At 37.8% G+C, this 121896-nt stretch overlaps 1 protein-coding gene across 1 annotated transcript; it reads right to left on the bottom strand.

The window, feature by feature from the left end:
* Positions 1–5363: 5363 nt before the first annotated feature.
* RRP15 (ribosomal RNA processing 15 homolog) lies at positions 5364–53162 on the bottom strand. Its single transcript, XM_082678978.1, has 5 exons — positions 52995–53162; positions 40627–40901; positions 38086–38183; positions 35484–35685; positions 5364–7358 (listed from the first exon to the last, which is right to left on the bottom strand). Exons 1-5 carry the CDS (start codon positions 53137–53139, stop codon positions 7215–7217), a joined length of 864 nt encoding a protein of 287 aa, XP_082535104.1. The 5' UTR covers positions 53140–53162; the 3' UTR covers positions 5364–7214.
* Between the last annotated feature and the right edge of the window lie 68734 nt (positions 53163–121896).

The following is a 121896-nucleotide window of genomic DNA, read 5'->3' as shown; positions in this document are numbered from 1 at the left end:
GAGAAGGATAATGTCACCTTGAACCTTTTGGACTCTGAGCTTTTACTATTTATAATACACTAAAGAGATCCCAGTGTTACTGTACAAAGACAAATATTACGTAGAGGCAGCCCTGATGTTGTGCTGGGTACTACTCAGTATTTCAGGATAACTGCTGTCTGGCTGCCCGGCTGATGTTTTGAGAGCTGATGTCAATCCCTTGTTTATGTCCATCCCACGGGAGGGGATCCATTTTTACCGAAGACTGAAGTCTGGCTCTGCGAGCACGCAGAGGCAACTGTCTAGAAGCCTCAGGGTGAATCAACAGCTGCAAGGCCACCCACACAAAGGACGCGGCTCTCAGCTGTCTCTCCATTCAGAGCCCCAGTTGGTCCTGACCCCATACAAATTTGGTGTTGCTGCTTTGATGTTTATGAACCGATTGCATTAAAGACCCAGGGTAATGATTCTGGGGTTAGAGAAACTGTTCTTTATACAAATGTGGTTTAACACCTCATCATTTTAAACTGGCTGTACTAACAACGCTCATGGTGCTCTTTGTTTTCCGGGTTTTTTGCCCAAATCTGCAACCTCCATTTGCTCTGGCAGGATGTCGAGTGTGTGCTGGGATAGATCTGAGCTGCTAGATACCTCGGGAGCCCTGCCACTCAAGGCGCTTCCTCAGGAAACCTCCTAAACAAGGAGGCTCCCGACAGAAGTCCCCAGCGCTGGAATTCACTGGCTTAGATGGCACCTGCTGTCTGCTGCTCTGACAGTTCTCAGCACGTCCCTTTAGTGCATCACAAACCTACTGTTTCACAGTACAGCACTGAGACTTAAAGTTTAGTGTGTTCATTCTGAAAGCTGCAGGTGGTACTACTAAAAAAGCAAATGCTATGTGTCATACACAGTGGCCTAACATGTAAGGACAATAGTTATACCTCAGGAAATAATTATAAAGCAACTTAATATAACTTTTTAAAAATACAAATAGTGAAAAAGACATCAACCATAATTTAGTCAATAAAAATCACACCAGTATTTGTATATACTTAAATTGTATCAGTAAATGTTTATGTAACAATTCAAGATAGACTTATGATTCCAAAATTTACTGATATTTTATTAGACTAAATATATGCTCTGTGACTTTATTCTCTTCTTAGGGAGACAGACCACCACTAGCCATGTGCAGCTTTTAAAATTTGAAGTAATTAATGAAAAATCCAGCTTCTCTGTATCCCTGGCCACACTGGAGAGGCTCCATAGCCACTTGTGCTACCATATTGGACAGTGGAGATATATTTCCATCATCACAGAAAGTCCTAGCGGACAGTAGTGATGTAGAGACTAAAATTATAAGGAATCAGGCCCACTTCTCTAACATATACCCTTGTTTAACTACTCGAATGAAAACCAAAGAGCATTTGACAGAAAGCTAAATATATACTCCTGCTATAGTGGAGGGGTGGGTGAATGAGGTGAGCGGTGTTGGACCAGATGTTGCTAACAAAGCAAAATGAAACATATTTTGTAACTGTCTCTGAGGACAACTCTTCTGAATACAAAAGTTTCATCACACACCTAGATAAATAGCCCTAAATCATAACTCCCTGAAAGTATGCTCAGTAGACCAGATGAAAAATATTAATGTGTTTCTAAGCTACAAAACATCCTTTAGAGAATCTAAAATTGTTTAAGAATTGTTGGACGATATCTTCAAACTACAAAATTCTGATTAGACTTATTACAACTCTTAGTATTTTGTTAACCACCAATCACTACTCTAAATGTCCTGTCACCTATCTCAGACACCATTTTACTTCCAAATCTGTTCATTGGTCCTCCTGATTGATATATTTAATCAAGTTCTGAAAAGCTCACACAGGGAAAAAATTTACCAGGAGGCCTACCTTGCTGCAATAGTCAGTAAGATTCATCTATCCAGCTGGCCAAAATTCAGACTCCTGCTTTCTTGGGGAAGGAATGAGAGAGCTTTTTGTAGGCATGGAAGAGTTCTCTCTCCCTTTTCCAAAATTTGTTCTAACTGCCAATTCACCTCAAATAGTCTTCGTACTCATAATATCTGCAGGACTCAACAGACTCACTACCTATCACAGATATACTGAGTGGAGACAAACATCAGTCATGTTGATCCTAATAGATACATTTAAGGAAGGAGCAGTATGAACTCTGCTTCCTTCAACTGAAAACCATTTCCAAGTAAAAATGAACTTATCATCGACAGAGTACCGACAAATTAACCTCTTCACACCCCTAGACAAGCTTCATTATTCTAGGACTCCTATTACTGTACAATTACTGTACAATTCTGTTACAATAGTTTTTTAATGTACAACTTAGATTCCACTATAATAGTTTTTGAAAAGGTTATCTTTTAACAAACATTTTTAAAGTCATGGCACATAACTGATTCATTTCAAGTTATCACTGTTAATCCAAATTGGCACACAATCCAAATCATACAGTGGGCACGTACTGCAGGAAGTCGACTTTAAAAAGGAACAGGAGATTTGACTTTTTAATTTTTTACAGGAGCAAAATTACCCCTTATTTTGCCATAAACAATATCACTCAAATGATTCTAGTACAGTTCCTGGAACAGGTGCTCAATTAATGCCAGATAAATGCTTCATTTAACCTTCTAATTCTAGTAGGAAATCTAAGTCAAGAATCAATGGTAGGGCTTCCCTGGTGGCACAGTAGTTAAGAATCTGCCTGCCAATGCAGGGGACACGGGTTCAAACCCTGGTCTGGGAAGATTCCACATGCCGCAGAGCAACTAAGCTCGTGCATCACAACTACTGAGCCTGTGCTCTAGAGCCCACAAGCCACAACTACTGAGCCCACGTGCCACAACTACTGAAGCCTGCGTGCCTAGAGCCTGTGCTCTGCAACAAGAGTAGCCATGACAATGAGAAGTCCACACACCACAACAAGTAGCCCCCCCGCTCGCCGCAACTAGAGAGCCCGCGCACAGCAATGAAGCCCCAACGCAGCCAAAAATAAAAAAACAAATAATTTATTAAAGAAAAGAATCAACGGTAGCTAAAGTTATTTCACATCTAAGTTAAAAATGTACCATTTGCTATTTTATGCATTGCTGTGGACTGAATTTTTGATCCCCCGCCTTCCACAATTCATATGTAGAAGCTCTATTCCTAATATGATAATATTGGAGGTGGAGCCCTTTAGGAGGCAATCAGGTCACGAGGCCCTTATAAAAGAGGCACTGAGAAAGATGATCTCTCTCTGCCTCAAGTAGACACAGCAAGAAGTCAGTTGTCTACAAACCAGGAGGAGGGTGCTCATCGGACATCAAATCTGCCAGCACCTTGATCTTGGACTTCCAGCCTCCAGAACCATGAAAATAAATGTTTGTTGTTTTTCCCACCCAGTCTATGGTATCTGGTATAATGTCCTGGACTAAGACACACACACACACGCACACGCGCGCACACACACACACACACATTCACACTTCCTTAAGAAATTACAAATGTTAAAAAGTATCTACTGATTTTTCAAATGTATGTTTTAAAAGTGAAATTCACGTGGCACAAATATATCACTATACTAAGTGCAATAATGGTACTCTGTGATCATTAAAAAAACTGAAAAAATAAAACTTCCATCCCATTTCACTTATGACTCTTTTATATTATATAATTTTATATTAATATAATTTATATATATATTAAAATTAGTATAATATAATTTTATATTAATAAACATCTATAATAAAATAAAATAAGTAAATCCGTATAGGGAAGAAACAAGTTATCCAAAAGATGTAATATCAACTTACTTATTTGACCTCCTCCTATCTCTTCTAAATATTTATGCTCTATGATGAGTCCTTTACAGGCATTCTCTCAGGCCTTACAATTCCTTACAAGGTCCTCAGTTTGTCCATGTTTCTGTTCACACTTCAACCTTAGGACTTCTCTGCTGTTATATGTTAACTGGGACATCTGTAGGTGTCTAGAAACTGCAATTAAATGGCTTTATGGTTAAGTACTGTGTTTACATGTCCTAAAGACCAGCACGGGAGGAAGGATTAGTTTAGCTGGCAGCCACTGAATATTAAGTATGTTCATATGTGCAAAACACAGTGACTGAAAAGCCTTAAGAGGTTTTCCAACATTTAAACATTCCCTTTCACCCACTTATTCATATTATAAAAGACAAAATATTTTAAAGGATTGGACTTACCCTCAAATAAATCTTCCAGAATTTCCTATGGAGTCATTTCAGGTTCTAAGTACTGAAAGCGAGCCTTTGAATTAGTCCATCCAAAGCGTTTCCAAGATATATTTTTCAACGAGTAGAATAATACTTAATCTATGTAGAAGTCTAGGTAAGTTGAAAATAAATTCAGTATTCTAAGTTAAAGTACTAAACTACTGTAATGATTCTAAATTATTGTCAGTCTGTGACAGGTATTAATTTTGTGAGATTTCAACAGCTAAAAGCAAAAAATAAGCAATACTAAACTATGCTAATGCTGAGAACATTCACCCTAGCCATCTGAATATCCAGATAAGGGAATAAGATAATACCTAGGTACTGGTTACCTGGTTACTATTTTCCATTGTTCTTTTTAAACAAACAAAAATAAAATCTTTTTATTACTCTATTACCCTAAATAGTTACCAAAAATAAAATCCAAATATTGTTATTTTTAGATAACTATGGGGGGGAGGGGTATAGTAATGCTGTTCTTTCTCTTTTCCCTCCTTAAAGAACTCAAAGACAATATCAGAAGTTAGGTGCAGAATTATTTATCTGATTGATGTCAGAATTTAAATGTTGTAGGGGGACTTCCCAGGTGGCGCAGTGGTTAAGAATCCGCCTGTCAATGCAGGGGACACAGGTTCAAGCCCTGGTCCGGGAAGATCCCACGTGCCGCAGAGCAACTAAGCCCGTGCGCCACAACTACTGAGCCTGCACTCTAGAGCCCGCGAGCCACAACTACTGAAGCCTGTACGCCTAGAGCCCGTGCTCCGCAAGAAGAGAAGCCACCACAATGAGAAGCCCACGCACCACCACAAAGAGTAGCCCCTGCTCGCCACAACTAGAGAAAGCCCGCACGCAGCAACGAAGACCCAACGCAGCCAAAAATAAATAAATAAATAAATTTTAAAAATAAATAAGTAAATGTTGTAGGTAAAATATTTAGGGCAGAGATGACAGAGCTAGATTATTTAAAACATCCATCTAAAGATACAGAGCTTTTAAAATAATATGCTCATCCTTAGATTCATATATGATGGTATTTTGCTTAGATATTTGACTGCCAATATGCAGAGATATTAATACACATAAAACATCCTATCTTTATGACAAAAATTATTTCACGTGATTTACATATGCTTTACACCTTCTAACATAAGTGATTTTTTTTTCTTATAGCAGCAACTCAATTTTATTTTGGAATAAAATGATTTCTGAAAGAAGAAAATCTGCCAATATTCTCTTCCTTCCTTTCAGTTTGAAAATCTTGCTCAATTTTTCTAAATTAAACTAATGACTATATGATAAGTTTATGTTAAAAAACAACTTTTTTACTAAACAAGAAGTTATTTACCCATTTCTATCACCTGATGTCCTGTTCAGAAGAAATTTTGCAAAGCTTTAATATGATTCAGAAACAGAATAATAGCAGGAAAAAAAAAGTAAAATCTTTAATTCTGAGAAGATAAAAGTTTTTAGGTGCTGCAAATTTGTTTCTCAAAATTATCTACGTGTAAGGTTGTATTGAAATATTTATCTGTGTTAAGTTATACTGAGATGTTTAGCATGCTCATGTTACTACTGAGGACTAGTTGTTCACATTTACTTATATTACACTGACAAAATAGCAGTTCTATAATTTAAGAAGACACTAAATTTCAAAAGTTTGGATACATACAAAAATGTACTTTGAGCTCTGCTGGTTTAATCATTTGATATCTTAGATGTATACCTTCCTTTAGGATAACAAATACCAGGCCATGGACTAATTTAACTTTGGTTACATAATACTTGTAACACCCAAATGGGTTTGCAAATATAAACGTCTCTGCTCTAGCACAGTTTTGAGGGGAGGATTATCCTTCGATATATAACAGATGCAAGCATGTGCAATTTGGTAGTAGGAGGGAACTATTTTTACTATGGAAAGATGGAGTAAGGGATGGACCCTTTTAAAAAAGAACAGATCACTTTTATTAAATAATTCCCCTACAAAGTTTGCATCTTAGGCCCAGTTTCACAGAAATTTTGGAATGATATTAAATAGCCCTGCTTTCTCTTCTCTTTTTGTTTAACACCTAGATTCTGAAAGTCATCCAATTTAATAATCTTTAAGACAACTAGAAGAAATCAAGTCTCAGATCAGATGCAGTATCTGATGCAGACTATCTGTTGTCTAACTACCATTTCACTGGTCAGCCAGTCCATAAAAAAAGAATTTAAGCTAACTCAAATATTTAGGGAAAATAAGAGAAACGAGAACATGTCAAATATGCTTCCTAAGAAATTATGCCTCATTGCATAAGTTAAATATGAGAATTTCCACCTCAGTAAATCTCTCATACAAAAATAACCTAACACTTAAAATAAATCTAAGCCATTATTTATATATATTACTTAGCATATAAAAGGAAATAATATAAAAGTAGAAATTTGATGTTTCTTAAATCATAATTGCCAGAGTGTCTAAAAATAAAATCATCACCCCAAATCAGAAATGCTATAATTTAAAAATTTGCTACATAGTTTTTCTCAATAGCTCACCAAAAAAAACACACCAACCCTTCCCCACAAAAAATATACATATATAGGTCTGTAAGTTAGAGGCTGAAAAATATTAACTTCAAGGAGTTCATTTTAATTATGAATTGATATTGCATTTCTACAACCCTTGGTGATACTTAAATAAAACACCAATATCCAAAAGCAACAGGTAAACCTATAATGAACTTGGCAAAATGCATATCTCAAGTAGAAATATTTCTTTCTACGAACGTTCTAAAGAACAATGCTTAAAATTATACAAGGTTTGAAATATCATTTTAACCAAGTTTACATGAAAAAGAGAAACACCAAAGTTGATAATAGTGAAAGTGTTTTGGCTCTCTTACAAATGGTATCTTTATAATTCCCCAACTTTCAGAGCACGAGTATTTTTCTAGGAAAAATAAAATGGAAACTGTGTTTCTTATATAGCTTTATGTGTCAGAGTCACTTCCAGACCCCGGTCTGTTGTCATCTGGTCCATCACTTCCTTTGTCCCAGTCTTTCATGGATGCTCCCATCATGAAATTATCACGTAGGATAGCCCATCCTGGGCCCTCTTCTGATTTTGCTTCAGTCTGTGGAAAATTATACAATCAAAATATTCAGAAGTCAATTTCATCATAAGGAAATTTTAAAATTCCAAGCTATAAAACAAACCTGTCAACACTTTTATAATAGGAGTGAAATCAAGACAAATTATAGACTGACTTTATTTATACATTATGATCATATATGCACAAATATGTAGTACTATGTTAAAATATTTCAGCCTTATAAAAGAACCATGGAGCAGAATTAAACTTTTTTTTTTTTTGCAGTGGGGGGTATAATACAGTAAAATCTAGGTTTGGTATCAATTTTTAAAATCTTCTGACAATCAAAACAGACTTACAAAATATCGTTTAACATTCAGTGATAACTTATTAGAAAATGTTTGGCAAATTATTTTAACACAAAGAAAAATTTAACAAAGGTTTTTAACCCAAAATAAATTAAAGGCGAGAAAATGAAACTAACCTGATACTGTGCTAGGTTTTAATAGATGCTATCTCATTTAACATTTGATAAAAATTTGAACCAGGGCTTCCCTGGTGGCGCAGTGGTTGAGAATCTGCCTGTTAATGCAGGGGACACGGGTTTGAGCCCTGGTCTGGGAGGATCCCACATGCCGCGGAGCAACTGGGCCCGTGAGCCACAACTACTGAGCCTGCGTGTCTGGAGCCTGTGCTCCGCAACAAGAGAGGCCGCGATAGTGAGTGGCCCCCGCTCTCCGCAACTAGAGAAAGCCCTCGCACAGAAACGAAGACCCAACACAGCAAAAATAATAAATTAATTAATAAAACTCACTCCAAATTTCAAAAAAAAAAAAAAATTGAACCAAATGTTCTTTATTTAGGTTATAATCTCACTGCCTGGCCAAATCATGGACTCAAAAGACTAATCACATGCTAAAACCATAAATATCTGAAACAGGCAATAAACATAATAGGTAGTCAATTCATTTTGTTTATTCATAGGATTTATATAAAACTATGTAAGAGAGGCTAAGAATTACAGCCTCTTATTTCATGCTACAACAGTACCACCTTGTGGCATTAATTAGGTAATGCAGGATGCTGAACTCTAAACTGGTTTCTGTCCTTCATTCCACAAATATTTACTGAGAACTGCATATCAAATACCTTTCTTAGTGTTAGAAACAGAGTGATGAACAAAACAAAGTCCCTGTCTTCATGGAGCTAACAGTCTGTGCTTTTCTACTCATGCCATTCACAGAAATACACAATGTGGGAAAAATCTCTCTAAATATACGGGAACCCATTTGGTTAGAAAATACTGTTACCTTATGGGAGCCATTAATCATATAAAAAGCAATTATTAAGGGAAAAGATCTCTTAACTGGGTTAAGAGATTACTTATCTAATTCTGCTGAAGCTATCTTTTATTTTAAAAAATATAGCCCTGAAACAGTCATACCATTAAAAAAAAAAAAAGGACACTATTACAAACGGGAAAAATCTCCTATTGGCTTACTCCTCAGGGCTTGTCCCTCAGTAGAACCCAAAGACTGGACAGCATATAAATGTGACCAAAGATTTGCAGAAATGACTTAGTGCATCAAACAGTGCACTTTGTACTATAATTTAACCAGCATAAAGAAACAAAAACATCTGTGCTAGGTTAAACCCAACAGTAAAACAGTTCCAATGCTTTTCACGCCACACTGATAGAGAGTAATGAAGTAGAAAGGCAATTTATAACGCTGCTCACAGAGGATGCTAACACCTCCCCATCCCTCATCTCTACAGTGTCAAACCTACATTCCTAAAAACGATTTCTGCTTCTGTCAGATTAAGTTACCTAACTGGATAAAAGGCCATTTTCCCTGATTCAACTGAAGTTTTCTTTGCCAATCTCTTCACCTTACTTAAAAGAGACAGTTGCTCCCAATGAACAGAGATCCACTTAGAACCAATAACTGTAACACTTCTCCTGCCAAATTAATTATTCAAAGTTTTCAATTAAATTCTAAAAAGTGTATGCTTCCTGGTATAGGCATACACAAATTACTAACTAGTAAAGACAGCCTGACATTAATGTTTGTGTTTACATGCGAGTATGCACAACCTTAATGGTAAGGCTCCATGTTTAAATAACTACACCCAACATGCTATGAACACGTTACCGACCCAGAGCAGGCAGACCCCACGTGACCGACCTCAATGCAGACTTGCTTCTACATGAGAGCTCACCCTGACAGCCAACTTCTGCCGCATCACAGAGTTGCAGGCACCACAAGAAACAAGGGAAGGAAGAAGGGGAGACGAGGACAAAATCTCAAACAGGCAGTTCAGAAAGAAAGAAAGGAATAACAGTGGACCAAAGGAAAGGATTCATTAATTTAAATGGTTAGACCTACTGTCTCAATCAAGACGATCAAGTAAACGTATGTTTTAGGCAAAGAGAGCGATCATAGCATAAATTCAAAGCTCTTCTCAATTGTCCAACTGGAAAATAATGAAGTAAAGCTTTACTGGAGGGTCTTGGTGGTGGCGTTCTGGTTTTCAAGCACTCATACAGTCTGCTTCAGTCAGTCTCAAAGTGTGGCCCTCACACCAGCATCAGCATCACTTGTTAGGAATTCACAATCTCAGGCCCATAAATACAGAAACATTAAAAAAACAACAACCCCCAAAACTTGGGCCCTGTTCCGGACCTACTGTATCAGAAACTCTGGTTTAAGCTGTTTTAATAAGCCAACCAGCGCTTCTGATGCTCACTAAAGCCTGAGAACCACCAAATAAAAGGACAAATATTTCTTAGAGACAGTTTTCTTTCACTGCTGTAAGACTAAGTACACTTTACGGCTGAGAGAGAAAAGATTTCAGATTTTGGAATCCAATGCAGACACAGCACTGGATGCCTGACAGACTGCCATCATTCAAGCTACATTACAGTGGCATTTTTATACCACAAAGCAACAATATGGAGAAAAAAACTGACAACATAAAATTTAGTACGAACAAGTGTAGGTTAATATAGTTTAAAACCAGGTATTTTCTATAGTATCTCTCAAGATGGCAGCTCAAGAAAAAAAACCTCTCTCAAGATGACCCTTTAACTTCTAATGCCTCCACATGCTGAAGAAATATGCAGCAAGAACGAAGGCAGGGGATCCGTGTGAAGGCGGCTGTGTGAACATAGACAACTAGGCCTGCTCAACTGCACAGCTTAAGCAACAAAGGAAAAGTGACTGCTGTTTTAAAGACATAATCCACTAGGACAAGATCCAAAGAGAAAAACAGCCACAAAGTTTTAGACGGTGGAAGCAGATGGACTGGAGGCAACTGTCTTGGCAAAGCCAAGGAAGGTGAATCCTACAACTGCGACTGTCAGGCTGACAGCTAATCCAAATCACACGGCAGAATGTTCAGGGGAAAAAAACCCAAAACTTAGAAACGGGCAGTTCTGGGTACTTCTGGAAGTGAGGGTAAGAACAGAGGAACCAAAATAAAGAGAATTGGGTGACAGTTATCTTAAGAAACAATCAGGTCTCTAGATCCGTTCCCCACTCCACACTCCCCTGGCAGAACATCTGAGGTTTAACCCCTGGAGAGGTTATGAGCTAGCACAGATGAAGGCATAGGTGCAGTACCAAAACCAAGGGATTAGGTTACACACACACACACACACACACACACACATACACACACACACACACACACACACACACACACACTCCACCCCCAACAATGAGTCCCAGCCTTCTTCTCACATTGGGTCAGCAGATCTTTTTTCTCCAGGCAGGAGATCAGGAATACTCTAGAAAATCTGACCAGTTAATAATAAATAACCCACAGAGAGAAGCCTACATTAAAGCTCACATGTCATGTGGACAATATCCACATACTCAGAGTTTCCAGTAACCTTTTTAGGATTATTTGTTCTAGTCATGAACAGACAACTAAGGTTTATCAGAAAGAAGACAGAGAATAACATAAACACAAGCATTTAAAAAGCAACTTGCTTGGGAGACTGGATTGACATATATACACTAATATGTATAAAATAGATAATTAATAAGAACCTGCTGTATAAAAAATAAATAAAATAAAATTCAATAAATAAATGAAAAATAAAAAGCAAATTGCAGGAAAAAGAAACTATTCAGGCAGACAGCAGAAGCAAGAAGAACTACAATCCTGCAGCCTGTGGAACAAAAACCACATTCACAGAAAGACAGACAAGATGAAAAGGCAGAGGGCTATGTACCAGATGAAGGAACAAGATAAAAACCCAGAAAAACAACTAAATGAAGTACAGATAGGCAACCTTCCCGAAAAAGAATTCAGAATAATGATAATGAAGATGATCCAGGACCTAAGAAAAAGAATGGAGGCAAAGAGGGAGAAGATGCAGGAAATGTTTAACAAAGACCCAGAAGAATTAAAAACAAACAAACAGAGATGAACAATACAATAACTGAAATGAAGAATACACTAGAAGGAATCAACAGCAGAATAACTGAGGCAGAAGAACAGATAAGTGACCTGGAAGACAGAATGGTGGAATTCACTGTTGTGGAACAGAATAGAGAAAAAAGAATGAAAAGAAATGAAAACAGCCTAAGAGACCTCTGGGACAACATTAAACTCAACAACATTTACATTATAGGGGTCCCAGAAGGAGAAGAGAGAGAGAAAGGACCAGAGAAAATATCTGAAGAGATTATAGTCAAAAACTTCCCTAACATGGGAAAGGAAATAGCCACCCAAGTCCAGGAAGCGCAGAGAGTCCCATACAAGATAAATCCAAGGAGAAACATGCCGAGACACACAGTAATCAAACTGGCAAAAATTAAAGACAAAGAAAAATTATTGAAAGCAGCAAGGAAAAAATGACAAATAACATACAAGGGATCTCCCATAAGGTTAACAGCTGATTTCTCAGCAGAAACCCTACAAGCCAGAAGGGAGTGGCATGACATATTTAAAGTGATGAAAGGGAAGAACCTACAACCAAGATTACTCTACCTGACAAGCATCTCATTCAGATTCAATGGAGAAGTCAAAAGCTTTACAGACAAGCAAAAGCTAAGAGAATTCAGCACCACCAAACCAGCTCTACAACAAATGCTAAAGGAACTTCTCTAAATGGGAAACACAACAGAAGAAAAGGACCTACAAAAACAAACCCAAAGCAATTAAGAAAATGGTAATAGGAGCATACATATCGATAATTACCTTAAACGTGAATGGATTAAATACTCCAACCAGAAGACACAGGCTCACTGAATGGATACAAAAACAAGACCCATATATATGCTGTCTATGACAGACCCACTTCAGACCTAGGGACACATACAGACTGAAAGTAAGGGGATGGAAAAAGGTATTCCATGCAAATGGAAATCAAAAGACAGCTGGAGTAGCAATACTCATACCAGATAAAATAGACTTTAAAATAAAGAATGTTACAAGAGATAAGGAAAGGACACTACATAATGATCAAGGGATCAATCCAAGAAGAAGACATAACAATTATACATATATATGCACCCAACATAGGAGCACCTCAATACATAAGGCAACTGCTAACAGCTATAAAAGAGCAAATTGACAGTAACACAGTAATAGTGGGGGACTTTAACACCTCACTTACACCAATGGACAGATCATCCAAAATGAAAATAAATAAGGAAACACAAGCTTTAAATGATACATTAAACAGGATGGACTTAATTGATATTTATAGGACATTCCATACAAAAACAGCAGATTACACTTTCTTCTCAAGTGCACACAGAACATTCTCCAGGATAGATCACATCTTGGGTCACAAATCAAGTCTCAGGAAATTTAAGAAAATTGAAATCATATCAAGCATCTTTTCTGACCACAATGCTATGCGATTAGAAATCAATTACAGGGAAAAAAATGTAAAAAACACAAACACATGGAGGCTAAACAATACGTTACTAGATAACCAAGAAATCACTGATGAAATCAAAGAGGAAATCAAAAAGTACCTAGAGACAAATGAAAATGAAAACGTGACGAACCAAAACCTATGGGATTGCAGCAAAGGAAGTTCTAAGAGGGAAGTTTACAGCAATACAATCCTACCTCAAGAAACAACAAACATCTCAAATAAACAACCTAACCTTACACCTAAAGGAACTAGAGAAAGAACAACAAACAAAACCCAAAGTTAGTAGAGGGAAAGAAATCATAAAGACAAGAGCAGAAATAAATGAAACAGAAACAAAGAAGACAATAGCAAAAATCGATAAAACTAAAAGCTGGTTCTTTGGAAAGGTAAACAATATCGATAAACCATTAGCCAGACCCATCAAGAAAAAGAGGGAGAGGACTCAAATCAATAAAATTAGAAATGAAAAAGGAGAAGTTACAACAGATACCGCAGAAATGCAAAGCATCCTAAGAGACTACTACAAGCAACTCTATGCCAATAAAATGGACAACCTGGAAGAAATGGACAAACTTTTAGAAAGGTATAACCTTCCAAAACTGAACAAGGAAGAAATAGAAAATATGAACAGACCAATCACAAGTAGTGAAATTGAAACTGTGATTAAAAATCTTCCAACAAACAAAAGTCCAGGACCACATGGCTTCACAGGTGAATTCCATCAAATATTTAGAGAAGAGCTAACACCCATCCTTCTCAAACTCTTCCAAAAAATTGCAGAGGAAGGAACACTCCCAAACTCATTCTATGAGGCCACCATCACCCTGATACCACAACTAGACAAAGATACTACAAAAAGAGAAAATTACAGACCAATATCACTGATGAAGATAGATACAAAAATCCTCAACAAAATACTAGCAAACAGAATCCAACAACACATTAAAAGGATCATACACCATGATCAAGTGGGATTTATCCCAGGGATGCAAGGATTCTTCAATATATGCAAATCAATCAATGTGATAACCATATTAAGAAATTGAAAAAAAAACCCATATGATCATCTCAATAGATGCAGAAAATGTTTTTGACAAAATTCAACACCCATTTATGATAAAAACTCTCCAGAAAGTGAGCATAGAGGGAACCTACCTCAACATAATAAAGGCCATATACGACAGACGCATAGCAAACATCATTCTCAATGGTGAAAAACTGAAACCATTTCCTCTAAGATCAGGAACAAGACAAAGATGTCCACTCTCACCACTATTATTCAACATAGCTTTGGAAGTCCTAGCCACGGCAATCATAGAAGAAAAAGAAATAAAAGGAATACAAATGGGAAAAGAAGAAGTAAAACTGTCACTGTTTGCAGATGAAATGATACTATACATAGAGAATCCTAAAGAGGCCACCAGAAAACTACTAGAGCTAATCAATGAATCTGGTAAAGTTGCAGGATACAAAATTAATGCACAGAAATCTCTTGCATTCCTATACACTAACAACAAAAGATCAGAAACAGAAATTAAGGAAACAATCCCATTTACCATTGCAACATAAAGAATAAAATACCCAGGAATAAACCTATCTAAGGAGGTAAAAGACCTGTACTCAGAAAACTATAAGACACTGATGAAAGAAATTAAGGATGATACAAACAGATGGAGAGATATACCATGTTCTTGGATTGGAAGAATCAATATTGTGAAAATGACTTACTACCCAAAGCAATCTACAGATTCAGTGCAATCCCTATCAAATTACCAATGGCATTTTTTACAGAACTAGAACAAAAAATCTTAAAACTTGTTTGGAGACACAAAAGATCCCAAATAGCCACAGCAGTCTTGAGCTGGAGGAATCAGACTCCCTGACTTCAGACTATACTACAAAGCTACAGTAATCAAGACAGTATGGTACTGGCACAAAAACAGATCAATGGAACAGGATAGAAAGCCCAGAGATAAACCCACACACCTATCGTCAACTAATCTATGACGAAGGAGGCAAGGATATACAATGGAGAAAAGACAGTCTCTTCAATAAGTGGTGCAGGGAAAACTGGACAGCTACATGTAAAAGAATGAAATTAGAACACTGCCTAACACCATACACAAAAATAAACTCAAAATGGATTAGAGACCTAAATGTAAGACCAGACACTATAAAACTCTTAGAGGAAAACATAGGAAGAACACTCTTTGATATAAATCACAGAAAGATCTTTTTTGATCCACCTCCTGGAGTAATGGAAATAAAAACAAAAATAAACAAATGGGACCTAATGAAACTTAAAAGCTTTTGCAAAGCAAAGGAAACTACAAACAAGACGAAAAGACAACCCTCAGAATGGGAGAAAATATTTGCAAAGGAATCAATGGACAAAGGATTAATCTCCAAAATATATAAACAGCTCATGCAGCTCAATATTAAGAAAACAAACAACCCAATCCAAAAAAGGACCTAAATAGACATTTCTCCAAAGAAGACATACAGATGGCCAAGAAGCACATGAAAAGCTGCTCAACATCACTAATTATTAGAGAAATGCAAATCAAAACTACCATGAGGTATCACCTCACACCAGTTAGAATGGGCATCCACAGAAAATCTACAAACAACAAATGCTGGAGAAATGTGGAGAAAAGGGAACCCTCTTGCACTGTTGGTGGGAATGTAAATTGATACAGCCACTATGGAGAACAGTATGGAGGTTCCTTAAAAAACTAAAAATAGAACTACCATATGACCCAGTAATCCCACTACTGGGCATATACCCAGAGGAAACCATAATTCAAAAAGACACATGCACCCCAATGTTCATTGCAGCACTATTTACAATAGCTAAGTCATGGAAGCAAGCTAAACGCCCACCGACAGACGAATGGATAAAGAAGATGTGGTACATATATACAATGGAATATTACTCAGCCATAAAAAGGAACGAAATTGAGTCATTTGTAGAGACGTGGATGGATCTAGAGTCTGTCATATAGAGTGAAGTTAAGTCAGGAAGAGAAAAACAAATATCGTATATTAATGCATATATGTGGAACCTAGAAAAATGGTACAGATGAACTGTTTTGCAGGGCAGAAATTGAGACACAGATGTAGGGAACAAACGTATGGACACCAAGGGGGGAAAGTGGCGGCAGGGGGAGGGGTGGTGGTGGGATGAATTGGGAGATTGCAATTGACATATACACACTAATATGTATAAAATAGATAACTAATAAGAATCTGCTGTTTAAAAAATAAATTAAATTAAATTAAAAAGAGAATATAGTGGATAAACTTTAGTCAGTTGCTTTTAGTGTCTTTTACAAAAACAAGAAGCTCTGGGGAAAACAAGATGTTTCTGCTAGGACAAAATGCATGACAGGACAATACTGCCTGGGTGTGGTTTGGTTTTTAGTGCCTGGGGCATAGTCCATATTAATAGTATTTCTCATAATCCTCCTGATATGATCACTGGAGAAGAGTGGGAATTGAGCTTTTTCACTTATTTCTTTAAAAAAAAAAAGAAACTATTCAAATAAAGAAAATTTAGGGGAAAATACCATTAATATCCTTGAAGAGTTAGAAGATTATATTGCATCCACAAAGAGAGAACAGTTACTATTTTAAAATAAACATTAAGAGAATAACAAAGAGCTTGAAATTTAAAACACGATGGCAGAAATAAAAAAATTATTATAAGGGTGAGAAGACAAAGTTAAGGAAACCACGCAGAAAAGAGTAAAAAGAAAAATGTGATGGAAAACAGAAGAAAAAGTAAGATAATTCAAGAACCAGTCCAAGAGGTTTAACATACAAATAACAGGTCTACAGACAGAGATATGCAAAAATGGAGAGGAGGAAAATTGATGAAATACTTCAAGAAAATTTCCCGAAAATGAAGGACACACATTTCCAGAGTGAAAGGAGCCCTCCTGAAAGTCCAAAACACTAAAAAAAAAATGAGCCACATCAAGGACACCATGTACAGTTTCAGAACAAAGGGGTGCTAAAAGAATGCGCTATAAGCTGCCAGAAAGCAAACAAATAAATCACATACATACAGATGATCAGGAATCAGAATAAGATTCAGATTTTCCTACAGCACCACTGGAAGCAAAAAAGCAATAGATGAATGCTTTCCAAATGCTAAAAGAAAAGAATTTCCAATTGAACATTTAATACCCAGATACACTGTTATTCGAGTGTGAGGACAGAATAGAGGCACTTTCAGACACATGAGGTACCCAAAACTTTACTTCCAATTAAGCCTTTCTCGAGAAACTACTGAGAATGCCCTCCACAAAAAGGTGGAGTAAATCAAGAAGAGAAAGACACAGGCAAGAAAAAAATAAGGACATCCAATGCAGGAAAGAGAAGGGCATGTCCAGGATGAGACTGAATGGAGACTCCAGCACGGTGACTAGTCAGGCAGGGAGGAAAGCTTGCAGCGGTGACCTCGGGAAAGGCTGCTGAGAGCTGTCATCACCAGCCAACTGCCACAGTCCCATCATTTTAACTGGACAAAACCCCTAGAGGGTATGCTTTACCGAAACAGTGGGAGTAAACCAAGAAAGAAGAAGATACGAGATCCAGGAAATAGGGAATCCAATCCAGCAGACATTCCAAGGATCAGAAGAAATTTACGTCCCAGGATGACAACTGTGAAGCGGCCCAAGGGAGCAATCAACCCAGAAAAAGGAAAATAGAGGATTCTAGGAGAGAATGTCTCCAATAAAGTTTTTATAATAGATACATTACCTGAGGTAATTTCATTTTGAAAAACTAAATAAATTGTGGACGTTAAATATGAAAATCAAGGCAATTATTCATTTCAGGAAAAACAAATAGAAAGGAAACATAAGTAAGGAATATTACAATCTTCAGCTGTAAATAATACTTGTGCAGGCATAATAATATATGTTGAACACTGAATTAGCAAAAAATTATAAACTAACTATATTGAAAGGACATCCGGGAGGAAACAGAATGTGTAAGAGGAATGAAATATTTGCCTACAATAAGAGAAAGCCAACAGGTAACACCTCAAATTGACAAATCAAAAGATCTGGCTCTGTGATAGCTGGGAATATGAGACGTGTAAGTGCCAGCAGAACTAGCCACAGGAGCCAGCTGTCCTGGTTGCCCAGGTTGCCCTGGGGTCAGAGCCGTGCAGAGTAGACAGAATGGTGCAGAAAACTGCTTTATTTGATAATGAACTTTTTGGCAAAATGTGGTCTTTTAAACTATATGCCTAAGTAAAAATTAATTTAAAAAGGAAAAAACAGGACAACAAGGAGAAAACCAACTATTCTTCAATCATTTCCACAAATCCCCAAGTTTTACAAGCCTCCTCCAACATCTTCCTAAAAAAATCTCCCCCAAGAAACCTTTCTGGTTTTATTAACCATAATGATTCTGCTTTCCTTTCTAACTTATTCAATGAAAAAAAGAATTATACTATGAAGCTATTATGTGCCAGACACTTTATATAATATTCCCTTGCTTCTAATTCTCCTAAGTTTCCTAGCCAGATTGCCATCATCCTTCTCATCTTTAATAAGGAAACTAAGGCTCAAAGAAGTGAAGCAACTTATTTAAGTCAGAGTTAATAAACAGCTGAGTCAATACTTAAATCCAGATCCATTTGATTCCAAAGCCCAAGTTCTTTCCATAATACTACACTGCTCTACAACTTAATCAATATGAACACAATATATTACTAAGTCATCTGTTATAACCTAAAAATTACACAGTAGAGTGAGTACTAAAGTACACTGAAAACAACTGAATACACTTTCAGATAATTTCTACGAAAGTCAAAACTTGGGCAAATTATCTCACACAACAGATTTACATAATTTCAACTTACTGGATCTTTTCCATAAAGATGACTTAACCATTAAGTAGAAAACCTCCTAAATGCTTGGAGCACCCACAAAGAAAAGGTGGATCAGAGATTAATATAAGAAAAGGAGAAAGCTTGAAGCAAATTCCAAATGTGTCATTTGTTGGTAAAATTTCCCTAGGGTGATCCCTAGATAGGTTTCATTAAATGTTAAGACATCACGAGAATTAAAGGTTTTTGTTTTATTTGTAAAATAGAAGTAGTGGCAATATGATGTATTATGTTTACAACAGGAATAAAAAACCAAAAGAGTTCTGGATGTGAATCATTGTTAACCACTGACTACAACACTACAAATGAGAAAGTTTAGATAGAGGTCCGAGACCTGAAAGAAATTAAATGTACTTCCCTTTCTTAACCTTGGTATAAATGTAATGTAAGAGACAGTTAATCATACTGTACATGTGAGGCACAGATATTTACCACCGTCAGATGGAAGTTGTTTTGACATCTAAGTCTGGATGTGTTGACATCTAAGACGGGATTGATAAAAATTTAGCAACTTATGAAGTCTGTCAGGGTTACTGCAAGGCAGCAATGACTCAATGACCTAAAGCAACCTACAAGACAACTCTCTGTGCCTACATCAACTGAAAAATAAAACGGACTTAAATGCAAAAAACTTAATGAAAACCATATGACGCAAGGAAACAAAATAGTCCCCACCCTCACTGGCCTGGTTTTACACAAATATTTAATCAAGATCATACAGAAGCAGTCTGTGTTGATTTTGAAGATGAAGACAACCCTTAAAAATGTTAATCAGCTTCCATTTCAAGGTTCAAACATACACTGGCAGCTATTGAAAAGAAAACTGAAAACAGAGGTTTGGAATTATTCATTAGTCTAATACCAAATAATTAAGAGCTTAACCTCATTTCAGTTTTGAAGGGGGAAAATTAAAGTCAAATCCTAAAAAAATAAACATTATAATCATATCTAAATTTAGCAATCAGCAATAGCTGATTTCATTGCTTTCCCTAAGAAGAGCGTTCTGTTTCCATTTTAATTTATTTTCACCTAAACTAAAAAAGGTTCATACCACTGGTTAAAGTCATCTTAATACCTTTGTTGTTGCAAATTTTTGTAAGCTATTTACAGCTGTAGTTAGTAATCTCCCCTACATTTGTGAAAGGAAAATCAAAATGGAGTCAGTATTGCTAAGAGAGCCCTCTAAAACACAGCCAAGGGGCCATTAAAGAAGTGTGACTTATGCACATCTCAGCCTGGATGGAATCTCACCCTTTGACCTGATGAAGCCATCCAGAACATCTACCAGAAATTCGTGACAGCATAGCCTATCTACTTATTGGACCCTACCCTAAAACAACTCATGATTTCTTAAGGACAAAAATATTTTCTGACTTCAGTCAGAGTCAATCACAATTCTCGTCGGGTGACTTTTAACAACCTCATGGCTTTTCATCTGTATGATGAAACTTTCTCTTCCCTGTAACACTCTTCTGGGATCAACCGAATCGTCTGCATCTCCCAAACTGCAATTCTTAAGACCCCAAATAAACTCTTTTCTTATTTGCAGACTCCTGCTTCTTTTTTTTTTCTTTTTTTTTTTTTGGTTGACATATTAAATCCTATCTAAAAGTTCTGCCTTGAAATGAAGGGTATATGAGAAATCCCTTTATATAAAAAAATGTATTCTGGTAGAAATCAAAAGAAGTAAAATATAGCCCCAAATCTTTAGAATTTAAATAAGAGCACAAATGATTTTCTAATTGTGCAAGACATTGTTAACATACCTCTAAAGAACTGAAAATTCAATCATAAAGGACTGAAAATTTTCAATCTAGAATATACGAGAATTCCAGTGAAGAACCTACTGATTCAAGTTTATATGAAAGATCCCATATCTAAACAAACTCAAACGTTTCTCTGATTCCCACAGAATTCTTACTAAGCAATTCCTACTTGCCTTTATCAATTTTTGCCTTCTCTATTCCTTCACAAGCTTGTTTAACTCTTACTAGGATGGTATTCCAGGCAACAAGCCCACTGGGCTTCATTTTTGTTAACTTTTTGTTTAGTTTCCAGATTCTTGTACAGTTTACAAATTCAGATGGGTAATTTCTAAGATCCAAGCAAACTAGAAAAGCATTTAATAAGAGATCCCAGGAAAAAAGATCAAGATGCTGAAATCATGTCACCTTTAATTACAGCCCAAGCACATATTAAATGTACAGAACTCTCTAAGAAAACCTAATGCTGCCTGGCTTTCCAAGAATTCAGGCCTAGTATTCCTGGAAAACAAGCTTTTTTGATGCATTTTTTTTCATCCACTATACTGTTTTTTGCTTTTATTTCATTTGCTGCCCTTCACTTTACTATGCACTTAACACTTATGTCCTTGTTCAAAGTGGTTCTATTTGGTTTCTTCTGTTCTAACTTGCTATCTATATACATCTAGCTCCACAAAATTAAGTCTTAGGAAACATTCCTGCATCCCTGATTTTCTTCATTGTTTATATTCTCTTAAGAACTGTTAAAAGCTGACTATACTGCCTAAAAAGACAAACAGAACATCTCAAGGAGCCTTTTGACACAAGTGCTCTATACATTTTCATACTCAATTAGGATCATGAAATATTTAGAATACACTCTGCCAGTCAGTCTCTTAAAGCACATCCTTATTCTTATACCTACTACATTACATAGTACATTAGTGAGAATTGAGATTTATAAACAAATTAGCAGAGCTATGAATTTATCTAGAAAAGAGACACCAATGTTTTAATATCACAACTTTGTTAAAAGCTTAAATGAAAAAAAACATACATAAGCCCCTCCTCCATGTGAGGACACAGCAAGAAGACATGGCTATGAACCAGGAAGCGGGTCCTCACCAGACACCAAATCTGCCAGTGCCCTGATCTTGGACTCCCAGACTCCAGAACTTTGAGAAATGAATGTCTGTTGTTTCAGCCACCTAGTCTGTGCTAATCTATTATAGCAACTTGAATGGGCTAAGACAGCATGTTACCTATTTCCTCTTCTGAAATATGAGGGACGATAATAGTAAATACTCTCTCCCTCACATATCACATACACACATAGCCATAAAGGTCATTGATATAAATAAATGGCTGCTTTTGCCAACACAAAACTCCTTGTCATTCTTTTAAATGTAATATGTGATTATTATCCCTCCATTCTTCTCCTTAATTTCTTGAAGTACCCAACCCCCAAGGTCTTTGCAGCAATGAAACGTACAGACTTCTTGCTAGTCCAACACTGCAGTTAGTTTATGAGACGGGGTATCAACAAGGAAAAATTTTTTTTCAAAATATGGAAAAGTTCTTTGTAAAACCATGAAAAGCTAGCTATACAAACAAAACTAAGTTATATCTGGTAGATAATATGCATACTATCAATCAATCTAGTGAAGTCAACAAAAGATTTAAAAATAAATGGATTGTCTCACTAGAGTTCCTTGTACAAATGGGTGATTCCAAGTCTGGGACACAGGAAGTTCAAGGTTTGGTCTGGGACATCTTGTTATCCCAGAAGGCAAGAAGTACTCAAAGAAAAATGGGGTCATGTCAAAAGGGCACAAGAGCCACTTTGCACTGGTTCCCATTACCTCATTTGTGAATTTAAGCATCAAAAAGCATAATGTTTGTAAAATATTGAACAAATAAAAATTCTTATGTCCATGATACTAAACAAAAAACAACAAAAGGCGGGGGGAGAGAAGGCTCTCTTGCCAGCACTGGAGATGACTGCTAACCCAACTCCTCACTCCAGAAAGCAGTAATTAAAGGGAAGGGAACATTAGCCCCCATCTTTAGGAAATTAAATTCATCCCTAGAAAAATTAAATAAATAAAAAATAAATGAGAAAATCACCATTCTATAAACTCCAATGACATAACTGTTTTAAACAAGGATCATCAATTGATGCTAAAAGGCAAAGGAAAGATAGAGAAAGGTACTTGCTCCTTCCAAAGTTATTCATCCCAGAAATTACTTTATAACTGTAGGGGGAAAATGCACTTTTAATAAGGGACTATTTATTACCACTTTAACCAAATGAAAAACTACCATCACTAATATGGATGTGATGCAATAGTAAGTACAGAGCATCTAAGTATCACACCTATGAAATAGGCCAAAAGAGTTTAACCTAAATCCTAACCTTTAGTCCTAACTTCCAGCCTACTAAAAAAGGGGCAGAGAGGAACAAGTTAAAAGATATCATGACAAAACCATCAGGCAAATTCAGAATCTGGATTCATTCTTCAAGACAACTGGTTTGTCTCTTTATATATTCTTCTTAAAAAAAGGTGGGGTGGGGTGGGAGAGGACAAGGGACTGGTCAAGAAGAAAAGAGACCAGGATACAAGCAAATGCTCGGTGTGAACCTCGACTGGATTCCAGTTCTCGAAGTTATAAAAGAATCCTTTGAATTCTGTGGTATGTGAATCATACAACAATAAACCTAATTTTTAAAAAAGAATCTCTGGGACAGTATAGGGACTACCTTCAAATAATCATCCCAAACAAACAAAAACTAGGTGGAGAGAGGATAGGCAGACAGGTATAAAACAAACACATGGACAAGTGCTAACAATTTTAGAAACTAGGTGACAGAAATACTGGTCTTTCACATGTTTTCCCTGTTTGAAAATTTTCTATAAAATAACTGAAAAAAAAAGGATTCTAAAATTTCTATTAGGCAAACAATGATTAAATGATATCCAATAACTTTAAATTCCTTGATAAATGAATAGAAAGTCAATTCTAACAGTAAACTTATAAAGAATTTTCTTTCTTTCTTTTTTTTTTTTTTTTTTTTTGGCCACACTGCGTGGCTTCCGGGATTTTAGGTCCCCGACCAGGGATTGAACCCAGGCCCACAGCAGTGAAAGCGCCAAGTCCTAACCACTGGACCACCAGAGAATTCCCCAAAGAATTTTCTAAATGAGTCTAATGAGTTTCATAATTCTGAAGTGTTTTACTATAATATTTTATCTTACTTCCTCCTTAACCAGTTTTAAGGAATGAGGTTTTAAAGTGGGTCATTCCCCAAGTGCTACTACATAACCAGTGAAGGGGAGGTGAGACCCAGAACTCAGCAAGCTGCCTTGCTTACCTCTCTGTCTAGTCTGGGCAGGCAACACTGGGGCTCGCCAGACAGCCCCCCTTCTTTCCAGCTCATCTAGGTGAGAGAATGGAGACAGTTTTCTGTTCTGCTTCTAAAAAAGTACCTCACTATTTTAAGCACACGGGCACTAATGGCTGAAAGACAGTTCTGGAGCAATAGAGACTAGGTTTTCACCCCGAGTCTGTCAATTATTATCAGTGTGTCCTGAGGCAAGTCATTTAATCTGACTTTGGGTTTCTCATCTTTAAATGAGAGTTCTAGTATTTCTTAAAATGATAATTATATAAAAACACCTTCCATAGTACCTGGCGCAAAGCAAACAATAATAAGGCCCCTCCCAGCCCATTTACCCTGTCCCTACCACTAATGCCCTGAGTCATCACGTACACACAGAGCCCCCGACTGAGGACATCTGTGATCTTCTAATGTTCTGCGCACTATTCACAAAGTTGAGAACGTTCAAATAGTAGGAAAGCACCCACTTAGAAACCAAATCCCCCTTGCTAAGGAAGAAAGTTACAGTTCAACCACAGCTTGAAGTGTGGGGTAAGAGAAAGTGGACACATTTCTAGGTCCTCAAAATCTAGTTTTATTACTTTGTAAGAAGAATGCATTACTAGGCCAGACACACCTAAATGAGAGAGAACCTTCCAAATCTAAACACAATTTTTATTCAATTATTAGATAATTTTTGGACGATCCAGTAATTCAGCAGTAGTAACAACAGTTTCCTTACAAACTAACTTCCAAATTCAGATTCATCTTTAACTATTATCTGTTAGGAAAAAATAAGAACTGACTATAAGAAACTCATTCTAATGACATGCTATTGCAAACATTTATATAGTGCTTCCTAGATGCCAAGCTTTCTAATTCTAAGCACTTTACGTATACTAAATCACCTGACTCTCACAGTATCTCTGTGAGGTCGTTATAACTCCTAGAATGACTGTCTTAAACAGAGAAGTATCCTAGGTTTGGTGTGGGTAAGCAACCCATCTGCAGTTAGCGGCAGACCAAGTATTCTGAACCCAGGCGGTCTGGTTCTCTAGTCAGTGTGTAAAATAATTCTTTTGATTTTTAAAAATGCACCATAAGTGCAAACACATGGGTGTAAGACACATCTTGTGCAGGACATTTAAATTAAAAAACAAAAATCAAAGAAAGAAAGAAAAAGCCTCAATCTCACTGATGAAAATCCTATGCAAGCAGCCACTTCAGCCCCTTCAAATAGAACATTTCTTCAAAGCAGGCCAGAAGATGTACGGCACCACTATTAATTTTTATTTTAACAGTAACTAAAGATTTCCACAGCAGCTCCATAATTATATTTTTCACTTATACCCATATTTCCCCCATGTCAAATGCTGTATGTTACCACACTGCCAAACGTACGTTCACTTTGATTAAAACTGCTGTTCAAATCAGAAACCACCCTATGTTAAAATTAAACAGCATATTTTAAAAGTGAGTACAAAGAGAAACTGGCTTTAGGCTGTTCCCATCAACAGCAAAGTGTACAATCATGCTCATTCTTACTTCAAACTTGGAGTCTCTCTTTTGTCTAAACTCTAATCTATTTAGGCATTTTCAGTAAACAAACATTAAGCTGAATTATTTACAAAGTGAGCATTCCACACATTCCTGTTAGAGCCGCTTTCATGTGAGAGTAAAACAGTGTTGCCCTGCAATGTAGGGGCAACTTAAGGACAGCATCTTTCTCCACCCCCTTGCCTGTCTTCCACACCCCCAACTCCTTTTAAAAACGGAGGCCTGGAAATGGCCGGGGGACCACCTAGGGACCTGTGTGAGGAGTCCCTCCATTCCTAGGCTTTCTCCCTTGGGAGGAGAATTCAGTAGGTCTATGAATCAACAGGAATGCACAATTTTAAAAGTACACAGCAATTCAGAGTCTAGGTCTAAGTTACCAAGATACCAAAGAAGCCAGGTATTTCAAAAGTATTTCCACCACTAAATACCTAGCTGTGAAGAAATCACATAGTTGTCATTTATGAGAAATGTATGAGAAACAGAGCCCCCTAACTTACCTCTATGCTTGACACTTAAAGCACTCATATCACAAAATCAGAAAAAAGTAAATACCTAGTCTCTTCCAGTAACTTTTCCCCTTGATTTTGATTGAAATTTGTTGTCCTGCAATCAGTAAGGAAATTACTTTCTAACAGAAACTAGCTAGCACTTTCTCTTACTACAAAATTATTATTGCGGTTTCGTTTTAACAAAAGCCCAAATTGATATATTGACAATTTCAAATAAATGAAAACACTGCAGAAAGTCTGTAATTTCAAGAGTGTTAATAACATATAGTCAATGATCTCCTAACAGCAGCCAATATGCTCTCCTTAGAGACTTAACAGATTTAAATTGCATCACCTTTGCTTCTGTGCCACCTTTAAGGAAACAGGCACTTAAGTTCCAAGAAATCTTACTGAATTTTAGTCAACTTTTCAAGAAAAGAGCAAAAGGAATAATCACAACTTTGAAAGGTAAGGAAAAAAATTAGCAGCTCTAATTATTAAAACCTTGATTATTCAACATACTGGGAAAACATCACTCTAGACTGGTATGTGTTCTGAATGGGGGAAGGAAGGTACTATTCCCTTAAGGATTAAAACTAATCTCTAGTGAAAACTTTTCTTATACAAAATGTAAGTTTTTGTTGCTTCCTTAAACAGAGTGCCCTAAATACAATCTTATCTTAAAAAAAAGAAATTCACTCAAGGTCAACATCAAGGAAGCAGCCAACGTGCCCTGCCACATGTTGGTATGTGGCTGGTACATTCAGGGCTGCATTTATTTGGTCCAAGGGAGGGATTTACAGATTCTGGATTACAGCATTTCCTCCGAATAGGTGACAATTAATTCTTTAAACCTAGAAATGTTTCCATTTCTAAAGTACACTATTCACCTTCCCCGACTGGGTAAACAGACTAACTGTCCTCTGTGTTCGGGACCCTGCAGAGACAGACAGACTCATGAGCTCCTGCACTAAGCGGCCTTCACACACACTGCTCTTCGGGCCGCCTGTTCCTTTGTGTCAGGCTTCCCGCACTAACCCAGGGCCTCTGCCCCGCGCTTGACGTTTTTGACCTGATTTACTGTCATTCGTCTCATTTCTCATTACAACCTGGAGCAGACATTGCCTCCAAAAGTCTTTACCTCTCAGACATGTTCCACCTTTTACAGTCTTGATTTGGTGAAAGCTGTCACCATTTCTGAATCTCCCAAGCTGTCGTCGACCTCACAGTCACCCCACCCACAGTCCCTCCCTCTCCTTCATCCCTCTGAATCAGGTGAGTCCCAGACCCAGTCAACCTCAAAACTGCCTGTCAAATCTGGCTCCTCTTTTCTTCTCACCCCCATGCAACCTTAGCTCACCCCCTTTTAGTTCTCCCCTCCTGCTCTGATTACCACAATAGCCTCCCACTGGTTGGTCTTCTGACACTGGCTTTACATCCTCCAGCCTTCTTTTTCTTAAAAATAATCAAACCTTATCACATCACTTACCTGATGAAAAATTACAACTGGCTCCCAAATGCCTAAAGGATAAAGTCCAAATTCCTTAACTGAAGGTACGAGACTAAAAAATCTGATCCCAACTTACTCACTAGCTCCCCACCCGTCAGCAAACACCCTATATTCCAACCCCTATGGAAGAAGAAAAGAGAAAAGAAAGAAAATTATAAAGAATGTGAAAAACTGGAAAACTCTTAGGCTTTTTCCCCTTACAGTAGTACAAAGATTGGCAGTTCTTTTCCTCCTAACCAACTGCTTAAGTGTGCCTTGAAAAGAAGTAAAAATGAGATGCACGGTCTCTTTTTTCCTTGAATTATTACTAGTGAAAATGTCTACTGTTTATGGCTTCGTTCTCTGATGCTTATTTCATTTAAGTGTTTTCAAAGACTGTCTCAGTATAGGCTGGTTTCAGCAACACTGAACACTTGTTCCAATTTATGACTTTCTTCACGAAATTCTTTAGCTTGAAGGTAAACACTTCAACAGAAGTATCACTCACTGCTGCCTCCTTCCCTATTATCATCTGAATTCACCATTATACAATGAAAAATGCTTCTTCAGTTACTCAAAGCACCTTTACCTACAGGCTAGGTTGGTTCAATGGATGAACTAGTGCCACCACTACGTTTGCTTCATGACATTTTAAAATCAAAGCTAAGGTTCTTATATTCTTCCAAAGCACATTCCTCTTGAGAGTCACATTTTCTATGAACATTCTCACATCATAATTTTTCCAACTTTAAAACTTTCTAATTTCATGAGCTAACATCTATACCACCTGGAACATGTACTAAAACAATTTTTCAAATGGTTTCTCTTCTCGTTTCTATGTGAAATATTCGATGGACTGATTCATTCAAAGAACCAACCTCCACTGAATTTGACATTCAATACTTTACCCCAAATTTTTATTTTTTGGCTAAGAATCACTCTTTTCTTAGGCTTTCTAACTTCCACTAACAATGTTGCATTTCATAGCCCTATCTCACAAAATATAAATAAAATAAAAAATAAAAATAAACTAAGTCCCCTGTATTGATTTAACAAGATTTACTGTGACATGATATGATAGGGAATAGAGAAAACAATGGGCATAAAAGTGGATACTGGGTAGTGAACTCACCAGTAAGTGACATACTTCTGCATATAAGCTTTACAATATGAGGAACTTTTTAAAAAAGGAAAAAGCAAAAAAAAAAAAGTGTTAAATTTGTGAATGCCAAGGTGTAATGTGTTTACATTTATTAACGTGATGTATATCATCTGTACAAATGACCTGGCTTAACATGATGAAAGAGATACACAATTATTTATTAAGAAAAAAAAATAAACCATACATATGTAACTGAAGAAACAGCTCATTTTTTTAGAGATGAAAAATACTTAGAATAATAACTGCCCTAGGCACTAGAGTGAAGGCTTTTTTTGATTTACAAATATTAGCTGTTATTTCTTCTGAAACAAGCCCATCAAGTAACTTTTTGTCTTACTTCACAGTACCCAAGCTCAGCTCCAAGGAGTAAAGTACAGTAATTGGTGACTCAAATGTAATTTAATATATCAGTGTGACATCTTTTAAAATACTTGTAAGTCATTTCGAAATCTCTTTCCCTAAAAATGATCTTTAAAAAGCAATTACACCTTTTCTGCCCTAAGGAGGGGTTTCTAACATATGAGTTCCCAAGTACTTTGCTCTAGAAATAATGACTACCTACAACAAAATTAGGAAAGAAAAAGATTTAAAAACTTCTAAGGGCAACAGCATTATCCAAGTCAGCAGGATCAGAGGAGGAAAAATGTCTTGATAAAGAGCTAATGATATGAAAGGCAGTCTTGGAACATATCAAACAGTACTCCAATCTAGGCACCAAAAGCCTTGAAGAAGATCATGGTTTTAAATGAAATAAGCAGACTTTAAACAGCTGAAGTTGTAGCTCACAAAAACAGTAAATATAAAAACATAAAATGAAGTAAGTCAAATGTAGATGTATAGTGCACAAATACATATCACCCTTAAAAAAGAGTTATAAATCATAGATATGTGACTTGTAAAGAAATGAATTAGTAATTCTCGTTATCTATCAATCAGATTACGTAACAAAAAGTAACAGACTAGTCATATTTTTTAAAAAGCATATACTCTCTTTTCTTCTTTATTTTCTAAGAAACAATGCTAAATGCACATGTGCCAGAGCATGAATCTAAGTATCTAAAGACTCTCAAAGGAAGAGAGATAATCACAACGATTGTTTCCAAAGAAGATGCAAACCCATAGAAATAGAGGTGAATATATCTGCTTCACTTGGACGTTTCCCTCTTTATATGGCTAAAATTTTACGAAGTGTGCCTATAATGTATTTTTCAAACAATTCACTTCAAAACATTAAAAATTTCAAAATTTAAAGGTTTATTGTTTGTGAAATACTTTCTAATCAACTTAAGACTACCAGTAATTCCATTAAAGCAATAAGAAGCTACGACAGATGAACCTTTTTGCTTTTAAAATAAAAAGGAGGTCTTCCAATTAACCCCCAGACATGCATTTATCTCCAATTCTTACAGGAAAGCCTACAAAAATTAAAATAAAGGTATAAACGTTATAAACATACAAGGAAACAATACAGAAGGGAAAACAATAGGAGACACAATATGCCAGCAAATTTTGGGGGGATGAAAACTAGACAGAGTAGTAGCAACCAATTAACAGAGAAAAAAATAAGCTGATGTTTAAGTGACAAACAGTGGATCCATGCTCAGGAACTGGGGGCAGTGGGCGGAGGTAGGGGTAATGGGTGTGATAAAACAGAAGAATGGCTGATAGTCCGTGTAAGCAGCAGTTATTAGACCTCTTGGCCCCCTCGCCAGCTTATGGAGGCAGGTGACTGACACTAACATGGACAGCAGTTTACTCCCTGAAAATATTAAACCAGAGAGGTCCTGGACTCTGGAGCACTGGCTAACACAAAGAGCTTGTACTGGATAAGTCTACGTACTGAATGCTGGAGCCCCAAAGACTATTCCTACATTCTGCTCCAAGAATACTGGCAGCAAGTTCTTACCCCATACATAGGCAGAGGATTCTTAAGAGTCTTCTCTAGGAAAGATATAAAGTTCCAGAAGAAAGTCCTACAGAAGCTGACATTTGGACATTCCCCAACAAAAGCACCAACTCTCTTGACTCTTCTATAGCTGAGCTCACCAACCAGTAAAGCCTGGGCTCATGCTGGGATGCTCAATCCATTCTCTAGTACTTTACTCGTAAATATGAGTAGACACTGAGGATCGCCATGTACTAAGGAAGGCCTCCAACTGGAAAGACTGAGGCCAAAGCAAACAGCAAAAATGAGCTCAGAAGAGACTAAAACAACGCAGAGCAGAAGACAAATTTAAGATGCCTATAATTAATTCCCCAAAGAGAACAGACAGTGCATTCGTGAAACAATAATAGGATCCCAAGAATAAAACAAAGGAACAAAAAGTGTTCTTCAAAATTAAAAAATATGAAGTCATATATTTTTAAAACTCAATTTAAGGGCTAGAAATCAAAGAACTTCCCCCAGAAAGGTGCCAGAGAGAGAGAAAATTAGAGGGGAAAAAAGTTATGAAAATAAGAGGATCAATCCAGAAGATCTAACAACCAATTAGCAGAAATTCCAGAAAGAGAACACAGAAAAAAAAAAAGGCACAAAAATCATCAAAGATATTAAATCCAAGAAACCAAACAACGTGTCTAGAAGGGAGGAACGTGAACTTCTCACTGGGTTGAGAGAGCCACCACGGGCTCAGCACAGGGAGTGAGCAAGCCGCCCGGCACATTTCACTGCAGAGTTTCAGAACAGCAGAGATAGAGAGACGAGCCCAAAGGTTCCAAGGGGTAAAGAACCAGAAATCAAAACAGCACAGGGCCTCTGACTGGCAAAAAAAAAAAAAAAGAAAGAAAGAAACAATAACTTCAAATCTCTGAGGGAAGATTATTTCTAACACACACATCTATACTACATTAGTTTCCCATGTCTGCCATAATATCACTACCACCAAGTGGGTGGCTTAAAACAACAGCCATTTAGCGTGCCACAGTTGAGAGTGTGGCCAGGCCCCCCTTCCTGAGGGCTGTGGGAGAGAAGCGCTTCTGTGCTTCCTCCAGCTCCTGGGGGCTGTCGGCACTCTGACTCGTGGCTGTCACTCCAGCCTCTGCCTCCGCTGTGACACTGCCCCTTCTGCTTCTGCCTGTCAGATCTCCCATGTGTCTCTTACAAGGACACTTGTCACTGGACTTAGCGCCCATGCAGATAATTCAGTATGATCTCTTCATCTCAACATCCTTAACTTAATTACATCTGCAAAGACCCTTTTTCCAAATAAGGTACATCACAGCTTCCAGGTATCAGGACGTGGACTTATTTCAGGGGCCACCATTCAACCCACTACATATATCTAGCCAATGCATCAATTAAAAATGAGGATACCCAAATACGTTCCCAGAAAGCTACTGGTAAATGTAACCTCATCAAAATGAGGGAGAAAGCCAAGAGAAAATAAGACATTTAGTCCAAGAAACAGAGACTACTGCACAGGGAAGAGGCAAAGGGAATTCCCAGGACAGTGATAAAGCAAAGTCGAAAATAGACAGTGCCTAGCAGGTAAAAAACAATCAGTCTGGACTGTAGCAGGGTGACCATGAAGAAAATAGTACTGAGAAGGGTTTAAGAGTTCTTTTGAAGAGTGTAGCAAGCCTTTGGTGCATAAAACAAAGCAAATGTTAATTCCAGGAAAACAAAAACTGTAAGGAAATAAAGAAAGAAAATATTATCATATATTACTTGGCTTAGCAGTGAATAATGTTTACATCGAATACAGATTTAGCCAAAAACATGAATATACTATATTGGAAGGACCGAGTATGAGATGTATGGGGTCGAAGGAATGTTAAGAATGCCAATTCTTTACCTTCCATAAAAGATAATATCTAATATTGATAACAACACAGTATGAATATTATTTAATATATGGAGGTAAACACTAGAAGAAAGATCTATTACCTTGGGGCGAAGGGACAAGACAAGGGGTAGAGGGGGATGGGGAAGGGTATTTTATTTAGTTATAGTTCCCTTTTGGAGCAGTGTTCCTATTGCGTTGCAAATAAAATTTAAAAAAAAAATTAATGCAGCAAAAAAGAAAAGGTTCTGAGAAAAGTAACTTGTTCAGGGCCGTAATATAGCTAAGAAACGTTTGTCACAAGGTCTCAAAGTTTCTAATATCTTGCAGGAGTATGGAAATTCTTGAAACAGGGTTCTTAAATCCCCAAGTCACATGTCTTCCTAAGGATTCAAAAACGGACAAACAGACAAACAAATAAACCAACCAACCACACACAACACCAAGAGCACTCCTGAGGTATACTGACAGTAATGGACCCGACCTCTATGTTAGATTATTACCACTCTACCCAGCTTTGCTTAATATAACACGACTGGCTCTTGTTTGTTTTGAACTTTAATGTCACAACCACCGGGTAAAGGGCCTGAAGATATGAAGGTCTTTCTAGATTGGTATCCTGACAGACAGCTGCCAGTGAATCCAGTTTATATGTGGATGGACGCTAAAGATTTCACAATATTAGAAATAAGAGATTAAAAGCCTGTGTTCTGAATACCATTATGCTCAGAAAAGAGACACCAATGAGCAACTTCCATAAAATCTCTTCTGTCAGACTGTATGAGGAGAGAAGGAGCATTTATTAGGCAAATGTGTAGCAGCAGTGGTGCTAGGATAAGGTGAAATAAGAGAAAAAGCTGAAATCTTATTCTCTACTTAATTAACGTCCTCCTTTATCCAGTCCATTAATACATGACTCATTTCCGAATGGTGTTTTGGCACACCAAACCGATTCCCACCTTGGCCTTCCCTCCTTCTCTTCAATTGCCTTAAAAGTCCACCTATTTCAAGTAACCTACATAGACTTAACTGTTCTATGTCCTAAATGAATAATATAGGTTACTTTGAAATTCTCCCCACAGATGGGAATAGCCACTTAATTTATAGTCTATTGTACCTAGTGTAATTGATGATAATAGTCTAGACATACTAATTGAGAATTTGTATGTTGTCATGTTAATCTTATTTACTTGAGATCATGTGTCTGTCTGAATTGTAAGCCTTTAAAAGATACAAGGATAGCACCTGGTACAAATAGGTACTTTACGTTTTTCCATAAGTATAAGATCAAAATGAAAACAAACATTTTTAAAAGAAAAAAATGTGCCAGGGTAGCACTGGTGTGGGATAGGTAGTTCTAGAAACAAATTACTTTTAAAGCAAAGCCACTTTGGTTTAAATCTCAAGGAATTTTTGACCTTGTCTCAGATTAGTACCATGCCTGTGATCACTCAAGTAGAAAAAAAGAAGGTCAAGGGCAAAAGAGCAAATGGTAACAAAGAAAATGCAATAATTCCACTGAAAAGAACCCTTCATGTATTTTCATAACTCATGAAAAAACTAATCCCAAAGCAAAAACAAATGCTTCTACTAAAACTTACTTTGAAACCAACGAGGAAAAGGGAAAAAAAGTCTTTCCTTTTCCATTGCCCCATTAGCTCTTTCTCATCCAATGCTGCTGGATCTTTCTCCAGTTCTTACAGTAAAATATCATTACATCACAAGTGAGAACAGAACACAGCCTGTTAGACTTTTTAACTAAAAAGTACAAATCCCCATGCACAGTATTCATGTGTTCATAATTACTTCTGACAAACACTTTAAAAAGGCAGCACCAGTGAGCACCACATTTACATAAATATACAAAATTTGAGTCCTTTGATATTCAAGAGATCAGCAAAGTATAAACAGCTTAGAAAATTTTTGTCAAAATTAGGTAAAATGGCCACTTAATCAAGAAACTTGAAAAATACTTCAACACTAGGCAGCATGAAATTCCTAAATGCTATTCTTGCCAGAGTTCCCATTGTCTTCCCAAAATACAAACAAAAAACTTACGAAAGCAACTCTAGTTTCCTGATTGAAGTACTCTTTGTTGGCCATAGAAACCAAGCCATCAAATCCAACTATGTACTTTGCTTTAATTTAAAAAAAAAACACAGCCCTTCTGAGAGTAAAGCACATTTCAGAACCTTTCACCTGGTACAGTAAAAAGAAAGCTAGTGGGGGTTCATAGGTCAAAAGGCTGGAGAAGCAGAGATTCATGCCAAAGATCATGAAAAGTATTTATGTTCTTCATCTCCCAAACAGCCAAGTATCATCAAAGCTGCCTCAGCACAAGGATGAATTCTCACCATATTTCCCAAAGCTCCAATTCTTCATTTCAGAAGTTACACACCATCACAATTACTGCTGTGGGTAACAGTCTCAATTGAAGCTGTATCCCTCACTTAGTCTTCTACAAAATGCACAAAACGCAGGATTTCAGATAGGAGAGAAACTGCTCTTGTCTCTAAAAAATTTACCTGAATCTACTGGTTCCTGAGTTCTAACAACATCTATAACTGGCAACTTCCATACTGAATAAGTCATCATGAAATTTAAGAATACAAACTTTTAAATTAGGCTGTGGGCGTGTAGACATTTTAATAAAATCTGAAAAAAAACAAAACAAAACCAACCCTATAATTTTATAGTATGCTTTTTCACCTCAAAACTCTAAGAGCTGACATCTGATGCACTGAATCCTATCTAACGGTCTTACCTGTTTGGCTTTTGAGTTCTTCCCAGTCAAACATTTCTCATTTGTGCTTCCATCCATTCCTCTGAGAACACTGATGAAATCTTTCTTGGAAACAGTTGATATCAGCTTAGCACGCTTTCTAATAGAGCCTCCAGCTTCTTTAACCTTTTCATCAACGTTCTTCTGATGCTTTTGAACAGCATTAAATAATTGCACCACACCCCTATAGAACATAAATGACCAGAGCAATGTAGTTAAGTAACAATTACAACTAGAACACAAACTCTGAGGACAGAAACAATGTATTTTCACTGCTCAGAAAAGAGGCACTAATTTAATAGGCACTCAAGTGAAAAGCGCTGAATAAATCTGAAAAGTGAACATACATTTCAATGAATGAATATAAACTTCTGAATAGAGAATAAATATATGTGGATTGATTTGTGATTTTTTTTCAGCTTTAGTCTTTCTAAATCAACTTTTGTACAACTAGAACTAAGAATCAGAACTAAGATGTTTTAACACAAACATCTACTTCTCAAAATATAAAGGCTTTACAGTGTAAATGGAATGAGCACAGCCTTTATTTACAGTTAGCTGTCTAATCATCTGATGCTAGGAAAGATTTTCTGGATCTCAATTTCATCTGTAAATGGGAAAAACAATACTCAAGAAGCTCAAAAAGTATTCAGCTATGTTACCTGCAACTCTTATAAGACTAATTTAAAAAAATATTTTTTGAAGTACTTTGTGCTATAGTTAAACTCACCGAAAGATAAACTCTGAAGATTAAGAACTGTCATGTCCATTACAGTAGCCACGAGGCACACGTAGCTAGTGAACACACAAAATATGGCCAGTATGAACTGCAATGTGCTCCAAGTTTAAAATACACACTGGATTTTGAAGACTCAGTATGAAAAAGAGAATTTTAAAATCTCTTTAATAATTGTTTTATATTGATTACACGCTGAAATAATAATTTGACTACACTGAGTTAAATGTATTATTTAAATTAATTTCACCTCTTTCTTTATACTTTTTTCAATGTGGCTATAAGAAAATTTTAAATTACACACATGGATCACATTATATTTCTACTGGACAGCAATGATTTAGACCATTAACATCCCTTCCAGCTCTAAAATTCTACAACCTATTAATTTTCCTGCTCTAATCATCACTGGCAGAGGCAATCCGCCACAGGCCCTGAGCATCCCTGCACGTTCTTGCTGGGTTCTTCAAGAATGCAAGGCCCCGACTGCTCTTTACCCAGGCCATTTCTCAGGGTTGTGTTTGCAGTACGCAACCTTGAAAGATGAGGTAATGTCTCCCCCCGGACAAAGAGCAGGCTTGTTACCATTCACCATAAAAGCAACAGACTCCCAGGTACAGAGTTCCTCTCCTGTAACACAACCCACCACAGGCACAGGCATCCATCTAGGGCACCTGCACTGCCCCCGTGGGACACAGGGAACCAGTGGGAACGTGAAGCTCTGGCTACTGCTTTTGCCGTGAGTAACAAAGTCCTTTGTCTCTGGCCCACAAGCCTCTTGTCTCCTGCCAGCATCGAAGAAACTTTACCAAGCTGGCTTATTTGTTTATAAGGAGGGTAAAATTCCATACCCTTCACAGCAGGGCTGGGACCAAAGTGAGGAGAGTGAGATGCCCAGGGTATAAAATTTAAGGAGGCACTTATTCTCTGGCACTAATCCTGCACTCTTCTAAGCTCTGCACGGGTATTAATTATTTAATTCTCAGAGAAATCCTATAGGGTAGGTATAATATTCTCTCCTTTTTCTAAGGAAAAATAAACTGAGACAGACAGAAAGTAAGTAAATGCCCAGGGACACCCAGCTAGCCAGCCAGTGTGCAGGGACAGGTCAGCAGTCTGGCTCTACTGCTCCCTCTCTTACCCATGCAGCCTCACTGTCTTACTGTACAACAACCAGATGGACTGTTGTAGGCAAACAGGACATTTAAGGGAATTCCACTAAATGTAATTGCTATATTCTTTAAGCAGCAACCCAACTGTTACCTCCACCGTGGAGCCTGCTGCAACTCCCCTACAGTCTCCCATCATATGTTCCTAACACATCAGACGTACCTTTATTTACAGAGACTAGAACTCCTATACGTAAGTGGGCAAAGACGATGCAGCAGCCACCAGCTTCTATTTATCTTTGAACACAGAGGGCAACAAATGAATGCTTGGTGTCAATGATAAAAAAAATGCTGAGTGAAAGGACAGCATGAAGCTGCTATAATGTGTAATTTGTGACGTCATATAGTGCAAAATAACAAAAATAATCGTCTAGCGCCATAATTTAAGACAAGCATCCTAAGAGAAATGCAGTAAGAGGTCTGATTATACTGTTCTTGTGACTATAAAATACAAGATGATATGAAATAGGTTCATACCAAATATCCACTTAGCACGTTATATTCTTGCCTCACGAGACCTCCAAAATCTGCGGTTGAATCCAGTATTAAATAGGCAGAGGCTCAGACATAAATCACTTGGCTCTGAGAAGGCAGACCTTAAGAATCAAAGCTAGTCAGAAATGGATCACTCCACAGCTTTAGAGTACTTATTTTTTAAAGGGCAAGAACACTGTCTTACCTCGTTGCAATTCTCTGAAGATTTCTCTCTGTTTCTTTGTCTTTGACAACATCTGGCTTTACTCTGCACATCATTTCCCATTCCCGCTTCTTATCAAGCTGTGTTATAAATATTGTTATGTGAAAGAATATTAGGCATTTTTGAAAGTGCAGCATACTTTGATATGATACTCTGTGAAAGGACAAAGGTAATAAATCATTCTGGCTTAGTTTGTCACAGGGACTTTCAAAAACCCACACTTTCAGGGGTTCGGCTCAGGGAGCCTGTGGTTAGCACTCCGAGTGTCATGTGAGAGGCACCAAGTGAGCTGACGGCAGGCTCTCTGACAGCAGGGGCCTGGAGAGCCGCCAGCCGGGCAGGACAAGGCAGGGTGTGCGCAGCCCCGTTCCCGCCCTGCCATCACCAGATCCTCGGAGGGGAGCATCAGCAAGGCTCCAAACTACCCTCTTCCGTAACCACAAGTTTAAATACCGTTTCTCTTTATTTTTAGAAACTGACTTCCTCAGCAGTCAGAACTATTAAGAATTTGTATCAGCTTTGAAAAGAATAGCGTCATATCCAGATATACCCTGTTTATACAGTGACTATTTTTCTTTTCTCTTATGGCACATCTGACCAATATCCTTGCCAAATATGGCATATCAGTCACAAACTACAACAAATTGATTCTTTGCTATAATGCAGAAATAGAAAGGGATCAGGAGATAAGGAAATCTCAAAGACAACACAATCTAATTCAAAACTGTTTTCCGGGGGTATCCTGGTCTCAGGTACCTGATTTGGTAGCTCAGGTACCTCAGCTTCTCCAGGTCCCCTCCTCAGGCCAACCTATCACCAATATCAAATATATTGAAATGATGAACTAATCACCAAGAAGCTGATGAACATCAAAACCAGTAAGAATCAGTGGAAAAAAGTCTCCTTTTATCTTTTCCTTTTCTCCATTCATTTAATCTCTCATTTTGTATTAATAAAAACATCTGATCACGGTAAAACCAAATCTTTGCTCTTGGTATCAAGATTACTCTGATTCCTTTTTAAAGGAGTAGATTCTTCCCCAAATCATGTAATTTATTTTAACTATCATGAAATTCATTATCAGACTATGCCAGAAATTAAAAAATCTTACTTTTAAAACAGTTGATTCTTAATTTTCTATTGTACCCAGGGGATAACAGGCATGCAGGATCCCAAAATATTTTTTAACTTTGAAATGTACTTTTATACTTATGATTAGAAATAAGTAGCCAATATTCTGGAAACCAGTAATATTTAACATTAAAAAACGATGATAATTTACATAGCCTCTACCCAGAAATATACACTCAGAGTGTTTGTGGCTGCTGTGTTGTGTTTCTGGTACCCACACGAGTGCTTTCAAGCATTATGTGGACAGTACCATCTCTAGCACTCAAAGCTTTGGCCTAGAGCAGAGTTACAGACTCGTTTCTGTTGGCTTCAAAATGCTGTTCTCTCATTGGAACACGAGGACTACAGGTAATTAAGGATTAAAGCCTCTTCTAGCTTTTGCCAGATAGAAAACAAAGATTCAAATTTTCAGTTGAAAAGCTATCAGTAAGATTTAGAGATAAAACTGATCTTAAATAAAGTACAATGAGAATATCGAATTAATAAAAGAGCAGGTTGTTTCTAAGAGCAACACTTGAAAAGTTCCATCTTTATATAGCCTCTTATAGAGAGCCAACCAGTATTAGGAACAAAGAAAACATTCATCTTGAAACAAGATAAGGGGATGGTGAACTTAAAAGGAAATAAATGCCATTGAAATCTATTTTTCTTTCATTTTTACCTATAGCATAACTCTTGGAAATGAGTACTTTTATATTGTCAGTACGATTGTAGAAAGTTATTTTTCTCTCATTAAAAAATACCTATTTCAGTAACCAAATATTTTTAGACATAGAAATACCTCATCAGGGGATATAAAACCTTATTATTGTTTCTCTATCTCCTCTGTAATACACAACAGCAAACTTAAGTCCAACTTTTGGCCTTTCCCTTTCATTAGTAGGCGGCACTAGTCTAACTTCTTCCACCAGTGGTTTAACAAAAGGTACCAGGAACTCAAGTTTATCCAACAGTGAAACAGTTTGTTTTCAGAACTGCAACCAACCCCTGACAATGACATCATCAAAGATTTATACCATAAAACAGATTTTGAGCAAAAAGTAACTAACATGATTCTATTAGTTCAGAATTAATAAAGTTAGTATCTGGACAGCTAAGTTGAATAAGATTTCAAACCCAGGAGTCACTGTCACATGTATAACTACTTGATTTTAAAAGGATAAATTTCCTTGGCATTTACATTTCTATTGCTTTGCTTAGATGAACAAAAGTGAACATGCTCAACAGAATGATTCAGACTAGATTTCTGAACACAACCTTGGTTATGCACCCTCACGTAAAACGCAAGTTACAAACTGTAATGTTAATTGGACAAACACTGCAGGGAACAATCTGGTGCAGATTAGAACTAGACTAGACAACCTAATCTACAGAACAACTGGTAGGACACACCTGTTTTCTTTTCTCTAGTCTCTCTTGCTTTAACTTCTCTTTTTCCTTTTCCAGCTCCTTGTTTTTGACCAGAATGGCGGGTTTACTTTTAGGAGTCTTCTTGTTAAGGATTTTAGCCATGGCATCTGCCCAGCCCACGTTAGTTCCAACGCTAGCTTCTACAGCATTTTCACTGACATCATCACAGGGCTCAGCTTCATCCTCATTGTCAGCTTCTACTGCTTCTTCACCAGAGGAAAAGTGATCCTTTTCCGATCCACAGCTTCCTACAGAACCTAAGAGTAGAAACAAATTAAACTTTAAAACCAGAGGCAGACCTTGGCAAGGCCATGGTAAGACCCCGGGGGCCCTTCCTAAGGCTAACGGTTCTCCATCAGTCTCCATTCTTGCAAGGGGAGACTTTTCCGAGTCCCACAGCTGCAGAAATAGCGGAGAATGGCAGGACCCTCCATCCTACTGCCATCCTCCCCCAAAGACCTGGCCCAGCCATGTGGACGGGGAGGCCGCAGTGGCTTCAGCACCCAGGACCCAGGGAGTAGAAAAAAATCCAACAGCCCCACCACGTCTTGTCATCAAGGTGGTGACAGACGCTGACATGGTGCCAGTGCAGAGTGTGTTCAAATCCCCAGGCTTTGAGTCATTATACTACTTGAGATGACTAATGAAGGTTACTTTAAAAACAAATAACAACAAAAACTTTAATCTGTCAAGAAGATGGTATAGTGATCCCATGGCACAGAGAAGTCAGATTAGGTTCTCTGAGGGCTTTGGCCCAGATGTTTAAAATTCTGAATTTGTGTGCAGAAAAATCTAAAAACCAACTTCCTTTTATAGAAGCTGCATATGACATTAATCAATTGGGGTGTTTCAACATTTCTGAAAAATAATCTAATGAAGTGATACGTGCCCAGGGTTTGACTGCACTGCTGGGTGACTGAGTGAAAATATCAAGTTCTGGGTTGAGGATACAAATTCGTATACTGTTGAATTTTCTCATGCGGAACCACCAAAACAAGCATATACAGGTTACCAGCAAACTATGTCATCATGTAAGATTCAAACGGCTGGGATCAGAGGAGTGGCCTAAACAACAATCCAGTTGGTGACCTTACTCAAAAATCACCTTGCCAAGAAGCTCTGGGTACTTTTAAGTTTTGCAGCCTGTCTCAAATTCTGAAGCTCGCTGTACTTAAACAACAAGAACACAAGCGCCAGCACAGTGTGCGGGTAACTATATGATCCAGAGCCTTCTGAAGAGCTTCTGCTTTGCTCTTCAGAAACCTATGGAACTATTAGGAAATACTTCAAAAGTAGTTTTATATCAGCTTATGGCTACGATCAAAGTGAAAGGAACTGAATGTGTAATCAGCTCTTCAATTCTGAGTGATCCTCCCTAAACTCTTGACTTTAAGCCATGAATTAAGAGAACTGCTGAAAAGACCTGACTTTTAGCTAGTTATCATCATATTTACTTTTTGGTATTACTTTTGCATAAACCTTTTTTTTTTTTTCCCCCACGGGCCTCTCACTGTTGTGGCCTCTCCCGTTGCGGAGCACAGGCTCCGGACGCGCAGGCTCAGCGGCCATGGCTCACGGGCCCAGCCGCTCCGCGGCATGTGGGATCTTCCCGGACCGGGGCACGAACCCGTGTCCTCTCATCGGCAGGCGGACTCTCAACAACTGCACCACCAGGGAAGCCCCAATACCTTTATTTTTTAATTGTTGAGAATTCATGAAATAAAAGGATGGAAAACTAAACATTTAACATATTGAAACTAAACTTGTAATATATTAGAAAAAAGCAAATAAAAATATATAAAACAAAACATTTTATACACATATAAAAATGAGCCTCAAGCACAGGAGTAAAAAATGAAGTATCTTTGGGCTTCATGCAAATCTAAGGTGATATAAGAAATCTTACTGCCTGCAATATAAGAAAAAGTATCTAAATTTTGCCAAACAAAAGCTGAAAGCACTATCATTCAATGAAAATCTGAGTTTCTGCTATATACCAGATTCCAGAGTCACATTATTTTTCCCCCAGAAGCATCTCCTAGGATCAGTGTTCCCTGGGAAGTGGGTTGAGAAACAAAGTTTGGAGAACATATTTAGCTGAAAAACATATATGTTAATATCGCATATGTTTATTCCTCAGTCAGCAGCACTAGACAGGCACGAATAACAAAATAAACAATTCTTTGAAAAGTACTTCTTCTAAGTAAGCATTTATCCAAATGTAAAGAGGCACAACAGCTTAAAAGTTTGTGTCAATGAAGAATCTCTGAGTGATTAAAAGCAGAAGTCTTTACTAGCTCCTGGCAAAATGTCAAAACTACAACACTGACATCTAGTGTTTTGTCCTGATGAATTCACACATAAATTGCAGCGAATTTCAGTTTCACCTACACTGTAAAGGCAGCCAAAGGCTTTATGGTTGTATAAGCCACTCCAGTTTCTCCATTTCTAAACCCTGGCTATTTTTCTTTGGTGTGTTTCTTATCCAGCCTGACTACCACAACATGCATGTGATGGACAAAATAAATCCATGACGTTTTATAACACCATTTCATATCACCTGCACTTACCCCACCAATTAAAAAAAAAATCCCAAAATAATTTACTGAAGTCATAATTTTTATTTTATTATTTTTTTAAGAAGCTCCAGCTCAGAAGTTTTTAGTCACGCATTCACTGCCGATGGAAATGATGATATTTTTTATAAATTTAAAATGCCACTGTAATGAGGTCTTCCAGCATACTAAAAAACAGGATTTACTTCTAGGATACCAAAAATAATCACTATGCAAATCAGAAAATAGAACTGGTCCTTAAAAATTTACTGTAGCCTATGAGGATGAGATTTTTTGAATTGACCATGAACTGATATTTAAAAGAAGTTAAGTGGATGTAGATAAGCAAAAAATTCCTTTGAAGTCGTGTGTGTTATTTTAAACATTAACTCTAATTCTGCATTCTATTTTAAAAATCTGGAATAGGAAGGGCTACAAAGAATGCTTATTGGAAGTAATAACTCAAGGTTCCAACAGAACTTTCTGCATTCATGGAAATGTTCTATTATCAGAGCTGCCCACTAGCCACCAGCCACAAGAGCCTACTGAGTACTTCAAATGTGGCTAGTACAGCTGAGTCACTGAATTTTTAACTTTATTTAATTTTAGTTATTTCAAATTTAAAGTGACTAGTGGCTATCATATTGGACAGGGCAGGGTTAGACCTCTGAGATAATGAGGTAGACACAGGCATTTCTCCATCTCTTGCTGCCTTTTCCCCAAACTTCCACCAGCCTTTCAAACTTGCCATCTGTCCCTGATCCCAGATATATGGTTAGCTGCTGGCAGAAAAGTGAGCTACTTACCTTAGCCTTTGGGATAAAGTTTTTAAAGAAGACTGGGATAAAGTTTTTAAAGAAGACTCGCAGTCCTTCAATATTTACCAAGAATCGTGAATGAAGACGAAGGAAGGCGAAAATGAAAAATCAAATTCTCCTCGAAGAAGCCAGATGTTTAGTAGGATATATAAATTAGTTAAAACCGATTGTAAAATTTGGTTTTACAATCTGTAAAATTTGTAAGTGTTCTTCTAAAAGAAAAACAATGAAGAAAAGGGTGATTGTTTAGGGGTATCTTTTACAAAGATGATTTCAAGTTGTTTCTTAAAAGTAAAGCAAGAGTTTGAATGACAAGAGAAGGAAAAAGGCCAAAGAAATAAGTTTCTACAATGAGGCCAACTGAAAGAGGCAGGGGGCAAGATCACTGAATCTAGAACCAAAAACATCCTAGATTTGAGTCAATGCTCTGTATTAAAATTAAAACTATTACTGTAATCATCATTATTATTGACATTCCAGGCAGAAGAAACCAGCATGTCCAAAAGCACGGGTATGTTGAAGAAGGTAAGATATTTATAAAATAACAAGAAGTTCACACTGGCTGAAACTGGAGATTTGGGGATTGGACGGTAAGAATTGGGTATGAAAAGCTGGTTGCTTTACATAAATAAGCTGGCCTGATTTATCATACAAGAAATAAAATATACATCAAGCCCCAAGTTCTGCACTATAGGTGTGTACTTCCAGTAAGTGGCCAAACTGCTAGTGCTTTTTTCTCTTACCACCTACCTCAAGTCCTTACTTTTAAAAAAGTTTCTCTATTGGATTAAGAAGGTTGTTCTTTTAAAATACAAATATCATCTGGGAGCATTAAGGCTATTGGTTAACCTTGATATTACTTCACACCTTTAGAATTTACTCTAAATCAAACAGAACTCTCATAAAAATTTCACTGAGATCAGCTAGCAGTGGCTAAAGAGTAAAGACACAGAACTCAGGCTGCCTGATTCAATCGTATCTCCAGACAGAAATCTATGTAACTTTTCTGAAGGTTTTTATGTTCTCAACCTTAATTTCCTTGTCTGTACAAATGGCAATAAAATAGTATCTACTTCATCGGGTTTTGTGATAATTAAATGAGTTAATATATACAAAGTTCTTGAAGAATGCCTAGCCCATAGTGAATGTTTACATGTCAATTACACACCACACACAGGACACAAACAACGTGGCTGTGGAGAAGAGAGGAACAAAGAAGAAATAACTGGTGGCTGGAATCTACAGGACATGTGAGGTGCTGAATGGGAAGCTTTAGATGATCAGTTACAGCACAGGGTTTAAGAGCTCAGATTATAAAATTAGGCAGACTTGGCGCTACGTCCTGTTTCCATTACTTCCTACCAGGATAATCTTGGGCAGGCAACCTAATCCCTGTGTCTCTGTAAAATGGGAATAAAAACAGTACCTACCTCACTGGGTTGTTATGATGATTAAATAACACATGAAAAGCACTTAGCACAGCGCTGGCACATAGTAGGCACTAAAGAGATGACAGTAACCAGAAGACAGACAAAGGTACTAAGAACCTGGGAGCCAGAGCAGGGGGGAATCCCAAAAGCTTTAAAAAGGATGCCAAAAAACTGCGGGGAAGGGGGAATAAATTTTCCTTCCACTATAATTCTACCCACTGTCTTGGCTATCGTCTATAACCCATGCGCCAGGCGTTCACGGTGAGAAGCCACCTTTGACTCTATTTCAGAAGTGGTCGGTGTCTCCATCCTACGCCTTTCCGAGCACTCTAAAACATGTGTTTAGGGCTAGGTGCTATTTAAAACACTTTTTATGCGTTATCATTTAATCCTCACAATACTCTCTGAGTTGCTATTATTCTATTTACAAAGGGAACGGTTCTCAAGCTTAAAAAAATGGCCAAAGTCACAAAGTTAATAAGGTAGGATGATAGGGCTGTTGATTTCTAAGGCACTACAAAGCTTTGAATCAAAGATTCAGCTCAGACTAATGTGTACTGAAATAATGCAGAAAGTATTCACAAAATAGCTTAATAAAGCTTGAATTAAAAAGGAATTTCTCTCTAGGCCACAGGTAACAGAACAGCCACTGCTTGCGCCCATTCTCATTCCGCCCCTAGCTATGCAGAGCTCTACAAAACTACTGCTCCCCACTCCAGGTTTAAATCATCTGTTCCGATCGATCATGTCACGTGATCTTTCCTGCCCATTAGTACTTAATTTAGAATATTCAAAACTGATACTTGAAAACGTTTTTAAAAAGCATTTACCTCTTAAAAAAAAAAAAAGGAAGTTACCCCAGGTTTCCATAAAAATAACCAAAAATAAAATGTAAGTTCTACCACAGGACAAACTATCGGATGTGATTACTGTGTGCTATCTGGGCAAGCCAGAGCAGACAGAGCCTGGAAGTAGTCTGTTTCCTGAGTCTGTCCTATAAATTGCTAAACCACTCAAGTAGGACTATGATATACTTCATTTCTTAGGCATGTTCCTCCTTTGCTATTTAAGTAACTTAAACGATGAAGGAGGCTATAAGCTACAGTTTGATGAAAAGCCCATTTATCTGCTAGGTTATTACATCTTGAATACTGTTTTGTAGTTTATCAAAAATGAAGGGATAGCTCCTCGGATCTTCTAAACCGATTGCTATCAAGTCTTGTGTTAGAAGTATATGGCCATTTTTCAAGTATGTAACCAGATAATTCAGAAAAAAATGAAATTACCATTCCTCTCTACTAGTTTATAGGCATATGGACACAGTCTGTGAGGGAGGGGTCAATCACTTCATGGCACTGGACCAAGGCTTTTTTCACTTGGGTTGATTCACTGACTACAGAGCTTTTTTTTTTTTTTTAATAAAGACTATTAGTTTAAGAAGCAAGTAGGTATTGTGTCTAAACCTCCAACAGTGCATAAATTCCATAAATCTGAGTAGGTCAATGATAACTCAGAGGTAGAGGTTATCATACTCTTCTTTATAACACGTGATATCATCACCAGTGTTCTCATTTTTTTCATGATTTACTGACTGGGAAGGCTAGGTGTACCTTTGTTTTTTATTTAGACTACAAACTTAAGAGCCAAGTATACATTGTATCTAAACCTCCAACAAGGTATCAATTCAATAAATCTGAGTAGTTCCAGGTTAACTCACTTAAGGGTGGCATCCTCTCCTTTATAATGCTTGACATTTATGTGTTACTCGAATGTTGACTACGGCATTTTACCTTTCAAATACCTCTGATTCGTGATCATCCGCAATTTTACTATGACCAGATTTCAAACCCTACTGAAGAGTATTACAATTTACCAAAACTTCAGCCTGAATCATTTTGCTATCATTCAAGTTTATATTACATACAACTTCTGTTAATTTTTAACTTCAGCTAAAAATACCTGGTACATGAGAAAAGAGTGTAAAAATCACATTAAGAGAGTTTTCCAATTTATAATAAATGGATATTGAGTACTACACCATGTTTCTTATGCCAAGTTCTGAGACACAGCTGTAACCAAAGCTTTCAAGGTCTCTCCCCACTGAACTAGGAAACTTCTGCAAAGTCTGACAAATAATACTTAAGAGGTTTACATTCATAAATGCACAATTTTCTACCTTTCTTAAACAATGTGTCAAAAGAAGTTAAAGCCAGAAGATAAAAAATAAAGTTAAAACAACACATGGGTTATACCTGTGTGTTTTCTATGGAATTTAAGTAGCATCTTGCTAAAGGAAGTTGCTTTCAAATGTTGATATAAGGCACATCTCTATCAATTTTTATGAACCAATTAAAATTCAAAGATAAGTCTCTAGTCTCTAATTCAACTTCCTGATAAAATGAGCTGGTACACTTTAATAATAAGTCTATAATTTGCTGATTCCTCATGTGTCTGAGTCAGCTTCAATCGTCTGCCTTTATAATCTCTCAGAATCCATTCTCTATAAATTTTTGATAACTTAATAGTTCTGCCAAGGCCACATGTACACAAATATCTGAACTAGAAAAGCTGTTTCCATGGTTCACTTTTTTCCAGAAATATCTGATTTCACAAGAGGAAAAAAATCAACTTCTTATATTAAATAGCAAATTCTGAGTTAAAACAAAGGAAAACGTCCCATCCAAAGGACCTACATTACTGAATTTATTAAATAAAAGGCCCTTTATTATTTATGTCTATTGAAGAGACACATTCTAAATCCTGAAAGAAACAGCAGAGGGAGACAACTAAGTAGAAATCTAAAGGACACACAGAAGCTGGTTACGAGAAAGTGAAGAAAAAATAGCAGCTACTAGGACAGCATAAGCATGGCTAGGAGGGAGGAGAGCAAATGTGTTCACGGAACGAGGAGTTCAGAAACTGTGACGCTAGCGAGCTGGGGGGCGACAAGGTGTGAGCCTTGAGGAGTAAGCAGCCGTCAGATCGTGGAGGCTGGGTATGCAGACTACCACCAGTTCACAATGATATAGTCCATCCTCCTCATTCACTGGCTTCTGTATTTGGGAAAATGAAATTATGAATTCAGCCTTGCAAATATATATATATATATATATATATATATAAATATCTTTATTGGGGTATAATTGCTTTACAATGGTGTGTTAGTTTCTGCTTTATAACAAAGTGAATCAGTTATACATATACATATGTTCCCATATCTCTTCCCTCTTGCGTCTCCCTCCCTCCCACCCTCCCTATCCCACCCCCCCATCCCACCCCTCCAGGCGGTCACAAAACACCGAGCTCATCTCCCTGTGCTATGCGGCTGCTTCCCACTAGCTATCTTCCCACTAGCTATCTACCTTACGTTTGGTAGTGAGAGTAGTGCCTCTTTGGTAGTGCCTCTCTCTCGCTTTGTCACAGCTCACCCTTCCCCCTCGCCATATCCTCAAGTCCGTTCTCTAGGTCTGTGTCTTTATTCCTGTCTTACCCCTAGGTTCTTCATGACATTTTTTGAAGGTCTGTGTCTTTATTCCTGTCCAGCCTTGCAAATATTAAGTGTGAGGTATCTATGGAACAACTAAGCATAGACAACCCATAGTTGTCAAAATCACTATTATTAATCCTGAATTTTACCACAAATACATGACTAAATGATTAGATTATGGAGTAAGAAGGACAGAATTAAGAGACAACATCCTGCAACTATGGACTGAACAGTTTTCCATTGGGAGGCACAATGGAAACAGTATCTCCAAGCCTCTGTCTCCGCATCTGTAAAACAGAAACGCCATCAGCTACCTTGCAGGGTTACCAGAGGAAATTCTAATCTTTTTTCTGGAGAAAGCTCCAGCTTATAAACATCACGGTTATCAAGGGCTGGAAGGCTTATTGGGTGGTCAAGAGATGGGACTAGCAGTTTTGTTAGATCAGAAAAAATGTCATGATCATTAATCCAAATATTTATGAGTAGGTGCCTTGTGCCAAACATTAAATGCTTTACATGTATGAGCTCATTGAACCTTTGCAAAAATCCTGAGGAGACACTTATCACCTCCATTTTAGGGATGAGGAAACTGAGGCAGGTCACAGTAAAGAAGCAGTACAAACACAGGTGCCTCTTATACAACTGAGTAAAAGTGATCATTCATTTCTAGAGATAATACATGGATATTAGGAGAAAAGAAGGAAGGCTGGAATAAGGGAGGAATTAATGAAGACTACACAGTTAAAAACAGCAGAAGGAATGCTACAGAAATCTGACCACAAAAACACCCCTTAGTGATGGAACCTCCCTGAGTGGAAGAAAAATCTGTCTCAACACCAAGGTTTCCTCATACCCAATCTTTCTTAAGATTCTATGCCCTTGCTCTTTTACTTTCCGGAGAGCTTTTTTTTTTTTGATCATCTCTATCCTCCTGGTTCCTCAACCGTATCAGCGGAGTTAGGGGTCAGAGTAAAGGCTCTAGAGCAAACTTCAGTAATGGTCGTGTCATTTACCAACTTGTTTATCAGCTTGTGCATTGGGGGAGCAAGATAAAACCTCTCTGTGTCTCAGTTTCTTATAAGTAAAATGAGGATAATAATAACCCTGTCTCACACGGTTGTTGTCAGAATTAAAGTGATACATAGGGAGCTTAGAAGAGTACCTAAGCTAATATTATTGTTATTATTACCTAATTCCTCTAACAGTATAGTACACCCCAAATTTATGGTGCTACAAGTTTATTTGGAAGTTGGTTATCTGGAAAATTGAATGCTTTCCTTCTGAAACACATTTCAAGTGGGGACCTTCTCTCTGTCTTCCCTGTACTTTGCTAGTGCAATCCCTGAAAGAGTTTTGCAATTGCCTGATTGTTCTGGCTCTCTATGGCAGTCACCATACAGTTAGCAGTGATGTTTATAAAGATGTGTCGCCCTCTTGCTTAAAAGGTCTCAAGTGCTCCGTACTGCCTACAAATAGAGAATCCTATTTCCTTCATATGGCAAACAAGGTCCTTTACAATCTGGCTTTATCCTCTGTTCCTAGTCTCAGTGACTCCTCTGAAGAGCTAGAGCCACAGCCAACAATTCATCTCAACCTAACCAGCCATGAGTTTTAAGAAGCTTCATGCCACTGTATATGCTTTTCCTATGTCTGAGAAAACTGCCCTCTCCACCCCCAGACCTAGAAAACTAAGGCTTCGATGAAATGACACCTTACTTATCCATATTCATTCAGCAAGAAAACGTACTTAGTACCAAAATGTGTAAGGAAGGCCCTATGAAAATAAAGATACATAAGACATCGTTCCAGCACTTGAACTTATATCCAAAAGGAGAGAGATACGTTAAAATAAAATAATAATACAGTACATTGTAAGTAATATGTATAAGATAGAAGGAAGCAACGCCTAGGCTGGGTTCTATAGGATATGGATTTCTCTGTCTCCATCCTTACCATTTTTAACTGGACCAGGATCATGGTAACTATAACCTTTATAATGAGCTCTTAATAATACTCAATACATTGTATTACAGTCCTGTGTTTAATATCTATCTTCCCGAAGACTAATTCTAGGGCAGGAATTTACTCATCCTTTGTATCCTCAACACCCAGAGGGTGACCAGAATACAGAAGAACACAATTGTTCATTGAACTGAATTGAATAATAAGGTCTCTATATTAGCCAAAAGCCTTCTTAACCCAAAATGTAATTGAACTATAATAGCAAGAGAACCCTAGAACCTAATCATATTTACAATAATGCACTGAGAAGTCAGGACAGCTCTAACTTGAAATTATCCAGTACTTGAATAGAGAAATCTACTTTCCACCTAAATCTGTAAGCAATACTGATATTCTGCTCCAAATGCAGTAGTATTTCTTTCTCTGACAACCCCACAGGAACCAGTCTATTGAGTTCAAAAAATATTGGGAGGGCTTCCCTTGGTGGCGCAGTGGTTGAGAGCCCGCCTGCCGATGCAGGGGACACGGGTTCGTGTCCCGGTCCGGGAAGATCCCACATGCCGCGGAGTGGCTGGGCCTGTGAGCCATGGCCACTGAGCCTGTGCGTCCGGAGCCTGTGCTCCGCAACGGGAGAGGCCACACAGTGAGAGGCCCGCGAACAGCAAAAAAAAAAAATATATATATAGGGAGGTGTTCCAATCCCTGCTCAATGAATAGTCTGTTTTCCTTAACTCCTCTGGCAGGAGATAAGGATTCCAATTACCTAGGGACTGCAGTAGTATATGACAGTTTCTTCTTCTTAGTCCTGGAAGTCGAGGTTTATTCACTTATTTACTTAAATAGCTGCAAAGGATCCACAACACGGCAGGCACTGTCTCAGGCACTGGGTACAGAGCAGTCTCTCCTCTTATGGAACTTACATTCCAGCTGGGAGAGACACACAGCAAATACACAATATGTCAGAGGGTTTGAGAAATGCTGAGGAAAATAAAGCAGGGTAGTAACTCAAAAAGTGAAGGCAGGGAGACACGGAGAAGAGTAGTGGTGTACATTAGATAGGGCGGTCAGGGACAAGTCTCGCAGACAAGGCATTGAATCAGAGACTGAAGGAGTGAGTGAGAGAGCGAGCCATGCAAGCATCTGAAAAGTATTCTAGGCAGTGAAACCAGCAAGTGCAGAACCCATGATGTGAGAGTTATGTTTAACATGTATAACAAACCACAGGATATCAATGTGGCTAGTAAGGGGCAGAGCAGAGGGGCAGATGATGAGAGAGATGCCTGAACTAGATCATACACAGGCTAAGGACTTTGGATGTTATTCTGAGATGGGTAGCCACTGCTCATCTTGAGCAGATAACTGACATGATCTGAGGTACATTATAAAAGAATAGGTCTGGCTGTTACAAAGCTCTAGACAGTAAAAAGAAGCAATCACTGGCAGTAGTAAGTCAGGGGTCGTCTGCGACCCCTTTAACCTAAGAAACTAGTGCCAAGAACGATGGTAAAGAGTAGAAGCATGGACACATCATGGTTGAAAGCCTTAAAATATATTTCCTTCCTTTCAATAGCAAACGTCTCTGAGAGAGAGAGTTATCAACTGCTACTTTTATTTATTCTACTTTAACCACCTACTCTTCTTTCATTTACTATCTCATCTCTAACTCCCCAACAGATGCACGCACCTACCGCACAATAAAATTCAAGTATACCATCCGTCTTCCTCTTTCGGCCTTTTGCTCCTTGCTCCATATGAGAACTAACTCATTCTTGTAATTCCAAATATCCCCCTTCCTTTCGTCCCTTGCTACTGTAAGCTTCGTTTTGCTGCTGTAAGAAGGAGCAGTTTCATCTGTTTTAATTAATTACAGTGACGATAAAAATGTCTAATAAAAGAACTTGGAAGCTTTAACACGCAACAGGGACCCTTCCCTGAACACCACTTTCCCAAGCCTTCTCAAGGAGCCAAAGTCGCCCCTTCGCCGTCCTGAGGAGACGAAATTCGAGCGGCTAGCGGCAAATGCATTCGCATTCCCTGCTTCCCGCAAACTCATGCCGGCCTTTCCTCTGAGCAGCCAAACTCAGCCCTAGTATGTTACCTTCATTATCGGTAGCATCTTTGTCCTTATCTTCCAGCTCCGATGCTGCAGCCGGGGATATCATTTTCATCTTCCCCTTCTTCTTTAGTGAATTTTTCAGCTTTTTCCTCGCACTCACACGTGACTCTCGAACGGCCGCGGCCATGATTCCTAACCGGAAGTGTTCCGTGAGCGTTGCGTCCGGCTGTAACACAAAGGACTTCGGCATCTAGTTCCGGTGATACAAGGTTCCGGGGCGGTGCCATTTAGCCGGGAGTTCTCGGGCTGGAGGCTCACAATATGGATTGGAAAGAGGACTGATTGGTTGTCTTTACGTGCTATCTGCTCCAGTAAAAAACAATAATAATAATAAAAATCAGTGAATATACGTTCTCGGCCGACTCCTCTTCCAGCTCGCCCTTGTCCTGGTCCGCCGCCCCACTCTGACCCCCCAACCCGACCCGGTCCACTTTCATTTCCTCCCCACGGCTGTTTCCGTATCTGCTGCCGTATTTCATGTTGGTTTATGGTGTTGGACTAACGTCCGGAACGTGCCTACTAAACGCACTAGAAAGGAGGAAGCGAGGACGGTCGCGTGAGGGGTTGAAATCTCGCTCTGATTAACCCCTGAGTGGCTTCCAATTGCAAACCGAATAGAATCTCGCTTTCTTCCCTTGGGTCGCAGGTGTGAAGGGTTCCAGCCCCCACCCCCTCCCTCCCACCTAGCTCCGCCCCGCCCGCTCGAGGCGCCCGACCGCGCGGTGGAGACCGAGAAAACAGCAGCTTTGCGCTCCGCGGGCTGCTCCTGCCTCCCTCCCGGGGCCAGCTTCTCCCTGAGGTCAGCCTTTGACACCAGCTTTCCCAGCCCCGCTTTCCCTCGAAGCTGCTCCCACAAGCTGCCCCTATTTCCTTTCCCTAACTTGTCGGCTCCTGGATAATAAGGACCATATATCATTCACTACACTACCCCCGAGGCCAGCAACGGAGCCTGGCCCGTGATAGGAACCCAAACATATTTTTGGAAGAAATGAATGAATGAATGAATTAATGACAGGATACAACCATTCACAAAGTTAATGAGTCAAACGGATAATGTAGCAAACTCTCACATCGTGTTCCATCGGCCAGGCGTATTCTAAAGACTTTCCCTAAGCTTAGCATTTTCCTGGAAGAGCATTTCTTGTTTTTCTTTAAAACCCAAAATTTCTAAAGGGGGAGGGGGCACACTTCTTCTTTGGGTGCTGTTATCTCTCTGCTCCTTTTATCTGCTATTACTATCTTCTGTAGAGTTCTCTTCACGTCTTACTAGCCAATCCCTTGTTATTCCAATCCTCTGTTAAAGTTAATAATTCTGTATATTAAACTTTCCGAATCAAATTACTAAGTGGTTTCCATCTCCTGATTGGCCTTAACTGATACAAAGATCAGTGTTGTGATGGAAATATATCAGTACCCAAATACTGTCCCCACGAACCTGCAGCACTGTTAAACGGTTCCGTTAAGGTTTAGTCATTTTGAGAAGAGTGGGGGTATTCAGAGTAGAGTTCCTTGTTAAAAATGCAAATATTTATAGGACGATAACAGATAAAACAATTTCTTCTGGATGATTTGTTGCAGCTTGGCTGATGTGAGTGCATCGAAGAGCTTTGAACTACTGGACATGGAAGAGATGAGAAGGAGAGGTAATTGCACAGTGTATCCAGAGCAGGGGGTGCTGGGTCTGCAAGGTCTGCATGCTCTGGAAAGATATTCTGGGTTAAGTAATAATTCTTGGGTTCTCTACAGAGAAAGGAATCTATAAAAGGAGAGTGTAAAGAGGAGGAAGATATCTCAGGATCATAGGGAATATCATCAGTGTTGCTATGTGGGAAGGCATAAGAAAGAGGGATGAGGATAGAGAGTTATGAGAAGAGCAATGCTAGGTCTCTAAACACTAGTGGGACACATTCTCCAAAAGAAGTGATTGTCATCAAATGTGGACTCACAGGAAAAGAAATCATAACTATTTAATTGATTTGTCACTTTAACAAGAGATGTAAAGGAAAACTTAAAAAAAGAAAAAAAAAAGAAATGATGTACTATATTCCTGAAAGACAGATCAAATTTTCTAAAGCAATTTATTTATTCCAACAAAAGTGCCATTGGAAAGTTTGGGGAGAAGAAAGGAAAAGAGCAAAGTCTTGATAAAATAATTCTAAGGTTCAAAATAAGTAAATGATAATAATATTTTTTAAAAAGAGGAGTCTTGAGACAAAGCTTGCCTGTTCAGATATTAGAATATACTATACGTAAAGCTACAATAATTAAAATGTACAGATCAAAAGAAAAAATAAGTGATAATGAAACAAATTCTAGAATATGTAAAAACTTAAAATATTATGCAGGAACTATCACGAGGAAAAGAGAGAAGAGAAAAATTCTGCAAAACTTATTTTAGTAAAATTAACTGTTTAGTGAGAAAAGAAATTAGAGGCTCACATCTTACCCTAAAATTAATTCCAGAATTAAATATGAAATAAATATAAGGAAAAAAAAGAAGTGAAAGTCTGATTTATTGGATTGTAGAAACAATTTTCCAAGTTTAAAATCAATGGAAGTAATTCTGAAAAAGAGAACAATAGATGTAATTATATAAAAACCAAAAACTGTGTATCTAAGAAAATGACCAAAATATAAAGGTAAATAGAATGTGAATAAGACAGAAAATCGATTTTGAGATGACTACATGAAGAATTCATATGACTTTCACATCTGGTCAAGGTGGAGTAACAGGGAGCAAATTTATCCTCTCACCTGAAACAAAAAATAGACAAAATAAACAGAGCAACATTTTTCAAGAACCAGACATTAGATAATGAAGGATAATGACCAATGAGAGATGGGAAACAAACTAGGTGATCCCATGATCTCCTCAGCATACTGCTTGGAGAAAGTTTCCAGACCCGGGCACAGAGAGAGGGTATCGAAGCTGAGCCTGGAAGACTTTTCAAGTTGGAAAGATACAGCTGAGAGTCAGGGAAGACCAAGGCAACTAGAGTTAGCAGGATAGAGTACCAGAGAGAAGAGAGACAACTCAGGAGATCTGTGAAGAGGTTCCCTCAGGGATTTAGGTCAGTACTGATCAACACATACACGTGAGAAACTACCCAAGAACCACCCAAAAGAATTAGAGTCAACAGCTACTTATGCACACGTGGGACTGGGAATAGTGCCTATTCCCACCAGCCAGACTGGCAAAATCTCACAACACACAGGGTATTGGTTAGAGTATCTATCAAAAACTTAAGGGTATGAGATTTTATCTTATTTGCAAGGTAACAAGAAGCCTGCCAAAATTTCATGAATGCTGGTAGAAGACACAAGACTTTTGGGTAAGAGTGGAAGGGCAGATTATTTATTATTCAGAGCAATAGTAGTAGCAAGAGTATCAGCAATTTTTTAGACATTTCTCCGAGCCCCACCACAGAGTGACTCAAAAAGAGCTAGATAACATTTGCACATGCAATGGGTTGACTTACAGGAGAGGGGCTTGAGCTATTTACAATAGCATCAAAACCCACAAAATACTTAGGGGTAAAAGATGTGAAAGACCTATCTGCTGAAGACTACAAAGCATTGCTGAGCCAAAATTAAAGAAGATCCAAATACATGGAGAGGTCTACCATGTTCATGGATCAGAAGATGCAACATTATTATCAATTCTTCCCAAATTGATCTATAGATTCAATGAAATCCCAATCAAAATTCCAACAGACTTTTTTTGTAGAAATTGAAAATCCGATTCTAAAATTCATATGAAAATTCAAAAAACCTAGAATAGCAAAAAAACAAATGAAAAAGGACAAAGTTGAAGAGTTAGCACTATATAATTTCAAGACATTATAAGCCTACAGTTATTAAAATGGTATAGTATGGCCATCAAGTAGACAAATAGATCAACTGAACAAAATAGAAAGTCAGGAAATAAAAGCACACACATATATATATACTTATTTATATACTGATTCTATATATATATATGTGTATATATACTGATTTCTCTCTATATATACTGATTATATATATATATCTACTGATATATATATAAAGAAGAAAGATCTAAAATCACTAATCTAAGTTTCTACTTTAGGAAACTAGAAGGAGAAAAGCAAATTAAATCAAAGTAAGCAGGAGAAAAGAAATAATAAGCATTAGAGCAGAAATCAATAAAATTGAAGGGAGGATCTCAATAGAGAAAATCGATGAACACAAAAGCTGCTTCTTTGAAAAGATCAATAAAATGGATAAGCCTCTAGCCAGGCTAAGAATAAAAGAACTTCAAGAAGTTCAAAAATTACAAATATTAGAAACAAAAGACAAGACATCACTACAGATCCTATGGATGTAAAAAGTATAATAAAGGAGTACTATGAACAACTCTATGCCCACAAATTTGATAACCTAGATTAAATGGACCAATTTCTTAAAAGATACATTTTCCCCAGATTCACACAAGAAGAAATAGACAATCTGAATAAGCCTGTATCTCTCAAATAAATGGAATAAATAATTAATAACCACCCCAAACAGAAAACACCAGGCCCAACTGTATTCACTGTTAGGGACTGAATTGTGTCCTCAAAGTTCATAAGTTGAAACTCTAACTGCCAATGTGATTCTATTTGGAGATAGAGTCTTCAAAGAGATAACTGAAGTTAAATCAGGGCCTATGGGTGGGCCTCAATCCAATAGGACTGGTGTCATTAAAAGAAGAGGAAAAGATACCAACGATGCATATACACAGAAAAGGTGGCCACTTATAAACCAAAGAGAGAAGCCTCAGGAGAAACCACCCCTGCTGGCACCTTGAAGCCTCTAGAACTATGAGAAGATAAGCATATGTTATTTAAGCCACCCAGTCCGTGGTGTTTTGCTACAGCAGCCCTAGAAAACTAATACTCCCGCCCTATACATGTCCTTCATTTTAGTAAGATAAATTGGATCATTGTTTAGGTCAGTTTATAATATAAGTCAGGTTTTCTGTTCTTTACATCCAAAAAACATTGCACTGGATACACTACATGACCTTGGTCAAGTTGCTTTACCTTCAAAAGGGTAAAGGTGTTTCCGTTTCCTCATATTAAAAATAAGGGAGCTGCACTAAATAAACTCTAAAAATCTTTTCAGCTTACATTTCTATGCCATTATAGAATAAATTTCCAGGTAGACATTGTTTTCCCAAACCATCCCCCCTTCGTTCAAAATCTAAGGTTCAAGACTGATATGCAAATTTTTCCTAAGTTATTTAATAGCAGTAATCTAAAATTAATAGTAACAATAATAATGATGATGTTGATGATGATGGTGATAATGTCTGGCTCTGAACTCTGTGTTTTTTTAAAGTAGTAACAGAGTGGAAAGAATATAAAGATGAACATAAATTCTCCTGTGTAGAAAGGTTCTGAACACAGCAAAGTAGAGAAACTTCCTTTGTGGGAAAAGAGGACTCGCAGAATTTAGATGCCAATGAGTGTGTGGCTCTGTGTCTCCTCTGGAGATTGACTAGAAATTCCTAGGAATGATCTTTCACGTGTCACCTTAAGGCTTCTGAAATCCATTAAGGAGCAGCTAACTAGAGCTCCATTCCCTCTCCAACCAGGTAGCTTTGCTCTCTAAAGGAAAAGTGGAACTACCAACAAAACCCCAGCATTTCAGACTCCTGTTCATACGGGTGTTTCTGAATCTTATCATCTTTATTTTAAGGACACATGTTTCTGAATGCTTTGGAACATCCTTAAAAAGAGGATAGCTTTCCTCTTTATCTTTACTCTCCTCTGGCACTGGACTTCTGCCGGTGATATAATTAAGACCCAGGCAGTGGCCTCATTATTCCTAACCAGACTGAGGCAATGTTTGACTGCCTCTTTAGAAACATCCCTGTAAACAAGAAAGGGACAGCTTACATCATCCGGTTGGTGTTAAGCAACGAAGCAGGAGAATACTGGCAAGACTAACAGGCTTTATTTCATTTGAACAAATTACTCTTGGACTCCTGGTCTCAGAGCCTTCATTAGTGACACAGGTACTTTCATGCATCAAGAAGACATAGTCCACCTTGCATAAAGCCTTTCCATTAAACACTCACCTCCCTATGGGAGTTAACAGTCTCTTAGGCAGTATTCATCAGCCATGGCAAGATTTGCCCTGGATTTTTGAATGATCAAGCAACCAAAAGAGAAAAGTGGACTACCTCGATCCTTCCAGATTTTCAGATTCTCCTTTCTACTAGTACAAAGTGCATCCTGAATTGTATACAAGGAACTGCCACTTCTTTCTCATGGTGACAGTTGAACCCAATCTGTGTGTCCTTAATAGACCAGTGATACTTACCATGTATGGTAAATGCTGTAATTTGTCCCCTTTCTAGAACTTTAGATGTTGCCTCAAATGAATAGGTCTAGGCAAATCTTGCCCATTTCCTCCTCTTTTATGCCTATTAAGGTATTATGTTATTAAGGTATTATTATTAAGGCATTACATGCACTAAAATTGACCAATTTTAAAAGTGTAGTTTGATTAGTGCTTGTACAGAATCACGTCACCACAATAATTAAGATACGGCATCATCTCCTCACCCTAAAGTGTTCTCGTGTCCCTTTCTATTAGACCCCTTCAATCTACCACCAGCCCCCTAACAACAACTGAGCTCCTTTCTGACACTCTAGTTTTGCCTTTTCTACAATTTCGTATAAATAGAATTGTACAGTGCATAGTCTTTTGTATTTAAGGTCTGTCTATTTTTATCGATTCTCTAACTGTAATTTCATTAGCACCACCCCACTGATTCAGGAAAGTTGACCATATTCAGCTTTATCTGTAAAGATACAGTGTTTGTAAACTAACTATTTTAAAGCCACCACCCCCCATTTTTGTTATTGCACAATAAAACACTGCAGGCAAATATTCATATAATGCCAAGTGCTATGAGATGGATGGTAGGAATTTTACGGCTGCTATTCTTAATCTTCCAACTTGCCCTACAGGGTCACACACACAAAAGAATAAGAGAGCATTTGAATGCTGTAACATAATATCCACCTCTCCTGTGCTTAGCAAAAAGCATGTAAATTTTTGGCATAACAAGCCGAAGTCATCAATACGTGGATAAAATTTTGAGAAAAATACAAGTTAAAACTGGGGTGACTTCTCAACTCGTGTAGATTTGCTAAATATTTCTATAGTTTCAAAATGGAATTGGTTGTATTGTTTACAACAAAATTAATCAAATTTTACTGTAAGAATTTTGGAAAAGATGAAAACAAAGAAAAAAAATTTACATTTATGTTTAAATATAATTTGGATCAAAGTTGTATATACTACTTTTCCACTAAACATTATGCCATAAGGATTTTTGTCACCAGATTTTCTGCTGTTTCACTGCACTAACTACCACGAGCACTGAATGTGCTTTCCTCTCAGTACCTGGAAGGGATGCTAAGCACAGAGCACTGATGCTGTTACCCTACAGAGTTTTTCAGTGTTTATTTCTTATTGAATTTAGGGGTATTGGCTTGCTGGGTTCAAAATATGGGCTCCGCACGTGGCACAATGCACCACTCAGACCTCAGGCTTCTTTGTCTTAGAAAGCAGGGATTCTGTTTTCTGAATCTCTGATTCACAGATGGGTGATACCAAGAATCTTGACATTTAGACAATGGAGAGATTTGTCTAGCCTTTCACTCTTGTTCTGAACACTTGCTGCCCAGCTGTGCGAGAAGAACATTTTTATTTTCAGAATGATCCTGGACCTGGGCAGTAAAGGATCCCAATATGCAGTGAGTCTGGAGAGGGAGCTTTCAAGTTGAGAAAGAGATTAGGGATGAATCGCCAAAAGACAACCTCCCCTTTCTTAGCAAGGAAATTTGTCTTTCTGTTGCCTCTCATGGTCATATGAAGTCATGGAGGATTAAAAGAAAGCATGTGATCTTGTGGATTGTTTTCATTTTGTTTCTGTTTTATTTTTTTATTGAAGTATAGTTGATTTACAATGTTGTGTTAATTACTGCTGTACAGCAAAGCGAATCAGTTATACATATATATATATATATATATATATATATACACACATTCTTTTTTGTATTCTTTTCCATTATGGTTTATCATAGGATATTGAATGTAGTTCTCTGCGCTATACAGTAGGACCTTGTTTATCCATTCTGTATATAAAAGCTTACATCTGCTGACCCCAACCTCCCACTCCATCCCTCCCCCAACCCCCTCCCCCTTGGCAACCACCAATCTGTTCTCTATGTCCGTGATTCTGTTTCTGTTTCATAGATAGGTTCATTTGTGTCATATTTTAGATTCCACATACAAGTGATATCATATGGTATTTGTCTTTCTCTTTCTGACTTACTTCACTTGGTATGATAATCTCTAGTTGCATCCATGTTGCTGCAGATGGCATTATTTCAGTCATTTTTATGGCTGAGTAATATTCCATTGTATACACATACCACATCTTCTTTATCCATTCATCTGTCGATGGACATTTAGGGTGTTTCCACGTCTTGGCTATTGTGAATAGTGCTGCTATGAACATAGCATGCATCTTTTTGAATTATAGTTTTCTCTGGATATGTGCCCCTTTTTCTTTTAATCATAGAATTTTAATGCCTGACAAGGCCTTAGATGTATGGGAGCAGGTGGGTTGAGACCTATATGCCCAAGGCCACACAGGAGGAGGAACTGTCCAACACTCACGGGCCTGACTCCCAGCGCTGTGTTCTTTCTTCAGCATCACGTTCCCTCTCCATGGAAAGCAAGGCTGTCCTTTTCAGGCTCTACTGAAATACTAACTTTCCAGCATTTTGGACTCCACTACCTTGGGGAGTTGTTGTGGTATTAAATACACAGAACTTTCCTTTTTAAAAAAATTGGGGATAGTCATGTGTCTGATGAAGCCTAATCTTAGCCACTATCACAACAAATGAAAAATGGCCATTACTACCACAAACGCTTTCAAGGTAAGCTAGAGCACATTGCCTACTTGCTTTTCTAATTTTCTTCAAGCTTTGTTCATTTTGTCATTTCCAATGGACTCATTCATATGAAAGTAGAAAACATGAAATTAATTTTCTTAAGATGGAAACTAGACCACATTTGGCAACAACAACAGCATCAAACTCAGTGCACTAGGGCCTTGCCTTTGCACAGGAGACAAGAGAAATGGGTGGGGAATGTGAGGGTTTGCAATAGAATTTGTAGCTAGCTTCACCTCCAGAGAAGGTGTCTCCATGAAGCTAGAAGTCCTCCAGTGACCTGAGACCAGATTTCGAAGTCCTGATCCAGATGTGTGCATACGGCTGTAGGTTGAAGTGCGCACCATGGCTTTGCCTCTATGTATATTTACCCACAGATCTTTTGGGGAGGATTTTTAATAAATTGCTCCTGGAATATTGTTGGCTTTAAGGAAACCTTGGTGTCTTTACTAAAGAAGAGAGTTTTCCTCTCAGTGTCAATATTATTTCCTGAGCCTGCCATTGAGTACGGCTCACAATGGTAAAACTAGATATTTAGAATGGCTTTGGATCAGAAGCAGGTCCCAAATGGCTACCTGTCCATTCAGGTTCTTTAATGTGAGCAATATTAATAGAATCCCTGGAGCTGGAATCTCACATTTAGAAAACCCGTCAGTAATATTCTTGTTACACTTTGACTATCCGTTGATGATCTGTGTCTCACTCACAGGAAAACCAACAGAAATGAAATTGTATATTTTTTATTTTGTAATGGCCCAATTATGTTCAGCCTCACCTAGTAACGGGTCTCTCTAATTAGTGGATAGAAGTTGCAGGGAAGCTATGACCTTTGGTTCTTCCTTTTACTAAGGGAAAAGGCCTTATACTGTGTGAGGGGGGTCATGATGAGATTGTTCCTGAAATCCACTAAGTAGGTTAATAAATATATTCTGACTACTGTTGATTTTTCTGTGAGATAACCAGAAGACCATTCTGCTAACTTCAGCAAGCTCAGATTGTGGTAGACTCATCAATGCTACTTTTTTGGTCCTTTATACTTGGGATTCCTCCCTGAGTTTCCTTGTAAAATGGGGATCAGTGGAAGGATGGGAACTGCTTTGACAAGCTTCTAGTAATTTCCTGCCTCCAGGAAAAACAGGTAGATAATCAAAATGGGCCTGTGTGGCCTGAGCTTCTCTTCAAAAGGAAATGCAGACAATGTCCTTCACAGACAGTTCCAATGTCAACCTTCATAAGAAGTAAAGAGTTAGAAATTATAGTGATAAGCAATAAGTAATAAGCAAAGAGGTCTCCTGAATCAGAAAAAAAGATGGAACCAATTGCAATCAGATGGGTATTAACAAGAAGACCTGCTCTGCTGGTTCTTCCCCAGGCCTTGAGTAGGGTCAAATAGAACAGTGAAAAAGGTCAGAAAAAAGATGCCTGGCAAGATTATGAATACCACTCGCATTCTACTTCCTAATATCTCCTGAATCTACCAGGTTCTGTCCATCCTACTGCCACTATCTTGGTCAAAACCTCCATTTTCCCTCCAGTGGACTTCTTGCCATGGCCTCCCAGTTGGTCTCCCTGCATGGATTCAGCAGGAAATGATTTCTTCAAACTGCAAGTCAGGTCACAGTGATCTCCTATACTTCCTTATGTGACCTGCAAGGCCCTGCAATGGCCCAGCAGCCCAGTGGTTCTCAATCTCAGAAGTTTTTCCCCCAAGGGGCCTTTGGCAGTATCTAGAGACATTTTTGGTCATCCCACTGGGGCATATTGTTGGCATATAGTGATTGTTCTGCTAACCATCCACAAGGCACAGGACAGAACTCCACATCAAAGAATTTTCTGGCCCCAAATGTCAATATTGCAGAGGTTGCCAACCCAGCCCTAGCCCCTGCCCACCCCTCATCTTGGACCACTCTCCTCCTGACCTATGCTTCATGCATGGTGGATTTCTTTGTTTCACAAAATTTCCATCTCATCTCCCATTTTCAGCCCCTCTTGTTTGTTATTTTCGCTGAAGGATATACTCCCTCCCCTACAACTCTACCCCCTTGTTACCTAAACGTTATTTTGAGTCCCTTCCACAAGGAAACCTTGTCCAACATCCACCCAGTCTCTTATACACTAACAAGCATATTTAGGGTCATTTCCAAACCTGGGTGGAGCTGATAATGAAATCCTCAGTATTGGCGGCTGGCCAGTGAGAGAGGATATGATGGACATGGGTTTCGCAGGGCATGGAGCAGACATGGCCGAGTGCTGACCCTTCCCTGCTTAAGTTTTCTATTTGAAATGATTGTTAACTGACAGACATTTTACTGAAATAAATTCCAAGCACCATCTATGCTCCAGCGATTGTGTCAGGTAAGGAAGGGCGAGAATACCGAGATGAACATAACATGCTCTCACATCGTGTATTGTTCAAAGTGCGTACCAATTGCGAAGAGCAGATGAGGAAGTGATTAATCTGATCTCTATTGGTGTTCATAATCATACAATAAATTTTCACTGAGTATCTACTAAACGCCAAGCATTGTGCAAGGTGCAGGGCATACTAAAGGCAAATAGCAAACCGTTTTTACTCTTAAGGTATTTCCTATCCAGTGGAAATAATAGCTAATTTTACTGGACTTCACAATTCCTTCACATGTATTGTATCTCATTCCTTCCCCCACACTTTCCGCATGAATCTGATGTTATAATTATGCCAAATTAACAGAGGAGGAAGCTGAGCTTTGGAGAAGACTGTTAAATAGAATGAAATATTTTGAGTGAAGGGCCCACGTCTGCCTTATTTATTGTTGTAACTCCAGTGGCCAGCTCAGAGTGGGTGGTCATTATGTATTTGTTGAATGAATGAGTAAACTTCCTTGCCAAAGGTCACAGCTTAGTAAGTGATGCACTAGGATTCCCTGCCTTCCAAATTCATACTCATTCTTCCACATCAGATCCTTGAAACGGTTTCATGTCTGCCTTTAATTAATGTCCATTTGTCTACTAGGTGTTTAATCCATGAGGTATAAGAAGGAGACCTATAAGAGGAAAGGGGAAAGAGACATGCAGGCAAAGCAAAAGCGATGCTCATGATTCATTGTTTCTCTCTCTCCCTTCAGCTAGTTAGAAGCCCCTGGAATAACAGGCTAGTGCTTTAATGAATCCCTTTGACTCCCCCTGTTAATGGCAAAGAGTATTCAATTTTACACAGAAGTTATAACAGAGGAAAACTTCCACAGCAGACGGAGTCCTTTAAAATTATGTTTCATTTTCACAACTATAGACGTAAATTTAAGTAAATGAGATCTCTCGTGTTAGTTGTGAAGGTTTTGATGGTTTCATAAATCCCGTGATATGCCTTGGTTGTTAACTATAGTTAACTTTTGGAAGTAGCGTCAGGAAAGTTAGTGAAGGGGAAATTATACAACAAGGTGGGTTTTTTTCCCCTTAAATTGTTGAATACGTGTTCTTTTGGAAACAAAAACACTAATTCAAAAAGATATATGCACCCCAATGTTCATAGCAGCATTATTTACAATTGCCAAGATATGGAAGCAACCTAAGTGTCCATTATTAGATGAATGGATAAAGAAGATGTGGTACACACACACACACACACACACACACACACACACACACTCACAATGGAGTATTACTCAGCCATAAAAAAGCACACCATTTTGCCATTTACAGCAACATGGATGGACTTGGAGGGCATTATACTAACTGAAGTAAGTCAGACAGAGAAAGACAAATACTGTATGATATCACTTATATATGGAATCTAAAAAATACAACAAACTAGTGAATAAAACAAGAAAGAAGCAGACTCGCAGATATAAAGAACAAACTAGTGGTTACCAGTTGGGGGGCGGGCAGTGGAGGGGGAAGTATAAACTACTGGGTATAAGATAGGCTGCAGGATGTATTGTACAACATGGGGAATATAGCCAATGTTTTGTAATAACTGTAAATGGAAAGTAACTTTTAAAATTGTGTAAAAAAACTTTTAAAAAATTTTTAAAGAGTTCTTTTGGGGAAAGATCTTATGGGAGCTTTGTATAGAGTATATGAGTAATTGTTATGGTGTCAAGAAGATATACACACACACATACACACATATATGTGCTGTGTCATTAGTAACTCATTTTGAATAATCATATACTGAGGGTGAAAATTAGTCCTGGCATTTGTGTCATTAATCCAACCCTGGACAGGTCATAAACATTGGAAACCTGATACAAAATGGTCTGCCATTCATAACTCCAAACCTTTCTTTTTTGGAGTCACAGTTGTGAGTTGTGGATGTTACAGATGGTGGCGATTATCATAACGATTATCGTTATGATTATCTAACCTTAAACTGAGAACTACTGCCAGGCAGTCTTGTCTGAAAAGCTCTTAGGCATCAACACTGCAGGAAGACCATGACATAGTATCTGAGGTTAGGCTTTCAGAGGCTGCCAGAATTATTCTCCCTCCATCAAAGGAGTTTGATCCCCAAACCTAAGCTCTAAATGCAATCTAGCAGTTACGTTTGCCTGTTCCTGCCTGCCATAAAGAGCATGACCATATAAGTGTGATACTTGGTAAACTTTTAGAAGGTGAAAGAAAGCTAGGCCCAAACCATGATGGTTTTTAGAGGAAAATATGGAAGAAGAGAGTTGAGGACCTTTTTTTTTCTTAAATTTGAGGATGGAAGGAGGAATTATTAGAAGTTCAAAATCAATTCTGAGGAACTAGAGCATAATCAAGACTGGCTACTGACATCATTGACCAAGAGGCAGGTCCAGTTTGAGAGAGGACATCAAGACTTCTGCATGGTGATTCTCTGCATTCCGTGTAATCAGTGCCAGTCAGTCTGAGAGTCTGTTCAGGAGACTATGAGAGATACCAGAACAGATTCTGGTTCAGGGACTGCTAGGAGAAAATGGGAAGGAGGAAGTAAGTCACGTTCCTATTCACCTCTGTATGAGTCTCCTAGGCCTGCCACAAAGTACCACATACCAGTTGGCTAAAAATAGCAGAAATTTATCCTTTCATCATACTGGAGACTAGAAATTTGAAATCAAGGTTTTAGCAGGGTTGGTTCCTTCTGTATACTCTGAGGCAGACAGATGTTCCATGCCCCTCTCCTAGCTTCTGGTGGTTGCCCGCCATCCTTGGAGTTCCCTGGCTTGAATATACATCACTGCAGTCTCTGCCTGCATGATTATATGGCATTCTCTCTCCGTCTCTGAATCTCTCTCTCTTTATAAGGACAGCAGTTATTAGATTTAGGGTGCACTCTAATACAGTACAACCTCATCTTAACTCAACTGCATCTGCCAGATAGGCTCACATTACAGGGACCAAAGATCAGGACTTCAGCATATCTTTCTGGGGAAGACAGTTCAACTCATGGCAACCTCCTTCCCTCTCTTTTCTTTTTTTTTTTATGTTTTTTAAAGAAGATGCTGGGGGTAGGAGTTTATTAATTAATTAATTAATTTTTGCTGTGTTGGGTCTTCGTTTCTGTGCGAGGGCTTTCTCCAGTTGTGGCAAGCGGAGGCCACTCTTCATCGCGGTGCGCGGGCCTCTCACCGTCGCGGCCTCCCTTGTTGCGGAGCACAGGCTTCAGACACACAGGCTCAGCAGTTGTGGCTCACGGGCCTAGCTGCTCCGTGGCATGTGGGATCCTCCCAGACCAGGGCTCGAACCCGTGTCCCCTGCATTAGCAGGCAGATTCTCAACCACTGCGCCACCAGGGAATCCCCCTCCTTCCCTCTCTTATGCTAGGGTGTCTTCCACTTGTCTTCACCCAGCTGCCACTCATTCCTGATGTGTCACAACCTAGCTGTCACAAGACTTGAGCATCCGTTTGAGCTGTCTCTCACATAGTAGACACTGTCTGGATTGGTGTTCTCCTGCAGCAGGCTGGATTTGTGATTTGGACTGCTGGCCCTTTCTTTGCTCTGGAGGTGGGAGTGGGTGGGGTGAGGGGATGGGGGGAGCAGCGTCACACTTGTCTCATCGTTCCCAGCTCCCTCCCAGGTAGCATTGATTGCATCCGGGCATCTGGGCTGTGTCTGTCATCAGCAGTGAGGCCTCAGCTTGTCTCTGAGCGATGAGTTTGCCATTTATGAAGAGTTTGCAGTCATTTTGCATCCTCCTTTTCATGTCTTTCTTTGCTCTCTGTTACACTCAAATTCTGACAAAAGAAAGGACAAAAATAGGGACTCACAACTAAACACTGATGCAGTTATGTGTGAAATCTTTGTTGCAATTTCCCATGCAAAACATTTTTCTCTCTCAGTAATACCTTGCAGTACCATGAGATTCTGAAGGGAGGGAGAAATGTTTTGCTGTTGATTGCTATATAACTTGGAAGCTATCACTATTCTTTAGAGTACAGAGGTGACAATCTCTAACATTAATGCACAGTTCCAAGGGGGACTGTATACTGGGATTCATATTTTCAATATAATTGAAGGAGGGGATCCTACCATAATAGAAGCTGTAGATATGAGTAACTATACAAGTCCCACAAATCCAATGCTCTTTTAAATTAATTTAATTTAATAAAGCCATAATTTCCAGTTTCCTATGTAATCTGAACTTAATTTTTTTAGAATAATAAAGTCCGGAGTTTGAAGAAAAAAATTTTTTTTTTGCTGAGATGGGAATAGTAAGAACTAAAAGAGAAGAAAATTATGCCTTCCAAACGCTATCTCAATAGCAAGAAGCAGATAAAAGGCTTTCTGTTTTGCTAGCATCTTCTTATTGTTACTACAGCTAAAATATTTTTAAAGAGAGGGTTATTGATAAGAAAAATTTTTGAACACCAAATAAATTTCTATTCATCACAAAGGCTTTTCTTTATCTGTCTTTGCTAAAATAGAAATGTTTAAAGGAAAAAAAACAAAACAACAACAACAGGAAAATCACCTTAAAATGGACATGGAAAACACCAGACTCCATAAAAATATTCCCATCTTGCCTGCTTCCTTATTTGTATTGTGTTACATTTCCTGCAAAACGATCTTGTTATTGTTTCAATGTACAGAAATGCAAATTTATTTGCCTGACCAAGTGCAAATACTAAGCCATTGAGGAGAAAGAAGTGGTTGTTTCCAAATTAAGGACTTAACAATTTTCTGTCCCTGAAGACCCTCCCAGGATGCCATGAAATGCACAGCCACGTCTGAAATCTGAAAAAGTGTCCTGTGACCCTGTGGTCAGTTCTGCGATGGAAAGAGGTCTTTCCTCCCTCTCTTGGGGGAGGCCATTGCCGGCCTCACTCTCGAATTCTTTATTTGCATGTGCTAGCCTTTTTATTGCAAATAGGGCTCTAAATCTTACTTTAGAAATGGATATTGCACTGTGTGCAGGTGGCTGCGCGGTAGAAGCTATCAATAATGTTAGTTATGAAAACCTGATCATAAGTGTTTTTAGTCCATTAGCCATTTCACTTTATTTATGTCCCCTTTCAGGCAGGATTTGAAGGCAATATTCAAAAGATGAAGTTTGGATGAAGAGCAACACAAGAGGATATAAAACACTGTCACATCTTTTCATGCTAGAAAATATTTCTTCCTTATATTATTTTTTTTTAACAGCTCCTAAAAATAAGTAACCTCTGGGGGAATGAGGAAGGCAGGAAGAGGAACTGGGCCAAGCACAGATATATTTAACACCTATTTATCCATCTATCTATCTATCTATCCATCTCTCCCTTTTCTATCGTCACATTTAATTACCTTTAACGCACATTACCAAATTTTAAAAATTACTTATCACACCCCCAATGTACCTACAGGCAAATTGGACCCATTTTGCTTCATTTCAGCTCCTAACAGAAATTCAGCTCATGATTTATGAATAAAGTCCTATTTGCTGTTATGTGCTGCTTTATTTTCCAAAGAGCTTGCAGTCTAAGCAGTTACACCTGCAAGGAGAGAAGGTTTCTGTGCCTTTTCCTGGTGGACAGTGGCCACCAACTGTTGAGATAGCTGGTGTGTGGTTACCAGTTTAATGCATCCCCGAAGCCACTGCCTGATCCTCCCGCAGAGAGAAGCACATGCAAACGTCAGCCCAGGGACTTCGCTCCAAGCTTCACCTCAGCGTAGGTAACACGGCCTTAGCGATCACTTCCAGAGATTCGCTCCCATTTCACAAAAAAATGCCCAAGGAGAGCAGGAGAAGAAACCAGACTGGCGAGGAAAAGGATGTCTTGAATCATCTAACTTTCTGTTATATTAAAACGCATCATGAGGGCTTCCCTGGTGGCGCAGTGGTTGAGAGTCCGCCTGCCGATGCAGGGGACACGGGTTCGTACCCCGGTCCGGGAAGATTCCACATGCTGCGGAGCGGCTGGGCTCGTGAGCCATGGCCGCTGAGCCTGCGCGTCCGGAGCTTGTGCTCCGCAACAGGAGAGGCCACAACAGTGAGAAGCCCGCGTACCGCATAAAAAAAACAAAAAAAACAAAAACAAAAAAAAACGCATCATGTTATAAAAGCAAAGGAGAATGCATTTTTTTTCCAGGAGGTTAATAGGCATTTGGGGGTCTTTTAAGAAAAGAATCAAATGTTTAGTCTAATGTCCCATACCAGTAAAAGAGGTGTTGTAACTCAGTGTTGGGCCCCATGCTTCATTTGAGCTCTGCACACTTAATGGTGAGTCCCTGACTTTCATGTTAATTTTCATGAATGACGATGCGTAAGTGATGTTTTAAATCCCCGTGCAGACCCAAATGAAGGTGAACCCTAGCAACCTGAGTTACCTAGTCCTTCTCTGTGGACTCATTTCTAATTGAATGTTAAGATCAAAGTTTAAGTTTATAAGAAAGAAAAAACAAGTGCAGATAAATAGTTATTATCTGACATCCTTATGAAAATTCATGACCTGCCGTTTTATCAGAGACCTTCTAAGAATTCTAATTGTGAAGTCTGCGGAGCTATTAAATGGCTAGTACACTTCAGTCTCTTGATAAGAAGTGAGTTAAATAATTGTCCTGTTTAACTTGTGCTTGTTAACCTTTAAGGTCAACTAGTTTGAACATACGTTTAATGAAATCCTGGAGCCAGAATTTATGATACCGCTGCTGAATGTTAAATTGGACAATTTACATAAGCAGGACATTAACCTTCTGAGCACTAGATAGCATTTTAGCACTTAGCCACTGGGGGCAATAAGAAACATGTTCTATATATTTGTGATAAGCTTGCCTGGAAACTCTCATGATGACCAATTGGCCTACCAAGTTCAGCAGCATAATTAAATGAATGGACTCAGCCTAAGTAAATGATCAGTGCTGTGTACAGTATATCATTATAGTTCGAAGGAAGAAAAAAAGATATGAATAATTTAATAATACATTACTAATTTATCAATGCTAAGTGACTTCGAGGTGGCTCTTTGCAGTTCATTGTTTTCAATTCGATATTTGATTGACTGCTCATGTGATTAAAACTGAATGTATTTCATTTCTTACCAGAAATATATAGAAGCAGTGGATTTGATTTGATTTTTTTGAGCTGAGATGTGTGGGGTTTTCTGCTTTGGTGAGATTACAAAATACCTACTACTGTGCACTGATTAGCAGGTAAACTAGGCATTTGTCACAATCAGATGTGTGTAGTCCCTACTCCTTGGTAGCCTTCCTGAGGGGAGGGCACTAACCCCTGCATTGTGCATAAGCCCAGCTTGCAACACGGCAGCAATTATCATTATGGTTTGGAAGGGTCAAGCACCAGGGAAAGCAATTTGCGCTTCACCCAGGAATGTTCCTGCTGATTGTGGACAGTCAATCCACTGGGCTGGCTGTCCAGGAGTTGCATTCTGTAAACTCAGTCTAATACTCGGGCGTACTGCTGGCCAAGCATGTATTTGGGGAAACAGTACGTTACCCTGCGGTCAGCTGGGGCCCCTGCCCCTTGAACTTCTAGGGTAAACCTGGATCCCAGTCCATTTCTGTGACAGTCCAAGACTCTTCCTTATATTTCTGAGAGGTCCTGGGTTTTTACTTCCTGTGCCTCTCTCTCTTAACCTCACTCTCATTCTCCCTGTCTCTATTGTCTTGAGAGACCCTGTGTGTGTTGTCCTCAGCTTTTTAAGTAGCTTCTTCTAGACGCTACTCATGTCCGCCATTCTGTGATTCTAATGACGAGCAGTCTGGTGAGGTCACATTGCTGAGCACCCTATCTTTCGCTGGTCTCAGCCTTTATCCATTCCTCTCTCCTCTTCACCTTCTTCTTTAAAGGAACAAGAGTGTTTCTCTCCATCTTGCCGAGGTCCCTCTTAGGTTTACCTTCTACCCCAAAGAAACAACCATTTCTGCAAACAAACATTTTCCCCTTTCTAAAGGAGAAATCATAAATATTTTCACATCTAGTTGCAAAAGAATGGGAATATGGTACAAAGTGAAGCGAATATTTGGCAAATATCTGGTTGATCTGCTTGACGTGGCAAGTCAGGCTATGCGTGGTAAGTCCTCCCTTTCTGAAGACATGGCTTCCTGATCTGAACCACAGCCTGCTTCAGCAACAACAAACAATAATAATTCCTGGCATTTTTACACTTCAGAGAATGCTCTGCTGTATATGGTCTCATCTCATCCTTGAGAATCTGTTGAGCGGCTGTTATACCAATTTCCCATACATGAAATTATAGCTAAAAGATTTAAGTCCCTTACACAAACCCTGCCCTGCTAGTTGGTGACAGAACCAAGTTAAAATTTTTTTTGTCTGTTTCCAAGTCCAGTGCTTCTAGGTTGGCATGACCCATGTGTTCCGATCACTGTTCAGATCCACAAACATAGATTGCACACCTATTATTATTTATTAATGTTAAAATACTTCTAAGTAATTTATGTACATGATAAAAGATAAAACAATACAAATAATTATGTAGTAAAAAGTAGACTTTCTCTTTTCTCTGAATCACAGTTAACCCTCTCCAGAGACAATACCAGGATGTTGTAGATCTTTCCAGCGATATTCTATTTTGCATGAGTTTGTATGTCTATCTTTTAAGGTCTGTTTGGTAACTTACTGCTCATACTAGTCAGAGCCTTGATTTTTCATGTAACAGTATGTCTTGGTGACTGCCGTATTAGCACACGTTAATCTATTTAATTTCTTTTAAGGTTGCACAGTATTCTATTCTATGTATTTGTCATAATTTGTTTATTCTTCTGGTTCCATCTAAATTGTGTGTCTTTTCCTATTACACACAATTTTAAAATCTTTGTAATACATTTTTATATTTGAATTCAAGTATATCTGGAAGATTAATTTCTTATTTGAAAAGAGTCATTTCTGATACTATTCCTGGCCATGCACTGGTTACTCAGCTTGGCGCCAAACTACCCCATTGCAGAAAGCGGGCTTTCCTATTCATGTGTGTTCTATTTTGCTCTCAGTTGATTTAACTTCATTCCATCTTTCTAAAGTAAGCTATCTCTGGGTTTGAGAACCAGAATTAGGAATATAGCAGAACATTAGGAAGTTAACTGAGACAGAGTATCTGGCCAAGGTAGAGTCAAGTAGACATAGTAAAGGGTTTAGACTCCGAAATAATACAGACCTGGGTTCAAGTGGTAGCTCGACGGATTACTAGCTGTGTAATGTGGGCAAGTTACCTAGGCTCTAAGTCTGTTTTTTGCATTCTTCTCTATGTGGCTAATAATAGCACCGACATTCATATAACTGTAGCAGTATGAAATTGCATAATGCTTGTAAACGCACAGTTTCTGGCTCACAGGAAACAGTCAAAAAATCTTAACTATTGTGGGCTATTAATATTGTTTAAACTTTACAAAATAATTGACTAGATAGCTGAGTCAATCCCAGACAAAATTTGATTGTTCATTTTTAATTTAAAACTGTTTACATCAAGCTATTACTTGACAATTTTTACTTGGTCAGAATAACAGCCAGACAATTCTGTTGACCTAACATTGTTTAGAACTGTCTTATAAGTTGATATGGTCCAAGCTTTAGCAACTACTATATACACACTGTTGGGTGAGAAAAGTATTACTGTTCAGATAAGTGTTTTCAACTGAGACCTTATACGAAAATATTTTATAGGCATGATGTCTTATTTCCCTTCTCTGTTGCTAGTTTGCTTTTATTATTAATTTTATATTGTTCTGTAATGTGAAAGGACTCAAGTATGGGATTAACAGACACATACTAACATATATAAAATAGATTAACAACAAGGATTTACTGTATAGCAAAGGAACAATATTCAATATCTTGTAATAATCTATAATGGAAAAGAATAGAAAAAGGAATATATATGTGTGTGTGTTTGTATATGTGTATACATATGTGTGTGTGTGTGTATAGAACCGAATCACTTTGCTGTACCCCGAAACTAACACAATATTGGAAATCAACTATATTTCAACTAAAAACAAGTAGAATTCAATGGAAAGCAGTTTAGCTATATAAATCAAATATTACATGTGCATATATTTGAACCCAATGGTTCTACTTCTAGAAATTTCTGTAACAGAGATATTTGGAAAAATCTACAAATACTGTTCCTCATATTTCTGGTCTATTGCTTCTACTAATAAAAAAGTAATAGAGTAAGAAAAAAAAAAAGAACTCAGAAAGAATGCTTGGCCTTCACTACTTTGGAAACTGCCAGGTCCATGTTTTTTATATAGTTAGAGAAAAGTAAAGGAAAGATAGAATCAAGTTGCTGGTCATCCAGATGCCTAGCCTGACTGTGGAAAGATGGAATCCTTCCTCTCGAATTCCCTATGAGGATCACTCTGATCAAAAACCTGCCAAGATATTTAATTCCCACTTGGACTGTACGAGCCCTGCTCAAACTCTGCAAGTTCGCCTCTAGACATTCCATGACATTTCAGCACAGTGAAAATGAAGTACTTGGACTTCAAGTCAGAGGACCTGAGTTTGCGTCTTATTTGGCTGCTTTTGCAGCCTGAGTGGGCAGTTGCTGAAGTCAGCTTCTTTGTCTGTCAAGTTTTACCTACCTCACAGGAGCAAATGAGGTGATGGAAGTTTTTGTGAATAACAGAACATGGGGAACATTTTAGCAATTGTTGTTATTATGATTATCACTGAGACTGGAAATAATGTTCAGAGAGTCAGAGATAGTGTCTGAGGCCAGCAAAAGGAGTCATTTCTGGATAGCTGGCCCTTTTGTAATACTTTCCATTCTGTTCAGCATACCCTTCATCAGTATTTTCAGACCTCCTAGAGCTTTTCTGTTGGCAGAACTTCTGTCTTACTCCAAGGTCCAGCTTGACATTTCTATGTATGTGTGTGTGTTGACAATATTGCTGAATGGTTTTCTCACCTTTGCTACCCCTCAGGTAGTATACTTTGAGCTGACACAGCGGAAACTATGAAAAGTCGGTTTCTTGTCTTTTAGATCTTTCCATCATCTCCCTCCTAGCCTGTCATCCCAAGGGCCTCCAACAAATCACCGTGTGTTCTGGAAATGCAAAACCACTGGAATAATCGCCATATCAAGATGAAATGAGAAAGGTAACTTGCTGCAGAGAAACCCTATACACTTTATTCTCTCAGAGCTAAACAGATGTGGTTTATGGATTAGCTGATAGTTTGAGTTAGTTAAACCAACAATCCTCTCTTATGTGTTTGACACTCAAGAGTTAAAGGTGTCACTGATTCTTTTTTTCTCCCAATTCTTCTAAAATGCTCAGTGGTTTTGAGGAATTTCTGGCCAACAGATGTAGTAAGAAAGTATTTCCATCTTTGCTTCTGCCTCTCCTTTGTGGCACACCTTCCCTTGAGAATATATCAATACATTAACATTTTTAGGATGATTAGGTATGGAGAATAACTATTTTTTTTACTATATTATATTTTGTTTTTAAAATTTTCGTTGAAATATAGTTGATTTACAATGTTGTGTTAGTTTCAGGTGTACAGCAAAGTGATTCAGTTATACATATACCTATATACCTATTCTTTTTTAGATTCTTTTCCATTATAGGTTATTACAAGATATTTAGTATGGTTCCCTGTGCTGTATAGTAAGTAGGTCCTTGTCGGTTATCAATTTTATATACAGTAGTGTGTATATTTTAATCCCAAATTCCTAATTTATCCCCCCCACCCTTTCCTCTTTGGTAACCATAAGTTTGTGTTCTATGTCTGTGAGTCTAGGGAAACAGGTAGACTTTGGTACATAAATATCTATTTTGGAATCTGTAGCGCCCCCTAATGGTTGCCATGTTTATCCACTTAGAGTCGGCTTTTTCTCTTCAAACATACTACTTGCCAGATGCTAGAAGAACAGTAGTTTGGGGACATTTTTCAAAGGATGCAAATGATTTTATGGCCTTCTTATTGGCTAGTATAATCTTAGCTAGAGCATCTTTTCAATAAACATTTGATGCCTTCATAAGCATATTTCCTCGTCTCCTATTTACTGTTCTTCCATGTTTCCTATACTTCCTTTCTTTTCTTGGCTTGGAATAAATTATTTCGTTGAGCACCTTACACTATTCCCAATCAACATCTGGCTAGAAATCTATACAGACAGATTTTTTCATCTGTAAAGACAAACTCAAAGAATTTGAAAATGAAAATGTTGGTGTAGCCATCTGAAAAGCTTTGAAACATTCTTTCAACTTTAGGGCAACCATCCCCCACTTTGCAAGGAACATGCTTCCTGTTAACTGGAAGGAAAAGAAATTTCTCTGACATATTTTCCACTCAGCCCTCTTCTAGATAATTCCCTTCATTGCTTTGGTAAGTCAACCACACTAACAGGTACCAGTGATTCTGTGCCTGCCTTGGGCTAAATGGAACAGGTGAAAAAACCCTTTCAGGTTGTCAGGTATTAATGTAAAATACCCCTAGACCTCACTGCTTATTCACCTTCATCTAGTTGACTAATGCTTTTCCCATGTTGTTACATGTTGGTAAATTAAAGAAACCTCCCAGACGGTTCTGTCAACAGTTTACTGAAATGTACCTCATTAGCGAAGTTGAGCTGTCACATGAGTGTAATTTAATCCTATTGAATTATCACTCAAAAATGCCTAAGTGCTCGGTTTTTGTACACCAGATAGAACACTTGCTACTAACACTGTCACGTTTCCAGTTGATGAGAGAGGAAACAAGCAAAAAATATGCAGCATCTCCTCTGTCCCCCTGCCCCTCCTTCGCCAATATAGTGATACTAATGTCATCTCCTGAGCAGAATATTACGTTTCACTGTAGATCAGAAACATCCCCATGGTTCATCTTCTTTTCAAATCTAAAAAGTAACGCTTGCATGCTGACTGCTACCTCCTTTATTTCCTTGTCCACTAACAAAAGGACTCATTGATACAGAGGCTAATCTGAAGGAGTTCAGTTTTTAGAGTCTATGTGCAGCATTTCTTTAACGTTAGGGGAGCTTTTTATTGTAAGACATTATTTGTGACCTGATGGAGGCGGTATCATGTTTCATCGATGGCAAAACAGCACATGAAATTAATTACTTTGCTTTAGTTGTATCTTTATTGTGATTATTACATTATTCCGAGGTGAACTGTGTCAAGGGAAGGATAAGAACTGATTATAAGAGGTTGGGGTTTGGGGGAGTTTGGGGTTAGTAGATGCAAACTATTACATTTAGAATGGATAAAAAACAATGTCCTACTGTAGAGCACAGGGAACTATATCCAATCTCCTGGGATAAACCATCATGGAAAAGAATATAAAATAAGAATGTATATATGTGTATAATTGAGTCACTTTGCTGTACAGCAGAAATTAGCACAACATTGTAAATCAACTATACTTCAATAATAAAAAAAAATGAACTGATTATAAGAAACCCATGCAGGGTTAACATTTTGTGAAGCTCTCCTTTGCAGAACACATTTGTAACTGTTTCCTTGGTTATTCAGGTAATTGTCACAATGTGGTCAAGGTGTGAGTTTTTCATTGTTGTGATTTGCCTAGTTGATCAGCCTAACCTGTAGAAATTGAGGACAGTCTCTTTAATAGATAGAGACGAACAGCCAAGAAATATATAAGCAGGTCTAAGTAAATTAGCCTGACATATCGCACATATACTGATGAGGTATCTGTCATAATCAAAAATGCTTCCTATGGGACGTGTCCTGTACTCTGTATCTTACATGGATTAGTTTTTTCATTTCTCTTAACAACGCTCAGTGTTTGGCTTTATTCTGATCACCATCTTATAGTTAAATAAGATGCAACTTATTGAAGTAGAAGCTAAGGTTATCCAGCTCACAAATGGCAGAACGAAAATGTGAACTCCAAACCCACGCACTTAGCATCTAGGCAGCATTGAAGTAGCAGCTATGAAAGCACAGGGTCAAAGCCTGATCATAAGTTCTGGATGCTCTAACTTGTCACGATGGTTCTCCAAAAGAATGTAGTTCTGTTGCTTGCATTTGGCCTCCTGGTTATGGGAAAGAGAAGCTGCAGAGTTCTGCAGTTGTTTTCCTATTCTGTCAGAGCAGATTAGCTATGGCCCTAGAGTGGGACTTTTGTGCACTGTGATGCAGGTCACAGGACAACGAAACAAGACCCTGTAGCTTGCGGAGGCCTGGCTAGTGCCCCCGTGACAGCGCGCTCAACCTTATCTGCTTGCTGTGCTTTTATGGTCATGAAGATTATAAATTATAGGGCTGCTTTCTTAGCCCTCTTACCTTCCTCCAACCTCTCTCCACCAACCCTCCATGTACCTGTCAGGCTTCACCAAAGATGCACTAAATTCTAAATGGTGGAAAACTGACTCTGCATAATGGTGGGTGAAAAGGACCAGGGAGCCTTATATTCCTATTCAGATGGCAGCCAACTTTGCCTGAGAAATAAAAAGGGAAATTCCTGGGAGAAAAATCGCAGAAAGGACACATATTTTCATATTCATTTTTTCCTCTAAAAGTAGAGCAAAGGGACCAAAATCAATCTAGTGCATGTGTATTTTTTCTGTTATTTCTACTGGTGGAATAAAACCCATAAGCAACCTCTGAGATCGCTATACACACAGAACTGTTATTGATGTCCACAGCTATTTTATATGAGAGACACAAATGCAGGATGGCTTTCGGGGATATTACTAGATCTGGGAAACCTCATTTGGGAAGCAGAAAAGAAGTTGGAGAAAAGTTGGGTCAGGAATACGGACCCACCACTATTCACTCGTGTTACAAAATATTTGGGAAATTAAATTAGAAGATCTCAGAATTCCCTTTCAAGTCTAAAATTTTAAGTCAGCCCCACCATCTTATGATTATTTGGGAGTAAATATAATCTCACCTACCCACCACTGACACCATATTTTAGTCTTCTCAAAGTGTGGTCCCCAGACCAGCAGAATCAGCATCACTCATTAAAAATGCAAAGGCTTAGCATCACCCTGTTACCAAGTCCAAGCTCGTACTGCTCACCACATGACAGGCCAATAAATCAAGAGAAGAGTTTTTGGGGTAAGGCATAGTGACTCTATTTGGAAAACCAGCAGACTGAGAAGATGGTGGACTAGTGTCCCAAAGAATCATCCTCCCCGTGTTAGAATTCAGGCTTCTTTTATACTAAAAGGGGAGGGGGATGCAGTCCTTGTTTTAGCCAGATTCCAGAGATGTGTTAATTTCTTTTTTCCTGCAGCCATTCATGGTGGGCCTGGGCAGGATGTTTCCTGTGAGCCAAACAAGGTATTTTAACTTAACGCTCATTACTTGGGAGGCAGGGTTCCTGGAGATGGGCCATTATGTATAATTTAAGCTTATAGGAAACATCCCTTTAGTGCTTAACTTGAATACAAAAGTTAGCTTAACAGAATACAAAAGTTCTTCCTTATTACAACCTAACATCTACTGTATTAATGACTCTGGTTGTGGGGGTCCAGTAATATGTGGATTAACACACCTTCCAGGTGATTCTCATGCATGGCCAAGTTTGAGACCCACTGACATAATACTTACATTATGGTTCATTTATACATATGTTCCTCCATGTATTCTATGATAAACTTCCTGGAGCAGGAACGTATTGGTTTTGTTCTAACTTTAGCTCATCGATTAGGAGTGAGGCACAGCCTTTGCTTTCCTGGAGATTATAATCAAGTAAGGAACATAAAACTAGCAGCCCTCAATGTGTGAAAGAGATGGGTTTCTCTCTACTCATCATTTGGAGAATCATGAGTGTGGGAGTGACAGACACATATTTGATGCCCTGCTTTTCCCCATCCACAAAGGCACAAATGAGCTGCTTACTTTTGCTGGACAAGCTTTAATATATCTTTGTAAATTAAAAATCTAAGTGGTAATGTTTGATAACAGTACAAAATGCAACTTAAAGTTCATGCCTAAAGATCAACTGGCATGGAAATATATTGGATTCTCTAGAAAATGATCATCATGCTGACATCACCTTTTTGGACATATCAGCACACTTTTGAGACAGGAAAAAGGACTGAGTACAGTGTGCCAAGCCTTTTGATAAAGTTATCATGAACTCCATAAGTGAGGAAGACGTTGCTAACCTTCTCCAAGGAAGAACTCAGAGTGAAGCGTCCCCACTGAACGAAGGATGTTTCATTGTCACTCCTTGCCTCAAAACACATCGAGCCAAGTCACAGTTAGTTTGAAAATGGTTGCAATTTTCAGATTTTGCCTTCTCCTCACGCTTTCAATAAAAGTGAGCCTGCCCTTTCTATGAACTTGTCAACAAAGAAGTAAGAACTAATGATAACATGCCTTTTAGATGACTTAAGAGTTAGTGCATCAATGTGGTTCCCTTCAGCAACTCTTCTTTGTCTTATTATTTTTCTTAATAAACCACACACACACAAATTACATGCACACAGCCATTCATTCATTCATCATTCATTTATGAAGTGGTCATGCCTATTTCCCATTCCAAACCTTTTTATCCTACCATGTCTGGTTGGTCAATCATAACAATCTTTTGCCTGTCTTCCCGCCTTCTGTTTCTCCATCTTCAGAGTTCACCTCCTCTTTACTAATCGCATTTTTCTTATTTGCCCTCAGGGTCCCTCACATTTATTGCATTAGAAGACGAAGGGCGTAGTAGCCCTACGTGAATACATGGTGAGAAGTGTTGGAAGAGATTAGAAGGTGGATAGAAAGGACTGTTTGGACTTAATGTATTTGAGGTGCCTGTGGGACAAACATGTGGAAATTATTTCCAATATGCATGGGTCCAGGGCTCAGAAGGAAGATGTGGTGTGATGAATTAAGGATACACATGGTAGTTTAAAGTCCAGATGTAGATGAGATCACTGCAGAGATTAAATAAAGGGAAATGAGATTTGAGCACAGAGTAGGTTCCCAGTAAATGTTTGCTGTTTGTGGCATTTTACTGGGAAATTTACTACTAGTATGTGTGTCATGATCCTTTTAGGTTGTCATGACCTGACCCTTTGAGGTTATGAAACTTGCTCATTCCTGGTGTTCATTACGGATTCTAACTCTCCACTTCAAAAGTTACTTTAAAGAGAGATATTCCTAGAAATTTTGGTTAATCAAATGGCAGCTCAGTGGCTGGAACACTTCCAAAATAAATACTGAAAATAGGTTTTAACCATCACCTCTCTTAAGGCTAAGAAAAGAAGTCTGCTTTTTGTAAAAGGAAAATCCAATAGGAGCTATAGTCAGAGAAGAAACGCTAGCAGGGTCTTCAGAGATCAAAGCTGAAGCGCTTATTTCCTATGAGAGGAGACTGAGGCAAAGAACGGTTAAGAAGCTAACGCAAGGCCCCCTGCTTAAAACTGGCAGAAATCTCAACCCATGTCATCTGAACAACAGATCTAGAGAAAGACTCTTTACTATACGTTCTGATAATGCTGGGAATGCTCCCTGGAGCTTAAAGGGTCAAAATAATGACCTATTTCACAATTTCAAATTAAAACTTAAAAATTTCAGTTACATTTTTACTTAATTGAAAAAGGAAGGCAAGGTCTGGTATACGGTAACTTCTTAAGTTTCATTGTTTTTTTTTTCTTCAGCTGTTTTTTGGGTTTTTTGTTTGTTTGTTTTAAGAGGGGAATGTGGATTGGAACAGGTAACATTAGGTCACTTTTAGCTTCAAAATGTGGCATTCTATAATTCCTAAAAATCATAATATACTTGTGTAAGGAAGGATGAGAATGTCAGTAAATCAAATAATAACACTTATGCTAACATTTCATAATTATAAAAGATTCAAAATTCTTGATCAATACAATCAATTGTAAAGTGACGATTTTGCTTTCCTTGTTCTAGTTTGTCTGATAATCTGTATACACAGCTCTTTTTTTAAAAAAATTGAATTATCGTAGATATGAGTGGTTTCTACAGTCTAAAGAGCCATACTATAATATTCAAAGGAAAACTTTAGACTATTATTTCAGAAGAACGGGCAAAAGTAATAGTTTATTCTTTCTTCATACTCTACATTTTTTTTCTCCATGTTAATGAATGTTTTAAGTGTGAAAGCCCAAACTTCGCAAGTACCTAATTCTTCCTTTAAAAAGAACCGACACTACCTTTTTCCTGACTTCCCACCACATAAATTGGTAGTGGTAGAGGAGAGGGGAAGAGTGAGTTTTAGAAATTAAAGAAATGATCATCTCTAATATTCTCTTCCAGTCCTGCAGGTGACTCACTGCAGCTAATAGCAATAAAACATCTTTTATGTGTAGCCGAATTCAAGAATCTGCCGATTATTTATGGATCTGACATTAGTTCGTTATTTATTATTCATTCAACAGACATTTTTCAACCTCGATTTCTGTGCTGGGTAATCAGGTAAAAACATATATGATGTAACACCAAATAGTTGCTTTTGTTGAACTGAGGGAGGAAACTCTTCCATTAGGCAGAACTTTTCAAAAGCAACTTAGAACACGATATGGAGTAATTATGGAAGTTGGTAGCAGGAAAAAGAGATAACGCAATTCCTTCATCATTGCCCTAATCAATTCAACTTGTAAAACCACTAGGAATCCCTAAATCTTTTGACAGATTCACAAATATGCAAACAGAGTCACAATGATAAGATGAGAGAGAAAGTTTTACTGTTTGGTATGAACATCAAACAATATTTTTATGAATTACAGAGATTTATTTAAGAGTTCCTTCTCTTTACCCCATAAAACACATACAAAACATTTCTGAAAATCAGCAAACAATCAAAGTCACCCAAAGTTTTTGATTTCCTTGCTTGCCATCCAAAAATGACCGTGAGGCTGTAACAAGATAGAACAGTAGATTAGAAGAAGGCTTGGTAGATAAGACAAAGCAACCCTAAAAGAAAATCCTGAACCACATACTCAATGTGGTTGAGTATGTTAAGGACAGTCAATTCTAGACGTGTATCACAAGGATGTTTCTGGGGTTAATGTTAAACCTTTTAGAAAATTCAGAGTAAAAAATCTTTAAAGGTGGAGATAATAGAGCATGGTGTGCAGAATAAAGATTGTGGTTAAAAGACCCAGGTTTAAATCCTCCTATAAAACTTAGTTTTCTCATTTTTAAAATAGGCATAATAATTCCTACCATGCAGGATTGTTATAAAAAGAAATAGGCAACAAGTAAATGGTCATTTATAATAGTGGTTCTCAATAGGAGATGACTTTGTGCCCTCTTTCCTGTCTCCCACCCCAGGGGACATTTGGCAAAGTCTAGCGACATTTTTGGTTATCACAACTAGAGAAGGGGTATTACTGGTCTCTAGTGTTCAGAGGCCAAGGATATTGCTGGGCACCCTATAAAGCACAAGACAGGCCCTCCAACAAACAATTATCTGGCCCAAGTATCCATAGTGTGAAGGTTGAAAAGTCCTAGTAAGTACAGAGCATAGCAGGTGGGTAGGAAATCATGGTTATTACCATTACCTACAATACTTCAATACTAGATCTTACATAAAAAAGAAGCATTGTGTATGTGGGGTGAATAGACTAAATATTTTTCTAGCCCTTATGAATGAACTCCAAGATCTCCCTGGAGATGTACATAATCCATTGTACAGCTTGAATACTATTCTCAATTAGCTCTAGTGACATCCAAAATGGATCTAGGTTGAGACAGGCTTCTATGAATGTATAAGGAATTTCCTGTCAATGTTACTGTTTGTCAAATAGCCAGCCTCTTGACAGGCAAAACAACTAAAACTTAAGACGGGCATAGGCTGGAAAGGTAATTTAAAATTGTTTGTCAAGGTTGATTTTCCAATATGTTCTGTCTTAGATCCATCTCTGTTATGATTACCTGGTTATTTCTTCCCACTCTTTCCTCCCTTACCATGAGCTGAATTTGGGTGTTCTCCTCACAACTCCCTTACCAGGACAATTAGGCTTTGGGTCAGTGGGACACAGCATGCTATCTATAGAATACATTCGAAAGCCCATGGTCCGTGAAAGTCTTAAATTTTTATTTCTGTGCTTTCCTGTAAATATAACAACATTCCTCTATCTTCTCTATTATGGAAATATCCTATGATGTTCCTCTGTAGGAATTTTTTCCATGGTAACTTTGAAAAAAGTCACAGAGTACTTAGAGATTTTTTTTGACATACCAATAAAACAACCTAAAAAATGCAATCCATTACATCAGATTCTGACATTTTCTAAGAAGGGTCTGTATTCAATTAAATCTAGTTTCTCACACATGGTTTTTAGGATTTTTTTTTTTTTGGATTTGACATCCTCATGTACAAGTTTCCATCTTCATTTTGTCATGTAACAATTCTGAACACTCTTTTTTTTAACTTCTTTCCCAGCTTGCCTTCACCATCCATGAGACGGTTCATCACTTCTGTCTCACTATGGTGATTGTACTTTTCCACTTTTCTAATTTGACTCATGCGCATTTCTGATTACTCTTTCATATTCAGTGTTGGTTATTTATTAACACAAGAGTTAAAACATCGGCTGTCTTATGACTCTTTGTATTTCTACAAAGTGTCTAATGCAATGCAGGCACACCATAAGCCTCCCAATAAATGAGGATTCAACGAATAAAGACCTACTCACATGCAACCAAGTTATGATGTAAGCACTGTTGATTCCCAAAGAGTGATCTGTTTACACAGTCTTATCAATGCTGCTTGGTTCTTTCTGCTTTATGTTTAAAACATCATGATCATGTCACAGGTGAAATTTATCTGTAAATAGTACCAGATGTTACAGTAGATCTAAGCTTTATAGCCACAAGAAGGATTTTAAGAAATATTGTTAAGAGTTTGTATCTATTTTGAACACCTTAAAGTCCCTGAATAGGATACAACATTGTATCCTTGATAAGTATGAAATGAAATGAAGTTAGGCAAAATCTTAATTATAAATAAAGTCCCCACACTGATGCAGTTCATTTTTTTATTAGTTACCTATCAAATGGCACTGGACTAAAAATTCCTTGCTGAATATTTAGTTTTATAACATGCTGTCAAAACAAGGGATTTTGATATGTCAATATGACTTTTAAATAAATATTATTAATTGAAACTGAGAAAACATTTCAGCCTTGCCTTCAATCCAACAAATATTTATGGAATACCTATTATGTGTTAGATGCTATTCTAGGTACTAGGCATATAGCAGTGACCATACCTTTTGTCCTTAAAACTTACACGTGCAATCTGTATTCATTTGCAACTGGAGGTGTATGGAGAGAATAGTAGTTTGCTTCTTAACTAAGTTAATAAATATGCTGTTTGCATTTTCTGACGTATTTACTTACTTGATGATCTGGATTTCACATGAAAGAATCAACATAGTAAGGAAAGAAGGCATGAATTCTTTTTGTATTCTTTCCAAACGTTCGAGACTGAATAGTTTCAAAGCTTTTACCTAGAATGCTTCAATAATGGTTTGGTGAATTCCCAATTAGGATGACTTTTTATTTTACTTTCTAATTTACTGTTTTACTTACACATAATCACTGTTCATTGTCTTACAGAAATATACTTACAAATAGCTATCTAGTTACATATTTAGGTGTGTTCAAATTTTAATATTTTATTTTAAAATAAACAGAGAATTTGAGGATAGGGAAAAATAAGCAGAAAAAAAAAAAAACTTACCTCTGGTCATTAGTGTAAATCCAGTTGTCTGTACTTTACAGGGAATTAGTCGCTTTTTAGAAAGAGCTTTTAATTGCTTAATCTAAGTAATGTGGGCAATGGCATACGTGTTTTATTTTAGAGTCTATCTAGCCCACTCAGAAAATGTAATGGACCTAATTTTCATTTAGTATAGGTCTGTGCAGTTCCTAAAACATCTAAGTGGCTATTAATTTAATCAGGTAATTTAACTATAGCTCTAGAAAAGGCCACCAGCTAGTTGTCACGCAATGATTATGAGGATGACATTTCTATCCCATGATGCCAACGGCAGACTTTGATACATCATTTTCTTTTTGAAGGTTAAACTCAGATAACCTGCCTTTGGCATTTAATTAGCTACATATTAAACACTTTTTTAATAATAAAATGATTAAAAATTTTATTGCTTCTCAAATGAGGCCCTTTTTTGATAGATTTAATGACTTGGTTAGAGCTCTTAGTTTGTGAACCAAACCTTACTTAGGCCAGTATGTAGTAATGATATGCTTTACAGCTTGCAAAATCTGTATTTTATTCAAATGATGGCCATAATCATTTTGGATAAAACTTATAATGCTTTTTTCTGTATTTTTAAGTCTAACTGTTAAACATCATTGGAAAGTAACCAGAAACCCCTTGATTCAAAATTTCCAGAAATTATCAAGTTCAAGATGAATAAAGAGACCATGAAATCTGTTTAATGTGCGGAATCTTATATACTAATTGTTTACATTTCAAAAAATCACTTGTCACCATTGACTATCTGCCAAAAAATAATACAACTATTGTAGAAATGATGGAGAAGTGTGAGTAGACTGCAAATCCCCATCCATATTTTCACTTAATATTAGCTCTTTCTTCAGTGAAAACGGTCATCAGGAGACTCTTCATTGTTCATTCTTAGTGCGAATTGGGAGGGAGAAGGGGGAGTTAAAATAGCTGTAAAATAGGTTGAAGAGACCGAAAGCTATCATGCAAGAACAGGGTGTAACTACAGTCTGAATAAAAGCGACCGTTGTCCTTTTATTCATTTTTAAAGTTTTTATTTAATTTCAAATTTATTTTATTATTTATATATGCATAGGTTTTAAGTGCTCAGTCCAATCACATTTGACAAAAGTATATAGCAATATGACCTCAATCAAGCTATGGAACAATTCAATTATCACTCACACTTCCTCATGCCTCTTTCTAGTCAGCTGCCCAACTTTTGAATTCTGTCACCATAACTTAGTTTTGCTTGTCTTAGAGCATCATGTAGATGTAATTATATGGGGGACATACTTCTTTTGCTTGTCACATTATTTTTGAGCTATACAGTATTCAAGATTTTCCCCCTCTCAGTAGCTTGTTCCTCTTTATGGCTGTGTTCACACTCCATTGTGTGAGTACATCACAACTGTTTATCTATTCACCTGTTGATGGATGTTTGGGTTGTTTCTAGCTGTTTACTATTATTAAGTAAACCATGAACATTTGAATATGTTTTTATTACTATTGACTAAATATCCAAGAGTAGTACTGCTGGGTCATTATAATACTTGTATCTTTAACTTGAGGAGAAACTGCCAATATCTTCACTTTTGATGTAGTTGTCAATGGACCTGCATCTACTCCCTTCAGCATAAAAAGATAAAAGGATATAATGAATACTATTCAGTGCAAAGTATAGTATGAGGTTGTTTAGAATTTTAATTGTGATTTTCTTCTGTATGTAGATGTAGAAATTTTCTCTTTGGTGGTTTGACAGAATGGTCTGCCTCTTATTCCATATCAACAGATTACCGCTTTTATTTCAGGTTTAGGTAAATGTGGACTTGTTTTTTGGGATTTTGGTTGTTAGAGAAAATAAGGGAAAAACATAAACACAAATTATTAATCAAATTAAGATGAATGATATAGAAGAGGCTACCTGTTATTTTGCTAAATGTATATCTCTTTTTACATTAATTAAATTTCTATGTAATCAAGCGATGTAGATGGCAATAATTTTGGTCATTAAGATCGTTAATCAGCAACAAATAAGCACATTTTACTATTAATCCACGTTACTCACTTTTAACTTTTTATGGAGCATTTTGTTAATTATAGTACAAAAATTTTGAGAACATCTGTGAACTATAGAAATATCCTTGACCTTTGATCTTGTGAAAAGAAATTTATTACAGTTTGACTCTATCAGCTTAGAATACGTTCCTGTTTACATAGAACCTTTATCTTTAAGCTAATTGTATACAATCGTATATAATTATGGTGTCTCGGTAGAAACTAACAATTTTGAGTCAAATAAAATGGTCTGGAGGCATTTTATTTTAACTTTACTTAATGAGTTGCCACCTCTTTTTGATGATCTAGAGCTTCACTACCCAGTAAGGTAGCCACTGGCTACATGTGGTTATTGAGCACTTGAAGTGTGGCTAATCAGGATGGAGACTTAGTACCAAAGATTAAAAAATCTCATTAATAATTGATATATTGATTAGGTATTGAAATGATAATACTTGGGATATGTGGGTTAAACAAAATACGATATTAAAATGAATTTCACCTGCTTCTTTTTGTTCTTTTCAACATGGCTATTGGAAAATTTTAAGTTACATATGTGGCTCCCATTTTATTTCTATCGGACAGAGTTCATCAAGATGTATATTCTCCTACTATAGAAAATATAGAGCAAGTATCGCTACATGCTAATTATCTGTTTTCATGGATATGAACTGAGAGTGGTTTCAATAGGTAACTGATCCACAGAGTCCCCTAAAATGGAGCTCTGATGAGTAAGAGAATGGCTAGGAGGAGAAATCTTAGCTCACCCGAAGTACCTAAGCTCTGTAGATGGCAGAAGACCAATCCTCCCCAGCAACTTGATAGACCCTCCCCGTGCTGAAGTTCCAGATTGTTGAAAGGCATTTATACCAGTTTTTATGAGGGTGAATTGAGGGTGAATGGATAAAGTGAATGGCATTCCATCCTGGATCCTCTATTCTCATTTCAAACCTTGATGATCACCATTCTGCCTATGCACCATTTGCATTTATCCTCATGCAGTCTCAACACAGAAGACAAGGATGAACTCAAGTGAAGAACTAACCTACCCTGAGGCAACTAGAGACTTAAAATTTGAAAGTAAAACTCCACTGAATTTTTGTTCATGTTCTGTGCATAACTTAAGAATGCAGTAGAGAATTGAAGCATAGATCCATCCCTAAAAAAGAATAAACAAAAAAAATTTTGTAGACAAATGACTGAATGACAAAATTAGGCATTTGATTTGAGGCATTCATAGAATTCCCCCTTGTGTGTTTGGATGCTACCAAAAGGCAGGCTGTATGGGGTAATGGAAACATGAATGTTTGGGGAAAAGACCAAGGAAGGTTCTCTGGCTTCTGGGAAAATTCCCATCTACCTCAGGAGTACTTGGGGCATGGTCCTCATTGATAACTTCTAAAAGTGAGTCTATAGAGGGTATAATTGAAAGAGTTATGAAAAAAGAAAACAATTTCACCCAATTGACAAAAGGACTACAACCTTAATTTGCTCACCTGTGTATAGAATGCTACATCAAATGGAAATCTACCTGCCACCTCTCTAAGTTACTCTGTTTAGAAAGACCTCTGCTCGCTTAGACTTCCTTCTATAAATGTAATGCTTGCTGAAATGTCAAATTGAGACTTAGACTACCTATACATATTTTACCCACCAAATAGAAGCTATCTGTGCTTCCTCAAACAAGCTCTATCAATGCATTTGAATCATGTTATGTTCTCATAACACCAAACGATTCACTGATGTGTGAAAAGACCAGTAAATCAGCAAGTTGCTTGTTCTGTGTAAACCCAATGAGCTCATGTATTTGAGTAATTAGACTGGAGGTGCAGCTGTTTAGTGCCATGAAGTTTCTAGTCCTTGGTGAGACAGAGATCCAGGAACTGTTATTTCTTATTGAAGAAATGCTCATGAATGTGACACCGAATTTCTGAACTATGCCATCCAGAGCTCTTTGTATATCCTTATCAATCATAGTTTATATGAATAACCATTGAATTATCAGAGACGTAGGCAGTCTTCTTTAAGTATAAAAAGACACTATGATACAGCATTTAAGAGCAAAGATGCTGGAGCCAAACTGGGCTCTGCTACCTACAAGCTGTATGTCCCTAGGTACTCACCATTCTGTGCCTGTTTCTTCATCTTTAACATGGAATAATAATAGCACTTAATTCATGGAGTTATTCTGAAAATTAATGAATTAATAATTTTAAAATGCCTTGAAAATTGCTTGACATATCTAAGCTGTTAATTATTACATATTTTATATTGCAGTTGAGAAAGTCTCACTAGTTCAATGGAATTACAGTTGCATCAGTTTAGGAAGATGTCACCTAAGGTTCTATGGCCTTGGGTGGACTTAGTCACAAAGAACTGAAGCTGATTTCCTACAGCCTTTCAACAAACTGCTAAAGATGAGTTCTATCTCTTCTCCATGGGAAAGCATTTTGAAACAGGGACCTAGAGGCAATGGAGCCCTTTCCACTTACCAACTACACATTTTTCTTTTACGTGAGATAATTATGTAAAAAACTGTTCAAGCTAGCCATCCACTGGCATCCATTTCTGCAACCCAAGCTTTTAGCACAATCTTTGGCACAGAGCTAAGACACCCAGTAAATAATCATAATCACATCCAAAGTTGCTATGGACTGAATATTTGTCTTCCCCCAAATTCATATATTGAAGCTCTAACCCACAATTGATGGCATTTGGAGGTGGGGCCTTTGGGAGATAATTAGCTTTCGATGAGGTCATGAAGGTGGGAACCTCATGATGGGATTAGTGTGCTTATAAGAAGAGGAAGAGAACAAAGCCCTCTCCTCACCATGTGAGGATACAGCAAGAAGTCTGCAAACCAGGAAGAAAGAGCTTACCAAACACCGAATCTGCCCTTGACCTTGGACTCCCCAGCCTCCAGAACTGTGAGAAATAATGTTTGTTGTTTAAGCCACTCTGTCTGTGATATTTTGTTATAGTAGCCCAAACTGACTATGACAACAGCTAACATTTGTTAAGCATTTATTCTTGCCAGACACTGTTCTAAACATTCTATATATATTAATTTTTAATCCTCATAATTCCATGAAATATCATTATCTTATTACCCCTATGTTGAAGATGGATACCAAGGCACAAAGAGGTTATATACCTAAGATCACCCAGCTAGAGAATGGTCACACTGATATTAAGACATGAGCAGTCTGGTGTGGGGCCTGCACTTTCGATCACTACATTATACTGCAATAAATATCTTCTAAATGAATGAATCAGTGCACACTCAGGACACGATTTTCCATCACAACTTTATTGTTAATGTTTCCTTCAAATAAAGAGCAAAGATTTCCCTGGAGGAAAAATTTGAAACAATACTGAGATATGATAGAACAAATATGCATAAAGTATGGGTTCAACACATATAGGCAGTTTTGAACAACATTCACCACGTCTCCAGGGAAGGGTGAATATGAAGTCCATGGTAATTCAGTCCAGGGACCAAGGGGCAGGGAAATGGAAGCATTACCTTGGAGAATGGCTCATGATCTAGAGTTAGGATAGTAGACGTTACATGCATCAATTCAGGCTCCAGACTTCCAGGGACCTCTTACACCTAAGATACCTAAGGCACGTGACCTAACAGCTTTCAACTTCAGTTTCTTCCTCTGAAAAATGGGGATAATATTAATCCCTACCTCTTGGGGTTGTTGTGAGAACTGAATGAATTGGATGTGTGCAAAGCAAGGAATACGGTGCCTGACCCACAGCGAGTCCTCAATAAGTGTCTGGTGTGTTGTTAGTGCCGGGGCTCTAAATCTCATCTCTGTAAGCTCCTGAGAGCTTTTTGTTGAGTCGTTTTGGCCTCTTGCTTCTGGTTTTCTCTCTGGAGAATTGTCAGGGTGCCCTTGTGATTTAGTCAGGCTTGAAGAAGAGGTTTACTAAAACCACAGGTGCTCCTGATCAGGCTGGCTCTGTCGGTCATGGGTTTCTTGCTCAGAGCAAGGAGACTTCTCTCCAGCTTTCTCTTGGCTTGGATCAAGTTGCTTCAACAGACCAGCATCTCTCTTTCAATCCAGATCTACTTGCCTACAAGCTATAAATCAGCTTTGGAAAACATGTTTTTCTACAAGTCCAGACGTAAAAAAATAGACCTGATTTCCTCATAGTGCCTGCAGTGCCTCCCTCTGAGACAAAGCCAGGTTGATTTGTTTTTTCCAGAGCAACATGAGTGCCATTAGTGCAATTGTATCAGTAAACTTCTTTTGTCAACAGACATTCCCAGCTAGGGACTTGGGCACTGATAAGATACAAGCCAAATGTGTATTTAATCATTAGATCTATATATTTATTTATTTAACATCTTTATTGGAGTATAATTGCTTTACAATGTTGTGTTACTTTCTGCTGCATAACAAAGTGAATCAGCTATACGTAAACATATATCCCCATATCTCCTCCCTCTGCATCTCCCTCCCACCCTCCCTATCCCACCCCTCTAGGTGGTCACAAAGCACCAAGCTGATCTCCCTGTGCTATGCAGCTGCTTCCTACTAGCTATCTATTTTACGTTTGGTAGTGTATATATGTCAATACCACTCTCTCACTTCTTCCCAGCTTACCCTTCCCCCTCCCCATGTCCTCAAGTCCATTCTCTACATCTGTGTCTTTATTCCTGTCCTGCCCCTAGGTTCTTCAGAACCACTTTTTTTTTTAGATTCCATATATATGTGTTAGCATACGATATTTGTTTTTCTGTTTCTGACTTACTTCATTCTGTATGACAGACTCTAGGTCCACCCACCTCACTACAAATAACTCAATTTTGTTTCTTTTTATGGCTGAGTAATATTCCATTGCATCTATGTGCCACATCTTCTTTATCCGTTCATCTGTCGATGGACACTTAGGTTGCTTCCATGTCCTGGCTATTGTAAATAGTGCTGCAACGAACATTGTGGTACATGACTCTTTTTCAATTATGGTTTTCTCTGAGTATATGCTCAGTAGTGGGATTGCTGGGTTGTATGGTAGTTCTATTTTTAGTTTTTTAAGGAACCTCCATACTGTTCTCCATAGTGGCTGTATCAATTTACATTCCCACCAACAGTGCAAGAGGATTTCCTTTTCACCACACCCTCTCCAGCATTTATTGCTTTTAGATTTTTTGATGATGGCCATTCTGACTGGTGTGAGATGATACCTCATTGTAGTTTTGATTGGATTTCTCTAATGATTAGTGATGTTGAGCATCCTTTCATGTGTTTGTTGACAATCTGTATATCTTCTTTGGAGAAATGTCTACTTAGGTCTTCTGTCCATTTTTGTATTGGGTTGTTTGTTCTTTTGATATTGAGCTGCATGAGCTGCTTGTATATTTTGGAGATTAATCCTTTGTCAGTTGCTTTGTTTGCAAATATTTTCTCCTATTCTGAGGGCTGTCTTTTCGTCCTGTTTATGGTTTCCTTCTCTGTGCAAAACCTTTTAAGTTTCATTAGGTCCCATTTCTTTATTTTTGTTTTTCTTTCCATTTCTCTAGGAGGTGGGTCAAAAAGGATCTTGCTGTGATTTATGTCATAGAGTGTTCTGCCTATGTTTTCCTCTAAGACTTTTACAGTGTCTGGCCTTACATTTAGGTCTTTAATCCATTTTGAGTTTATTTTTGTGTATGGTGTTAGGGAGTGTTCTAATTTCATTCTTTAACATGTAGCTGTCCAGTTTTCCCAGCACCACTTATTGAAGAGGCTGTCTTTTCTCCATTGTATATTCTTGCCTCGCTTATTAAAGATAAGGTGACCATATGTGCATGGGTTTATCTCTGGGCTTTCTATCCTGTTCCATTGATCTATACCTCTGTTTTTGTGCCAGTACCATACTTTCTTGATTACTCTAGCTTTGTACTATAGTCTGAAGTCAGGGAGCCTGATTCCTCCAGCTCTGTTTTTCTTTGTCAAGATTGCTTTGGGGGCTTCCCTGGTGGCGCAGTGGTTGAGAGTCCGCCTGCCGATGCAGGGGACATGGGTTTGTGCCCCGGTCCGGGAAGATCCCACATGCCACGGAGCGGCTGGGCCCGTGAGCTATGGCCGCTGAGCCTGCGCGTCCGGAGCCTGTGCTCCACAGCAGTAGAGGCCACAGCAGTGAGAGGCCCGCGTACCGCAAAAAAAAAACCCAAAAAAAACCACTTTGGGGAACTTGGACGTATATATGTCTTAGGCTCCATACACAGGGATTTTACTAAGAAGGGAGAAAGCTTTTTCTCAAAAGATGGTCTTGTGCTAAAAAACCCCCCAAATTTCTTCCTCCTTTAAATTTCTAAAATGCTATAATTCTTCAGAAGGATACTAGACCCTCGATACTGTGTAAAAGCCTAAAACTTTGTCATAGAGAGACCTGGTTTCACGTCTTGCTTCATTTGCTACTAGCTGTGTAAATTTGGACACATGTGATGCATTCTTTCCAAGCAACTCCCTGCAGCATCCCTGTTCTTCATCTGGAAAGTGGGGATAAAAATACCAATTCCGTACGAGGTTTTATAAAGGATGAAAGGAAACAATCCATATAAATTCCTTATCATGGGCCTTATATATAATAAGAGCTCAATAAATGGTAGCAATTATCACTGTCACTGACAATTTGTTTTTAGTGTTCCTGTTGGTGACATACTACTTGAATAGTTTTGGCTGAGTATGACACCTCCTGTTCCTATGATTTTGCAGATTTGAAATTGATAAGAAAAGCAAGATGATTTATTATGTATGTAATATAACTTATTGCCTTGTGCTTGAAACTTCATTGAAGTAGAGCTCTCTGTACGTAATTGAAAGGTAGCTAACAACACACAAGAAAATAATGATGGTAAAGATAATTCTTGTTATTGACTGAGCTCCCACTATGTTCCAAGGACTATTCCAGGTATTTTATGTACAACACTCTATTAGAAATATGTTCTTATTTTTAATTTACAGATGAAGAAACTGAAGCTTGAAGAGTTTGCTTGCCCATAACTGGCTTATAAGAAGAGCCAGTATTCTAACCTTCTGCTATCTGAGTCAGATATGGACTTGATAAATCTAAAGATAGGAATCCTATGTTAATTATTATTTTTGTCTCCTCGAGTTTTTATTGTGAGAATGAGAAAGTGAATGAAAAATAATGAAGATAATGGGGTAGAAAATGTTTAGGATATGAGCAACAAGATTTCTAACCTATTATTAAATTTAAAAACACACACACAAAAAAACCTTTCCAAGCAAAATTGGTGGTCTTCGGAAGAAACAGGTGGAATAATTTGAAATTGTTCAATTTTGAAATTGCCATCCCTAAGAGATTTTTTTATCCTTTACTCTCAAATAGGCATACTTTTCTAAGGGCTGGCTTATTCTTTTTTTTTTATTTCAAATTTTTGATAAATTTTATTGGAGAAAAAAATCAGATGAGGAAATAGAAAGTAACTGGGCGATAGACGGTGGGGCGCAAAGGCTACTTTAATTGTGTGGCCAGGGAAAGCTTTTCTGAGTTGATGACATTGAGGCTGAGAAAGACAGAGTCATGGAAATACCCAGGGAAAAGGCTGGGGGCAGGGGAGTAGCAAACGCTAAGCCAGCCAGGAGGCCTGTCTGACAGGGCTTGCTTATTCTTTCAGCTTATTGGTCAGCATTACTAATGTCTTAATGGAGAAGTTTTGGGCAGTTTAGGAAATGACACGATAAAGGGGGTTATGGTGGTGAGGAAGAGATTGTAATTTTTCGTAATTTTCTACTTGTCTTCTTTCTCCAGGCTTTTAGGTGAGTCATTAGCCTTGTCCAAGGAGACGACTGCTGTTTGTAACCCTACTTTTTTTTTAATGCTGTTTTTTATTCTATATATATATATATATATATATTTTTTTTTAACTAGACCTTTGGTTTTTTTTCTTTCTTTCTTTTTTTGGCCATGCAGCATGTAGGATCTTAATTCCCCAACCAGAGATCGAACCCATGCCCCCTGTATTGGGAGCATGGAGTCTTAACCACTGGACCGCCAGGGAAGTCCCTGTAACCCTACTTTGTCTTTCCTTCCTTAATACAGCTGTAGGGTCTCCCTGTTTCTCTTGCCTCTGGCTGTTTCTTTTGCTATACCCTCACCTAATAAGATTTATTTGAGTTGAATATTCATATCACTCTTGCCTAAACCAACTTTCTTCCCTCCTTTTTGCTTTCCTGCTGTGGAGACGTTCTATTCATGCCAGTTTTATGATTTGGGGCAGGAGTTTTTCTTTTTAAGTCTCTTTTACCCTCTGAAGGTCTCCAGAGGGTAGAGCAAAGACTGCTGATACTGGCCGTGTATCTCAGTTGGAGTGAAAAGCTAAGGATGGGGGGCAAAGGGGAGATATTCTACTTGTCTGTGATTTCACAAGACCCATTTCTCTACTTTGCTGAACAGGAAGGAAGCCTCCCAATGCTATCAGATCAACAGATACACATTTTTTTTGTTTTTTTCCAGACCAAATGCTCACTGGAGGGGAGTGATATGCTGACCAAAGACATCCCCAAACATGAAGCTGTCCTGCTGGGATTGTCCTGCCAGTGGTCGTTTTCCTTCCTGCCATCTCAAATACTCCCAACCCCAAAGCAAAGAGCCCTCTGCACAAAGGTTGAGATTGTGTCCCAGCTGTGGCCATAACAGGGACATCGATCCTCATCTGTTCCCCACCACTGAATTCTCCACTGCAGGTTAGAAACAAGCAATGCAGCCTCCGCTACCAGCGACACCGGCGGGACCTGGCTTTTAGAAGTAAGATTGAATGGCTATTAGAAGAGGTGATGGCTATAACCTAACACTGTACAGATAGACCAAGGTAATGAAGTAACACAGGTTTGTAGAATGTGGAGACCTGGAAGGCTCTTTAGACATCATTCTGGCCAACCCCTTTGCTTTACAGGTGAAGAAAACCAGGACCAAAGAGGTTAATTGACTCATCCAAGGTCATAGTGTGAATTATTGTCCTTTGGTTGTTCAGGTCACCCTTAAACAAAAATTTTTTTCCCAAGGTTTCTAAGAGTTCAGAGTTCGTAGTCCATCAGCTTTAATAGTTTAAATGCTTCCCTTTAGAACTCATTCATCGGCGGTGAATCATGGGAACCTATCATGAACATGCCCCACATGTTATAGGTGATTAAAAAAGGGGAAAGAGGTTTCTGCACCTAATATCTTACAATTGAATTGGAGACTTAAGAAATATAAATAGCAAGAGGAAAAATGAAATTCTTATGTATGAAAAAAAAAAGAAATACTTGATGTATGTGTGTAAATGCTGTGCATAAAGAGAATTCTATGGAGTAAGTGTCCTATGCTTTATCTTAAAGAAACTAAAGACCATGTGTTTGTATTAATATTTAGAGAGCCATTAATTTACTATTGGGATTATAAAGTAAAAGTGATCAATAACAATTTATATTTTGTGTTCTATAATGTCCACGTATAAAGTTTCCTGGGCATTTCAGCAGCCACCAACATCACTGAAAATATGTTTATGGCCCACGAAAAAATTCCATTTGAACCTTGGCTGTTTGAAACATAGCTTCCTCTCTTCATCCTTATTGCCTCATTTCTAGTATAAAGTGGTCAGATTAGATGATCTTTAAGCTTCTTACACATTTCCACTTTCCTTGATTAGTGAGTGACTAAAAACAAAAGGCAGAATAGTCCAGATGTTCTAGTAGGTTTACATTTGCATCTGAGAAAAGTCTTGAAGTACCTCAATAGGTTTAAATTATTTTTTGAGTGGTGAAATATCACTGAAAATTTTCTATGAAATTCTCCCAGGAAAATAACTGGTTTTAGAGCTCTGCACTGTTGATCTTGTAGTTCCAGGACAGATTTGGGATAATTATCGTGATTTCTGCTGGGTAGAACAATATTTTAGGATCAGAACAATCAAACTGAAATTATACAGGTACGACAGTTTAACAAATGTGACACATATTTTATAATTCATATCAAACTGACGAGTTCCTTTGGTCTACCCATCAAAACAATTGTCAGAGGTAAATAGGCACTCATTTTCCATGTGAATTTTTCCATGTTGCTGCTGGTAAACCGTTTCTAAGGATATAATAGCAATAGCTGCCCCTGAAAGCCTCGAGCCCCAAATGATCATTTAAATGGTTCTTGTGAATGGCACAACTCTTGTTTATGGGTGCCAGGTCCCAGTGTTTCAGATACATAGAAACAGCCTTTGCCAATACAGCTTTAGCCAGTAAGAATAGCTAACATTGATACTTACTGAGTGCTAACTATGACTGTACTGAAAGTTTTGCATATATTATCTTATTTAATACTCCCAATAATCTGAAAACGGAGGTACTGTTATTATCCCCATTATACAGACAAAGAAACTGAATATTAGAAGGTTAAATAGTTTGCCTAAAATACATCTAGAAAACAGGAAAGCTGAGATCTGAAGCCAGATGTACTGACCTTACGGACAATACGCTAATCACTATACAGTATTACCACGTGGCTTGCAATAGTCTAGAAGACAAATGATTTTTAAGTTGCTCTGATAAATACCCTTTATGTGGAAAATGATGGGTGTGCAGACTGAGTAGTGTGTATGATGGTGGTGGAGGTTAGAGGTGCGGGGACCATTAATTTTTATTGACTTTAGTTAATTGCAGTTAATTCGAATCTTTCAACGATTTTGGCCAACTGCACGTTGTGCCTGTCTGGGTCTGCAGTATCACTGACAGCAGAGATGTGTGTACCAGGCTAAGTAGGCATCCTTCCTCCAGAACCTTCACGGGCAGACACGAGCATGCATCATCCATCCCGGGTCTGAACAGCAAGTTCAGAAGCCATCTCATTATTTAAATTTCTGATCTGCAGTGTTGTATGAAATACCGTGAAGAGCCCCGTGCTTTAGGATCTGTGGAATAGCCACACATTTCCCAGCCTAAATCTAAAGCAATGGTGCTGATAATTTATATGAACGCATCTCCCCTTTCTCCATGTGGTTAAAGATAATGAAATAGAGAACCGCGCTGTCCGAGAATGTGACAGGCCAATTTACGATTCTAATTCTCCGTTTGGTCATCTAAAATATACTATTTTAGCAGCTTTCTGCCTTTAACAAGTATTTCTTGAAAGCAATTCCTACTTGCATGACTGTTCCGTAAATGTTTGGCTTGAAAGAAAAGGAAATGTGTCCTTCAAACAAGTGTGTTTCTTTCAGGGCTACTTCTGTATGTGAATTTCTCCGTGGTGACTACCCAGTGTTTTCTGTTATCATCTTCTCAGCGTTCAATTCATTACCCCTGTTCATTATTCAATTTGTTGGGCTTTGAGCACCTGAATAATTGAAAGCTATGCAAGTATTATAAATTATAGTGTCCACGTTCATAATCCCCATTTTAGAGTTTATAGCTTCACTGTAAAAATTCACTGTGTTGGAACCTTACGTACAAGGTCTTATACTGAAAACAAATTAATTTATAAATACATTTTTTTCTTCCCTAAACTCAATATTTAACAAATCTTACATTTTTCCAGTTACGATTTTTAGGGCTTTGACTGCCACAGCAAGCCCAATGAAAAAGAATGTTTTACATGTTCATTCATTCATTTTTGTAACAAATATTTACGGAGTGACTATACCTTTGACAGTGTGAGGCTGGGGCTAGGTCAGCCTATTCTCTTTGAGAAGAATGAGAGAGAAAGCAGGCTTTGCAGCCCTTTAAGTTATGGCCTCCACCTCCTGATGGCACTCAAAAATCTAAACAAACCAAAAAAAACCTAAACCAAATCCTCAGCAGCCCTTCCTCTGTAGTCTCTGCCCCTGGGTCCTTCCTGGTCCACCTAGGGCACTGAGGGCTGGAAGATTCTGTAGCCTCCTTGAGGCAGGTAGCCCAGTTCTTTGCTCTGCAAATAAATATGGGAATAAAGTTTTTCAATGAGAGTATGAAGGAAAGAAGAGAAGATGGGTGAAGTTTAAGAGACTGATGACCCAGCTAGTAAGTGCCTGAGCTGGAAGGCAGGCTGCAGACTCAAGTCTTGTGGATGCAAATCTAGTGTGGTGGGTTTTGTTTGTTTGTTTTTTGCGGTACGCGGGCCTCTCACTGTTGTGGCCTCTCCCGTTGCGGAGCACAGGCTCCGGACACGCAGGTTCAGCGGCCATGGCTCACGGGCCCAGCCACTCCGCGGCATGTGGGATCCTCCCGGACCGGGGTACCAACCCGTGTCCCCTGCATCGGCAGGCGGACTCTCAACCACTGCGCCACCAGGGAAGCCCTAGTGTGGTTTTTAATTTCATCAGCACTGCCTCTGCATCGCTAGATTGGTTGATTGGTTGGCTTTACCATAATAAAAATAGCTTTACAGGGGTTTTTTTCTCCATAATTATACCAGCAATCCCCACCCTTCTCTTTGTAAAAGCTGAAACAGTGGATTAAGGTAGAAAGTTGAAGGTGAAAATCACCTGGAAACAAATTTGATTGGCATTAGTTCAACAAGTATTTCTGAAGCACATATTCTGTACCACTTGGGCCTTGGTAAATAGGATAACTATTACAGATGTGGTTCCTGCCCTTAGTTAACATAAAATTGGTGAAAGATACAAAAAATAGGCAAGAAAGCAAATGAATGTATATTATTTTTCTGATGGCTAAGAGCAGAGAATCATGATGGCAAATCAACAGGGAAGGTACTACTTATGTCAAGCTATTAGAAATGATCTCTCCTGGGAAGTGGTATTGTAGAGTATGGCCTTCCAAACTGTATTCTATGGCTCTGTTTATGCATTTTTATTTTTGACAAAAACAAGATCATATATGCATATTGTTTTGCAACTTGCCTTTTCAATATAACCGTGTTAATCTTCCATGTAAATAAGTATAGACTGAGTGTATTATATTGTATGAATTATATCATAATTTAAGAAAATCAATCCTCTATTGATGAATATTAATTTTTTTTTTTTTTTGCTTTCATATGCATTGCAAGGATGGACTTCCTTTAAAATATCCCTTGAGGCGTATTTACCATTATTTCTTAACATAAATATATAGGAACAGAATTTCTGAGTCAAAGAGTATACACACTAAAAGTTTTGATACATGTTGTCAAAATACTATATGAAAACTTGTACCAATGTATACTCCCTGGAGTGTCATGTTCAAATAGGAGACGGAAGAGAAGAATGATTTGAGAGGGCAGCTTTGGAGTTAGATTGCCTGGGTACAAGTCTCAGGTCCGGCACATGTGAACTGTGTCTGACTTTCGACAAGTTGTGACACCCACCCAATATCTCAGTTTTCTCATCTAGAGTGTGGGCATAATAACTTATGGGATTGTTGTGAAGATTAAATGAGATAACTCATGTTCATCATTTAACAAAGTACATGGCACATAATAAATGCTCAATAAAAATATGAGCTATTACCATTATTTACCCTGTGCACTTGTGAGTACTGGCTATTATCATTTTTATAAATTTTTAACATTTTAATTATAAAAATTCTAATTATACCATGCTTATGGTAAAGAATGTCTCCAACCACAAGGAAGGATATTGACATAATCACTCCTCCTCCAACTGCTATTCCACTTCCCAGAGATAACCACTTAAAACTTTTTAAATTGCCACTATGACTGAGTTAAATGCCTACATCTGACAGTCACAAATGTCGATTTTAGACAAAATCTCCAGATAGACCACTATAAAAGAAGAGGATTTCACTCCTCTCCTATGTCTACCTGATTTTTGTCAGTTTATTTTCCAGTTCTTCGATTTCCCAGTTCATCTAAAAATAGTATTTCAAATGGAGTGCAACATTTACACTTCTGTATTCATATTTGCCTCCATAAAATCCACTAAATTCCATAAACCTGTTACTGCAGTGGAGCATCTAGCAATTGTAGTCTATATTCTATAGTCTGGTTTGGTGGGACAGTCCTGGTTTACATTTTTTGTTCCAGTATAGTTTTTAATAGTGCCCGTGTTTGCTTTTAAAACTATGTTACTTGGATGATAACTTAGGTGTTCGCCCAATTTATAGTAAGAATTTGAGCAGCCTTTTGAGCTTGCTGGCAGAAGGATGTGTTTGATGGCTTCCTGGCCACTGTGTCGTCATATTTTACTGAGTGGCTAAAGAGAGTATGTTGCCTTTGCTTTTTAAAGTTTCATATCTATTCTTGTGGGCTCTGGTCCCTTTGCCATGTTTGATTTAAATGGTGCCCCTCATGTCAACATATCATTTCTATTCAGGGCACTGTTTTCCTTAACAATTTTGAGATGGCAAAGAGAAAAAGAATCTAATTAGGATATTTATCCCACGGTAGATTAACTACTACCTTGTTAATGTTATTTTCGTATTCCTTTAAAAACTATTTCAGATTTACAGAAAGGTGAAGAGAATGATAACAATTTAAAAATCTCACGTTCTCAACATCCAGCTTAAAAAGTAAAACATTACCAATACATTTGGCTTCCCCAGTGTTCCGTGTTCCTATGTACTCTTCTTGACTGCAATATCCTTTTCTTACCCCAAGGCAACCACTCCACTGAACGTAATGTTTCTCATTTCCATGCATTTAAAAACATAATTTCAATGTGTAGTGTATAATAAAATAGACAGTATTGCTTTCATGCTTTAAAACTTTATATAAATGATGTACAATTTGTTTTTTTTTTTTCCCTCAACATCCTATTTGGGAGAGTCTCCTTGGTAACCTGTATAGGGATAGTTGATACTTTTTCACTAGTCTACCATATTGCCTCCTATGAATATACCACTACTTACCCATTCTGCTTTCCTTTGTTCTTACAAACTGTGTTCTGCAGCTTGTCATTGAATATTCTTGACCAAAAGTGTAAAAAACAGATTGCCATCCAAGTGGTTGTAACCATTCATATTCCCACCAGCAGTGAAGAAAAGATTTAAGACCATTGGTAAAACGATCTATCTAACTCAGGAAATCGGGCAACCAACTAAATATTATACATCTATTGTAAATAAGGTGCTTGTCCTAGACGTTGAAGATAGATACAAAGATATACAAGAGAGTCTGAGTAGAATATATATGCACAGTGAAATTCTTTGCAGACAAATGCCTACTACACGCCATGTACCGCCCTAGGCAGTAGGAATACCAAAGTGATCAGGAAGGTAAGATTTGGTCAGAAAGGTAAGAACAGAGGTGGAGAGGAATCAGACAACATCTCAGGGAGAAATGCTGCGAGTGACCTGGATATCCCCTTTATTCTCCTTCCTTCTGAACCTTCTGTACAGTGGGGGTTATGTACCACATTGCTGGATTTTCCAATTTGCTAAGGAAGACAACTCAGAAATGAAAATATTTCGTAAATGTTAATAGACGGCTTGATGATGCAAAGATTTTATTATTGCTGGTAAATTCCAATACCTGAGGCAAAATATATACTTAAGTAAATAGGCTTTTCACAATTCTAAAGACACTTGAGAAAATTACAGCTTTCTGTGTATAGACTTTGGTTTGCTCAAGAACAAGAATTGTTATAAGAAGATATAAAAGCTACTTATTTTTTATGGGACTTCTGCATAAATCTTATATCTCTAACATGATCTAGTGACATAAATTTTAGCAGCTTGTTTCTGTTTCACCTGCTGTGGAACCAGTGCTGTCCTACAGCAATATCCAGGGGTGGAATTGAGCTATTTGCTGGTGTCATAAATAAGTAAGGATGTCATGGCTGTTTTCATTTGACTGAGCAGTAATGGAGTTAATTATACTATCTGTCTTTGTTTTTGATCTGTGTTTCCAAAGTCATCTAAGCTTTGGGGAGTTCTCCTATTTTAACTCTTCCCTTTTCTGATTGGATTTCATAGGCTTTGGGATTTCACAGCTATCGATTACTACTCCCTTTTAATTTCCACTTTTCATTCACAACTGTGCAGATTGTGTTTCATATGGACTCTTCTTCAAAGAAATAAGAGAACTGGCATTATTTTGTACTTGATATGTAACTTTTAATTTGAGCATTTTATACAAGTTATCTCTGGAGAAGGACGGATTTTCGCCTAATTTTGTAGTTGAGACAGACTCAAGAGAAAGAAGTAACTTCTGAAGTGTGAGCTAGCAAGCCAGCGAGATAGGAATGGATTTAGAATTTTCTTGAGTATTTTTGCTGAGATTAGGAATCATTGTTGAAATGAAAAAGGATTTCTATGAGTTCTTCTGCCAGGCTATTACTTATCAAGTTGAGAGAGACAAAGTAGATAAATACACACATACATACAAATATGTAAATAGTTGGAGACCTCAGATTAATTTTTCATCTTTATTGATATTATTTATCTTAACTACATAATGTGAAATACTTGGATTACTTAATCACTGTAGATACTTTAGCTTTAATTAAGTATCCTTTTAATTTTTTGTTTATTTATATATTCTCTCATTTAATTGGCAACTAAGCTCCCAAAGAAGAAAACTGAGGGGAAAATTATATTCACATTTTATTCAATACATATAACAATACATATTAAAATATTTAAAAATAAGGAGATTTTTAATTTTTTGCCTTTATAAATTGCTGGACAGTTTAGATATCAGATACATAGGAAAGCAGCACATGCTATTCTCAAATATATACATACATGCATGTATACATACATAATATACATTGTAATAATAAAATGACTTCCTAATTTTTTGGTTTAATTTTATTTAAACTGTGATCTTGCTTTTTAATAGATCTAACTCTTCTTTGATAATGTTCCCTTGGTAATGAACAGCTTCATACAATAGCTTTCTGATCCATCTTATAAGTTTGAATTTGTTTTCCAAATGATTTAAACAATCTCTAGCTGCTTATTTTTATTTAAATTAAAAGTAAAGAAATCCTGACATAAAATTATTTTATCTTGTCTTTTGTCTCCTGCACAAATGACTTTTACTATTAATCATGGTATTTCTATGATTGCCATCATTTTTTTTTTTTTCTCTTTTGGCCACGGGGCATACAGGATCTTTGTTCAATCCCTGACCAGAGATCAAACCCGTGCCTCCTGTAATGGAAGCATGCAGTCTTAACCACTGGACCACCAGGGAGGTCCCTTACCATCATTTTTATGAAGAACTTATGAGTCAGTTATTTTTAACATGAAAAGAAGTAGGTTAAATGCCAGAGAAATACACTAAAAATGGTACTGAGAGTCATGGAGGGATTTTGTTGAAATGCAGGTGAGAAGTTGAGTAGGAGTCAACTATGAGGCATAAAAAGATGTTTTAAATTTTGGTCTGAGATTTTCCATAAGGAATTCATATAATTCTTCTTCTTGGCAGGAGTGTGGAGAGGTTGGGATAGGATTAGTTGTCAAGGATTTTCTACAGACCTGCAGAGGGTAAATTTTCTATCTCTGGGTATTGAGGTATGACCCCAACAGTATTCTTTTAGCTTTTAGGGTTTGGGTAGGAATTTTTGTTGGTGACTGTTAAGTTAACCCTGACCTCATCACACCTACCCAAGTACTGCTATGGCAAAATCACTTCACAAACTGATAGGCAAGTAACTTGGGAGAGATTCAAAGAAAACCTTCTGATATTAAAAAAAGAAAAAGGTGGGAGGGCAGGTGAAATCTGCATTTTGTGCTGATTGAATGTCTTGATTTTAACGCAATCACAATTAAATTGGACTTGCTGTTCAAAAGCAAAGAAAAAAAATTCCACTGACCCTGACACCTCCAAAAGAGTAGAATTGAAAAGAAAAAACAAAGCAACACACTCAGGCCCTTTAGTGGCTGCTAAGTTTCAGTCTCAGCTTTCTCTGTGCCCTAATGTGGAGAAGAGGTGTGTGTCTCTTGTCTTTAACAATCATGGGATTCAACATAAGTCGCTGTGAAGTTTGACACATCTTTGGAATGTAGTAAAAAAAAGTACAAACTAGAATCCCAGCTTGTTAATTTTCTGAGTTGTTTAGGAAGTAACTTACAAGGGAAATAGATTTTCTTCATGGGTTTTATGAATGCTACCAAAATTCCATACTTAAAAGTGAATGTAACTGAGCAACATGCTCTTCCTAAGGAAGGTCAAATGTTCTTCCCTTTGAAATCTTTCAGGCTCCCAAACCAGTTTGCATATTGAGTTTCCCAGAACTCTTTTCAACTACCTGGAGCGGTTGAGCATGAAGAACACCATTCTCAATGTCTTTAGCTACAAATTGGTAAGCAAATAGGTTCCAGAGGCCTGGTGAGGAGGGGCACTCCCCTTCCATCCAGTCTGTTTATTACTGAGGAAGTTCTGATCAAGTTTATGGTGTTAAAGACTCCAACATATCAACTCTATTGAAGAGCAGGACAAGCCATTGTAAATATGAACCATCAAAGCATTAGCCATTTCAATGAAATGAAGCAAATCAATTGTTTTTTAGAAAGGTGCCTTTCAGATCTCCTCTCTCAGGTTCTGAGTTGCTGTATCAAGTTCACATTAAAACAACTTGTGCTGATGGGATTTTAGCTCAGGATCTTGGAAGGTCAGTGACTTGGCCAATAAACCGTGATTTCCTGAATCTGTAGCAAAACAATCACCTCACTGCTTTAAAACCATTGAAAACAATTCAGGGACATATTAGCATTAGGACAAAAATGAAATAGCTAAAATAATTGCAGTTACTTGGGTTGTGAATTTGCTTCTATCAATCAGCTGCCTTTTATTTAATATAAATAATTGTTTTTTTCCCCTAAATGTGTTACACTTTATTAAAATTGGTATATGTATCAGATGCATGTAGACAAAGAGGTATTATCTTTTGAAATCAAAACATCTTTGGTTACTCTCTTGGAATTCTGTGTTCTGGAAAATAATTTCAGCTGCAAAGAGGATGCTGAAAGTAATTTCTGTATAAACCAGTAAGGTAGCCATTACTGTATCATAGTCTGATTATTTCTTTTAACACATTAATTGAGCGCCTTGTATGCAGCAAACACTGAACTACATATTCTCACATGCTCTCTTGTTGACTGTGAATATCATCAGCCTTTGTACACTGTGGGCTTCTAATGATCAGGGATCTTGTTTCATAAATCTTTGCTTATCCTTAGGACCTAGCAATGTGCCTGGGATATGGTCCTCAAAATCTTTCTGTTAGATAGACATAAATATACGTACTTAGCTTTAAAAAAAATTAACTTCTGGCTGAGAATTTGAATTCAAAATATTTAACCCTTTGGAGAAAGCAAAAACAGTTACATTATGGAATTTTTTTCCCATGTGATCATACCAAAATTCTGTAGTGTTTTAGAAGTAAATGCTATGTTTAAATTGAGAATGGACTGAAATGAAGGGAGCATGTTTTGCCAAAACATTCTATTTGTACTTAAAAAGTTATTCAGTATTAAAAATTAATCAGCATTTAGGTAGAAGGTTGGGATATTTATTTGAAGTGAGCTATATATTAACTAAAACTAGATCATGAGAAACAGAATACTTTACCCATAGTTGAAGAATTCATTCTCTTTAAATTGGTTAGATATTCGTTTGTGTACAATCTACCAATAAAGATAGGTGTGTAGGTAAGTAGGTAGATAGATGTATAGACAGATAGATGCATACGTATATACACAGACAAATAGAATTTTTTTTTTCATTAGGAGCCAAACACTAGGCTAGCTACTGCAAAGCATAGGCTAGAATTTGAAGAAGACAAACTTTCTGCCACCAGTGCATTCACAATCTTCTTTATTTGGAAATGGACAGTAAACATAATTTTTTTTTTTAATTTATCGGCCGCACCACGTGGCATGTGGGATGTGGGATCTTAGTTCCCTGACCAGGGATGGAACCTGCACCCCCTGCATTGGAAGTGCAGAGTCTTAACCACTAGACCACTAGGGAAGTCCCTGTAAACATAATTTTAATACAAGTCAAGTAGATGACTTGCGCTTTTTTTTCTTTCCTCTTTTTTTTTTTTTTTTTTTTTTTACAGTCCCCGTCTTTTATTTTCTTTACAGCCATCATGCTATGAATTCATAGGGAATGGGCTCCATCCAACAGTTCAGGCTCCTTTCCATTGGTTCTCACGAAGTGTGCTTCTCTGGGTGGAGCAGGCTGGAGCTTCAGCTGAACCCAAGTACCTTTCTCTTTGGCTTCCTTCTTTTTCTGATCATTTTCCTTCACACGTTTCGGGAATCTGTCTCAGCTCTTAGAGTGCTTAATATGCTCAATCTGCACATTAGTCTTGGCAAGAATTTTGCCAGGTATGTTCGTGGTGAAATGTTGGTAAAGATGGGAAGCAGAAAAAGTGGAGGGATTTGAGAAGGTAGTTATGAAAGAAAGAGGTTCAAGAAGGATTTCCAGATTTCTGAGATGGGCAATTAAGAGGAGATGGAGGACTTCCCTGGTGGCGCAGTGGTTGAGAGTCCGCCTGCCGATGCAGGGGACGTGGGTTCGTGCCCCGGTCCGGGAAGATCCCACATGCCGCGGAGCGGCTGGGCCCGTGAGCCATGGCCGCTGAGCCTGCGCGTCCGGAGCCTCTACTCCGCAGTGGGAGAGGCCACAACAGTGAGAGGCCCGCGTACCACAAAAAAAAAAAAAAAAAAAGAGGGGATGGAGTTGTAGTCCACAGATATAGTAACAAAAAGAAATAACTTTTTTAGTAGGGAGGAAAGTAGTACAAAAGTTGTGGTAGAAAAAAAGAATGGATTAATTTAATTTTGGATCTTTGACTTTAAAAAGTCTCTGAGACATTCAAGTAAAAATATTCAGTAGTTAGTAGATTAAAATCAAAATTTGGAATAGAGAGGGAGATTGGAAGTCACCTGGCATTCTCTAAATCCTGACTCTACTACTTCAGCTCCAGAATGTCTTGTGAAACTTAAGTCATCCAGGAGGTCTGTATTTTTTTAAATTGTTTTCCCCCAAATCTTTATCTATTTAGTGTCTATGTTTTAGAAAACATCTTTCTTAGTGTAGATTGATCTGCAATTTTTTAAGATATCGCTTTATTAAAAAAAATTATAGTGGCTCAGAGCAGGAAATGTAATCAGCAACTTCTGAGTTGGTATTCTAGCTTTGCTACTTCCTAGCTGTGTGATCACGGGCAACCCATTTCACCTCTCTGAATCTTTCCTTACCTGTAAAGTGAAGATATCATTGCTGAATGAAAGCACTGTCATGAGGATTAGATGATATATAAAATGGCTGGCAGAAGAGGTGATGTTGCAATAACTTAAAAATGGCTATATTAATGTTAATAGGATAAATATTGTTAACTGGTAGTACATAGTAGACGGTATAATTGGCCCTTCTACTAAATTTCTCTTGTTTATTGCTCACAAAAACCCTGGGAGGTAAATATTATAATTCCCATTTTATAGAAAGATAAAAACTCAGAGGTCAATAGTCAAAAAGCTGCAGAGTCAAGATTTGAAGCCAGATTTTTAAAATCTTATTTCTGGCATTTTACTTGCTCCCTTAGTGCTTCAGAGATTATGGATTAAAAATTCTTGTCTGTTTCCCAAGAGCCTTCAGTTTTGTACCATATAGAAGGTTGCTCTGTAAGTACAGATGAGCAGATTCAGGACAAGGCAGAATATTTATTCAGCTCTATTATGTGCCAGACACTGTAGCATGCAGTGAGAATACAAATAGTTCTTGCTTTGCTATTGATATCTTGTCACAACAAGCATTTTTACAGATAACTATAATGCAGTATGTGGTCTGTGCTCAACTAGAGGTGGGTGGCGAAGGGAAACAGCACAACGAGGAGGGAACAATTTAGTTTTGTCATAAGTTTGGGATGAGAGTGAGATAAAGTCCCCCCAGAATCCTCAGAGAAGGTGAAATCTGAACTGAGCCTATTTTGGAGAAGTTTATGCAATATAAAAATAATTCTTGATCTGTGTCTCTATTAAATTTGGAAGGCCATAGTTGACATGAGACATCTCTTTCTCACGGTTTCTTATCCGACACTAGAAATAACACTATATCTGAGAGCTTATAGTAACTGGTGAATTGTATTTTAGTGGTATTACTAAAATTGTATGTTAGTAATTGTATTTTAGAAAAATGATCCGACCACTTAGAAGACCTAGATTTTTATAAATTCTGATTTAGTAAGTACAAAATATATACATGTTTTTAAATATTTTATTTGTTTATTTATTTTGGCCGTGTTGCGCAGCATGTGGGATCTTAGCTCCTTACCAGGGATAGATCCCGCACCCCCTGCAGTGCAAGCGTGGAGTCTTAACCATTGGACCGCCAGGGAAGTCCTAATAAGTACAAGATATTTTGAAAAATTAAATAACTACCCTGATGGCCTGAACTCAAATTCCAGAACTGTTTCTGGAATACTTCAGATACATCATCTTAGGAGGTTACTTTACTTTTCTGTTGTTCAGTTTTCTTATTCATAGAGCAAGGTTGTTGGAAAAATCAAGTATTAGGAACAGATGGTGTAATAGTAAAAGCTTGAGCTCCCGAGTAAATCGGCCTGAGTTTGAGTCCTAAACATATTGTATGCTAGCTGTGTGACTTTAAGCAACTTACCTAACTTCTCTGTGCTTCAGTTTCCTCATTTGAAAAATGAGGATAACCTCCTTCAATTGTGCTAGTACAATTTACTGAGTAGTTTGCCATTTCCTAATTTGAAATACCATCTTTATTATATATTAAATTCTTACATAAGGTAGATAAATAGTGGGTTTTCTAATGCATTCATTGTTCAGTCTCTATAACATCCAACTAGTATATTTTGTTAATTGCTTTAGCTTTATAAGACATAATCTTGAATACATAAAAATCAATTCTCCCCCCATGATTCTCTACCTCTATACACACACACACACACACACACACACACACACACACATGCATGCACACATGAGCATGCACACACAGAGGTTTTGCTAGCTCATTCTTCCTCATGGTAAACTTAAATTCATTTTGTAAAGATGCAAAATAAAATCCTGTTGAAGTTTATAGAAATTGTATCAACCCACAAATTAATTCAAGAAATACTATTAGATCTCACTAGCTACAAATAAGTCAATTATTTTCTAATCTTCTTTCATATCCCATAGGAAATTTTTGTGCTTTTCTTCACAAAAGCTTGTACCTTGCTTGTATTAATTTCTGATTCTTTCATATATATTTGTTGTTAACGTGAATGGAAGAATAATTTTTCCATTGTTTTTCTGATTAGTGCTCTTCTCTGGAAATGTTACTGATTTTGATATTTATTTTGCAACTAGTCAACTTTCTGAGTTATCTTGTTATATGTAATAGTCTTTTAGTGGAGCTTATCTGATGATCAACTGGGTTTTTCATTACAACTTCTTAAAAAAGATCTGAAATTATGTTTTATCATAGATTGTTGCCTTAAATGTTGTTAAATTCCTCTGATTTATATAGGTTTAAAAAATAAAGGCAAAGAAATATCTTACTCTAAAAAGCTTCAGAAATTTATATTAAAGTGTTGAATGAAACAATTTATAGTTAGCAAATTCAGTAGAAAATTTAATTCTACTCTTTCTTATAATTGAATATTTCACACTCAATAATGCATTTTTTCTAAATTCTGGAATATTATACTTCTTTACCTTCCATGTTTTATTCCTTATAACTCCTTAAAATATAGGGAAATTAAAAGTCCACTGAATGGTGTCCATTATCACCTACTCCTGTAAGATCAGCTATAGACAGCGAGCGGCTGCAATACTTGTCAAGTTTGATCGCTTTGAAGTCTGAACACAGGATTCATTTAATGGCACTCTCTTATTTGTACCAAGAAATAATGCTGACCTAGGAAACAATTTGTTTTGAAACAGGTGAATGGCAGGAACGTTAAATTTGGTCCCTAAAAGTCTGAAAAAAAATCCATAAGTAGAAAGGAAAATTCATTTAAACTGAAAATACTACATTTTTATTAGCTAAGAGAAAAAAACGAACATCATTTTCCTATATTATTGATACAGACATTCTAAACATTACTTCACCAGCAAACTAAATTGGAATTTCTGGCATAGTTCTCTTTGGAAAACTTTCTTACTTGGGGATTTTATTAAGCCAAATTATGACTGAACATTAACAAAAATTACAAATAATGTTTATTTTTGTAGACTTTGACTATAAGGTATCAGTGAAGCATCCACTGAGTATCTAAGTCCTAACATGTTAAGATTTCGGATTGTGTACTCAAGTGGTTGAGCCAGACAATCTTTTATTTACATACATAGAAGGAGAAGGGCTATAGTATTTCTGCCGGTAGGTTCCAAAGAACTGAGTAAACTTTCATTATGTGAAAAAAGGAGAAGGCAGGAAAGATTTTGAATGCCAAAGCTGCTATGAAGAAAGAAAAGGCAGGCTAAAGGAATAGATAGAAAAAGTCATAGGAGGTATTGGAAAAGACTTCTGATTTTTAAAAATTTTTATTGAAATACAGTTGATTTATATGTTGTGAAGACTTCTGCTATTGATGTCATCAGAAAGTCATATCGTCACTAAAGCACAAGAAAACACATAGGAGTTACATCAGCTGAAGTAACAGAATTTTATTTACAAAGGTACTTTCTTGGCTTTTATATTTTGTTAAACCTTCAAAATCATAGTATCATAAAATATCAACTTAGCAAATTCTTTTTTTTTTTTTTAAACTTCTGCCTCAGTTCTACAGCAGCAGTTATGAAAGGGTAGTCTTTTTTTTTTTTTTTTAAGAAGATGTTGGGGGTAGGAGTTTAATTAATTAATTAATTTTTGCTGTGTTGGGTCTTCATTTCTGTGCGAGGGCTTTCTCTAATTGTGGCAAGCGGGGGCCACTCTTCATCGCGATGCGCGGGCCTCTCACTGTCGCGGCCTCTCTTGTTGCGGAGCACAGGCTCCAGACGCGCAGGCTCAGTAGTTGTGGCTCACAGGCCTAGTTGCTCTGCGGCATGTGGGATCCTCCCAGACCAGGGCTCGAACCTGTGTCCCCTGCATTAGCAGGCAGATTCTCAACTACTGCGCCACCAGGGAAGCCCTTAGCAAATTCTTATATGAAGTGAACAGGTATTTTTTAGATTGTAAATATATTTGATAATGGACTGCATAAGAAATTAATTGTAAGACAACATAAAATTAAACAAATCTCACACACTAAGCTCTGTTATTCCACCAGAGAAAAGCCTAGTTTATTGTTATATTTGACCTGGTATATCCTATTTGAATTGTGGTCTCCAACACTGGACAATAAGCAGTTGAGGACACTTCTATATATTCAGTTACCTAGCATAGTATTTTATATATAATAAGCTCTGAATAAATATTTTTGATTCAGAGAATGATACTTCCACTGGATACTTCCAAGATCTTAGACATTTTAAAATTAAAAATCTAGTTTGCAACTTAAATCACATGAGTTGAGGCCAATATTGTCTAAATTCTTTAATTAAAAATATTTTGTTACAAATGTTATCTCATTCTATGAAATTCTTTGCTAAATGATACATATGCTAGCTACTATTATTCCAAAGGCATATGCTACTTAATATTATTTCTAAGACATGAAGTTGTTTCAAAAATGTGTTTTTGAATGACAATATACTTTTGCACCTCATTATATTTAAATTATATTTAAAATGAGTATCATTTTGTAATAAAATTTAAATAATCTGGTCTGTAAAAATAAAGAAAGCCCTAAGAAAAAGGGCTTTGCAATCCTAAGATCCATTAAATATTTTGGCTTTAGACAAATCCTCCAAAACTGCAGTAGAAGTTATAAAACAAATGTTTACCGAGTGTAAATGATCTCTCAGGCTTTCACAGTCATTCTTTTTTATATGGAATAAAGTGTTCTTTAAATTCTATAGTGCTTTACAATTTTCAAGTTTCACACACATGATTTCGTATAATCCCATAATCACCCTTTCTTTTCTCGCCCCCTGCCCCGTGCCTATCTTGCGCCTTCCCCCTTCCCTCTCCCCACCGGTAACCACTAGTTTGTTCCCTATATTATCCACACTCATTCTCGATCACTCACTCCTCCTCAACCTTTTTATCTATTCCAAACTCAAATTATTTTGATTTCAAGGGGAGTTACTCCGCCTATTTATAGAACACATCCATGTTGCAAAGGCAGCACTTCAGTGTTTGAGGCTGGTAGGGCTGGTGGAAGTCAACGAAACCTACAAAAATACTCATAGGCTCAGATACACTTGCAGCTATTGTCCACTAGGGATACAGGGCGATAATAGCACAGTATCTTGGATGAGTTATGAAAACTAACTCCCAGTTTTGATCTTGTTTGCTAATACGCCCTCAAGTCAGTAATTCAGCCCATCTTAAATTATTTCCTTATCTAGATGGTAGAGCTGGCAAATATAACAGGAGGGACACCTGAAAAATGACTTTTAAAAATCAAGTTACTTCTGTATCTGCAACTGGTACTTGGATCAGTACAAATGAAATTTTAGTGACCAGTGTAAAATGCTGAAGGTCTTTAAATTTACATCTATTCTTTTTTAAAAAGTCCCTGACTTAAAAAAAAATCTCTTCTCTCCTTTTTTTCTGAAAGAAATATGAAAAGATGTGTCTTAGTAGTTTCAGTCTACTTGACTGTAAAAAAAAAAAAAGACTTCGAGACTTGGCTGTTTGCCAATAAATCATTCCTCTCCATTATTGGCTACTGTCTATTTTATGAGCTTTGACTAAGCCACAAATACTGTGACAACATAAAAGCCTAATTTAGTAGAAGACGCTAATGAGAGAAATGTCTCCTACATTCTCCAGGTAATGAAGTACACTTTCAGGTAATGTTACGGTGTTTGCATTTTTTTATTTTCACAAATATCCAATCATCTTGAATGTAGATCCCAGAGTAGTAAATGTACAATTATCTGACATACATACCCAGCTAACAAGTATAAAATATTTGCACTAGGCGCCATCCATCAGATTTATGTTATTTTCCATGTTCATTATGATTGTAGGCTCAAATGGCAGTGGTCATTACCCTGGTGAAGATACTGGTATGCAAGCAGTTGTGTGGGAATGAAAGCTTTTAGATTCATCTGGTTGCAACATAGTATTAATAGAGAATTTAAACTATTATTTGTCACTTGAAAAAATACATGAACAATTCTTATCGCTTAGAATATTAAGAAAAATGAATGTAACAGATGAATTACTTTTATCAACAGAAGAGGGTAAGAACACGCTGTTTTCAGTTCTAGCTGAATGGTCCTTTCTACCGGGAACACCTTCCTGAACATCCCTGCTTGACTGATGGTCCCTCTTCGGTCTTTTATAACCTATTACCCTTTGTAAACCTTTTCAAGGCTCTGATTAATTTTATGAAAATTTTCTATTTTTCTAACCCACTGGCCTATATTTATCATCTTTGTATGCCCAGTGCCTAGAAAACTACTTGATGCGTAGGTACTCAACAAACATTTTATTGGACTCACCAGAGGAATAATTTTTATGTATAATGTCTATTAAACCAAAAGTATTACTTGAAGATACATAAACTTAAATAGGCTTTTTGGAGTCTATAAAATATAAGTACCTCTAAACCACTTTCCGCCCAATTTTTTTGGCACTATATGATGAAATTTTAAAAAATACTATATTGCAGGTGTCAGTAAGCTTTTTCTATAAAGGGCCAGATAGTACATATTTTCAGATATCTGAACTTCCAGATGATCTGGCCAGATAGTCTCTATCACAACTAATCAACTATTCTTTCTTAGCTTGAAAGCAGTCACAGAAAATACATAAATGAATGAGCATGGCTGTGTTCCAATAAAACTTTATTTTGGCATACTGAATTTGAATTTCATGTAATATTCATGTGTCATGAAAGACTTCTCTTCTTTTTTAACCACGTAAAAATATAAAATTCGTTCCCAGCTCATGGACTGTACAAAAAAAACAAGCAGTTGACCCCTGCCATATAGTATGGAATTATATATTGCTGCCATTCTCACCTGGTCCAACTAATGAATATTGGACTCTGATGTCTGTGTGGAAGTTGAATTTGAGAAATCAAGACTAAAAGCAGGAGGTTGTAGTAATCCTCATCAGACACAATAATTGCCTGAACTAGTAGGAAGAACAAATAGGAATTTGAGCCCAGAAATATTTAGGAAGTTTATATCACTGGCCCTTTATAATCAACTCTTTGGCGAGAAAGCAAAGTTCTAACTTTGGTGTCTTTTGGATGGTGATGCCATGAAAATTGGGAACACAGGAGAAGGTGCGGTTCTGGGGAAGGATTAGGCCCATATTGGACATAATGAATTTTAGGTGCTTGAGTGGTAGCTAGATGAAATATCCAAAAGGGGACTTGAATAAACGATCTGGACCCTAAAGAGAGTTACGTCTAAAAGTGTGAATCTGTTAATCATCTGCGTACAAATAGTTACTGAAACCATGACAAGTGGGTAAATCTGATTGCTCAGGATAAAATATAACAAGTCAGTTGCACCTTGGGATAGATGTAGGAACACCAGTATTTAAAGGTAGGAGAAGGAAGAGGAGATCGTGTGTATGAGGAAGAAATGGCCAGGGATGGGAGGACAGCCAGCAGAATGAAGAGTGTGGATGCTGAGAAAATAGAAGTAGGTATCAAATGCCATAGAGAAATATAATAAGATGGCAACTTGGTTTTGAGAATAAGAAGGTGACTGGCATTTTAGCAAGTGCAACCTGGGGATAGAAGTCATACAGGCAGTTGGTTGATATGCATTGAGAATGTGAAATTAAAACTACACTGGAGAGGAATTTTGATGCGAAAGGAAGGTTGGACTGAAGATAGAGAGCTCTGGGGTAAAGGTCAGTTCTTTCTTTTTTGTCCGGGGGAAGCTTGACTATGCTTACGAGTTGAGTACAATAAGCTGGAAGAGAGAGAGGAAGAGGAGAGGAAGATGCAAGAGGGAGTAAGAGAGGAGGTGACTGAGGGAGCAAAATCACGGTGTTGGTAGAAGGAGGAATTAAGGGCACAGATTGGGGGTGAATAGGGGAAGATCTTCTTTTCTCGAAAACTGAAAGAGAGGAAGTTAGGAATGAGCGTGGGTGGAAAGAAACCAGTGAACAGGGAGTAGCAGTTGAGAGATAATGCCTTAATTTTATGTATAAAAAAGGAGGCATAATTATCTGTTGAAGACTGGAAGGAGGCAGGAGTTGAAAAGAGAGTTTGAGGGTGGTGTTGAAGGTTTGAAAATATGTTGAGGGGAATGGGAGTAGATTGACCATGGACAAGAAAAAATTAGACCCCAATGTTCATAGCAGCTCTATTCACAATAGCCAAGACATGGAAGCAACCTAAGTGTCCATCGACAGATGAATGGATAAAGATGTGGTATATATATATTATATATATATATATATATGATGGAATATAACTTCTGTGAGTCTGCTTCTTTTTTGTATTTAACTCTCTCTTAATTGGAAAAGAGCAGCTTCCTGATGTGCGCGACCTGACTCAAGTCCACCTCTCACTACTCAGAAGAATGGACATTTCTTGGATAAAAACAGCAAGCTTCCTTTATATGCAGCAATCCCAGGTTCTAAATCTAATGCTTTTGTCTTTACTTTAGAGTAAAAAGACGCCGTCTTCTGGGTACACTGGTGTCCTCAGTGGGCTTATTGTTCAGAATATAAACTGCAGGCTAGATAATAGAAGAAAGAGCAAATAAAGAAATTAGTGAAATGGGGGCTGAAATGTCACTGTAGGAGAAGAGTGAGGGGAAACAGAGACTCCGGAAAGAGGATGGGGCCAGTGAATGGGGTGTGAGGAGGAAGGAGAGGACTGGGAGATGGTCTTTGACAGGATGACCCATCATCTTCAGCTGTAAATATAATCATCGTCGGAGTATAAATTGCCTTGCCTCACCCGACCCTGATTCTTCAAAGGCTTTTAACTGTATGAGCCTTGATTCTTTTTTTTAATTTAATTTTTTTTTTTTGGCAGTAGGTCCTTGTTGGTTACCTATTTTATTTTATTTTTATTTATTTATTTTTTTGCGGTACGCGGGCCTCTCACTGTTGTGGCCTCTCCCATTGCGGAGCACAGGCTCCGGACGCGCAAGCTCAGCGGCCATGGCTCACGGGCCCAGCCGCTCTGCGGCATGTGGGATCTTCCCGGACCGGGGCACGAACCCATGTCCCCTGCATGGGCAGGCGGACTCTCAACCACTGCGCCACCAGGGAAGCCCCACTGCTGCAATTTTTATGTCAAAGAGTGTTCTGCCTATGTTTTCCTCTAAGAGTTTTACAGTATCTGGTCTTGATTCTTGATTTAACAACCGGCAACAGCATCTTCCGATGCCCCATCCTGACAGATAAGAAATATAATTCCATAACTTTCATCTTTCCTCTCTTCTGATTTTAGACTATACTTTTTGGTACTTCTATCGGTTACTCTTTCTACTTTAAGTAATAAACTCCTTTTTTTTTTTTAATTGTGTCAGGTTTGGATAGTAATTTTTGACTTTTTATGAACGAAAGTGAAGGAAACCCTGCTCCTGCACGATCCTTCACCTCACTTTCCCATCCCCACCTCTCAACCCCTCCCAGCTTACCCTGACTTTTATATTGTCCAAGTTTATTTTATAGAAGTGTGCCTGTGAAATCTATTTCAGGTATCTCAAGTGGTCCTTACCTTTGGTCAACTTTGGCTGAGAATAGAATTCTAGACTGAAAAGCATTTTCCTTAGAATTTGAAGTATTTTTCCAGTGTTTTCTATCTAAATACAATATTGCTAATAAAAACTCTGTTGCTAATTCAATTCTTGTTTCTTTGTAGATAATCCACTTTTTGGTGGGTATTAGGAAATTTCATATGTGTGTGTACATATATGTATATAAAACAATATATATGTACATACATATATATAGTTATCCCCCGTTAGGTATTTGACGGACTTTTTCAATGTGAAAATCATGTTTTCCTTCAACTCCTGGAAAATTTTATTTACTTATTCATTTGTTATTTAGTTTTTTCTGTCCTATTTTCTGTTTTCTTTTTTGAACCTCCTTTTGAATGAGTCGCAGACTTCCTTGGTTGCTTTTCCACAGCTCTTAACTTTTTTTTTTAAGTCTTTATTGAATTTGTTACAATATTGCTTCTGTTTTATGTGTTTTTTTGTTTGTTTGTTTGTTTGTTTTTGGCCACGAGGCATGTGGGATCCCAGCTCCCTGTCCAGGGATGGAACCTGCACCCCGCCACTCCCACCCCGCATTGGAAGGCGAAGTCCCAACCATTGGACCACCAGGGAAGTTCCATAGCTCTTAACTTTTATTTACATCATTTTCACATCATCAGCTCCGAGAGCACAGATATTTTGTTGTGTTCACGGCAACATCCCCAGCCCTTGCTTGACTCCAAACAGTTGCATGGTAAATACTTGTTCCGTGCATGAATGAATGAAAGAATTTTTCCCTCCCTTGTCTCTATGCTCTACATTCTGGAATTCTTTTTAGCCTCAACCTCCAGTTTTCTAATTGTATTTTGATTTCAGTCATCATATTTTTAATTCACAAGAGCTCATTCATTTTCTTTCAGTGGTCTTTTCTCAAAGAAGCTTGTTCTTTTATAATTCGCGGCATTGCCTCAGCTCTCTCTGAAGATGCTAATTGGAAATTTGTAAACATTCTCTTCTATTCCCTGAATTACATGTTTCCTTTAGCATCTATTTATACCGTTAGATTTCCTCAAATCATTGAGTTGCTTTGACTCTCAGTACTTTTGAATGAAGGCGTGGTTTTATAAATAGAGGGAGTTTGAGTGGATTTCCTCTGATTCTTTGTAGTTGTTTTCCCTCCAAATATGTTTTGAGAAAGGTTTGGCTGAGTGCAAAGTTGCTTAGATGGTGAATGATGATAGAAATCTAAAACCAGTTGTGTACGAGAGCAGGGCTTTTCAAACTTTACTGTGTACGCATATTACCTGGGGGATACTGTTAAAATGCAGATTCTAATTCTGTAGGTCTGAGGGGAAGCCTGAGATACTGCATCTCTAAAAAGCTCCCAGATGCCTATGTGTTGCTCTGGAGACCACACTTGGAGTAGTATGGCCCTAGCTTCTTTCTTACATTTAAGGATTTTCTTAAAACAATTATGCCCAGGTATGTAGAGGAAGATCTACTTAGTTTTTGGGGTTTTTTTTGGGTTTTTTTGTTTTTTGCGTTACGCGGGCCTCTCACTGTTGTGGCCTCTCCTGTTGCGGAGCACAGGCTCCGGAGGCGCAGGCTCAGCGGCCATGGCTCACGGGCCCAGCCGCTCCGCGGCATGTGGGATCTTCCCGGACCGGGGCACGAACCCGTGTCCCCTGCATCGGCAGGTGGCTTCTCAACCACTGCACCACCAGGGAAGCCCTACTTAGTTTTAATTCATTTTAAAATGTGGGGATTATTTTAGATTATACCTGGATATATTCCACAGGAATAACGTCATGATGGTCATGGCTGAAAATATCAGCACCAGTGGGAAAACAAGGTTGTTTTAGATCAGCAAGTATGTATTATGAAGACATTTGCTCCATGCACATCAAGTATGATCAGTCCTGTCAACAAATCCTTGTCTCTGAAGCTGGAAAACTGGTTGACAGAATCAAGGAAAGCAGCTTCTCTTATAGCAAAAACGAACAATGTCTACACTGATTTGGAAACTCACCATTTTACATAACAAGAATACAAGTAAACGCAGCATACGTCTATGGAAAAATCACAGGGCAAGTGACTATAGGGTTAAAGCTGAGTTTGTGGGCAGCTAAAGTACATGCCACTTTTGAGAATAAAAATACTGTGTACCTTATTAAAAGCCGCCTGACAGGGTCAGCAGCCTAGTCACAGAATACTTACCAAGAACAATTTCAATTTTAATAGCTTTTACTATGTATTTCATAAGCATGCCCATTGAAATTGAGTCATCAAAGCCTCCCAGTTCCTCCAAGACAGATTTTAGCCTGAGAGCTTGGAGTAATTATCCCACTGGATGTTAGCCTGTGTAGCTATTTCAGCCTCGTTCATCATTTCAAACAGCTACATACTCTGCTTGCTAATTTCTTCTGATGGATTAGCTGCTCTCACTTGTCTATCTTTTTTTATTTCTGGGGGGTGAAATATTGCCTTCTTCCCATGTTTTAATAAGCTGAGCAGGCATGCACCACTGCACGGCTCCTGACTGCTATTTCTTTCAGCTCAAAGAATGATCTTCTGGGTGAAGAGCTGGGTGTAAATGTGAAGGTGAAAACTTGGCCATTACTACCTGCAGCCTGAAACCGGTTGCTTCCAAAAGGACTGAAAACACCGTTTGGAGCCAAGCAGGTCTGCACTGACCTGTGTATAGTACATTTCAGGCTGTTCTCCCACCACTGAATGACTGTATTACTTACCTTCTGCTTCTTTTGGGTCTGATCATTATTCCCACCCCCAGCCCCTGTATCTCACTTCTGCTCTGCCTGTGTGCCTTCCATTAGAAAACCACAATGCACAGAATTATTCATTGCAGGATATAACTTCCTCCGTTCTTCACAATAATGACCCTGTTGGAGCTTTTGAATTCCGGGGTTCAATGATTTCTTTATTCTCTGACCTCCCAGGGAGAACACACAATTTCACATGCTGGGATATCACTCCTTCTTAGGGAAGTGGTTAAAAAATAAAAAAAGCAGGGGTCCTGGTAACAAATCAACCCAGGTTTTAATCCTGTCTCTGCCACTCAGAGGCTTTGTGACCTGGAGTAAGATAGTCAACCTCTCTGAGCTTCAGTTTTCTCATCTTCATAATAGGGATAAATACATTTTTCATTCTAGGATATGGTAGCAGAAATTAACAAGTGAGACCGCCTACCCTATAGGAGGCATCTCAGCACATGGAACT

The sequence above is a fragment of the Grampus griseus genome (genome assembly GCF_964374135.1).
Source record: "Grampus griseus genome assembly, chromosome: 1".
In the NCBI taxonomy this organism is placed as follows: domain Eukaryota; kingdom Metazoa; phylum Chordata; class Mammalia; order Artiodactyla; family Delphinidae; genus Grampus; species Grampus griseus.
The sequence above is the reverse complement of the archived record's forward strand: the minus strand, read 5'-3'. Positions and strand labels throughout refer to the sequence as shown.

What these genes read in the sequence shown, in the direction of transcription:
- RRP15 (XM_082678978.1), bottom strand. Translation starts at nt 53,139, where the DNA reads ATGGCCGCGGCCGTTCGAGAGTCACGTGTGAGTGCGAGGAAAAAGCTG. An exon ending in AGATGCTACCGATAATGAAG is followed by an intron (nt 40,902 to 52,994) that starts GTAACATACTAG and finishes TTCTACTCTTAG; the next exon opens with GTTCTGTAGGAAGCTGTGGA. An exon ending in GACTAGAGAAAAGAAAACAG is followed by an intron (nt 38,184 to 40,626) that starts GTGTGTCCTACC and finishes TTTATAACACAG; the next exon opens with CTTGATAAGAAGCGGGAATG.